Here is a 139,370-nt window from a genome sequence, read left to right as displayed (position 1 = left end):
TATATACAGGTTTAGAGAGATAGTATCTATATTGCTCCATACCATATCATCATTCATGTTTATAATGCGAATTTATTTTAAGATACTCTCCTCCAAATTCAGATGGTCTTTAATAGCTAAAAGAGTTCCGGGAAGAACAGATAATCAAGTCAAGAATTACTGGAACACTCATCTCAGCAAAAAACTCGTCGGAGATTACTCATCCGCCGTCAAAACCACCGGAGATGATGAAAACTCTCCGCCGTCATTGTTCATCACCGCCACCACAACTTCTTCTCTTCATCATCAACAAGAAAATATCTACGAGAATTTAGCCAAGGACTTTGACGGCATCGTATCAGCTTCGTACGAGAATAAATCAAAATCGGAACCGGACCAAACCGGTATCTTAGTGGCAAGTACTAATGATCCGAGTCACTATTATGGCAATAACGCTTTATGGTATCATGGAGACGAGTTCGAGTTGAGTTCACTTGTTATGATGAATTTTGCTTCTGATATTGAGTACTGCCTCTAGTTTAATTGTTACTGTTTTGAATTGTCTTAATTCTGAGATAAAATAACAACTATTAATGGATACCGATGTCATATGAATATTGATATCAATACTTATACGTACTTCTTTTTTCTTTTCTTTTTACGTAATACTAATACGTACTTCTTTATATTTTCCAAAGGGGCAATAAATTGTACCTTGCGCATTAAAAGAAAGGAAAAAAAAAACTAAATGAGTTTTACTATACCTTCTACAATTTTTTCCACGGGAATTTGATTTTACTTAACTCATCCACTTCTTAAAAAACTTTTAAATCTGATTTCATTAAATTTTAATATAATACTTTCAAAGAAAGAAAATCTGAATTTAAGAATAAGTCAAATAGTACTTCTTTCATTTCATGGTAAATGTCATTTTAAACTTGATTTTCCACCAAAATTCGATTTTAGTAAAACTCGTTCACTTTTCTTTTTCTTAATTTGTAAATATTATTTCGTTAAATTTCAATCAGATATATTCATTGAAAGAAAAGCTGAATTTAAGAAGAAGTTTCACACCTTTTCACAAAGTAGTAATCACTTTTGCAAAAAAGCTAAAAAGAACAAACGCTCTCAGGCACAGGAATCGAGATCCTCTTACCAACCATGCTTTCCGGCGCCGGTGAGATCTATGTTCGCCGGCGTCGGGGGGTGATAAACCTGTTTAATCTTTCTGTTATCTACCGAAGCTTTGCTCTGTTCTATTATTTTACCTCTAAGTTCTATCCCCCTAAAAATCCAAACAAAAATTTCCAAGAAGCTTTCTGTTCTAAGAGTTACTCTACCAACGGAAGAGTTATTTGTTACTCTACAAGCTCCGATCTGAACCAGATTTCGGATGCATACCCGCTCGTGAACCCTACATCAGAAGCTTCAAATCAGTCCAACTGCTCCTTATCTCATATATCTGAGCAAGACTTCATCAATACATCTTTTGGCTCTAGATCTGGACTAGCATCGCGACCACCTTTTTTCCCTTCCTACTGGATTTCGTTGATGGCAAAAGTTTCTTTTAGACCATCAGATGTGCCTTTTCCAGTGGGAACGTCGATGGCACACGGCAAGCTCATCAGCTGGCGGATGGTCCAACAAGATGCTCCATCGCCGCATGTCACTCCAATCCTTCAGAACGGCGGCGAATCTTGCTCTCACCACCAAACAGCATCAATCCTAGGGTTTACTAGGATGAGCCTCGGTTATATTCATGGCCCATTAACCCCAATGTGGACCATTTCCAGGTCTGATTTCTCAACTGCTCTGCTTAGTATCCCTCAGAAAAGTGTTTGCTTAATAATGGAGAGAAAGGTCTCCCATTCGGTCATAGGAACATTGTCTTTAGTGAAAACTAGCGTAATCAATCCTCCAAACCGTATGGATATTGCATTCTACCTGCCACCGGACGTAAGTTTAAGTTTGAAGCTTTGTGGAGCCTCAAACATTATGTATTATGATACGTATCAAACCGCTGTCCCTTTCCCTGACCTTGAACCGAGTTTAAACCTTCCCAGTTTCGATGCTGATAAGGTTATATCAAGCTCACTCTCTTTAGTACCCACTACTTCTGCTTGGTCAAGTCAAGATTTTCTCGGTAGCAGAGCACTGGCGTCTTTAGAATGGTTTGATAGACTTTTGTGTCGAGGCCATCTTATCAGCCTTGGTCGGATGTTTGCATTGGGTAGCAATAAGTATGAACCTGAACCGACTTTGTTTCTAAACCCGCTGCTTTTTCCCATTGAACCCACTTCCCATCTATCACCACTAGATCTTAAGCTTGGGTATGTTGTTAACTTTCAGGGCCAAACTGATTTCAAGCTTTGTGTGGATTTCCTTAACCTCCATGACAGTGAGTTTCATGTGAGGGAAGACCCACCTGCTTTGATACAGTTTGTTACCCACGCTCTCCAAATCCCGTTTGTAGCTTCATCTAGAACAATGAGGTCTGTTTCTAAAAGCTTGAAATATTATGTGACTATGCTCATGAACCCTCTCCTATGGGCAAGAAGCTCTCCAACTGTTCCCCTTGTGGAACACTTTTCTACAAGCTCGAATGCGTTATCCGCTAGAGCCTTTTCTGACCTCTCTTGGGTCGAGGATCTCGTGAAGCCTTGCTTTCAAGACGAATCCGCATTGGTTCCAACAGACTTCTCAAACATTGTAAAACTTGTTCAAGTTGAAAATCCCTTTGTTAAGCTCATGGAGCTCCTATCTTTATGTTGCTTTGTTTATGTTAAATCTGGTTGTAAGAACTCACCTCTTTTTGAGGTTTCTGCTTAATTAAAAGCATTTGTTTGACAAAAAAAAAAGAAAAGAAGAAGTTTCACAATGATTGTCATTTAAAGGTTTTACTATATATGTATTTTTCATGCATATTTTAAATCAAATCTCAAATATATTACTTTTTTTTAGCTTATTAGGTAGAAATAAAATAAATTTTAGTGTATTACAACATGTAACAGAATAATTTATATGTTTTTTTTTTTTTAATTTGTGTGGAAAATAGGAAGATGACGCTTCTTATAAAACAAAGGGAATTATATATTTTAGAGATGAATATCGTAAAATGTACCGTACACTTATTTCTCATTGCATGGCATGTTCACCGGCCACGTCTAATTTACCAATGCAATAACCCTCTCTTACATTTAAAGTGTTTCGAGAATATTTAAAAATTATCAAAGTTTACATTTGCAATTAGTTATTTTCTATATAATAAATAGTCATGTACTAGAGTAATAGGTATGTATTAAATGTACATGAACGTGAACGTGAACCTAAGCCTAAACTTATGTTCGTATTGTGTTAGGAGTTGGACTAGGAGTTAGGGTACGTGAACATGCGATGCAATTTACTTGCGTCCCAAATTAATATTTAATCCATAAGTCACTAACTAACAAGTGAACACTAATTTCACAAATCATAAATGGCACCCATATTTTCAATTTGATTAACTATTTTTAATAGAAAAATAAATAAATAAAAAGTTTGATAGTCATGACGAAGAGCATGTGATTAGGCTCTTAACTGTCCTAAGAATAAAATTAAAAACAGGAAAGTTAGTTGATTTGTTGAGTTCTCTTTTCTTTTATTCCTTTTTAGTAAATGAAAGTGTTCCCAACCAAAAAAGAAAGAAAGAAAGAAAAATAGATGGATCTTATCACACTATTATTCTCTATCTGTAATAAATTTGCACTGTCACACATCAGCTAACAATGAAGATGTGATAACTTGTCACGTTGTGTTAATATATTCAGTGTATAGGTTTAAATTTTTTTAAAAACTATATAAATTGGTCAATAATTTACACAACATTATCTTCTGAATCGTCGTGTATATTGATTGTTTCACTTATGTATACTAATTGTTTCACTTATTCCCTTGTCACGTTGTGTTAATATATTCAGCGTTCGTAGTTATTTAACCACAGCCACAGCCACAGCCACAGCCACATCCGTACGGGTAGACACGTCCATTTATTATTTAACCGCACTGGGTGCGTAGTAAATAACATCAGATGGGACACACAAAGTAAGATATGGCAGCAATAATTGAATTAAAACACTGATACCCAAAAAATAAAACATTGAATTATATTTGTACCACACGTTTTCAAAACTAGTATAGTAGTAATAATCTTTACCGGGAAACCAAAATTCGGATGAATTCCTACCTACGAAAATTTATGCCTTTCATTTATTCACTTTACAAATTTTTCACTAATGAAAAAAAAATACACCAAATGCTTTATAAAATTTTGGCATCAAAATATAAAAATATATTACTTTTGAAAAATAAAAGAAACGAAACATATGTAAAATGAAAGTGGTACAAATAAAACATTCCATCTATTTCATGAAATTAGAATTGATTATTTAAAATATTATTCCTTACTTTTATTGTGCAACCAAAACAATACAGAATAAATATTTGCAAATATTCTTTCTGAAAATTATGTTCGATGTTTCTTAAAAATGTGACTATTAAATAATTTGGAGAAACAAAAAATTAAATTGATTTTACTGCCTTTAAAAAAGCTCAAATAAGTCTGATTTTAAAATTTATAAGAACATCTTTTATACATGACATTAGTCTAAGATCTAGATATTGAATGATTTAAGTTCAGTTAATCATTATTTTAAATTAATCTACCTTAACATAATATCCAATTAGAAATAGAAGGTTATGTATGTTTATAGACAAGACAGTACTTTAAACAGAGATGAAACTTGTTTGAGAAGAGCGGATTGGCAGTTAATCATTATACTTTTAAGTAAACGATTAAGGAATACGCTTTCCCTTGACTGATCATTCGCAATGAAACTTGTTTGAGAAGAGCGGATTGGCGGTTATCAACTTTAGCCTTAACCAACAAAGGTGAAGAGTGGATGTTGTATTGAAACTTTAATTTCATCTTTCATAATGAGTATGACGGATGCATGCCCATTTGGGATCGACACTACAAGAAAATAATTTTATTAAGATGTATTTTTGAAACATAAAATTTTTGTCACAAATTTATGATATTTTAAATACGATATTATGACTAAATTTATTTGTCACAAATTCATAGTATTTTCATCAATATATTATGATAGTATAATGAACAAATATTCAATGATAAATAGAATTGTGTGGTATAATTGTTCATCTTAAATATAGTAAAATATATTTTAAACTGTAAAAAAATATAATTATAATGCATTATATATAAAAATTGCCAATATATGTAAGAAGAAATAAATAAAATGATTACAAAGATCAAAAGAGAGAAAAATAAACAGAATTAGAAAAAAAAGGAGAGAGAGATGTAAAAAGTTAGATTAGAAAGAAAAAAAAAAAAACAAAAAAGGAAGAGAGAGAATTGAGTAACCTGAAACGTGGGGAGGATGAGATGAGAGATATGATTCTATGATGTGTGTTATTAAGGGCAAAATTGTCTAAAAAGTAATTGAACTGTAGAAAATAGAAGTAAAAAGTGTGTTATGGTCATGAAGTGTGTCAAAATGAATAAAGTTTTATAAAAAATGTGTCTTGATATAAGATTCCCTATAATCAACCCCAACATTTATGATATCATTGATAATTATGAATAATTCGTGATTTGTTCAACGCTATTAAATATTAGAATATAGTAATTATTAATTATTGTTTAATAAAATTAATGAAAATATACATTGGAACAAGAGTCTTTGACTGAAACAAAACAAAGTTTTAAAATTATTTCTAAAAAGTAAATAAATTATTCTATAAATTGTTTCAGCCACCATTCCTTTCATAACTCATACGTCAATGTCTTTTGTGGTTAGTGTCAACGCTGCAAACCCACCACCAAAGTTTAAAAAAATGACTGCTGTAAAATCATCTCCGCATTTAACGTCTCGTCCGATGCCATTTAAAATTACTGTGAAGTGTGTTGATGTTGGATCTGGAAATGGAGATCCAAACACTCTCAAGTGTTATCCAAGTCAGGTAATTGGAGATCAGATGTCGTTTATGCCACTCAAAGATCAAATGATTCAACTCAGAGGAAAACATGAGCTTGTGACTTCCCCGCAATCTGAATTGGACCAAGAAAACAAATCTCAGACTCAGATGCTCAAAATCAGCCCATTCAAGCGCAAAAAGAATTCAAACCAGACATTAAAAGCATTGGAGACTAAACCGTTGAATTATGGAAAATTAATATAATAATTTTCAATTAATTAATAAATATTTTGGATAAATATGAGAAGAATAAAAATGTAAAAGTGAAAGAAAATCATTTATTGGAACTATTAAAATAAACATTCTTATATTTCAGAGCAATACAATTTTCTTTTTTTATATTTCTTGATTTGAGGGCATTTGAATCAAGCCATGATGTTTCTCTAAGGATTTCCCAATGGATACAAGAGGTTTTCTCCAAAATTTCCAATACATTTTTGCTTATGTTGGGTGTTAATGGACATGTTTATCAGTTTTGGAGGTTGATTGATGTTACAAGGATGTAACATCCGCGAACCAGTTCATGGTTTTGATCGACACCATCAATTTCTAGTTCAGTCAGTTTTTTTAATCGTTGAATTGGACCGGTTTAGTTTAGGAAAAATCCTAAAGCATGATATTTAAGGTTGGAAGTCGACTTAGGGCTTTGGTCAGCCTGTTTTGTTGTTTCTAGAGAGAAAGGAGATAAGGATAAGTTTCCCTAGTGAGTTTTTGTGAGTTTTGGGAGAGTTTTGTGCCTTTTCTTGAGACATCCTTCCTGTGAAGTGGTGATCTGAGGCTAGGAACATGTTGGAAGCTTGTTGTGGTGTTGTTGCATCCTTCTAGAGTCACAATCTTCTTGCTAAAATGTGAATGCATGACAATGGCTGATCTAAGCTTGATATTCTCTGTTTTGATGTTCTATGAGTTTTGTGATTGATTCCCTTAAATGTTTGTGTGATTTTTGTGTTCTCTATGGCTTAGTTTCGCTCCTACAGATGCCTTGGTTGAGTAAGAGGCGGAGATCTAAGCTGAAGGATTTACTGAGCAAAGTATTCATTCATCCTCGCGTCTCACCGTGGGAAGCGCCTGCGTTGTTCGTTAAGAAGAAAGACAGGATTTTCCGCTTGTGTATTGATTACCGGGGTCTGAACCGGGTCATTGTGAAGAAAATGTACCCTTTTGCCAGGATCGATGAGTTGTTGGATCAGTTGAGAGTTGCTGCTTTGTTCTCCAAGATTGATCTGGCGTCGGGTTATCATCAGATTCTGATAGACGAGGAATATGTGAGGAAGACGGCTTTCAGGACTAGGTATTGGAATTATGAGTTTGTGGTGATGCCTTTCGGGTTGACTAACACACCAAAAACATTTATAAGGATGATGAACACTGTATTCTAGGAGTTTCTGGATGTGTCTAGCATTATCTTCATCGACGATATTCTGATGTACTCCAAGAGTCATGAGGAGCATGCGGTGCATTTGAGAGCAGTGTTGGAGAAGATGTTTGCTAACTTGAGTAAGTGCAGTTTATGGCAAAGGGAGATAGGATTTTTGGGTCATATCGTTTTTGTAGAGGGAGTTTATGTGGATCCGGAGATTGCAGAATGCCACAGAAATCAGTAGTTTTTTTGGTTGGGCAGGGTACTACATGAGATTTGTGAGGGGTTTTGAGAGCGAAGAATGACCGATGACTAGGTTGACAAGGAAAAATGTTCATTTTGTGTAGTCACCAGAGTGTGAGGAGGGTTTCACAAGCCTTATGGAGATGCTGACTAATACACCAGTGTTGGCATTACCAGAGCAGAGTGAGCCTTATGTGGTTTATACAGATGCTTCTTGATGTGTCTGCATTTTATAGTGTTTTAACTATAGTTTTTACACTTGTTTTGAGTCTTTTATTAGGTCCAAGTGTGCTTTTAGAGTCCTTTTGGTCTTTTGTGAGTCTTTACATGTCCTAGGTGACTTTGGAAGGAATCTGAGCGTTTTGGGGATGAAAACATGCATCTGGAGCCAACTGGTTGAAGACTGATCGAGCTAGTAGGCAGATGGAGTGAGAGCACATATATGTTCCAGATCGGCTGATCCACTCTCGAGATCGCGACCAATCCAGTCCCCGACGCAACTTTTCCTTTTTCGTTTTAAACCGACTTTTTAGGGTTTTATTTTATTATTTAAGTACAAGGCTCGACTTTGAGTTAGACAACTTTTACTCTACGCCGTTTTGAGCACTTGTAAGCTTGGGAGAAGATCTCTTATCCTTTCTAACCCTTTGGAGAAGAATTCTGAACCCTATTATTTTCTCTTGCAATTTAATTATGATTTCTTCATCCTTGATTTGCTGTGCTTTGATTTCCATGTTTGAGTAGTCTCTCTGTTGGGTTTCGGGGTTTCAAAAGGGGGTTTTATGATTTATTGATTTAGGTTGTTAGATTTGGGATTGATCTATTGTGTTCTTCATATATTGTTGTTCTTATTGCTTAAACTAGATTAGCTACCTAGTTTATGATCTTAGGTTTAATTCATCTAGGCATCAAAAGTGTTGTTGAATTACTTGAAAGAACATAGGTGAGCAAGGTGATCCTTAGCCACGGAAGGTTGAAGTTAAGGCACCTTGTGAACAAATCAAACTTGAACTTATTGCTTGCTAGGATTGTTTAGAGTTAAACGACGGTTTAGAGTTTAATTAATTCCCTGCATAGATAACTAATTGCGACAGTAGGTTAGTTTTATATTTGAGATTTGAGTTCAAGAACGGTTCCTAAAGCTATCCCAACCCATCACCCAATTTCGTAATCATAACCCTTGATTGATTCCCTGCACCCAATACTTTCTCTTGATTTAGCAAACTCTTATTTAATTTATGTCTTTGATTCGGTTACTTGAAAAACAATCTTCTCATTGCTTTAGCTATACTCGGTCTATATAATATTATAGTGTATCGTTTGGTCTCTGAGGATTCGACCCCAAAGTGCTACGACGACACCACTAGATCGTGGTTGAGTGTGCTTTGGGTTATTGATTTAACTCTAGATCACTTCTAGAATTTGCTTAGGGTACGTGTTGATGCAGCATGGGAAGGTTATTGCCTACGATTTGCGGCAATTACAAAATCATGAGGAAAACTATCCTACTCATGACATGGAGATCGCTGCTGTGCTTTTTGCTCTGAAGATTTGGAGGTCTTATCTTTATGGCAAGAAAATACAGGTGCTTACAGATCATATGAGTCTGAAGTATATTTTCACTCAACCTGAGCTGAATTTGAGGTAGAGGTGGTGGATGGAATTGGTGGCAAATTATAATTTGGAGATAGCTTACCATCTTGGTAAGGCTAACTTTGTAGCAGATGCTCTGAGTTGAAAACGAGTGGCTTTGGCTCGAGAGCAGGATATGGAGTCTCTGGTGTGTGAGATTAGTGCATTGAGGTTGTGTGTTATCTGAAGAGAGCCTTTGCGCTTGGAGGCGGCTGATCAGGCAGATCTTCTGAATAGAGTACGGTTAGCTCAGGAGAGGATGAAGTACTGGTGAATGTCTCTAAGGATGTTGGTTTAGAGTATCAAGTCTCCGTCAATGGTATCAATCTTTTGCACAGGCGTATCTATGTGTCCAAGGATGAGGAGCTGAGGTGGGAGATTCTGAAGGAGGCTCATGAGAGCATGTTCTCTATTCATCCAGGAGCGACAAGGATGTATCGTGACCTTAAACGGTATTATCATTGGGTATGGATGAATAAAGATATAGCTAGTTGGGTCGTAGGATGCGGTGCCTAGCAAATAGTGAAGGTTGAGCATTAAGTTCCGAGTAGCTTATTGTAGAGTTTACCCATTACATAGTGGAAGTGCCACATGATCATAATGGAATTCATGGTAGGACTGCCAGTGTCTCGGACTTTTTATGCGATTTGGATCATTGTGAACCGGTTGACTAAGTTGGCATATTTTCTGGCCATTAATAAAATCGTTAGAGCGGGAGTTTTGGCTAAGAAGTATGTGAAAGAGATAGTCATGTTCCATGGGGTACCTGCATATATCGTGTCTGACAGAGATTCCAAATTTACTTTAGTGTTTTGGAGGATGTTTCAGGAAGAGATGGGCACTAAGGTGCATATGAGTACTACCTATCATCCTCAGACATATGGGCCATCGGAGAGGATGATCCAAACTTTAGAGGATTGTAACACCCGTGAACCAGAAAGGGATTTTGGGGGTGGGTGTCGAGCGACACCATAAGGGTGTCGGTCAACACCATTTTCCCAAGTTTAGCGGTTAAGTTTAATCGTCGTATTAGTTTGAGAAACCCTAGGGCTTGAGTATATAAGTTATATTTCGATGCCCTTGTTAATGGGGGTGGCGGACTGGTGGTTCTGAAGGAGACAAGGAGAGAGAGTTGTGGTGCTCTTGTTTGGAAGGGATCAGAAAGGAGATCCATCCTCTTCATGTGTAAGGAGAAGGATGGGAGCTTAGTGGTGGATTGAGAGAGACAAGGAGGCTTTCTCCTAGCTGTTATCGAGGTAAGTCGTGTTGTTTGATGCTTAATTGGTTAGAGAATCGATAGTTGTGAAGGATTAGGGATTTGCAGCGAGAATGATCTTAAAGGGAGGCTCAGATCGTGATTTCTGGTTTGGTGTCGGTCGACACCAACACCCGCTGATGGACTGTGTAGACTAGTATGAGATGTCTACTTTGGAGTAATGTTTGGAGGATGAAACGGAGTCTGATTTGGCTGAAATTTGGTGGGAAGCTTCGTGGTTCTATAAGCTTCATATCCAACGGTGGGTTTGTGAAATGGACGGTTGGTTTGTGATTTTGTGTGGAATAGATGGTATTGTGGTAAGGTTGGAGTGTCGAGCGACACCAGCATTTTGTTGTGTCTTTGAGTCCTAGGAGGATAGCTGGAGTTAAGTTTGGATGAGAAGAGATCGATGGAAGTGATGCCGTGACCGTCAGTGTGTGTGTTGGTTTGCAAGTGGTGCAATGGGTGATGCTCGACACCAGGTGGAGGTGCTGTTCGAAACTAGAGGAGTTGATAGTGAATTTGGAGTATTCATGGGGAAGTGTTGTTCGTGGCTTGACGGAATCAAATATTCCAGCCAACCTCTCTTGTCACTCGGTCGCTAGGGATGGTTGGTTGTGCGACTCAGTAACTAGATGAGGTGAGGCTTGGTGTATTTGTGGAATTTTTTGCAAGGAGCGATTTCTATGGCAGTTGTCTGGTCTGAATTATGGGGTTCTGGTGAGATCGTTTCCCGTGGATCTTGTGCGAGGATTGGGAATTCGGGTGCAGTCGTTTCAAGGATTTTCTGAGGATGTGTTTGCTGGATTGGGATTGTCAATGGGAGGATCATCTGAGCTTAGTAGAGTTTGCTTACAGCAATAAATACCAGGCGAGTATCGGGATGGCTGCTTATGAGGCGTTCTATGAGAGGTCATATCGTACACTATTATGCTGGACTCAGGTGGGCAAGAGGAGAATATATAGTGCGGATTTTGTTCAGAAGACCTCTAAGAAGATTCGGGTTTTGAAACCGAACATGAACGAGGCTCAGGATCAGGGGATGAGTTATGCTGACAAGAGGAGGAAGGATCTTGAGTTTCAGATTGTAGATAGAGGGTACCTCAAGATGGCCATGTTGCAGGGTTCGAATGTTAGAGACTAAGCTGAGTCCAAGGTACATGTATCCGTTCAGAGTTGTTGACCAGATGGGAGTGGTTGCATATAGACTAGAGTTTCTTGATGTTATGTGTGCGTTCCACAAGGTTTTCCATGTGTCGATGCTGAGGAAGTGTCTTCACAAGGATGATGAGTTGTTGGCTAAGTTTCTGGAGATCTTCAACCCAACATGACTTTGGAGACAAGACCGCTGAGGGTCTCAAGAGGATAGTCAAGGAAGAAGATTCCTTTGATGAGAGTCTTGTGGGATTGTGATGGTGTTGAGGATCAGACTTGGTATCCAGAGGCGACAATGAAAGCAAGGTTCAAGAAATGGTTTGAGAAGCAGGTTGGGGCTTGAGCTTGCCTATCCTAGTCCCAGTTTGTTGGTTTTGGCTTGTGTTGTAATATCGTATTTTTCATTATGTATTTTTGTATGGAGTTGTAACGATTATGACTTTAAATGATTAATAAGATGAGTATTTTCTTGTATTTGAAAAGACATACTATGGTGATTTCTAAAAATGGAAAGTTTACATAAGTAGAAAACATCTACAATTAAAAGTTTTATGCGAGTTAAAATTTGTCTATTTTTATCGTTTGTAGGCTTTGGTGGCGTATGTGAAGCCTTTGTGGTGGACTTTTAAATCATTTAAGTGGCTTTTGTGTCAGGCTCTTAAGCCAAATGTGTAGCCTTTGTGGCGGGAGTTTAGCCAGTGTTACATGTTAAGGCGGTCTTTCGGGGTGTTGGGTCTGTTGAGGCAGTCCTTCAGGATGTGCAGTCTGTTTAGACGGTCTTTCAGGATGTGTGGGCCTTTGTCGTGGTCCTTCGGGATGTGTGGCTTTTGTGGCGGGACCCTTAACCGAAAAGGTAAGTACACTTTGGTGACATAGGTGACCAAATAATTTTTTTTAATCCTCTCTGCAAACCGGGGTGTCACAATTCACACCCAATTAAAGAACGCAACGTCCTCGTTACGCACCAAGACCGTCACCCTCGATGGTGTGAGCCCACTTGACTCCATACTCGTCTAAGTTTGGTTCTAATACCACTTGTAATGTCCTGACCACCACTTCTGAGTGGGCCCTATGTCTACACCCAGTCCATGAGCCAACCTTCTTTGATGAGCCTTACGTTTTCTCACTAGGCCCATGAGTCCATCCATATCTGACGGTCAGTTTTCTACGTCCAGGAGGCTTTAAAGACTTCTTTACCATCAATACAAATCACCACATGATCTTTCCCCGTGTGAAGGTCACAAATCCTAAGACTACTCCATCTCAAACACGCTTAACTCTGGAGTTGTCTTAGGTATCTTGATCGAGAAGATAAATGCACGTTGGTGACATAGATGGTCAAATCAATTCTTTTAATCATCTCCGCAAATCGGGGTGTCACAATTCACCCCCACTATTGCAACGTTCTCGTTGCACACCAAGGCCGTCACCCCCAACGGTGTGAGCCCACTCGTCTGGGTTTGGCTCTAATACCACTTGTAACGCCGCGAGCACCACCTCTGAGAGGGCCCTACGTCCATTCCCAGTTCATAGGCCCACCTTCCTAAATGGGCCTCACGTCCTCTCACTAAGCTCGTGAGCCCATCCATATATAACGGTCGGTTTGCTACGTCTGGGAGGCTTTAAATACTTGTTTACCATCCCTACAAATCAGCACATGATTTTTCCCTCTGTTTTGTCACCATTCGCATAGTTCCGACAATCACTTCCTGGATGGTTATCCATCATGAGACTACTCCAGCTCAAGCACGCTTAACTCTGGAGTTGTCTTAAGACCCTTGACCAAAAATATAATTACACTTTGGTGACATAAGTGGGCAAATCAATTCTTTTAATCCTCTCCGCAAACCGGAGTGTCACAGTCCTACACCTGTAGCATCCCTGACTACTTTGGCATGTCATCGACGTGTCCTCGCGCTTCCTCTTATGTCCTTGCACCAACTTGGTTTGGTTAATGGAAACCTATGGCTCGTGTATATGAGGAGAACTCGACGCAGCTAGGGGTTTGTTTAGCCATTTTTGTTTCAAAGAGAGAGGAGAAAGAGAATTCCTATAGAAAACGTTATGTGAGCTTTCAGTGGCCGTTTCTTGTGATATTTGTCTGTGGGAGTGGAGATCCACGACTAAGTATGTGGTGGGAAGCTTGATGTGGTGTCTTTCTTGCCATTTCAGAGTCACATCCACTTTTTTAAGAGGTGAGTGTGTGACCATTGATGGAAGCGATTAGATGAAGCGTGTTCCTGGAAGTGTTTTAAAATGGAGCTTGTTCATGGAAGTCGAAAGTTCTAAAAGTGGAAAGTTTCTCCAAAAGTGGAAAGTTCTAAAAATAGAAAGTTTTATCTGAGTTAGAGTTTGTCAATTTTTAGTAGTTTTGTGCCTTGGTGGCACTTTTGTGGCCTTTGCGCAGACTTTTGAGTCATTGTACAGCCCTTGTGGCGGTCTTTTGAGACATTGTGTGGTCTTTGTGGCAGGCTCTTTAGCCAATTGTATGGCCTTTATGATGGGCTCTTTAGCCATTTGTGTGACCTTTGTGGTGGGATTTTTAGCCAATGTTGCCTGTGTAGGGGGTTTTTCGAGATGTGTGGTCTTTGTGACGGTCCTTCGGGATATGTTTGGCCCTGAACCGCTCATTGGTATCTCCACAAATCGTGCTACTTTCTGAACAATCTAGGATAATAAAGCAATGAGTTGCTCTAGAATCAAACAACATGTGGGACGAAAGTCCTCCCACCAATAAGGTCCATACACAAACATTATGCGCTAAGAACCCTAACGTTCATCACAAGCAACCATAATATCCAAAATTTACATAAACCACAAAGCCAAAGTTAGAAATTATACTCATGATCGCGTTGGCACTCGTTTCTCCGGTTTCCACGATCAAGTACACACGCGGTGCCGCTGGTAATTGCAACACCGTTTGACCAACCTGCTGCACTCCTGTCTGCACCATCGTCACAATCATCGGGTGTGCTGCCTCTCTACAATGGTAACAAACCCGAGTTATCTACAGATGTACTCTATACTGATGCAACCAATCCATACTCTGTGCTCTAAGCTACCACACCCGAAGTATCCCGCACTGCTGGAACTTGTCCTCTGCATGGTAGCGAACTTCCGTTTCTGCTCTTGCGCAGGCTTGCCACCCTTACTAGGAATAGAATGCGGCTGAGTTTGCTTCGGCTGCAGTGGAGGACTGACCACCTCCACTTGTGCTCTCAAGTTATCTTCTATCCAAACTGCAAACTCCACCAGCTCTGCTCTCGTAGCAGAACTCCTCACCCTACACTGAGTCCTTAGGTCTATGCAAAGAGCCAACAAGAATCTCCGCATTTTATCCAACTCTGGCTCCAAAACCCGGCCTGCATATACTACAAGCCGACCAAACTCTGCATCCAGCTCATGCACAGTATGATCCGGTTGGGTCAACCCCAAGAACCGCACCTCCATGCGATAAGGTGCATCCTGTGAAAAGTACTTGCCATTGAACTTCCCCCACCACTAATGTCAATCGACACTCTTACCGGAAATCTACACCGGTTCACCGATGTTAATATATGAAACTATTTATATATTTTTATTGGTATAAATTAATTTGGTTACATGTGTTTATATTCTTTTAGTTGTGTTGATCAGTTTTTTTTTTCTTACGTTATTTGGTGTATGATTTCATTATGAATTATATTAGATGCTAAAACTAAAAACTGGAGTAGATATATTTTTGTAACAATTTAGAAAATATATATCAAAAGCAAACTAAACAATATTTTCTTTAACAAACTGTACACTATATAGATACAAATAAAATATAGTTAAATAAAAAAATTGAATGTTAAATTTTAAATTAATAAGAATGACATTTGTCATAAAAATAGAAAACCAAATATCCCATTGTTAGACAAAGTTAGATAAAAACCTTCTTATCTTATATAATGTTCAAATAGCAAATATAAGCAAAACATATCTAGATATAATGATAGCCAATCTTATTGTAGAAATGTTTAAATTCCAACTTCCCTATCACTAGAATCTCATTTGTTGCTTCTCTCAAGCCACCCTCATGAACCTTTGCAATCTTCAGATTCTGCTCATTGTTGTTAATAACATGTTGACTCTTGGTCGTATTTTGCGCATCTACCCATGTCTTGTACCGCTTACATATTTGCAGATGATTCCATAATTTTGTAGTTCGTGACTTTGTAGGACATGCGAAATCCTTCTAGCAATAAATGCATACACATGTTTCATGTGTGATCTCTAGTCTTGTGAAATGAGACGATATATCTAACCTTGTGGGGAGTATCCTTTTTTGTTTATTTCCTTTTGCCCCTTTGATCCGAGTAAGGAATCATAAATTCTTCTTCTTGGTGATATACGTATGACTTTGTTATCTGGATTTGGAGATGATGATAATCCAAATGAAAATATTAAGACAAAAAAAAAATATATGAAAGTAACTTCCATCTTAACATGCAATGAACAGTAAAACCACAAATAGACTGAGACCCTAATCAATCAACATTTAATTAGCTAAGAACGGGTTTAGAGGTAATCAACCGTACAAAGACCGTAATCTAAACTAAAAACTCTAAATTTTAATGTTAATCAATGAGTATATTTCTAACTAGAGCGAAGAATGAAGATAAAAGAAGATTCAAGAAAACGAAGAAGGTACATGTCATTATCTCCTTAATGACTTAAATGGAGGAGACGATGCCAAATCGAATGGGGTTTATACCTTGAGAATTGGGGATTAATTAAACTAAATCAATTTTGTAAACAGGAAGTGGAACTGACAAAGCATGTCGATACTAGTGGGAAGAAAGATAATTTAGAGCTAATGAGTACACATGTGCTTATATATGATGGGATATATTCGGATTTTTTCGGGTATCAAGTAATACCCTAACCTAACTGACTATCCGATCTACATAAAACCATTCCAAACCGTATAGAGGATCTCGAACCAAACCGTTTATTTCTGGATGGATTCGGTTTTCTTCTTCCAAAAGCCTGAACGGATTTTATACCCCCAGACCCGAACATATACATCTACTATACGATGTTGTAACATTTGAGACCTTAGGATGATGACCTTTGTCCTTGGAAAAACATTTTTTGATACGTATTGATTCAGCTTATTTTATTAACTAATCTTGATATCTGAACAGAAAACGAAATAAGTGCACGTCTCATATCTCTGCTTACAAATCCCTATTGTTCAGACTCGCGTCAAATTATTTGCTTGATTTCATCGACCTAGGATGATATTTTATCCAGGTCAAGCATAACAAGTTTTTTTTTTTGATGAATCCAATCTATTTTCTCATAACAAAAACGAAATTTTTGAAATTTGGGAAGGTCAACTGACCCCTTTCACGTGAATAGGTCCGCTCCTCTCATCAGTTCCCAAAGGCCAATAGACTGTTAAAGCTCACCATAAACCTGTCAATGAGAAGACATGTAAACCTATTTTTCACACTCACATTCAGAAATAGAGAGCCTTAATTTTTAACTGACTTGAGGAGCAAGAGAAGCATCAAAGCATCATATAAACGACACAGAGCATCAAATCTGTTAATGATTTCAAAAGGGTCCTTCGTTCGAATTATTAGCTACACCTTTTAAGAATATAATAAGTTTAATAGGTCCAAAGCCAAGATTAATGGAATCTTTTTTTCTTTTTCTTTTGTGTAGATACACGTTTCTTCACCTAATCTCCCATCATTTTTCATCGGTCAACACTTTCTCAAATTCTAATCGAAAAAAATGGAAGCAGTAAGTGCGATAAAGCCATTGATCAGAGTAGCTGCTCTGTCGGGTTCTCTCCGGAAATACTCTTTCTCAACTGGTCTCCTCCGCGCCGGTATATATATATTTTCGTTACTTTTTCATCAATTTTTAAGGTTTTTGTTTTGCTAAACTTTGTACTGTTCTTTTTTTTTGCAGCAATCGATCTGACAAGAGAAACGGTTCCGGGAATAGAAATTGAGTATATAGACATATCTTTGTTACCGTTGCTTAACACCGATCTTGAAATCGATGGTGCTTATCCTCCGGTTATTGAATCCTTCCGACAGAAGATTCTTGAAGCTGATAGTATCTTGTTTGCTTGTCCTGAGTACAACTACTCTGTCTCAGGTACTTTAAAAAAGATTCTTCTTATGCAAAGTTCTTTAATGAGTTTTACTTTTAAGGTTTGGTCTTAGAGGTTTCTTGATTTGTTACAAAAAGATATATTCTTTGTTTTTTCTCGTTGTGAGGTATCGTGACGATTAGGATTTGATTTATATATATGTCTATATACTCAACTGGAGTTTAAGATATATATGTTACTGTAACTATGCTTCATTTTTGTCATAGTCATATATGCAATTTATGTTCAAGTTGAAAGATCTTATGGTATAACTCCAGACTTAATAGATTTGATGCTTATAAAACTCGTTCTTGCTAACGTTAAGTCAAACTCTTTCTATATGTTGACTCGATCGTTAGTCGTTTATTTACCTATCTTGTATTTCTGTACCAGCTCCACTTAAGAACGCTCTTGACTGGGCTTCAAGAGCACCTAATGTTTGGGCTAACAAACCCGCTGCCGTTATAAGCACTGGTGGAGACTGTGGTGGAGGAAGATCGCAATACCATCTTCGACAAATCGGAGTATTCCTTGATCTTCATTTCATCAACAAACCTGAGTTTACTCTCAATGCGTTTCAGCCGCCTCAGAAATTCGACGAAGAAGGAAACCTGGTCGATGAAGCGGCTAAGGAGAGGTTGAAACAAGTCCTTGTCTCGTTACAAGCATTTACACTTCGACTTCAAGGCAAGTAAGTTGAGTGGGTCAAACAATTTATCATGTGTGTGAGATTTGGTCGTGTGACGAATGATAATGCCAATTGTTGTAATAATTTAACCGTGTGTTGAAGTTCTCGTATAACACTTTCCATTTCTCATTAATAATTGTACTATACGTATATGTTTCTGAGTTACTCCAACAAGTTAGATTGTGAGTTATGTGAAATAACTGTAAATACTAATATTCTATATCATTAGGTTCTCATGCAATCGATACTAATAAAAGTAGGAGCTATAAGCTTCTTAAGACGTCCACTTGGATAAATAAGTGTATGTACAACGTCCCACATCGGCTAGAAAATTTTTAGACAATGGCTATGAACCATTATAAAAAAGACTAATAGTCTTCCAACTACGAATGAGAAGAAACCTTGATTTATCATACATCCAAATTTAAAAATATTATAATTATCTATACTAATAAAAGTTGGAGCTATAAGCTCTTTACGCCGTCCACATAGGATTTTAAACAACCTATCGGGATTCAACATGTCACTGATTAACATTTTTTAAAGTTTAAAATATTAAAAATATTCAAACTCTATCAAAAGTTTAACTATCATTTATCTCTTTTTTGTGCTTTACATCTCTTATGAACTGTAAAACATGTTTTTGTGTATGATTTTATAGGTGATTTGATATTGTTTCAGTAATTTGTTTTAATTTTTGGATCTAAGGAAGAAGGATTGACGTTGCAAGACCTTGATTTGATGTTCTTTGAGTTAATTTTTGAGGTTTAAAGAAAAAGGATCGGCGACAAACACAATTTTATTAGCTATATATGTATTCATATTACTTTCTCTGCAAGTAATTTGCAATTTTGTAGTAAAAGATTTTGGTTCAAGAAGTTTGAATGCATGTGGATCTAAAACCGAATAATTATATAGGTGAAAGTATCAATAATTGAGTGCATGTGATGACTGCTGATCCATGAAATTTTATGAGAAAATAGGCAATGATTTTTGTCTTGGAGTTTGATGGGTTAACAAGTTTTTTAGTATTCTAAAAAAATGGTTTTAAATGATCATTCAGTGGAAGAATGTGAGGAAGCTGATGAGGAAGAGGAAGAAGAAGAGTATAACGAAGAACCGGGATAAAAGTAATGATGACAATTATCATGAAAATTTGACAATAAAAATGACGAGAAAGAATATGAATAATAAGTAAACAGTGAATAAAACACGAAGACATAGATGGTGACGGTCAATTGAATATGAGAAACAAGATTAATTCATGATTCTAAAATTTTCGTTTGTCTGATGGTCAAAGAAATGGTTTAGGATATGCAAGGTCACCAGTTTGAATGTTCAATCCGTCTTGCCTGGACGTCCAGTTAAATTCATGATTCTTTTGATCAAATTTTATTTTTTAAAACAACTGATTTATATATATATTTTTTCTAATTGTGTATCTGAAATAAAAGTTTTGCCTTAATAGAAATTTAAATTTTCTATAAGATAATATTTTATAACTGTCGTCAATCATATATAACTTTTACCAAAATATATCAAATAAACCCACGCTACGCGTGGGTTCAAAACCTAGTCTATACTAATAAAAGTATAAGTTATAAGCTCCTAAAGCTGTCCACATGGGATTTAAAACAACTAATAGGAATTAGACATGTCATTAATTAACATTTTTTAAAATTTCCAGGATTTTATATATTCATATATTTTTTTTAATAACCAATCGGGATCAGACATCTCAATATTTAACATTTTTGAAATTATGTAAAATTTCAATATCAAAATACTTATTAATAAGTGAATGTACATCGTCTCACATCGGCTAGAAATTTTTTAGACAATGGCTGAGAACCATTATAAATAAGACTAATATGCTTTCAACTATGAATGAGCAGGAAGCTTGATTTATCAGGCGTCCAAATTTTTAAAATTTTAAAAGTTTAAAATATTATAATTATGTATACTAATAAAAGTTGGAGCTAGAAGTTTCTTACGGCGTCCACATAAGATTTTAAACAACCTATCGGGATTCAACATGTCACTGATCAACATTTTTAAAATTTACAAGATCAACATTTTTAAAATTTACAAGATCAACATTTTTTAAATTTACAAGATTTTCTATATTAAGATTTTTAAAACGATCAATCAAAATCACATATCTCAATATTTAACATTTTTGAAATTATGTAAAATTTTTATATTAAAAAACTTATAAATAGGTGTATGTACAACATCCCACATTGGCTATAAAATTTTTAGACAATGGCTGAGAACCACTATATATAAGACTAATATGCTTGCTACTACGAATGAGCAGCAAGCTTGAAGGATTGACGTCGCAAGACCCTTGATTTGATGTTGTTTGAGTTAATTTTTGAGGTTTAAAGAAAAAGGATCGACGACGAACACATTTTGTATCAGCTATACATGTGTTTATATTACTTTTTCTGCAGCTAATTTGCAATTTTATAGTATTTATAGTATTAAGATTTTGGTTCAAGAAGTTTCAATACATGTGGATCTAAAACCGAGTAAATATACAAGTGAAAATATCAATAATTGTGACTAGCTGATCCATGAAATTTTATGAGAAAATAGGCAATGATTTTGGTTTTAGAGTTTGATGGGTTATTAAGTGGAAGAATGTTAGAAAGCAGATGAGGAAGAGGAAGAAGAAGAGTATAAGGAAGAATCGAACGTAAAAGTAATAATAACAATTATCATGAAAATTTGACAATAAAAATGACGAGAAATAATAAGAAAAGTAAGAAAACAATGGAAAAAAAAACATGAAAACATAGATGGTGGCTGTCAATTAAATATGAGAAAACAAGATTATTCATGATTCAAAAAGTGTTTTGTTTGTCTGGCCCTAAAAAAAATGGTATAGTATATGCAAGGTCACCAGTTCGAATGTCCGATCAGCCTCTCCTGGACGTCCAGTTAAATCCATGATTCTTTTGAACAGATTTTTTTTTTAGTACAACTGATTTTTATATTTTTCAAAATTTTGTGTATCGGAAATAAAAGTTTGGCCTTAATAGTAATTTAAAATTTTCTATAAGATAATATTTCATAACTGTTTTCAATCATATATAATTTTCACCAAAATATATCAAATAAACTCACGTGTAGCGTGGATTCAAAACCTAGTAATATATATAGTTTTATATAATTACATCTATGAGAATATTTGAGATTATATGTCAAATTCTCAAATTTGAATTATAAAGCATATTTTAAGATGTAACCATAGTTATATCAAATAAGCTATATGATATCCCATCAACATATTAAATATGCTATAATTAATAATGATATAATAATTTATTAGATACTAACGTAAAATCATACTTTCGGGAAATTAGTAGTGTTTGGCTATATTTTGGTTTTTGTTTTTCTAAAATCCAGTTTTACAACCTTTCAGGATTTTACAAAATTGGATTTCCTAGAAAATGGGGAATCTAGGTTTTTGAAAAATTTAATCCATTAAAAAAAAAACCCTCTTATATTGGTTTTTTATTTTCTTCTCTACGTGATTCTTTTCCTTTTATTTTTCAATTTTTAATTTTTAATTTTTTTAACAGAAACCAAAAACCAAAAATTTAAAACCAAAAACTAAAATCTAAAAACCAAAAGCTAAAAACCAATTTGAAAAACCATTCCATTCATGGCCTATTCATGAGAATAAAGTTAATTTTAACATGTTCATTATACGGGATCCGAACAATGTAATTAGTCTCATTCTCATATGTTATTTTATAGGTTTAGAGATTTATAATATTTTAAGTTTATCAATCTTTAAAATTTATTATATTTGGTATAATTAAATACAAATTAAACCAAATATAAATTGTAAGAATTTGAAGCTAGTATTAAATTAAACTTGCAGCTCATTCGATTTGGGATTTATTTGGTCTTATTTATAAAATGATTATGAATCATTGTCGAAAATGTTATTCGATGGGAGATGTTATACACATGTTTTCTTCAACTGATTAAAAAATATATTTCTGTTTTTAAAAAATTGAACCACAACTTATGGAAAGAAAAACATCTAAAATTTTATTAAGTTTATGTATTATATGATGACTCAAAACAATAATTGTATATCTTGATTAACAAAGTCTTCTAAATTAGCATACTATTAATTCTAGAACATTAAATGAATATTTTGATTTCTAATTATAATTTAAATATTTTAATTGTATTTGGTTATATGGATGATATGAAATAAATGATAAGCGTTGTTTGGATACATGAATATAAATATTTTTATATTCCATAATTATCTTTAATGTGCTTCATAATTTGTACTTTAAATCAATGACATTTCATATAATTATTTACAAACAAAGGTTACTCTTTCACTTGTACTTCAAAAATACTACTAGTATTAGATTATGACCCGCGGTGTACCGTGGGGAAAGTTATTTGTAATTAAAGCATTTAAATTATAAGTTATTTTTTTGTTAAATATGTTATAATTATATAATAATTGTTAATTTTATGATTTAAACCATATATACCGCAATATAAATTTATTTTTTACATAATATTAATATTAATATTTTTTACATCTGTGTCTTTGCAGTATGAACGGCTGTTTGGGTATTGTCGGAGGTGCTATAGCTTGTGCCATGACGTCTAATGTTGCCCTTTGTTTGGCAATAATGGAAAACAACCAATGGGTGGTGGGTCGGATCCTCGACCTGAGGACAAGCTTCAGAGCTATAAGGGAGCAGCGGCTAATGGTGTAAATCAAGGGAATGGTTCTGGTTTGCGTGGTGGGGACAGGTCAGGGTTTCCTCATCAGGGCTCTGGTGCAGGAAATGGATGGGGTGCAGGTGGCTCCCAGGCCGTCAACCATCAACAAAAACAGGGTTTTGGGCATATGTCGAAGAAGGGACGTAGGGATTCCCACCCTAAGGAGCGGTTAGTGCAAAAGGTCTCCTCTCCCGCAGATGCTGGTACTAGTCCCCAGGCTGATGGCTCGGGAGTTGGTCACAATGAGGAACATGGTGGGGATGTGGGAGTTCATCTCTCTGACACGGAGCAAACGATGCTTGATGCTTTTGTGGGTTCAACTACGGAGGAGAGTGTGGCTCCGGTTGCTCAGTCTACGGCTCTGGTTGCTCCGCCTGTGGTTGTAGAGCACAGCACCTTGCCAAGTGAGGACAAACGGGTGTGTAGGAACTTGTTTCCCGGATCTGAAGGCCCGAATGTAATAACTACTGGTTCCATGGAGTTGGTTCAGCAGGAGGTTTATTTCTAGGATGCACTGACTGAGCTGTTAGCCCAGGATTATCCTCTTCCTGATGATCGAACCTTAGGGTTTATGGCCCCTATTTTGGAGGAGCCAGCGAACGAGTCAGAGATGTCCTCTGAGGTGGATTCTTTCTTCGCAGAGGAGGAGGTGATTTTTGTGAACAAGGAGAGTTCTGACGGTGCTTCTCCTGGTCAAGACCTCCAAGGGGAGGCTGGTACTGTTGCTGTAGAGGATGACACAGAGGCGGTTGAGCAGGATTTAGCAGCCCAAGTTACGGTTCCACAACCACGGACTAAGCTGGTTAAGTGTAATGGGGTTCTACCAGGGGCTAACACAAAGAAGCGGAACTTGTGCACCTTATCTTCGCCACGGAAGAAGGTTGGTATCAAGGGGATGGGTCTGCAGGGGAAAGCAGGTCCTAACCAAGGAGGGATGCCTCCAAGTAACTCGGTTCGTTGATGTTAGTTGTCTGTTCGAGCTGGCAAGGGGATGTGGCCTCGTTTCAACCCACTCGATTCTGGTTTTTAGTTTGCAAACAGGCTTTGTTCTGGCCTCCTTTGGTTTTTTTTTGTTTCCTTTTCATTCTCATGTATGGAATAAATTTGCAATGGGTGCTCCATTGTCTCGCTTTTGTTTGATGTTGATCCCCTTACTTGGGTGCTTTTGTATTGGTTCGACTAGTTGTGGTTGTACCACTTTTATCAGAAACTTAATAAAAACTTGCTGGCATTTTTTTTTGTCTTTCTGCTGTTTATCACTATTGTCACTGGTTTTTTGCTCGTGTAGGAGTCTCTCCTCGTTCTCATTTGCTTGATATGTGCGGCTTAGTTCCTAGCTACCACGAGACTACGGGTCCGTTTGGGGGTTTTCAAATATTTTCACCTGTTCGAAATATTTGTTTCAGGTTTCATGGCCACTTCTATTTGGGCCTAGTTGGACTTTGCTTGTATTGGACTCATTCAATATATTTGGTTCTTGTTGGTTCCTGGATTGCTTTCGTGGTTGTTTTAGAGTTTCTTACTCTGTTTATCTCCCTGAGGACTGGGTGGGTAGACTTGTGTGGCTCTTACCACAACATTTGAATTTCTATTTATGAATATTATTAGTTGGAACTGTCAAGGCCTGGGTAATAAGGCAACCATTAGTAATCTTGGGGATTTATGGCATAAACATCGGCCTGATTTTTTATTCTTGATGGAGACAAAACAACCTCGTGTTGTTTTGGAAAAATATGTAGGGCATTTTGGGTATAAAAATTTAACCACAGTTGACCCTATTGGTTGTAGTGGCGGTTTGGCGCTTTTCTATAATCAGGAGGATTTTAACGTCTCTATTTTATTCGAGTCTAATCGGTTAATTGATGTTGAAGCAGTTTATAAAGGACGGGTCATCTATTTAACGTTCATTTATTGGTGTGTCTCGGTCATCACCTTGGTTCGCTGCAGGTGATTTCAATGAGCTGACTGGTAACCATGAAAAAAGAGGAGGCAAGCTTCGTCATGCCTCTTCTTTTCTTCCTTTTAATGGGATGATTCAAGACTGTGGTTTTTTGGAATTTCCCTATCTTGGAGATTGTTTGTCTTGGCGGGATTGGCGGGATAAAAAACCTATTTGTTTTCGGTTGGATAGGGCTCTTGGTAATGAGGATTGGCATGAATTATTTCCTGATACGGTTCTAGAATATTTACCTATGATTGCCTATGATCACAAGCCCTTGGTGATTAATATTGGGGCAAAAAAGCCGCGGGGAAAGCGACGTTTTTTGTTTGATCGCCGGTGGATTGGGAAGGAAGGTTTGATGGAGGCGATCTCGGCGGGTTGGGATGGGGAGAACACTCAGAGTTCACCCACTTTTTTAGACAAAATTGTAAATTGTCGACGGGCTATTTCTCGGTGGCATAAGGAGCAAGTTCCTTTTGGTCGGGATACAATTGAGGCCTTAAAGAGCCAGCTGGCTGTGGCTTAGGCCGATGACGCAACTCCACTTTCGGTAATCTCTGATTTAAATGCTCGATTGCGGGAAGCCTACAGGGATGAAGAGGTCTATTGGTATTTGAAGAGCCGTAATAGATGGATGCGGGTGGGGGATCAGAACTCTAAGTCTTTTCATGCCCTGACTAAGCAGCGCCGGGCCCGCAATCGGATTACACGTCTTTTTGATAAGAACGAGGTTTGGTCTACGGAGGATGTTGATATCTGCAATACTGCAGTGTCATACTTTGCAGATTTGTTTACAGCGTTGTACCCGGGAAATTTTGATGAGGTCTTATGTGAGTACGCACAGTCATCACAGACAAGGTCAATACCCAGTTAACGGCTCCGGCTACAGAGGTAGAGGTTCACGCGGCTCTATTTATGATGCATCCGGATAAGGCTCCTGCCCCGGACGGGATGACCGCTTTGTTTTACCAAAAGGCGTGGCAGGTTGTTATAGGAGACCTTGTCTCGTTGGTTAATGGTTTTTTCGAGGAGGGAGTGTTTGATAGAGGTTTAAATACTACGCACATTTGTCTCATCCTGAAGGTGGCAAAGCCAACCCGGATGACAGAGCTGCGCCCAATTAGTTTGTGCAATATGGGGTATAAAATTATTTCTAAGGTCATGTGTCAACGGCTTAAGAAGATTTTACCAGGGCTCATTTCGGAAACTCAATCGGCTTTTGTTTCTGGACGTCTCATTTCATATAACATTCTGATTGCTCAGGAAATGTTTCACGGGTTACGGACTAATCCGTCATGTAAAGAGAAGTTTATGGCAATAAAAACAGATATGAGCAAGGCATATGACCGGGTGGAGTGGGGGTTTATTGAAAAGTTACTCTACAAAATGGGTTTTGATGCAAGATGGATTGGATGGATTATGTTTTGTGTTAGCTCGGTTGAGTATAAAGTTCTTCTGAATGGTCAACCTAATGGTTTGATTATTTCGGAAAGGGGTCTATGACAGGGGAATCCCCTATCTCCTTATCTGTTTATCTTATGCACGGAGGCTTTAATTGCCAATATTCGGAAAGCGGAGGAGAATAAATTAATAACAGGGATCAAGGTGGCGAATCAATGCCCGCCAATCACACATCTTTTATTGTGGATGATAGTTTATTCTTTTGTAAGGTCGCCAAAGAACAATGTAAGGTCATTTTGAGTATTTTACGGAAATATGAGGCTGCCTCGGGTCAGCAGATCAATTTTGCAAAATCTTCTATTCAGTTTGGTCATAAGGTTGCGGAAGATACAAAAACGGAGCTCCAAGGGATTCTTGGCATAACAAATCTGGGAGGCATGGGCTCATACCTAGGGTTGCCTGAGAGTTTAGGTGGGTCTAAAACAAAGGTCTTTTTGTTTGTCCGGGAATGACTGCAGGGACGTACGACATGTTGGTCGGCGAAACTGCTTTCTAAAGGGGGAAAGGAGGTGATGATCAAATCTATTGCAACTGCGGTCTAGACGTTTGTGATGTATTGTTTTAGGCTACCGAAGACAATTACATCCAAACTCACATGTGCTGTGGCAAATTTTTGGTGGAGTACGGATGGTAGGACGGGTGGTATGCATTGGTTAGCATGGGAGAAACTATGTTGTAGCAAACAACTGGGTGGGTTAGGTTTTCGGAATGTTGATGACTTTAATTTGGCTTTGTTGGCAAAACACTATGGAGGCTAATTGATTATCCTGATTCTTTGTTTGCCAGGGTTTTTAAAGGTAGGTATTATAGGAATTCGAATCCCATGGAACCAATTTGTTCTTACTCTCCCTCTTACGGGTGGAGGAGTATTGTTTCAGCTCGCTCTCTGGTACATAAAGGACTTATTGAAAAGGGTTGGATCGGGAGAGTCCATTTCTATATGGACCGACCCCTGGATACCAGCTCAATCCCCGAGACCAGCTCTCAGTAAGGGCCCGATTCAGGACCCTTCTCTTAAAATTTCACATTTAATTGATAGTCGGACAAATTCGTGGCGGATGGATGTGCTCAATGAGCACTTTGATCATGTTGATTTTTCGTTAATAGGAGCTTTACCCTTAGGTAGTTGTCCAAAGGAGGACTCTCTTGGTTGGCATTTTACGAAGAATGGGAGGTATACGGTTAAGTCTGGTTATCATGCGGCACGTATGACGATCTCCGGGCCTTTTGAGGCGCTTGGTGACGGGCCAGAGATTACCTCTCTCCAAGCTAGTGTTTGGAAGGTCCGTTGCCCACCAAAACTCCACCACTTTATGTGGCAAGTATTGTCTGGGTGTATTCCTGTTTCAAGAAAGTTACGGCGCCGTGGTATCGCGTGTGATTTGGGCTGTTCACGTTGTGGTGCGGAGGAGGAAACAGTTAATCATGTTCTATTTCTTTGTCCACCAGCGCGTCAGGTGTGGGCTTTATCTCAGGTACCAGTAGGATCACGCTGTTTTCGGTGGAGTCTGTTTACGCTAATATGGATCATTTCTTGGATCCCAAAAGCCCGGGATCCCATGTGTCAGATTTCCCGTGGATTTTGTGGTATTTATGGAAAGCGCGTAATGCAAAGGTTTTTGAAAATATTACGGAGCGGCCAGAGGAGGTGGTTCGGGTAGCTGAAGGTGAGGCTTTGTCCTGGCAGCAGGCTCAGGAGGAGGGTGAAGATGCGGATTCAATTGTCCAGCCAATGGTTGCTGAATCTCGCTTTCGGGGGCCACCCATTTCTCTTCCCATGTTCTTTTCTGGCTATTGTTGTTTCGTTGATGGCTCTTGGAAGCCAGGCGACCTTTTCGCAAGAGCTGGCTGGTTTTGTACCCAGTCTCAGGATCCGACGCCAAGCATGGGAGCTACTAACTTTCGACGAAGTCTTTCCACCTTACACGCTGAAGTCGAGGCTTTCATTTGGGCGATGCGCTGCATGATTGGACATGATTACCGTGATGTGACGTTTTACTCAGACTGCGCTGATTTGGTGAAGATGGTGTCTTCGCCACACGACTGGCCGGCGTTCTCTACATATCTCGATGATATCACGATGGACAGGGAGGAGTTTTCTTCTTTTTCCTTATCTTTTATTCCTAGGAATGCAAATGTAAAAGCGGATCTCCTGGCACGTTGTGCACGCACATCTCAGCATAATGTTTTGTATGTAAACAATTTCCCTTCGCATTGGCTCATCTGAGTTAATCTTTTGTTGACAAAAAAAAAATTAATTTAAGCAGCTTAATTAGATACGTATATTTCTCTAATATCAATAATGTTAACAAAATAATAAAATGATTTTAGCCATGTAACACCAAACTAATGATATTTTAGAAATTATATAAATATCGACCAAACCTGTTCCGCTATATGACACAGTCCCGAGATATTTTAACTCACACTATATCATCTTAATTTTTAATAATTATTATTTTGTATTATAAATATTAGATTGAGTTAGTATTATATTTATTAAGATTGTAACCATTAATATTTTATAAGATTGGCGCTTCGTATAAAGTTTAAATATTTATAATACTTAGAATTCTCAAAAAAGTTTGAATATTTCTCATATTTGAAATTTCAGAAATATAAGTTTCAATCGAAGATACCTTTAAAACAAAACGAAAAGAAATAAAATTGCCAACAAAAAAGAAAGCAAAAAGAATTCAACAAAAACCAATTTTTTTTTCTTCCAAATTGTATAAATCATATAAATTATAAAAAAAAATAGAAAGCAAATAAATGAGTTACAAATTATATAAATTTAATTCATATATTCATATCTTGAAAATATGAGAGGTTTTAACTGTAAATCTTTTTTAAAAAACAAATGATAACTATGATAATTATAAGAAGATTTATAAAAAAAAAAGATTGAGATGAAATGTTAAAAGAAAGCGATTTTGCTTTTGGTAAGATGTGAAATGAGATGAAAGGACATTGATCTATTTATAGTGATATGTAGAGGAATGTGATAAATTTTAGCAATTAATAGAATTCTTGGTTAGCAAGTTCAAACTTTGATGATAGGTAATATTTCGTGTTCTTAGCTTTATAGTAGGTTTTCAAATCATTGGATAATATTTTTCTTTAATAATTTGTTGGGATATGGAATGATTAGTTTTGATCCGATATACATCATTAAATGATTTAATTTGTTTCTACTTTGATTCTGAATTTAGGATTTTTAAGGTAAGTGAAATCAATGGTTTTCAATTCATTTTACATATTATTTCCGTTAGAATCATTTTACGATTTAAATCCCTGATTTCATTAACATTTTCTTTGAAAAAGATTAAATGCAAGTTTAATGCAATTGCATTTAATTTTATAAGTTTCCAAAAAGTATTTTTGAGTAAAAAGTTGCAGCAAAAATACTAGTATAAATAAATTAAAACTGAGAAAATTTTGAGATATATGAAGATGGAGAATGAGAAAATGATTATTTATGGAATGAAAGTGAGGAGAGTATATAAGATTAAGTAAATAGAAACTAATTAAAAGATTAGGCTTCCACTAAGTCATTGTCGGAATCTATTTAAAAATATTTTAGATTGTGTAATACAAGTAAACTAGATAATTACCCGCGCTGGTAGCGCGGGGAATTTTTTTTTTTTTGGTTATTTGTTCGTATTATGTTTAGGTTGTATTATTCATTTACATGTTATATAATATAGTACTATATGGTGAATTTTGATTCATATTAAACTACTAATAGGTAGGTCTGGAAACTACTACCGATACCCGTATTGGACCCGTTTTCTGGTTTGTATCCGTCTCGAAAAAAGGTACCCGCAGCTTTAGGGTCGAGTGAAGAGTATAATAATTATATTATCCATGAATAATGATCGAGTATCGGATATTAATTTAATTTTTGAGCGTCTCGTTACCCGTCTCATTACCCGTTTTATTACTGACTCATAAATACACGTTAATATTTTGTAGAATAATGTTACTAGCGTGAGGAAATATTTATGTAAATTTAGATTTATTTGTTACAAAATAATAGTAGAAAATTTATTAATTCTCTACATTTTATAAAATCATATATTTAATTTTTTTTAAGTCATACTCTGATTTCGACCCGTAGTTGGTACTACTATTTTGGTTTGGTGCAATATCAAATTCGTTAATTATACATTCGGTAAAGCCAAAAAAATCCAACAAAACATTTATTGACCCGTGATTTGGTATTACAAATTGATGTGATCGTGTTTAGAGATCTTAATATACCAAATTTACAAATTGAAGTTATTGGTATAACATGTTGTATATTAAAAATTACAATTAGGTTATGTATATTATCAATATTATACACTTAGTATTGTTTATATAATGATTATTGTGTATAAACAATTAAGTTTTAGCCAATTAAATAGTTTGTTATTATTTCCTAAGATTTATGAAACAATAAATAGAGTTTTATTATTTTATAAACAAATCTAAACTTTTCTTTTGTTAGTTATTAGAATAATTAAAAGATAATAGCATTTTCGTAATATGTCACATCAGAACTGATTAAATTTTTAACAACATAGCTTAAATAAGTATACAGATATATTTTAAAAATATAAAAATGTTGTATCCTAATTTTAATATATATTTGTTATTATTAAATAATTTAGATATGAAAATATTTAATCTTAGTTTTATAAATAAAATTAAGTTTTATAATTTTCTAAATAGTTTGTTATTATTTCCTAAGATTTCTGAAACAATAAATAGAATCTGTTTAATTATTTTATTATATAATTTTGAAATAATTTTATTAAATAATTTCGAAATTATTTTATTAATGATTTCTTGTAATCTAATAAATTACTAATTACTATTCTTTTGGATAATCATTTTTAGGTTACAACAAATTAATATTAAGATTCTGTTATTATATTTTGTATTAAAATACAGTGGCATTTTGTGTAATATTTTTCATAGAGTATGGTTATTTGTTTAAAGGGTTGCTTAAATAAGTTTATAGATATAATTGATTATAAAAATTAATTTTTTATAAAATCGAATAGAAAAGGTTGGATTTACGTGTTTCCAAAATGTTATTTTAGATTTTTTTATTTCTACATTCAAATCTTAAATAAGTGTTTTTGTGCAAAAGTTTTCGGAACAAAAAGATTCGTTTTTTAAATGTTTACGATGTCATCACTCATTTAAGACATTTAGTCATTAATCATGCCAGTTACACTCTTTTTTTTTAGTGTGCCTTCCTCCACCTAGTTTCTCTTATCCTTCTTTTTTCATCGGTCAACTTTTCAAACTCCCTAATCGGAGAAAATGGAGGCAGCAACATCGATTAAGCCAATAATCAGAGTCGCTGCTCTCTCCGGTTCTCTCCGTGAAACCTCTTTCCACACTGGTCTCCTCCGCGCCGGTACATTCCCTTTTTTCCTAACTTTTGAAAATTTTTGTGGTTCCGTTTGTTACTTATTGCATACTCTTCTTTGGATTTCTTGCAGCGATTGATTTGACGAAAGAATCTGTTCCGGGAATGGAGATTGAGTGTATAGACATATCTCCATTACCGTTGATTAACACCGATCTTGAAATCAACGGTACTTATCCTCCGGTTGTTGAAGCTTTCCGGCAAAAGATTCTTGAAGCTGATAGTATCTTGTTTGCTTCTCCTGAATACAATTTCTCTGTTTCAGGTATTTCAAGAAAAGGGTCTTTTTATGCAACGTTCTTTAGTGGTTTGGTCTTTAAGAGGTTTCTTGATTTTGCAACGAACAGATATGGTCTTTTGTCTTCTTTCGTTATGAGATATCTGAAGGATTAGAATTGTGGTTTATCAAGTAGTATCACTTTGGATTTGATAAGATATCTTAGTCATATGCAACGAATGCTCGCTCTACTCGAAAGACTTTTGCCAGTTCTGTTTCTTGGACTTTTACACTCTTTAACTGTCGTTGGCATGTAAAATATTGCTTTTGTTGAGAGTTATGACGATTTGTTCCCTATATATTTTTCGATATGATGCGATTTGTGCTTGTATAACTGATGGTACCATACCAGCGTTGGCTCAAATTGAAATACTCTCATCAGTTTTGTTGCTTGGGATTTACACTTTTAACGTTTTGATGGCAAGTTGTAACAGTTTTTACGTAGAATTTCCATATTTATCGATTTGTATGAAAGCTATGTTTCTGTGAACCTTGTCTACTTTTTCCTAGTGTTGAGTAATGTGACATAAATCTTTGCATGTTCTTGTTGACTTGTGAATTTAGGTTTTGTGGGAAGTTGTTATATATATATATAAGTTCTGTTTCTGTGAACCTTAGAATTTTGCTTAATGTTGAGGAATGTGGCAGGACTTATATCAGTTGTCAGCAATGTTGGAACTTGGAAACATATGATTCAAAAACTCTTTCGATATGCTGACTCAACTTTTTTTTGTTGTTGTTGGTTTACCTTACTTGTTACTATACCAGCTCCACTTAAGAATGCCCTTGACTGGGCTTCAAGAGCGCCTAATGTTTGGGCTGACAAACCCGCAGCCATTATAAGCACTGGTGGAAGTTCTGGTGGAGGAAGAGCGCAATATCATCTTCGACAAATCGGAGTATTCCTTGATCTTCATTTCATCAACAAACCCGAGTTTACTCTCAATGCGTTTCAGCCACCTCAGAAATTTGACGAAGAAGGAAACCTGGTCGATGAAGCGGCTAAGGAGAAGTTGAAACAAGTTCTTGTCTCCTTACAAGCATTCACATTTCGACTTCAAGGTAAATAAGTTAAGTGGGTCAAATATTTGACATTTGTGAGTTTGGTCGTGTGATGAAAATTATCCCAATTGTTGTGATAATAATTAGTGTGCTTCACTTATCGTATAACCCTTTCCATCTCTCATCAATAATTGTACATGATACATATGTATGTTTATGAGTTAATTTATCCAACAAAATCAACAAGATAGTGTGTGATTATTGTAACTAAATGTAAATAAATTAACTTGTAAAATTGATATTCTATAAGATTAGATTCTCATGATTTATATATTTTTATTGTAAATACACCTTCTATATAGTATTTGAGATTATATGTAACATTTGAATTTAAAAGCATACATTACGATGTAATTCATTAAAATTACCCATCAACAATTTAAGTAAGCTATAAGATATAATAATTTATTAATAAGTAAGGAAAATCATATTTTCTTAGAAATTCTAACTTTTTAATATTATAGATCCAAAATCCATGTTTTGAATACTAATTTCAGAAAAATGTCCAACGAAATTTTAGTTTTGTGGTAAATTTTGAGTGTTTCTTACTTTCTTCCATAATAGCTTTGTTTTTGTTTTGAAGATTTCTTCTCTGATATGTAGTTTATATGTATTAATTAGTCTTTGAAATTATATTTGGTCGATATGTAATTTATACGTATTTGGTCTTTGAAATTATATTTGGTCGATATGTAATTTATATGTATTTGATATTTAAAATTTTATTTGGTCGATATGTAATTTATGCGTATTTGGTCTTTGAAATTATATTTGGTTTTAAAGATTTCTTCTCTGGTCGATATGTAATTTATACGAATTTGGTCCTTGAAATTATATTTGTACACAAAAAGTAAAATTAACAAAAATTATAAACAATAGTTTGAATCCCATAAAAGAAGAATATAACAAAGAAAAAGTAATTAATGTTTGGGAAAAATCTCGAGCAAAGTATGATATTTTTTGTTTTCAATAGTGTGAAAACCAAATCATTAAAAAAACGCATTCAAACTCTTCTGTTTGGTCCAATTTTCATAATTCCAGAAATTAGTACTTTCTTATAAAAAAAAAAAAAAAGAATTACTCAAATGTTATCCAAAAGTTGGTTTATTACTCATATCTATAAATCTTTTGAAAATTACTAGAATATTTAGTGCCCTATGTGTAATTACAATTTACCCCTTGGATTTTATTTCTCGAATTTGAGTAAAAAATTAAAAAAAAAATACACATCAGCAAATTAAAATACACATCAGATATGATTTAACACAGTCATTAAGCAATTTTTATTTAGATCGCAGTTTTTTTTAGATCCACAGTTTTGTTTTCTTGTTTATATCAAAGAGAGGGAAAGTGAATAGGTTTTAACTGTTCACAAACCGCGAAAAAAAAAAAAAATATTGAAACTCTCGTCGTCTCTTGTCGCCGGCGATACTCTGTTGTTGTCTACTCTCTTGCCGTCAATCTCCCGCCGTCATCTCTCGCCGTCATCTCTCACCGTCTTTACTCGTTCTCTCTATCTTCGTCGTCGCACTCTCTTTCTTCGTCGTCGCTCTCTCTTTCTCTTCGTCTTCTTCGTCTTCATCTATCCCGTATGTGTCGACTGTTTAGTTTCTAGTTTTCCGGCTGAATGTGGATTTTTTCGATGATTTACCGCTGGAGTCGCCGTTGTTAATGACGGCTGATTTGTTAGATCTATTTGATTCGATGGCTGATTTACTTTTTGTTTTATGTTGCGGCTCAGTTATTTTAGGGTTTGTGGCTGATTTGTTAGATTTATTCGATTCGATGGCTGATTTACTGTTTGTTTTATTTTGCGGACGGATGAGTTGTGACTGAGATATTTTGTGCTTTAGATATGAGTTATGTGTTTGTGGCTGAGTTATGTTATGCTTTGTGTATGAGTTTGTTTTATGTTATGGCTGATTTATTTTATGATTTACTTATGAACTATAACAGATGTTGATGGTGATTATTTCTTCTGAAGAACAAGCAAGGGATTACCCCCCAAGACTATACGCTAAAATAGAGTCTAGACATATAAACACAAATTTCAGGATGAAAGAATTCCCTCAGATTAGGGAATCAATAGGACTGGATGCGTGGGAAGAAACGAAGAAAGTACCTATTGGAATAATCTCTAAGCTAGTTGATAGCCAATTCGTCTGGTCTGGTAAGGTTGTTCATTTCCTACTATGTAACCAGTTAAGGGTACATAAGAAGGAGCTTTGGTTTGTGGTTGGCGGTCAATCTATCAGGTTTGCGTTGAATGAGTTTCAATATCTGACGGGGTTAAACATAGACCCAATGCCTACTGAACGGTTTGAACTTGAAGAGGAACACAAAGATTTCTTCAGACTTTTGAAAGTGCCTGGTGGGGCAGGTCCAACGCTACTTGAACTCAGGGAAGCATTACGAGTGTGTCGGGGATGGGTTAACCTTGATCATCGTAAATGGTTGGGACTGTTGCTTCTTCAACACATTGGACTTTATGGTTTGCATCATAACTCTAGAATTCCATATGAAAGTGCCAAAAGAGTTTTTGATGATGAAGCAATGAAGACGTATCCGTGGGGTCGGTCAGCATTTGAAGCTCTTGTTGATTCCATAAAGATGTTGAACCCTATGGGAAAGTCGTACACCCTCAGTGGGTTTACACCCGTGTTACAGGTTTGGGCGTATGAGTCCATCAAATGCTTTGGAGAACGGTTTGGGAATGCATCAGCTGAAGATGGTGGCATACCGATGCTTCAATGGGGTGGAAACCGTACACGTTCATCGCTGGAAACCGCAATTGCTGAAGAGATCAAAGCGCTTGGTGAGGTAAGGTTTATATCTGGTTGAGTGATTGTTTAGTAATGGATGAGTTATGATTTAGTTATGGCTGAGTTATTGTTTAGTAACGGCTGAGTTATGTTTTAGTAATGGCTGATTTATGCTTTAGTGTTGGCTGAGTTATGTTTTAGTAATGACTGATTTATGCTTTCATTAGTAATGACTGAGTTAAAACTTACTGATGGGTTTCATAATCTCTTATGTTACAGCTGCGTGTGATTAATATGGTTATGAAGGAAAATGGCTGCGAGCTATTTCATTCGTGGCCAGAACAAGAAGACGGCCCAACAATTGATCGCCTGATCGAAGACATACATATGAATACGTTTGTTAAAGGTTTTTGGGGTGTTAAGGGGAGTGATAAGAAGAAAGAGAATAAGAAAGCTGAAGCAGTTGTTGAGTCTGAACCTCCTCCCGCAAAGAAGCGGAAAGTCCAGAAGATGAAAGTTTCCAACAGTCAGGAAACTAGTGAAGGAGTTGCACAGGGGAGGAAGAAGAAAGGAAAAAAGGTAAGTGAGGAGGAAGATGTTGGGGAAGATGGGTCGGTTAGAACTATCGAAGATGAGTCGGTTAGTACTATCTACGAATTGATCTCTAAGTTATACACAAGTTTTGACACCGTTGATAGGAACATTGAAAATGTATCGGCGAATCTGGAGAAGAAGATGGATGAAAGGATTGAAACCAGGCTTGGATCTTTTGTGACGGACCTCAAACAGATGAAAGAGCTCGTGCTTCCAAAGAGCACGAGTGACCAGACTTTAATTTTGGGACAGGAACTAAATAACCTGGGACATGGACAGGAACTTCAGACATCAAAAGGTCCACCAAAAGTTCCGGTAATGTCTGATTTATATTTGTTTTATGGCTGATTTTTCAGAATGTTTAGGCTGAGTTATTATAATTTTAATTGTCTTCACTATGATAAACAGGAAAAGAACTCTTTGACTTCTCCTAAGAAGTCTCCATATGCTAAGAAGTCACCAGCTGCTAAGAAACCAGCTGATACGAAAACAGGGCCTTCCACGAGGAGAAATGCCAAAGAGTTAGAGGCGTCAGAGAAGGCCAAAGAGTTAGAGGCTGCAGAGAAGGTAATGTCTGATTTATCTTTGTTTTATGGCTGATTTTTTAGAATGTTTAGGCTGAGTTATCATAATGTATGATTTATCTTTGTTTTATGGCTGATTTTTCAGAATGTTTAGGCTGAGTTATTATAATTTTAATATACAGGAAAAGAACTATTTGACTTCTCCAGATGCTAAGAAGTCTCCAGCTACTAAGAGACCAGCTGATACGAAAACACAGCCTTCCACGAGGAGAAATGTTAAAGAGTTAGAGGCGGCAGAGAAGGCCAAAGAGTTAGAGGCGGCAGAGAAGGCCAAAGAAGTAGCTGCGTTAAAGAAGCCCAAAGAAGTAGCTGCCGCAAAGCAGGCCAAAGAAGTAGCTGCGGCTGGAGGTAGAGGTGGAGGTAGAGGTAGAGGTAGAGGTAGAGGTAGAGGTAGAGGTAGAGGTAGGGCACCTAAAAATCCTACTGCTGCTGTTGTTGCTGCTGGTGTTAAGCCGTTGAAATTTGTACTACCTGGAGAAGCTGGTTCAGAAACTGGTGCAGAAGCTGGTGCAGAAGATATTACAAACGAGTATTTTGCTGAAGCCAACTCACTTGAACCTGAATCTGAGGATGATGAGGAGGAAAAGATTAGGCTTGATAGAATTAAAGCTTTAAGGCTGGAGAGTGTTAAGCTGTCAGCGGATGGGAGTGCATTGAATACACAACAAGATCATCCAAGCTGGATTTTCCCTAATATTGGAGACAACGGACTGACGTGCATGAGGAAGAACTATTCACCTGGACCTGGAATATATGATCCTCTGGCACCTGTTGATCCGGTCAAGTTGCAGAAACTTTTGGAGTACCTAAAGAAAGCCGAGTATGACCCTTTAGACCCTTTTGCTTAACAAGTTAATAACAACTTGTTAACATTATATTAACTTGTGTTTATTTGTTTGTTAGGAATATCCCGTTAGGCAAAGGCGGAATGGAAATTGAATTCTATAGGGTGCTAATCACCGAACGAAAGGACTGGCCAGTGAGGCCAGAAGAATATGGTAAATATGGGTAGCTTACTGATCAAGTAAGTTTATCTTAATGTCTTAGTTATTGTTGTCGTTGTCTGGCTTATATTACATTATGGCTGCGTTGTCGTTTACTACTCAGTTTTCTGTTGTACAACACTTGGGCGCGTTTATGAGAGTCCTTAGGTGTAGGTACAAACAAGATCCCTTCCCATTCCACAACAAACACATTGCGTTTATAGACCCGTGGTTCACTAGTGAAATGGTTCACCGTCATTATCCGATGTTCAAGTCCGGACCCAAGTTTTTTACAATGACTGGCAATTGTTATGAAGAATTAGTTAAAGGTTTGATTCCATCAGATGAACAAACTAATTTGAAGTGGATAGAAGATGTGGATCACCTGTATATTGCTCCACAAACTGGAGGCGATCACTTGGTGGTGCTGCACGTGGATCTCAACAGAAGGCATATTGATTGCTATGATAGCTTCGTGGGACAAGTAACCAATGACAGTGAGCTTAGAATGCTGAATGCTTGTAGGGCGTTTACGCAGATGATTCCAGCAATGATGAACGCGAACGTTCCTCACGAAATTCTTAAACCTACTTTCAAACAGTTTACCTTCAGGAGGAGGACAGTCTCCAAGGTCCCGCAAAACGTACAGATTGGTGATTGTGGCGTGTAAGCTTTAAAGTTTATAGAATGTCTAGCGCTTGTTGTGTCTTTCGATGGAATCTGTGATCAAAACATCCAGGGTATACATGTTAAAATGGCAGCAGAAATCTAAGATGAGTCACCTGATTTTATGAATCAGTTCACGTAAAAAACATTTGTATTTCTTTTGGTAGGTAGGACTTGTACTTGGATATGTAAAAAAACATTTGGATTTCTTTTGGTAGGAATTGTACTTGGATATTGGAAAAATTTGGATTTCTTTTGGTAGGAATTATACTTGGATAAGAAAGTCCTTTGTTTAGTATCTTTTCAATGTTACGGCTGAGTTATGTACTTCACACGGCTGAGTTATAATTAAATATTAAATAAACATATATGTTATGGCTGAGTTATATATTTCGAACGGCTGAGTTATCTACTTCGTACGGATGAGTGAGTTATGGCTGAGTTATGTACTTGGTACGGCTTCGTTTAGTCTTTCGTACCGTGCCTTGATATTACTAAAAGTGTTGTTGGGGAAGCCGAAACAATAATTCTGTACCTGCTCAGATCCACACGCGTAATCAATTTATAAAGTTAGCTTTCTCACAATATATTATACAAAATAATTAAAAAATTGAACTCAAAATTCGAATAAAAAATCTTAAAATTCCGACAAAGTAACTAAGTGATGGCTGAGTTATTGACTTACACGGCTGACTTATAAAATATTCGTAAATTTACATTATTATAACTCAGCATTTAAATGTAAAATTGAATTATGAATATTACAATTATTATAACCAATAAAAAGTAATAATTATAGAGAAAGATTGATTTTTACATATTCTCACCAAGGATGTGTAAAACATACAACACATGACGTTTAGGGGTTAGGGTTAGGGTTAGGGTTGGGGGTTAGGGTTTGAGATGTAGGGTTCAGATTATTTGATTTTTGGATTTGGTTCTAATGTGTTTTAATGTGTATGGTTTAAGGTGGTAATATGGATATAATAATATTATTACCATTTGAATATTTTTTTAAAAAATCAAAAAATCAAAAAAAAATTGGTTATTTCCGGTTATGGGTCGGTTATATTAATATCTAACAATAAATAACCCAAAATATATTGTAATTAAGTAGATTAGTTTAATATAACCGAAATTAAGCCTAATATATCCGAAATAAACCAAACATACCAATTCAAAAATATCAAATTGGAAAATTTATTTTATCGGTCGGTTCGGTTTAGTCGGTTATTTAGTCATTCTAATTTGAGGGTTGGCTGAGATATCGTCTATTGACGGCTGAGTTATAATTAATCAGCGAGATTCTCGGGACGCAGCGAAAATCTCGCTGCACTCTGATTGGTGGATTCAGCGGCGGTTACTTCCCATATTCCCGTATAAATAGGTTTGAGAGCCTGAGAGATTGAAATATTCCAACCTCCACAACTTTCCAAGATATAGAGAGAAAGAGATGGTGACTACTCGATCTGCGAGGCTGAGACGGGCTCGGGAAAGGATAGCCGCTTCGGCGAGCGGTTCCAGCCGAACTGAAATGTCGAATAATCCCTCCGCCCAAGAGGGCGTGGAAACGTTCCGCGTTCGCACACCTATTCTGCATGTCGATATGACGGTTGCAGAAGGGAGCCTCGTATGTCAAGAACTCCGAAGGTATCGAGCTCGCCGCTATAGGCTGGGGGCTCACCTTATGGCGAGACGCTGTAGATTGGCCGAAGTCTGTCGGCTTTATCGTTTGGACGGGACTATTCGGGTCCTGAACGAAATAATCGCCGAAGGTTTCTTCTTGGAGAAGTGGCGTATGACCGGGCTGCTCGCCGCGCATGCGGCGTGCCAAGAGCTGGTGGCGAGTATGGAGGTTCCTGTCCTTTTTGAGGCCGACTGTCAACCTCTCGAAGATACCGCGCACCCGTTTACTGTGGATATTTGGGCCTACCGGGCTTCCATATAGAGATTAAGGCGGTAAACCAATTTCCTGGAGTCGGCCTGCCCAATTTTCCGTGAGAAGCACTTGGTCGAGGGCCCGTGTTCCTTTTTGGAAGACTTGGCGTCAAGAGGCGTCAAAGTTCCGAGGGAGAGACTGGAGACCCTAAGGGAAGCTCGTCAGTTCTGGCGAACCGAACTGGACAAGGTAACGGTGGAGGAACCGCTGGCAGACGATCTATCAGGTCCACGGCCTCCACTTCGTCTGCAGGACCAACCCAGACGGTGATGGTGAAACCCCGACCATTCCGGACTTAGAATTCGGACGGTTTTTTCTTTTTCTCATCTAGGACCCTGAGTCGTCGAAGGGGTTTTATTTTATCGGTCGATTCGGTTTAGTTAATTAAACATACCAATTCAAAAATATCAAATTGGAAAATTTATTTTATCGGTCGGTTCGGTTTAGTCGGTTATTTAGTCATTCTAATTTGAGGGTTGGCTGAGATATCGTTTATGACGGCTGAGTTATAATTAATCATGACTGAGTTATAATTAATCATGACTGAGTTATTAAAATAGATTGATAAAACACCACAACATAGAAAGTTCATATCAATTCCAAAAAAAAAAAACAAAAAAAACAACGGAGCTTGACTAATCTCACATATACTTGTTCAAGCTCTCAAACTTCTTCTCCAGCGCGTCATATTTCTTTTCCAAATACAAGATCATTTCTTCTTGAATCTCGATGCGCTTCTTGGATGCATCCAAGTCCTGCGTCATCTCATTCTTCTCCTCCTGAATAACCCTAAACTCTTCGCGCACTGCATCAGTCCACCACTTCCTGAAACCGCAGCCTTGACCGGGACCCTTACAAATAGTACATAATTCATATTAGACTAAAAAAAAAGTCAGAAACAGAACACAAAACTCAAAAATAAGAGTATAAAAATCTTTACATCTGTGATGTCATACAGACAACTGAAATAACGTTCTCCTCTCGTGGTAGGATCATTAGAAGTGGCAACGAGAAGCACCGCACCGCAATTACACCCGATTGGAACGCCTTTGTCTCGCCTCCGGATTTCGCCGTACCTCATTTTCATATTTATTTCATTACGATTCAGCTCCTACAGTTCCACAAACACAATATTAAGATAATGCTTTGAGATTTCAGATAGTCCAGAGATCTACCTTAGCTAGTGCTTCAGAAGCAGTTTTCTCATCAGCCCTGGAGTTGCCGCCGTAGAAATCTCTATTTGCCATCATCTTGACTCGATCTCGATTACTGAAGCAATAAATCACAGCAAATCCCTTAATTTATACTAAAACAATATATCGAACGACGTCGTTTGACAGTAATATACTTGAAGACTGAGTTGTGTTCTTTACACGACTGACTTAGGATAGTCAGTTAAATTAACAACTTTGTTATGGCTGACTTATGCAACGGCCATAATAATGGTGTTACGGCTGAGTTATCCGACGGCCACCCTATTAATTTATTATATACCCGCTCGGGAATGCAAAAAGGGTTGTTGGGGAGACGCAAACAATAATTATGTTTCTTGTTATCATCCATACGCTTAATAAAAATATTTTAAACGATTTATTATTAAAAATAAATTCAAAAATTTGAATTAAAATTTTTTATGTATTTTTATTTATTATTAAAGAAGAGGCCAGTAATTTGACTAAGTAGTGGCTGGGTTATTAACTTAAACGGCTGAGTTATGAGATATTTGTAAAATAAGGTTATTATAACTCAAAATTAAAATTTAGAATGGTAAAATGAATATTACTATTATTATAACCAATAAAAATAATAATTATAGACAAAAAGAGTGATTTTTACACATTCTGATCAAAATGTGTCAAACATACCAAAACATGTTGTTTAGGGGTTAGGGTTAGGGTTAGGATTTAGGGTTTAGGGTTAGATGAGGTAACATTATTTGTTTTTAATATAACAGTTTGGTTTTGGATATAATGTGTTTAGATTAAGGTGGTAATATGGATATACTAATATGAGTACCATTTTGAAATTAATTTTTTAAAATTTTTTTTTAAATTTTGAAATTAATTTTTGGTTATTTCCGGTTATGGGTCGGTTAGATGAATATCTAACAATAAATAATCCAAAATATATTGTAATTAGGTAGATTAGCATAATATAACCGAAATAAGCCGAATATAAGAAAACTAGGCAAACATACCAATACAAAAATACCAAATTGGGAAAAATTATTTTTTTGGTTCGGTTCGGTTTAGTCGGTTATTTAATCATTCTAATTTGAGGGTTGGCTGAGATACCGTTTATGACTGCTGAGTTATCTTTCCAGCATCGACAGTTACAATGAGAGGGAAAGTGAACGGTTTTTAAACCGCGAAAAAAAAAACTCTCTGTCCTTATCGTCGGCGAAATCTAACCCTAATTCCGCCGGCGATAATCTGTCTTTTTCTACTCTCCCGCCATCATCTCTCGCCGTCCTCGCTCGATATCCTCATTCGCTCTTTCTTCTCTTCGTCGTCGCTGGTCTTGTTCGTTTCCGTCTAAGCCGTCTCGTCTTCGAGTTCCAGTATGTGTCTTCCTATTTATTTTTGAGTTACGGGTGATTGTCGCCGTCTTGGATGGCTGAGTTTGGACTGAGTTATCTTATGCTTTACGACTGAGTTATGTATTATGGCGGAGTTATTATATGCCTTGCGTTTGCCATATGTTATGGCTGATTTATTTTATGCTTTACTATCAGATGGCTAAGGATATTTCTGAAGAACAAGCAAGGGATTACCCACCAAGACTTTGGCCAGAAATGAAGTCTATTCTACATACTAAACAAATTAACACCAATTTGACGATGTTAGAATTACCTCAGATTAGGGAATCAATAGGACTGGATGCGTGGGAAAAAACGAAGGATGTACCAATTGGAATAATCTCTAAGCTAGTTGATAGCCAATTCGTCTGGTCTGGTAAGGTTGTTCATTTCCTACTATGTAACCAGTTAAGGGTACATAAGAAGGAGCTTTGGTTTGTAGTCGGCGCTCAACCTATCAGGTTTGGGTTGAATGAGTTTCATTATCTGACGGGGTTAAACATAGACCCAATGCCTACTGAACGGTTTGAACTTGAAGAGGAACACAAAGATTTCTTCAGACTTTTGGAAGTGCCTGTGGGGCAGGTCCAACGCTACTTGAACTCAGGGAAGCATTAAAAGTGTGCCGGGGATGGGTTAACCTTGATCATCGTAAATGGTTGGGGCTGTTGCTTCTTCAACACATTGGACTTTATGGTTTGCATAATAACTCTAGAATTCCAAATGAAAGTGCCAAAAGAGTTTTTGATGATGAAGCAATGAAGACGTATCCGTGGGGTCGGTCAGCATGTGAAGTTCTTGTTGATTCCATAAAGATGTTGAACCCTACGGGAAAGTCGTACACCCTCAGTGGGTTTACACCCGTGTTACAGGCTTGGGCGTATGAGTCCATCAAATGCTTTGGAGAATGGTTTGGGAATGCATCAGCTAATGATGGTGGCATACCGATGCTTCAATGGGGTGGAAATCGTACACGTTCGACGATGGTATCGGTAATTGCTGAAGAGATCAAAGCGCTTGGTGAGGTAAGGTTTATATCTGGTTGAGTGATTGTTTAGTAATGGATGAGTTATGATTTAGTTATGGCTGAGTTATTGTTTAGTAACAGCTGAGTTATGTTTTAGTAATGGCTGATTTATGCTTTAGTGTTGGCTGAGTTATTATTCACTGATGGGTCTCATATTCTCTTATGTTACAGCTGCGTGTGACTAAAATGGTTATGAAGGATGATGTATGGGAGCTATTTCATACGTGGCAAGATCAAAAAGACGACGACCCAGCAGTTGATCACCTTATCCAAGACATACATGAGGATAAGTTTGTTAAAGGTTTTTGGGATGTTGATTCTGACTCTCCTCCCGCAAAGAAGCAGAAAGTTGATTCTGACTCTCCTCCCGCAAAGAAGCAGAAAGTTGATTCTGACTCTCCTCCCGCAAAGAAGCAGAAAGTTGATTCTGACTCTCCTCCCGCAAAGAAGCAGAAAGTCAAGAAGGTGGTAGTTTCCAACAGTCAGGGTGGTGAATCTGGTGAAGGAGCTGAACAGAAGGTGGTAGTTTCCAACAGTCAGGGTGGTGGACCGGTTGGAACTCTCATTGAGTTGGTGTCTAATTTAACCTCAAGGCATTGGAGATAGAATAGAAGAGAGGATGAATGAAAGGTTTGAAACCAGGTTTTGTTCTGTTGAGAGTGATCTCAAGCAGATGAAAGAGCACGTGCTTTCCTTGGGTGTTGTGCAAACTGGCCAAAACAATGTTGAAGACCTTGGGGATGAACTGTTGTCACAAAACACTTGTAAAATTTTCAAAATAAAGAACCTTATGGATGAACTGTTGTCACCAAAAAGTCCACCAGTACCAGCAGTTCCAGGAAAAATGCACCAAAACTACTCTGTCAACAGTCCTCCGGTAATGTATGAATTATGTTAATCTTATGGCTGAGTTTCCAGATTGTTTAGGTTGAGTTATCATTATCTTTAATTATAACTCAACTGTCCTCCGGTAATGTCTGAATTATGTTAATCTTATGGCTGAGTTTTCAGATTGTTTAGGTTGAGTTATCATTATCTTTAATTGTCTTTGCTATGTTATACAGGTAGTTGGCAGTGGTTTGGCTGGGGTCAGTAGGAATCTGAATAAAGAGTTTGATAAGGATGAGTTTGATAAAGATCATCCTCTTAATTTCATTGAGAAGTCTCCAGCTGCTATGAAACCAATTCAACGGACTAACACGAGGAAAAATGCCAATGATGGAAAGAAGGACGAAGAATTAGATGCAAAGAAGGCCAAAGTTGAGGCGGCCACTGCGAAGAAGACCAAAGATTTGTCGGCAAAGAAGGCCAAAGATGAGGCGGAGGCTGCAAAGAAGGCCAAAGATGAGGTGGCGGCTGCTAAGAAGGTCAAAGAGTTGGCAGAAAAGAAGGCAAAAGATGAGGCGGCGGCTGCAAAGAAGGTCAAAGAGTTGGCGACAAAAAGAAGATGTAGAAAGACTACTAATCCTAGACAAGTCATTGAACCTGAAGAACCTGATAGCAGTATATGTGATATGACAGCCAAGATTATGGCTGAAGTCAACTCACTTGAACCTGAATCTGAGGATGATGAGGAGGAAAAGATTAGGCTTGATAGAATCAAAACTTTAAGGCTGGAGAATGTTAAGCTGTCCCCGGATGGAAGTTCATTGAATAAACTACAAGCTACACAAGCAAAGATTTTTCCTTATATTGGGGACAACGGACTGACGTGCATGAGGAAAAACTGTTCACCTGGACCTGGAATATATGATCCTCTGGCACCTGTAGCACTACAAGAAAACCTGCGTTTAGCGACTCCGAAATTCGTCGCTAATCCGTCGCAAAAACCTATTTTGCGACTACTATGCGACTATTTCAGATAGTCGTTAAAAAATGGTCGCAAAATTTAGGTGTCTCAAAATGGTCGCAATTTTACGACGGAATTATGACTGCTCTAATATAGTCGTTAAAAAGCGACTCTTTACAGACTCTTTATATTAGGAAGCTTCGATCATAAAGGTAGTTACAGTTCAGTCGCAAGTTAGTGAGTAAAATATGTGACCATTTTCAGACTCCTTTCTGTCGTCGCAAAATAGTCCTCGTTTATTAGTAACCATTTTGCCACTAGTCTGATAAATTCATAGAAATAAATTTGGTCACAAATTGGTGAGATTTTAGCATATAATAAACCTGTTTTATCTATCAAATTTTGTATGAATCAAAATACATTAAAATTGAAAACCAAACTACCACAAAAGATATCAAAATCATTCATTAAACATAAAGATTAGCATAATCATTGTATTAACCAAAAAGATCATCCTAAAGCAAAAACAAATAAATGTCTCAAACAAGCAATTCATGTTTTTTTAGATAAAAAGACAATGTTTATAACTTGGAGTAAGTGGAGAAAGGGGATGTGGTGGCTGGTGTTGTGTCTAACTTGGTGGCTGGTGAGTACCTGACACGGTGGCTGGTGGTATATTGTCTTCAGGTGTGGTTGCTGGTGTTGTTGTTGGTACTCTTGGTCGCAAGGAAGCAATAATAGTATCATATGCTGGATCTTTCTCTTTCACGTAGATGAGAAGCTCTTGATGCTCCTTCTCACGTCGGGCATTCTCAGTATCTAGATGAGCTATCTTCTTGCGAAGTTCTTCATGAAGCTCGAGAAGTGATGGTTGAGAAGATTCTGCATAGCTTTCCTTCCTTTTCCCTTTCCTTACTGTCTCAACAAGAGATCCAAGACCAAAAAGGTTTCCCTTCTCATCTGTTTGAGTACACTAAAACAAAGAAAAACATCAAGGTTAGAAAGTTATCATGAAGAATAATCATACACACTCATCAAAATAAAGAAACTAAGGAGTTACCTTAAGAAAGATATCATTCTTTTCATCAATGCTGAGAGTACGATGAGTTGAACGTTCAGAAGAATTCACTGAATTTTCTGGACCATCATCGTCCACTTCACACAGTCTCTCCTCTAATGTTTTCTCATAAGTCTCAGCTACTTGTTTAGCTTTTTGATCAACAAACGATCCGTCAGCTCGAGTATGTGTCTTCATGAACACTTCAGCAAATGATACCGGACGGCCCAACTCTTCTTCCTACAAAGAAATTGTTAAATGTTAAAATCATGGAAACAAGGTGTTTAGAGTGTTATAATCATGGAAGCAAGGTGTTTAGGGTGTTATATCATGGAAGCAATGTTAAATTACCATTTCTTGATGAACTTGCACATATGATTTCTGACTGGCAAGGTGTTTGTGGACTCCAAGACCACCACGATCGGAGTTTCTGCACTGCGAGGCATTTGAGCTCCTCTCCATTACATCAGGTTCGTTCCAATGATCACACATCTCAGCCCACAGTTCTGCACTGGTGATCCAAACAGGTTGTTTACCACTGCTTTTAGCTTGACTAACAATGCCTTTCATTCGCTTCTTGGCTATCTTTAAGAACCCCTCTCTAACAAGCTCAGTAATCCCAGTATCCCAATAGAACTTCCGCTATATATTACAATTGAGTTAATGGTTAGTGATGATACTAAGTCAGTTATGAGAGATAATAAAACTTTGAAAGCTATAAGACATTACCGCAAATGTCCTGAAATATCTCTCTTGAATGTGTCTAGGAGTAACCTTCCAGCTGTAGTAAGGACCATCGAATTTCCTTCTAAATATTCCAGAGATCACCCGAGAAATTTTTCCTTTGTGTCTGTTAAACCTGTCACAAAACAAACACAATCAGTCTTAACCAATACAAAGTAACACAATCAGTATTATCGAAACAATCAAACACAACCTCTAACTTAATGAACAAAACGAAATTTACAATATCAATCTTAATCTCAAAACAAAACAAACAATGTCAATCTTAATCTCAACTTAATCAACAAAACAAACAATCTAACAAACAATCTAACAAAGCGAAACCTGTGAATGTGATCGACAGACAGAACTGGGAGATTCTCACAAGGATTAAATTTACTAAGAGATCTAAACACAACCTCTAATTTACTCACAGTGTGGTTTCGCTTTGATTCTTTAACTAATCTTAATAAAACACAACCTCTAACTTAATCAAACAAAAACAGAGTCTCAACCTAACTCTAAAAGCAAAAAAAAATTACCATAGAGTCTCAACGTCGGGGATGGGATCGACAGACAGAACTGGGAGATGTTGTCGGCCTGGAAGAGCTAGCATTGCATCTAACAAACCTTGGTAGTCTTGTTCGGCAGGATTAGGAATAGGGTTTTCTTCTTCGGCAGGATTGGGATTAGGGTTTACTTCTTCGTAATCCTCTTCTTGTTCTTGTATGAGTGGAGGAAGAGGAGGCGGTGGTTAAGGAGCAAGAACCGGTGCTTGCAAACCAACCCGCGGTGGTTGAGAACCAACCCGCGGTGGTTGGGAACCAACCCACAGTGGGGGAGAAGCAACCCGCGGTGGTGGAGAAGCAACCCACGGTGGTTGAGAAGCAGGAGGCGTTTGTTGTGTCCTCGGCGGAAACTGGGACGGCATAGTTCTATACGAATTACTCACGGACTGAGAGCCTGATGGATTCGAGGAGTGAGACGACGTTCCGACACCACTTCGACCTCCGCGTGAAGTCGCACCATTGGAGGCCTGATTAACTGCGGCTCCAATGGGTTCCCTCGCACCAATGGAGGTCTGATTATCGGCGGCAGAACTGGGATCCCTCGCACCATTATAAACCCTAACACCTCCAGCGAATCTGGCTCCGCGACCCCTACCACCTCCAGCTGATTTGCCTCCGCGACCCCTACCAGCCATTAGAGAGAGTTGAGAAAGAGGATAGATTTGAGAGAAGAAGAGGCGAGATTGAGAGGAAGAAGAGAGATTCGAGAGGAGAAAGAAGAGAGAGTTGAAAGGTTTTCGAGAGAAATAGAAAGAGAGAAACAAGAGAATATGTTGTGTTCTTTGCCTAGTAATTAACGAAGAGGGGTCGCAAACTGGTCGCAAAAGAGACACATACTAAAAATTAGCAACGATTTTGCAATGTATACTCGTGTCACCTGTATATTTAGTCATAAATTTGCGACTGTTTTGCTTCTTCTTTACATTTAGTCGGGAAACAGTCGTAATTCAATTACTAAGTGGTCGCTATTTTTTGCGACTGAACAAAGAGTCACAATTCATAGTCGCTAAATGCAGGTTTTCTTGTAGTGTAGATCTGGTCAAGTTGCAAAAACTTTTGGAGTACCTAAAGACAGCCGAGTATGACCCTTTAGACCCTTGTTAATCACATCTTGTTAAAATTATATTAACCTGTTCTTATTTTTTTCTTAGGGGTACACCATTAGGCAAGTCAACACCAAATATTGAATTCTATAGGACTCTCATCACCGAAAGAAAGAACTGGCTGTCTGGTACATTTGGGTGGCTGTCTGATAAAGTAAGTTTAACTTGATGTCTGAGTTATTATGTTTACAGCTGAGATATTATACATAATGGCTGAGTTATTATGTTTACGGCTGAGATATTATACATAATGGCTTAGTGATTATGTTTACGGCTGAGATATAATACATAGTGGCTGAGGTATTATGTTTACGGCTGTGTTATAATACATAATGACAGTAGGTGGCAGTGGTATGATTTGTTATTGTTTACGACTGACTTATATTACATTATGGCTAAGTTGTTGTTTACTTATCAGTTTTCTGTTTTATAGCACATGGGCGCGTTTATGAGACTCCTCAGTATTAGGTACAAACGAGATCCCTTCCCATTCCACAACAAACGCATTGCATTTATAGACCCGTGGTCCACCAGAACGATGATTCGTGATTATCCGATGTTCGATATGAAACCCAAGTTTTTTAAAATGACTGGCAATAATTATGAACGTTTAGTTAAAGGTTTGTTACCACTAGATGAACCGACTAATTTGAAGTGGATTGAAGATGTGGATCACCTGTATATTACTCCACGAACTGGAGGCAATCACTGGGTGGCGCTGCACGTGGATCTCAACAGAAGGCATATTGATTGCTATGATAGCATCGTGGGACAAGTAACCAATGACAGTGATCTTAGAATGCTGAATGATTGTAGGGCGTTTAAGCGGATGATTCCAGAAATGATGAACGAGAACGTTCCTCATGAAATTCGTACACCTACTGCCAGTCAGTTCGGTTTCAGGAGGAAGAGTGCCTCCAAGGTCCCTCAAAACGTACAGGTTGGTGACTGTGGCGTGTACGCTTTAAAGTTTATTGAATGTCTAGCGCTTGGTGTGTCGTTCGATGGAATCAATGATCAAAATATCCAGGCTATACGGGTTAAAATGGCAGCAGAAATCTACGATGAGGCACCTGATTTTTTGGATTCAGATTAAATAATGCATTATGTCCTTCGTTTCGTTTCTTTTGGAATTGTACTTGGATTATTAAAACTTTGATTTGTCTATTTTCAAAATTATGGCTGGTTTACGGTTAAGTTACGGCTGATTTACATACTTCACACGGCTGACTTATGAAATATTTGTAAATTAGAATTATTATAACTCAAAATTAAAATATAGAATGACAAAATGAATATTACAATCATAATAAGCAATAAAAAGTAATAATTATAGACAAAGATTGATTTTTACACATTCTGATCAAAATGTGTAAAACATTCAAAACATGACATTTAGGGGTTAGGGTTAGGGTTTTGAGGTGTAGGGTTCATATTTCCATCATTAAGGGTTTTAATATAACAGTTTGGTTTTGGTTATATTGTGTTTGGTTTAAGGTGGTAATTTGGATATGCTAATATGATAACCATTTTTCAAATTTTTATAATTTTTGAAATTACTTTTCGGTTATTTCCGGTTATGTGTCGGTTAGACGAATATATAACCATAAATAACTCAAATCCACATGCATAATAAATTCATAAAGTGAGCTTTTTATCACAAGATATTATTGCAAATAATTTAATAATTATTATTCAAATTTAGAATTTTATTTTTCTTAAAGTATTAAGAAAAGTCTCTCGATATTATTAAAACGTTTCACGCATTTTTATTTTTTTGTAAAAGTATTTGTCGACAATTTGAAATTATTATTCAAAGTGTTACGTTAAAGTGATGGTTGAGTTATGCTATATTGTGGTTGACTATTGAACTTTATGATTGAGTTATCATTCTGTGATGGCTGAGATATCGTAATAACGACTGATTTATATTAATATGAATCAAAATCATGTAGAAGACGACACAAAATCATCACTTTTTGAAACCGACGTCATCTGGGCCAAATTCTTCAAACATATCGACCAAATCATTCCAAACTTTACAAGTCAGCATCTCAGGTTTATTGCCACCACTCGCCCATATCCTCTTGAGAGCACGTAACTGGGATCTGAATAACGTTCTAGCCACCAAATTAAACTGCGTCCAGACCGTTAAAGTATGCTTCGGATCCCACGTGTATTTACGCTACAATTAAAGGAAAGAAACGATAAGAGTATAGAATAATATCAATATGGTTTGTTTTATTGATCTTACCGCGAGGAGGAGAAACCACCGTCTCTTAAAGTGGAAGGGAATCAATCGGTACGTCGGCCACGCATGGTGCCAGTTGTGTTGAAGTATTCCTCCAATCGCGATAGAGAGAACGTGAAGGAACTTGAACCACGTAACAGTGGTTTTGTCAACCAAGGAACCCACACCAGGGTTTAGAACCGGAATATTCTCCCGACCAGTGGCGCAAATGATCGCTTCGACATCTCTAAAAAACTGTCCATCGATGTGAGGAACAACTTCCATGTCGATAAGAAGATGTAACAGATAGACAGATCTGTGATTTAAGAGAAGATAAAGAGAAACAATAGAAACGAAGAAGAGATGAAAGAGAGTCAGACATATGACTGAGGAAAATATAAAGGAAAAACAATAGGAAAAATGAAAGGTCGCGTCTATTATTAGGTTAACTTCTGGTTTCCCGCCAAAATATCGCTTGACGGCTGAGTTATAATATTTACAGAAAACGAAAGGACATATTATAACTGAGTTATGGAGAGTAATGGATGGGTTATCACAAGGAAAAATTTTGAAGGTAAATGAATGATATATATGATCTGACGGCTGAGTTATATTATTTACGGGAAAACGAAAGGTCAAGTTACGACTGAGTTATAGTGAGTTATGGCTGAGTTATCAAAAGAGTAATGGCTGATATTTTCACTTTACAACTGAGTTGTAATACTCTGGTCCAACCAAATAATATAATAGTATTCCATCTCTGTATATATACAAGTATTCCGGTTACTTTAATCTATTACCTCTCAACTACAAACTAGAATAAAATTATTTTTTACAACACTATGTCCGCTCTAGCACCCAAGATGCCGGATCTCCCCGACGATGTTTTCATAAAAATCGATTCCCTTGTTGCAGAAGATGCAGCAAAAGATGCTGCAGAAGATCGATGGTCCTCACTTGGTTCTATTTTAAGGGCTGGTCATAGGGGGAAAAATGCAGTATACAGTGATGAAGTTCTAAAGACAGCTGTTATATATTGGCTTTGTACTGATCCATCAGAAATCAACACATCCAATGCCCCTGATGGTGGCCTCCAAAATGAAGGGCGGCACAGGCCTTTCTTCGTCAAATGCTTTGAGGCCGGCAACCCCATTGCCATTTACTTCGAAGGGCTAAGGGTTGTGGCTGAGGATAGAGATATCCAGCGTGGGATTGATATTCTCAGTCGTATTGTACCGGCCGATGCTTATGCCACCTTAGCTTGTTGGGTACTAAGTATTTGTCAAGGGAATGAGGTTATGGCCGTCCATTACCTCCAGCTGTTTGATGCAAATCATTATCCTCTGATGTCTTCGGATGCCATTGTAACCGGTAATGATTTTATGTTTGAGTTATCTCGTTATAAGACGGCCCGGAAATACTCATACACAGCCTCCCTTCGCTATCCTGACAGCCCGCTACTCCCTTCACCCGCTTGTGCTGTGATGTGTTATATATATAACGGTCGCCATCTTCTCAACGGTTATCAAATAATGTGCAAAAACTGTTACCTTTGGTGGTTGTCCCTCAAAGTCGCTGAGATCCTTTAGGGTTTCCAGCAGTGAATTCCAGTTTTATCTTATCAACTCGTGACTCTAAATTCTGTTTATTTTAAAATAATTATTATCCATTTCTTAGGCGAGTATCTTTTTTCATGTATTAAAGGTCCCTACACTATTTTCCACATTTTAGTATCTCCTCTCATTTATCGACTGAGTTATAGTAAAATTATGGCTGAGGTATCACAACAAACAATCTGAAAGCAAACGACTGATTTATACGAATTTATAGCTGAGTTATGGTATTTAATGGAAAACGAAAGGTCTCGTCGACTCATATAACGGCTGAGTTATAATGATTTATAAATCCGTAATGGCTGAGATATCTTAATACCGGCTAAATTATAAATCCGTAATGTAGGATTTTATAGACTTATAGTGATTTTTACACGTTCTATTATTTGGTTAACTTATGGTTTCCCGCCAAAATATCGCTTTACGGCTGAGTTATAATTTACGGAAAAACGAAAGGCCATGTTACGACTAAGTTATATTGAGTAATGGCTGAGTTATCGAAAGAAACAATATGAAAGTAAATGGCTGATATTTACGGGAAAACGAAATTCATCTTCCCAATAATTTTCTTGTAATCTTGTCCAACCAAATAATATACTATTATTCCATCTCTGTATATATACAAGTATTCCCGTTACTTTAGTCTATTACCTCTCAACTACAAACTAGAATAAAATTATTTTTTACAACACTATGTCCGCTCTAGCACCCAAGATCCCGGAGCTCCCCGACGATGTTTTCATAAAAATCGTTTCCCTTGTTGCAGAAGATCGATGGTCCTCACTTGGTTCTATTTTAAGGGCTGGTCATAGGGGGGAAAATGCAGTATACAGTGATAAAGGTCTAAAGACAGCTTCTATATATTGGCTTTGTACTGATCCATCAGAAATCAACACATCCAATGCCCCTGATGGTGGCCTCCAAAATGAAGGGCGGCACAGGCCTTTCTTCGTCAAATGCTTTGAGGCCGGCAAACCCATTGCCATTTACTACGAAGGGCTAAGGGTTGTGGCTGAGGATAGAGATATCCAGCGTGGGATTGATATTCTCAATCGTATTGTACCGGCCGATGCTTATGCCACCTTAGCATGTGGGGTACTAAGTATTTGTCAAGGGAATGAGGTTATGGCTGTCCATTACCTCCAGCTGTTTGATGCAAATCATTATCCTCTGATGCCTTCGGATGCCATGGTAACCGGTAATGGTGTTATGTTTGAGTTATCTCGTTATAAGACGGCCCGGAAATACTCATACATAGCGTCCCTTCGTTATCCTAACATCCCGCCACTCCCTTCACCCGCTTGTGCTGTGAGGTGTTATACAGATAACGGTATCCGAAATCTCGACGGTTATCAAATAATGTGCAAAAACTGTTACCTTTGGTGGTTGTCTCTCAAAGTCGCTGAGATCCTTTAGGGTTTCCAGCAGTGAATTCCAGTTTTACCTTATCAACTCGTGACTCTAAATTCTGTTTATTTTAAAATAATTATTTTTCATTTCTTAGGCGAGTATCTTTTTCATGTATTAAAGGTCCCTATTTTCCACATTTAAGTATTTCTTCTCATTTATTGGCTGAGTTATAGTAAAGTTATGGCTGAGGTATCACAACAAACAATCTGAAAGCAAACGACAGATTTATACGAATTTATGGCTGAGTTATGGTATTTAATGGAAAACCAAAGGACTCGTCGACTCATATAACGGCTGAGTTATATTGATTTATAAATCCGTAATGGCTGAGATATCGTAATATCGGCTAAATTATAAATCCGCAATGTAGAATTCTTATAGACTTATAGTGATTTTTACACGTTCTATTATTAGGTTAACTTATGGTTTCCCGCCAAAATATTGCTTTACGGCTGAGTTATAATATTTACGGTATAACGAAAGGTTATGTGATGGCTGAGTTATGATATTGAGTGATGGCTTTGATGGATGAGTTATGATATTGAGTGATGGCTGAGTTATCACTAGAAACAATCTGAAAGAAACAATCTGATATATATGACTTTACGGCTGAGTTATAATATTTACGGGAAAACAAAAGGTCTCGTCGATTCATGTGACAGCTGAGGTATAGTGATTTATAAATCCGTAATGGCTGAGATATCTTAATACCGGCTAAATTATAAATCTGTAATGTATGATTTTTATAGACTTATAGTGATTTTTACACGTTCTATTATTTGGTTAACTTATGGTTTCCCGCCTATTATTAGGTTAACTTATGGTTTCCCGGCAGTGGAATCAATGGGGGTTGCGTTCCAAGTTTTAGTATAAATAGGGAAAGGGTTGGAAATGTTCAGAGCATTCCAAACTAGAACGAAACTAGCAAAGATGCCAGTGACTATCCAATCTGCATGGTTGAAACGGGCCCGAGAACTGACAGCCGCTGGAACTAGCGGTTTCGATCCGAAAGCGTCACATAATTCCCCCCCTCAAGAGTCTCCGTCTCGATCCCGTTACTTTAATCCTTTGCAAAAGGAACTCCGGATGTACCGAGCTCGCCGCAAGAGACTTGGCGCTTATATTAAAGCATTTCATCTTAAATACGAGCAAGTCTTTCGGCTCTGCCGATTGGAAGGGACTATCTGAGTCCTGGATGAGCTCATTGCCGAAGTTTTTTTTCTGGCGAAGTGGCGCATGACTCGTCTACTTGCTGAGCATGCCTCTTGCGTAGAACAGGTCTCCCGTATGGTGGTGCCCAACTTACCCAAAGGTGATTACGAACCTTTGGGAGATTCTGACTTCCCGTACAATACGGAAATCTGGGCCTACCGAGCTTGCCTGGAGAGGCTGAGGCGGTACGTCAACCACTTGGAGTCAACGGACCATTTCTACCGCGAACGCCATGACGTAGAAGGTCCATGTGCCTTCTTGGAGGAGATGGTGTCCAAGGGCTCCGAAGTGCCGATGGAAAGGCTTGAATCCTTAAGGCGGGATTGTCAAATCTGGCGATCTGAACTGAGCAAGCTGGTGGTGGAAGAACCGTTGGAGTCCGATCTATCCGGTCCGCTCCCATCCTGAGACTTCAGGACCGTCCAGAATGCTAGAGACGATAGCCTTCCCATGGGAACTAGTTCGCTTATATGATGCTTGTCGCTTTTTTGTATTTTTTTTTTATATTTTTTGCGAATTGCAGAACTGAATGTAATCAATTCGAATTTAATGGAAAACGAAAGTTGAGTTATAGTGAGTTACGAAAGCCATGTGACGGCTGAGTTATGGTTTAGTTATCACAAGAAACAATTTGAAAGTAAATGAGTGATATATATGACTTGACGGCTGAGTTATGTTATTTACGGGAAAACGAAAGGTCATTTGACGGCTGAGTTATAGTGAGTTATGGTTGAGTTATCAGGGTTTACGGTTTAGGGCTGAGTTATAGCGCCCTATAACGTTATGGCTGAATTATAGCCACCAGAGGCTTGTAAAACCGTAATTGATTGAAGGCGTAATACGCGAAGCGTCGCTTTAGTTCGGTTATAATTACGCGTTGAAGGGGTAAGAATTATGTATTTATGATAAAGGCGGACAGAATTATGGATTTATGAAGTCGAAGGGGTACTTTTTATAAACCAAAGCGACGCTTCGCCGATTATAAATACTTTTTGCTCTTGACTTACACATATTACATTTTTCTCACGAAAACTCCTAAATCATATCCCAGATTCGAAAAATCTATTTACATTTTTCCTTCAATCCGTCAAGAATGGCCCGTCGTTCTCCTTCAAAGCATATAAGGACTGATCTGAAATATCTGAACAGGGATCTTTCGCCAAACATCACAGCAGGTAAACACATACATCTTCAGATTAGATTTGTTTTACTGTTAAGGATAAAAGAGATTGAGTGTTTGCCTTTTTTTAGTAACTGTTGATGACGACATTTTCCGTTGGGAGGCTACTCTAATCGGACCGGTGAACACTCCTTATAAAGGGGGAGTGTTTAAACTTAGGCTTAGTTTTCTACCTGATTACCCAAGAAGTCCCCCCAAAGTATCTATTTTTGATTATACTCCTTTTTATTTTAGCAACTCAATATTAGGACTCTTTTTTTGCAGTAACTCAATAGTTTTTGAAATAAATTTTCTTGATAATGCAGATTGTTTTCATCACAAGAATTTGCCACCCAAATGTATCAGATAGGGGAGGCATTCACCTAAAAGTTTTGAAGCGCGACCGTTGGACTCCCATGCCCATTGTTAAGCTTTTCAAGGAGTTAGTGGAGAAGTTGAATGAACCAGAGGTCAATGATGAGGAACAGACCATTGAATATCTTGCCAACCTCTACAAATCTGATAGGAGAAGGTTTGAAGCCATGGCTAGAGAGATGACTAATCAATACGCTGGGAGAGGAAACTGAAATATGAACTGAAATAGTTCATATCTATTTTTAAGAACTCTTGAATAATTTATCTTTTTTTTGTTCTTTTTAACAAAATATTTCAGTCTCTGGTGTTGTAAGGTATTGTAAACTCCATTTTAAAATAATATTTTATTCAGATTTTACTGTTTTAAAACATTAGAAACAACTTGTAAAGCTTTTAGAAAAGCAAATCAAATTGATATATATCATTATAAACAATTTGTAAAACCTTTTAAAACTTTCTAAAAACCAGATATACTCTTGTAAATGAATGATATATATAACTTGACGGCCGAGTTATAATTTTTATGGGAAAACGAAAGGTCATGTGACGGCTGAGTTATAGTGAGTTATGGATGAGTTATCACAACAAAAAATTTGAAAGTAAATAAGTGAATAAGTGATATATATGACTTGACGGCTGAGTTACAATATTTACGGGAAAACGAAAGGTCAGGTGACGGTTGAGTTATAGTGAGTTATGGCTGAGTTATAGTAAATTTTATTGCTGAGTTATTTAAAGAGATTGATTAAACACCACTAACAACACAACATTAGTTTGCTTGGAATCCATAACCATTAACAACAACATTATGGAAACAGCGGAAATTTCGCTGCAGTCTGATTGGTGGACTCAGCGGCGGTTACATCCCATGACTCTATATAAATAGGGTAGAAAGTTGGGGGAATAAATCATTCTAACTTCCACCAGCGTAAGAAATAGAAGGATGCCATCAACAACTCGATCCGCCGCATCCGGCAATCGGGAGCCGGAAAATCCCATCCCACATGAGGTAGGAGGACGTCCCGATCTCGTGAGGTCGCTCCGAACTCAAATACTGTCGACCCCGGTGTGTCTCCCCTTCAGCTAGAACTCCGAGAGTACCGAGCTCGGCGAAAGAGGATGGGCGCGTATATTCAGGCGCTTCGGCTGAAACTTGACCAGCTCCATTGTTTTTACCGTTCAGAGGGAACCATTCTAGTCCTGGAAGACCTTATCGTCGAAGGTTACTTCTTGGCACACTGGCGAATGGTTCGTCTACTTGATGAGCACAAGGCGTGCAAGGAACTGGTCGATAAGATGGATGTACCCGATCTCCCGGAAGGCGATCGCGAACCCCTGGGGGAAACCGCCTTCCCGTTCGTGACGGATGTCTGGGCCTATCGAGCTTGCTTGACTAGGTTAATCCGATACGTCAATTTCCTGGAGTCGTCGGGTCAAGCCTTCCGCGAGCGCAATCTTCTTGAAGGCCCATGTGCCTTTATAGAGGACATGATGTCCAGAGTCTCCGGATTGCCAATCGAAAGGCTAGAGGCCTTACAACGGGTACGAGATTTCTGTCGAATTGCGGTGAACAAACTCGCAGTGGAGGAACCATTGGAGACTGACATATCTGACCCAACTCCCGTCCTGCGATTGCAGGACCGTCCAGAACTCTAGAGGGCTGGTGGCGAAACTTTTCGATCAGGCTCCCCCGCCCAGAGATCTGCCGTTTAGGCATTGTTATTATATATATTTTTTTTTGTTGTTGTTTGGATGAAGTGTAATGGAAACTAATCAAAACGATTTTAGCGATTTTAGCGAAGTGTAATGTCATAGCTGAGTTATTATATTTACGGCTGAGTTATAGCTTTTACTGGAAAACGAAATATATAGTCGATTCATGTCATGACTGAGTTATCAAAGAAATAATATGAAAACAAACGACTGATTTATACGACTGATTATATATATGGCTGAGTTATATTTTATGACGGCTGAGTTATCGGAATACAGGACAAAATGTCTCGTCGATTCATGTGATGGCTGAGTTATAGTGATTAATAGCTGAGTTATAGTGAGTTATAGCTGAGTTATAGTGCGTTATGGCTGAGTTATAATACTTGACAGATGAGTAATAACACAAAATAAAGTTATAATACTTGACAGATGAGTAATAACACAAAATAAAATAAATCTCCCTAACTATAGAGCACAAGTTTTCGCATTGTGCCCAACTTGCTTACATCGCGAACATGCGTGTTGCTTCCTAGGGCGTTTATTTTCAGTGGCAACTTCCCAAGATGATTTAATCCTACGCTTCTTTGGTCTTCCTGGCTGGTTCACAACAATCGGAGGCAAGCACTTCTGATTATCCACAACTTCAGGAGCAGGGAATGATTCATCTGGAGGCATGATTGAACCAGCCCATCCGTTAACCAAATCGACACTCCTAAATTTTGGATCGCACATGGAGATACGACACACATGCATATGCTCTGCAGCTGCGATTGCATGGATGCATGGTATTTTCTCGTGGTCGAAACGACGGCATGTGCAACTTTTTATTTTTAAATTTACAACATGCAAAGATGTTCCATATTTCACTTGCACACGTACAGCATCAATCGTTTGTACCTCCATAAGTTTTGCTGCGGTGACACGGTCCTATTATGAAAACAATTACGTTTTAGACACGGTCCTATTAAGAAAAAACGGTTTAGGCTGTCCCGTTATGAAAACAATTACGGCTGATTTATTGAAACAACAATGGCTGAGTTATGAAAACTATAATGGTAATGGCTGAGATAAGGAGACAATAACGGCTGAGATATTGTAACTGTTATGACTGAGTTATCAACATTGACGACTGACTTATGTAAACTTACCTGTAACAGTTTCTCAACACCTCGAGTGAGCGTTGTTAGCTGCGATTTTGCATCCTCTCTCCGTTCAGAAAACCATCTGGTCATCATATCCCGTATCGATTCTAGAAGTCGAACTATGGGAAGACTTCTAGCATTTGACAGTGCATTGTTCATTGATTCTGCAATATTCGTTGTCATTAAATTGTACCTTTCACCCGGGAAATGAACACGCGCCCACATTCGGACACCAGCTCGTTGGAGGTATCCATGTAGTTCGGGATGACGTGCTCCAATCTCATTGAAAGCCTCATTAAAATCAGTTAGCCTAAAACCCTTTGCCGCTTTTTTCACCAGAGGGAACAAATGTTTTCCTTTGAACTTCACCAAGATGTTCTTATACAAATGGTAAGTGCAAATTCCTCGCGAAGCCAACGGATACACTTGACCAATCGCTTTCCCTATTGACTTATGTCTGTCGGAGATTATCGCAAGATCCTTTTCGTCTGGAATGGCAACTTTGAGTTGTGTAAAGAACCAACGCCAAGACTCATCATTTTCAGTGTCAACAATAGCGAAAGCTAATGGGAAAATTTGAAAGTTACCATCCTGAGCTAGGGCTGTTAGAAGTGTCCCTTTGTAACTACCATGGAGAAACGTTCCGTCGACAACAACAACTTTGCGCATGAAAGCAAACCCAGCAATACTCGCACCAAAAGCAATAAAAACATATTTGAATCTATCTTCATCACCTATTTGAAGACGCGTGACTGTACCCGGATTTTCCCTTTTTAACTTGTATATGTAAGAAGGCAACTCGCTAAAACTTTCCTCAGGAGTTCCCTGATCGATCTGCCTTGCATTCAGCAGCGTTCGATATGCCTTCCAATAACCCAACTGTTGACACCAACAAATTAATAAATCAGCCATAATATATAAATAACTCAGCTGATACATTCGAATAAGTCAGCCTTAAATAATCAATAAATGAGCCGTAAAATGTAAATAACTCAGCCTATACATACCTATAACTCATCCATTGTTATCAATAAGTAACTCAGCCTATACATACCTATAACTCAGCCATTATTATCAATAAGTCAGTCGAAACATAGTAATTACCTTTAGACTAAATTGCTTATTGAAAATGACTCCAACACTTTTAGGTTTAACATCCGGACCAAGATCACCAAGATAGTCCCTGTAAAGACCTGCCAGTACATCAGCTATTGATTGGCAGCATCTAGTAGAACGTTCCGTCACAGAACATGTGTGTTCCGAATTGTATACACGAACATGAAAATCTGGGTCATCCCCTTGTACAGATGCACGAACTCTCCAAAGACATCCTTTAACCCAACACCTAAAAACCACTTGTTTTGGATTTGAGACTGGTACATTAAAATCAAATCCATCCCTAACTGAAATAAGTTTCACGTGATTCTTGAACTGCTTTTTGCTACTGTATCGTTGTCCTACAGCAATTTTTAGCTTTGACACCTCCAACCTAATAGCCTCCGGATTCATCTTCGATCCGGCAAAGTTATCATCTCTATGAGCTTTCTTCTGAGGAGGTGGAGTAGGTGGGTGTTCCACTTTACTCTGAGGCTCGCCCAATACAGAAAACTTCTCGTCATCAGACGACTCACCATCGGAGTCGTCGAAAACATCAAATCGGGTTGAAAATTCATCGTCTTCTTCTTCGTCAGATGCTACTTCGACAGCTTCTTCTTTGTTTTCTTTGTCAACGATCTTACCATAATCAAAACAAGTGCCTTCAAATCCCCCACCGCACACTTCGTATGTAGATGCTGCTTTCGAGTCTCTGCTTCGCCGAATCATACTTCCTCTAGCTCCACTAGTTTCTGTAGACTCTTTCGCCGAAAACTCTACACATAGACGTAGCTGATCGGTTTTCCATAGCCCCAAAAAACATTGCAAATGTCGATCATTGGAGACAAAAACTGGTGGAGTATCATGCGCCATATGTTTCATTGCCTTGTTCGAGAACATGTAGCTCAGCTTTAGCTCATGTCTAAATGAGTCCAATCTGTAGTCTTCAAGAACAAGCTTAACAAGCTTGTCGTGTGTTGTGCCTCCATCTATCTGCACAACTATACACCCTCTATCGTCGGAGTTAAATACATATCTCTGTGTCTTTATCCACTTACCGGACACAACTAGTACCGGCACTGGATCCATAAAAGATAATGAAGAACAAGGTGGAGAAGAAGTAGAAGAACAAGGTGTGAAGAAGAAAGTGAAGAAGAAGTAGAAGAACAAGGTGAATAAGAAGGTAAATAGTTCACTTATTAACCAGTTGAAGAACCAGAGTCGAACGACGTTTCGTATTTCCGGAGAAAAAAGATGATGACATGGAAGTTGCGTCCGACGTGGCAAGTCAGCCATGAAACAATACCATAACTCAGCCTAACTAAAACTCAGCCACAACATGAAAAACATTACAGTAATTAAAAAGCAAAAAAAATTGCTGCCAAACTCAGCCGCTTCATTAACTGAAAATATGTAACTCAGCCGTATCGTTTGATAAGTCAGCCGTAACTGAAAAACATTCTAGTAATTAATCTTTTGCTAATAAGTCAGCCGTCAAACGGCTGACTTGTCGATAAGTCAGCCTATGACGGCTGAGTTATAATTTTTTTATCATAACTCTGCGGTAACAACATCTCATAAGTCAGCCGTTTTTCATAACTCAGCCACTCGGAAAATGGTAACTCAGCCGTGTCGTTGTAATAACTCAGCCAAAATTTTGACAACTCAGCCGTGTCGTTGTAATAACTCAGCCAGAAATTTGACAACTCAACCATCAGGTGATAACTCAGCCATCACTAAAGCTGAGTTATGCGCATAACTCAGCCAAATTTAATAAGTCAGCCGTAACGCTTGGCTGACTTATGAGCATAACTCAGCCAGATTTTAATAAGTCAGCCGTCCGCTCTTACTCAAATGTTTTTCCGATAACTCAGCCTCAACATACCAATAACTCAGCCGCAACATACTATGTATCGCGTTACGGCTGAGTTATAGTTACACGTCAGAGATCTAACGTGACGTCTGACGTGGCAATGGCATTTTTGTAATTACATTTTTCCGGTAACATAAAACAGGGGCACGCTGGGTATTTTGAAAATACCCGAAACATTCTAGTAATAAAAAAGTTTTTTTTGTAGATTCTGATAATAGTAACGTTTGATTAATTCACCCATAAAAAAAAGGTGTCCAAAGTGAGAGTCCCCCGCAGTAATAATGCTTGGGATGTCATTTGAGAATATAATAAAGTTTTAAAGGTCCAAACCAAAAATTAGTGGGATCTCGTCCTTCACCTAACCCTCTCTCATCCTTGTTCATCGGTCAAACACTTCCTCAAACTCTCTAACCGGAGAAAAAAAATGGAAGCAGTAACGGCGATAAAGCCACTAATCAGAGTCGCTGCTATCTCCGGTTCTCTCCGTAAATCCTCCTTCAACACTGGTCTCCTCCGCGCTGGTATTTAAATAACTTTTTCGCAACTTTTGCAGTTTTTGAATATTACAACACTGATTTCGTTTGCTATTATTGCTAACTTTTTTCATGTGTGTTTCTTGCAGCGATTGATTTGACGAAAGAATCGGTTCCAGGAATGCAAATTGAGTATGTAGACATATCTCCGTTACCGTTGATTAACACCGATCTTGAAAGCAACGGTACTTATCCTCCGGTTGTTGAAGCTTTCCGGCAAAAGATTCTTGACGCTGATAGCATCTTGTTTGCTTCTCCTGAGTACAATTTCTCTGTTTCAGGTACTTTAAAAATGGTTCTTTAAAATTCAAAGATTGGTCTTAGAGAGTTCTTGATTTGTTTCAAGAAGATTTGTTCTTTCTTTTTCTTGTTTTGTTGTGAGATGTCGTAAGGATTAGGATTTTGGTTTATCAAATTATAATCGATTTGGATTTGATTAAGATATGTTACTGTTACTATGGTCCATCTTTGTCCTAGTCATATGCAACAACACTCTTTGACTGTTGTTGTTGGCTTGTGAAATTTTGATTTTGTGAGAAGTTGTGACATTTTTGTGAACTGTGTAGACGACTTTTACTTAGTGTTGTTGACTTGTGAATTTTTTCGATTTATTAGGAAATTGTGACGTTACTTTACGTCAATTCCAAATTTAACCGATGCAAGCTCTGCTATTGTGATAGTTGTATGCTTTTGCTTACTGTTGAGGAATGTGACATTACTCTTTTGACTGTTATTTGCTTAGTGTTAAGTTGTGACATTTCTTATGTTAATTCCAAATTTTATTGATTCGATGCAAGTTCTGTTTCTCTGAACCTTGTAGACTTTTGCTTAGTGTTGAGGAATGTGTCAGGACTAATTTATCAGTTTTCTAAAATATTGGGAAACATATGAATCAAAAACTCCTTCGATATGCTGACTCGATTGTGTTTTTTTGTTGGTTTACGTTGTTACTATACTAGCTCCACTTAAGAATGCTCTTGATTGGGCATCAAGAGCACCTAATGTTTGGGCTGACAAACCCGCTGCCATTATAAGCACCGGTGGAGGTTTTGGTGGAGGAAGATCGCAATACCATCTACGACAAATCGGAGTATTCCTTGATCTTCATTTCATCAACAAACCTGAGTTTACTCTCAATGCGTTCCAGCCGCCTCAAAAGTTCGACGCGGATGGAAATCTGGTCGATGAAGCAGCTAGGGAGAGGTTGAAACAAGTCCTTGTCTCGTTACAAGCATTTACACTTCGACTTCAAGGTAAGTAAGTCAAGTGGGTCAAATCTCTGATTAGTTCATGTTGATGAAAATAATGACAATTTGTTGTGATAATAAACAGTGTGTTTCACTTACCGTATAGTACACTTTGTACTTCTCATTAATATATGTATACACAAACGAGTGATACAAAATCATTGTCTTTTTTAACATCGACCATCATTGTCTGTTTGCAAAATGCACGAAGTTTTTGAAAATTAGCGATTTCGAACGGTTTGGAGCGATATAAAACGACTTTTTGGTTGGTTTGAAACGCTAAGCTCTAAACATGAAGGACCATTGTATTGAAATTTTTGTCAATAGATCTTTTAGTTATTAGAAATGACACGTACTAGACTCAAAATTAGTTGACGCTTAGAAAATGAAAAGCAAGAGGTAGAAAATGAAAATAAAACTGACTGGGGTTACCCTTCTTGTTCGATTTCGCTTTGATTCGGACTGGGGTTACCCAAGAGTCGAATTATACAAATAGGCAACACAATTAAACTGCTCATATGTTAGCCAAATTTGGAGTTACTGATTCTATTTTTTACTTTGATCATTATAATTTGCTATCTTGGCTAAACAACCCCTACAAAAAAAAAAACGTGTATTGTATCATTTAAATTGTATCACAAAATTAAGTGATGTTATTTTGAATTACTTTTTTAAAAATGAAACAAATATACATGATTTACCGTCAGTTATAATAAGTGATGTTTTAATTAACTACTTTCACATCAATTAAATAAAAATGATTTAACCTTTATTTGTTTGTATCAAAATTTTTTAATATATATATATATATATATATAAATTATAGATTCACATCACTTAGATATTTGATGAATCTATCAATTTTTATTAAAATCATTGTTTAATATGATATAAATTGTACATCAATAAAAACTGATGTTAATTGACACTAGCGAGAATTAATAATCACTTATGTAAAATGATTTACATCATTTTATTTATTGTTAATAAAAAGCTAAAGAAAGAATTAATGAATTAAAGTAATCACTTATTTTCTATTGTTGTCAATAATTTTTTTTCTGTTGGTAATTAAGGAGGGATTTTTTAACAATCCGAGTGTCCCACATCAACAACACTTCTCAATGAGTGATGAGAAACTATCTATTATAAATAGTTAAATCTATTTGCCAATATTTAAGTTTAGTGGGGATAGCAACTAATCGTGAGTCCATCATAAATATAGTAGAAATAATATATATAAACTATCAAAGGAATATATAAAGAAATGTGATTGAAAATACAAATAACTAAATATTAAACTACAGAAAAAATATTTTTATATAATTTTTTATAATATTGATTTTAACATCAGATTTTTTAAAAATGATAGAACTTTTTGTTACATTAGTTTGGACTTTGGATAAATGATTTAAATATTTATATCAATTTAGTAACAATGATATAAGCACAAATAAAGTGCAAATAAATGTTGATAAGTCCATTTATAGAAGGCACCATCACACCCGGGATCGTGTCCTAGTTTTTACGAATGTAGGAATTTGGCTAATGGGCCGGCCAGTTGTGGTCCAATGGTTGATAAAAAAAAAAACGCTCAACATCACTACAGTGAACTTCCAAACGACATGGAGGTTTGCTCTCTTAAACTAATCATTTGTCCACATAAATACTTACACTAAATTAATTGTATACTATTTCTCAGGCAATTCTTCCATATGGGGTTTACATATACTTCGATGGTGTGTTCCCTAATTTTTTATGGAAGTATACAAGGTAGTTAATAAAATGTGAGAAACCCCAAGAGTTCAAACTATTCTTCAAAAAATATAGTCAATGTAGATTTCTTGGTATGTCTTAACATTAATTTGTGATTAGCTTCATGAAGGTTGCATTCACATTTTATGAAAGTCATGGTTTTTTAAAAAATTCGTTAATATAGAATTCTGAGTACTAAGAAACACACATCTGGCCCATTGTAGGTGAAGGTTAGTAACTATCTTTTATCTAATGCCACTTATGACTCACGAGCTAAGAAGCCCTACTCATAGGAGGTGTTAAGCCTAAGCTGGAGATTAAAACTCCTTAATCTAAAGTCTAAACCCCCATATTCATAGGAACCCTTTATGTCAAAAAGATTGAATAATATAATCTCTAGTTTAAGATTAGTACTATTAAGGAAATTCCTTAATTTGATGATACAATCAGGTTTTTAATTTGATGTTAATTGACACAAGCGAGAATTAAAAATCATTTATGTAAAATGATTTACATCATTTAATTTCTAATACAGTTACTTATTTATTTATTATCAATTAAAACTAAAAAGTCAAGGAAAGAATTAATGAATTTAAGTAATCACTTAATTTCTATTATTGTCATTATTATAATTAAGGAGGGATTTTTAACAATCTCAGTGTCCAACATCAACAACACTTCTCAATGAGTGATGATAAACTAACTATTATAAATAGTTAAATCTATTTGCCAATATTTAAGTTTAGTGGGGATAACAACTAATTGTGAACCCCATCATAAATATAGTAGAAATAATATATATAAATTATCAAAGGAATATATAAACAAATATGATTGAAAGTACAAATAATTAAATATTAAACTACAGAAAAAATATTTTCATATAATTTATTATAATATTGATTTTCACATCAATTTTTTAAAAATGATATAACTTTTTGTTACATTAGTTTGGATAACTGATGTAAATATTTTATATCAATTTAGTAACAATGATATAAGACTTTCAATATATTTTGTATATGATGTAAATGAACATCGATTCAGTAATTGAAACAAATATTTATTTCAATCGATGAAAATTATTTGCATCAACAAAATCTAAATCATTTATTTGAGTGATGCAATTATTTTAACATCATTTCAAAATTATACATATATATAAAATAAATGATGTAAAAAAATATTTTCTTTATAGTGCAACAATTGTATTTGGATATTTAAATAAATAAATTATTATTCAATGAAAGAAAAAAGCCATATAAGTAAAATAAATAAAATCAAAGTCAAATTAATGAAAGTATTAAGGGGGGGTGTTAATCAATAATGCATTTAAAGTGAATTCTCTACGTTTTATAATCTTGAAGATTTGAAATTTGATGTTCTATTTAGAAAATAATTTCTGTGTATTTCAAAATCTCTACATTATTTCTTGGATTGTGATTCTAATAAGTTACCCATAAAAGTCAATAAGATTTTATGTCAAATGACTCAAAATACAAAGATTTTATAGTTCAGAATAACTCGGGATTGGATATAATGAAGTGTATGACATCCAAATTGAATAACACCAGATTTTGATTTGGTAACTATGTAGATAGATCTATTAATAGCGCAATTTGAACATAGAGTAGATGATGTAATATATTGAGTACAAGGTAAAGAAAAACTGGAATAATGTTGTTGATAATAGAAGAGGATGGATGGCCGAGGCGATGATGCCAATCGGTCATAATTATTTTTGGTGTGGTGGAAGCAAAGAAGGATTGAAGGGTAGATGGGGATATAGGCCACTCCTACAGCTCATCCTTGTTCTTGCCTTTGAGCAATGGGACCTCCGAACTGAGATCTTTCACCTGAAAGTGAGCATGAAAGAATTCAACAGAGACTTTGTTAGCATTGCAGAGTCTGTAAACGGATATGAGGTTTTTTCGTATATGAGGCACACATAAAACACTCTTGAGAGTTAAAGGACTAGAAGAAGAAGGTAAAGAAAGAGAGTCAATATGTGTGATAGGAATACTCGAACCATCACCAAGAAAAATCGAGTCATCCCCCTCATATGGTTGATGCACAGCCAAGTTGGTTAAGTCATGGTCATATGGTGTGTAGCACCATTGTCCAGCAACCATGAAGTAGAGTTGTTTGATGGCATGACAGCCATGTTTCCTCTCGGCTGCCAAGGACGTAATGGAGTTGGAAGCAAACCATTGTTGGAGACCGGGTGGTGTTGCTGAAGAAAGGTGAACCGTTTGGCACTATGTCTGAAGACTCCATAGAGTTGACAGCGATCCTGGTAGCCTTTGGAGAGTCGATTGTCGTGGCATTGTGGCTGAGATTGTTATTGGTTGTTGTTGGTGTGCCAGTGTTGTTGGTTGCATTGATTCTGCTTTTCTTGATACGGATGGGAGCGACTAGTAACTACATTTGTCGTGATTGGAACAACACTGGTGAGGGACGTGGTCATGGCCACCAGTTTTGCTTCTTTGTTTAGGAGTTTCTCATGGACCTCTGTGATGGTGGGTGGCTTGTCACGGCCCTCAATTTGGTCGATGACTGACTTATATTCCTCAGGGAGACCATCAAATAGAAACTCGATTTGTGCCTCATGTTCAACAGGTTTTCCAAGCAAAGCAAGCTGGTCAAATCTGGTGGTTAGTCCATGTAAGTAGACATCAATCAATTTATCACCTTTTGTGTAGTGTTTCAGTTGAATGCGAATTTGTTGAATGTGGCACCAACTCGGAATGGTATATCTTGCAGTTATTTTCTTCCACATCTCAGCAGCAGATGTAGTCTTGGAGATAACATACTGAATGAAGAAAGAGTACCAAGGAGGGCACTGTAAACGATCTTGTCCTGGTGACGCCACTTCGCATAAGCTGGATTCGACTTTGGTTGGTCATTGACAACGGTGGTCTGATCAGGTGGAATAGAGGACCCATCAAGATAACCAGCAAGGTCGTAACAATCAAGGAGAGAGTGGACTTGAAGACTCCATGTCATGTAGTTAGCAGCGGTGAGTTTGGTTATATTCACCATGTTGATGTTGAGGAGGGTTGGGGTTGTGTCGACGGTTTCAGCAGCCATGGCTAAAAAAAGGAGGGAGAGATAGAGAGAGATCTGAAGAGAAAGAAAAGAGAGAAGAAGATGGCGGCGGAAAAAAATGTGTATCGACTAGGCTCTTGATACCATGTAGAGAATATGTGTCGTATATGTATTCATAAGGTTTGTACAGTGATATATATATACAAGGCTGCTAGAGGATACTCTAGGTTAATCTAATTAAAGAACATTACTAAAGCTATTCAATCAAATATTATGTCTTGATTGCATATCTCTATCATATCATTGACATTGATTGCATATCTATATCATATCACTAACAGGAAATAGATTCTGACATTTCACGTCTTGTTACGCTAAAACTCATCCCAGTTGGAATCATTCTCGCAATGTTAAGCTTTAGATTCGGGCTTTGAATGTGTGTATACTACGGATGTGATAGAGATGAGAGAGCCTTCGTGGGTTTGATCGTTGCGGCTGAGAAAGATCTACCATCTCTGTCTCGCATGCTTTTAGCCGTTTATCTCAAGAAACTTTTTTAAGGGGTTAGACCTGTGGCATATATATATATATATATATATATATATATATATATATATATATATATATATTTTTTTTTTTTTCAACCAAACACTTAAATAACTTAAAAGATGACTCCATAATTGGTTGCCCAATTTGGAAGGGAAGAGTTTACAAAAGTAAGTTCAGAAACTAAAGATCTAGAAGAACGCGCCAGACAATCAGCTCGCACGTTAGACGTCCTCGGAATCTGAGTCAGAGTGAAGGAGGAGAAGGATGATCTTAGCGATTGGAAGTCTTCCAACAAATGCGAGAAAAATAAACCGTTGGATCTGCCCTTTCTTTTTTTACAAAGAGAAAAATAATACTTTTTAAACTCTTCATCTGATTTTATATTGATATATGATCATAAAAAGCCCCAGACTTACAATCCTTTGATATACAAAAGGTCCAACCCAAACCCATGAACCACCCCAAACCCGTTAGCCTACTCTAACCAAAATTCTCACAAAAAGACCCCAGAAGCTATACAATTCAGGTCATTAAAAAAATACTCTACCTGAACACCAAGTCCTCAACAAACCGGGAGGTCAAACTTTTTCTTCTCCAAAGACGATAGCCATTCATGCTGGATAACCCTTTTCCACATACAATTGCAGTCTCAGGTTCCCTGTTACACTTTGTGCTATCAAGTTTGCACCTCGGTTTTTTGTGACTGATTCATTTACCAACTTCCACTCCTGTATTCCTCTAAAAAAAAATCCTTATAGCCACTGATTGGGCTTTAAAATTTGGCCAATCAATTGGCCTCTTCACCGCTCCCACCATATCTTTGTCCTCCAAAAGTTCTTTGACTATGAAGCAGCAATTCCCCTTTTTCATCTCTTAGAACCCACGCTCCCCCTGCAACTTTATTTCTCTTTGACCAGGAGGATCCCACATTACACTTTACCCAATTTGGTGAAGGTTTTTCCCACCCTTTCACTACCCTTTGACTCATTTTGTCATCTTGACTGACATCCGCTTGGTTCTGTAAAAGAATCCCATCTCTCTCTTCATATTGTGCCTCAAACCAGTCAGCTACATCTTCTCTGACATTTTCTACTGATTCAATTGCAGAAAACTTAACCCCTTCAAAAATCAAAGCATTTCAGTTTTTCCAAATTATCCAAATAATCGAGGGAAAACTCCTTCTCAAATCAATAGGCCAAGCCTTATTATTTATGTTCTCTAGGAGATGATAAAAATTTGAGTAAACCGATCCATTTTGAAAATTATCAAGCGGAAAAGAATAATCTGACATAGCCCAAATCTGTCTAGTTGGTAGTACAAATAAAGATCGAGTGATTTATGGACTCACCTTCTTCTCCACACAGTTGGCACACACTATCAAGATCCATCCCTCTTCCATTGAGCGATTCCGCAACAGGTAAAGCTCCAGATAATTTTTTTTTTTACTTTGGATCTGTTTGCAGATTTCATACCAACTTTTTCAAGTCGAGTGTACCGGGCAGGATCAAGGCTTCTTTGATCAGAGATGCATTTTTTTCTTGGTCAGCTAGCCAGTATGCTGATTTTACAGAAAAATCCCTACTTTTGTTATGCTTCCAAGCAAAGAAATCATTTTTGAGAAACTATAGGCTTTATTGCTTTTATTCTTATTATATCCTGAGCCAGAAAATGTTCTTCAACCATCTCTTGATTCCAGAACCCAGTATTTTCATCAATAAGCTCACCTTGTCTCAGCCCTTTCTCAGGTATAATCAATCTAAAGGGATTATCTTTGATAAAGACTGAATATGTGACTAATGAAACACAAAGCATGATCCATTCAACCTATTTTTGATGAAATCCTATTGCTAGAAGAAGAGATATGAGGTAACTCCATTCGACTCTATCATAAGACTTTGACATATCTGACTTAACTGCCATAAACTTGAAGGCAATTTGAGGATGCACCCTGAGACTGTGGAAAAGTTTGTGAGCCACTAAACTATTATCAGTAATAAGTCTTTCAGGTACAAAGGCTGACTGAGTGTCATAAACAATGAGGGCCAGATATGGTTGAATCATTTTCACCATAATCTTTGCAATGACTTTGTAAAGGACCGAGCATAAACTGATTGGTCTTAGATTTACCATCTCAGTGGGGTGGTGAGTCTTGGGGATGAGACAGATGTGTGTGTAATTTCACTCTGCCGGGAGGATTCTATCCTGAAAAAATTGCTTCACTTTCATAATCACTTTGGACCCCACAATAGATCAGTATTGTTGAAAGAACATCGCTGACATGCCATCAGGCCCCAGAGTTTTTGCTGGGTTGATTGAGAACATTGCTTTTTTTATCTCTTCATCTCTAATACCCTCAATCAGAGCGTCATTTATTTGGTCAGTGACTCTTGGGATAAATCTCTCAAACCAGTCTCAGAAGTTAGCTGGATTTGAAGAAGTGAATAACTTCTGAAAATAAGCAGTAGCTAATTCACCTTTTGCAGCCTCTGAAACCTGAAAGTTCCCATTAATAAATTTTAATTTTTCAATCATTTTTCTTTGGTGATTCTCTTTTACTGATGCATGAAAGAAATTCGAGTTTTGATTTTCCCACCTTAACCACTTCTGTCTTCTCTTTTGTTTCCAATACTTCTCTGTCTCTCTATAGGCTTTGATTGTTTCTCTTTTTAGCACAAATACCTTATTCCAACCTGGCCAATCCACCGATTGTTCCTTCTCTAAGGCTTCTTCCAATAAATGGATCTTATCATTAGAGTTAACCGCATTTCTTTTTTTTCCAGGAGCTTAAAGCTTTTCTACAGTTTCTCAACATCCCAGCAACTGATAAGATGACATTGTTTGATTAGGGATTCCAAGCTCTTACAATTGCCTCTTTAACATCTTCCTCATGAAAGAATCTTTTATCAAACCTGAATTGGCCTTTGTAAGAATCTTGAGACGACAAAAGTTTTGCCAATACTAGTCTGTGATTTGAACCTCTCATATCCAGGAAATTTTGATTTAAGGCTGGAAAGCTGTTAAACCACTCATCATTCCCAAAAGATTTATCGAGTCTACACTACAACCAATGTCACCCCTTCTTCCAGTCAAAGAGAAAATATTATCGTTACTTGGTAGTTCTGTCATCCCACAGACTCTTAACATCTCAACAAAGTCTTTTGAAGCATTATCAGATCTTCTACGGTCTCCCAACTTTCACCATTGTGCAGAATCTCATTGAAATCCCCTAACATAAGCTATATGTCTCTTCTGCCTATGTCGATCCTAGAGATTCTTTCTCACACAACCGATCTTTTACTTCTATCAAGGTCCCCATACACGCAAGAAATAAAGAAATTGGAGGCTCCAAACTATACTTGAGCATCAACAAATTTTTATCCACAAACTTTATATCTACCGTCACACTACTTTTCCAAAAGAAAGATGAACCACCACTCCTTCCAATATGGTCCACTGTATAAACCTTATCATACCCCAACCAAACTTGTAGATCTACTAGAACGTCTCTTTTGAACATGGTCTCCATCAAGAACATCACCTCAGAGAACTGTTTTTTACGTAATTTCTTTAGGTGTGGAATTGTCAAGTCTTGAGACCGTCCCAATCCTTAACAACTCCAACTCAAAATACTCATTGGAGTTAAGGCAAACCCCCCTCCCCCCCCCCCCCCCCCCTTTGGGTTCACCTCTTGAGAATTAAGCTTTGCCATCTTTGCAGTGTTTGTAATATCATCATCTGCTTTTCTTTACTTCAAATTTCCCATCTTTGATCCCATTTTTAACTCCATTGGCATCTTTCTTAAATTTGGAATAAACGGCTTTGGCTATTACTTTTTGTTGGTTTATTCTTTGTCTTTTTCAGAACAATCCCGACGGATCCTACCTCAAAAGGGTTAGATCCATAAACCATTGCATTGCTCTGAAACGGCTGGGATAGGGTTAAGAAATGACTAGAACCTACCAAGGAAAAACTAGCCCCTTGCTTGAAACTCCAATTGCCCACTGCACCTTCACCTTCATACTCTCCCATAGTATTGTCTTTTAACAGAGCCACATTTCCATTCATAACTGATACAACCTTTTCATAAGAGATAACCACCCCTTTATTCTTATTCATGTTGTGGTGGAAGATAGGCACCGGTTCCAATCTAAGTATGGACTTTCACTACAAGAAAAATCATTATTCATAGCACACGATAAACGTCATCATATGTGTTTAATGGCGTTTTCATAAATACGCTATGTTCTCGGCAGCTATCTTAGATATCACCTATATTATAGCGTTTTATTGTATGCTATTATTGGGTCTATCTACCATAGTAGTTTTATTATACGGTGCCATAATATATGTAACCCTATCATAGCGTTATTCACATGCCATAATTTGTTTTATCAGTTATGCTCTCATTGCTATAATATGCATTGTTATGACTCTTATTTTATGCAATTGTATAAAGCTAATAAATTTGGTGGAACCTGCTTAATTTTCAAAATATCCAATATATATATATATATATATATATATATATATATATATAATAAACATCCACAAGATACACATCATTTCATATAACAAACATTATTCACCCATAACACAAGTCTCGAAAAATACTTTAAAACTATCATCCTTCTATATAATGATGGATGCCAGACTCTTCATTCATGTTAATGTTCTCCTGATCTGAGGTCCTTGGCATGATTCAAACTTTCTCAGAGAGTTTGGAACCCACTACTCCAAAAGCTGGAAGCTTCTTTTTTGAGGAAATAATTCTAAGTATCACAAACCGATCCATGTTGGAAACTCCAAATAGTCAGACACTGCTCAAACAACAAAGATTATAAGTGTTTATAAGCAAGCTCTCACAAAGCAGATAAGTGGAAGTCTAAAAGTAAGGATTTAACTTTATCATCAAATTTTTTCAGCCTATAACCAACACACAGATGAATAAGACACTGAGACACTAACAGATTCCAAAAAATAAGAATCAAGCGAAGTGAAAAAAATATATAATTTAAGAACTAGATCATAAAGGCAAAGAGAGAAAACTAGTCATGGACAAAAAAAAGACAAGACACTAGATGAATTGCTAGACATGAAAGTGTTTTAGAAACCTGCACATTCAAGTAAATGGCAGACCAAACAGCAATATAAATTGGTAGGAAGCGGACTCTCTAGCCGAGAGTTTGAAGGTCTTGTTTAGTAACAGTAACACAATATAACAACAAAAAATATAACCTTGTGGTCTAGCATTTCTGGCTGACTGACTCTCTTATCTCCTTTCTACACGAAAAAAAAATGAGAATAAAAACAATAGCTCAACGAAAACAAATTTTGAGCAAGGGAGATCGAAAGAAAGGACAACAAAACTTGTCATCGGTTGTAATGGTCCTGTGAACAGCCTTCTTCTTTCTTATATGAGATTCAAAATGTTTAGAGAACATCCAAACATGAAAATGATAAACAAAAAATTCACAAAAATACTTAGTTCTCAAACCTTCTTATTATTTCCTTACGCTTCTTGACTACAAGAACACCTCCCTCTTTTGTCTTTACTTCAATCGTAATAGAACCAATCTGCAACCAACTCATCAAAAAAACCTCGAGGTTTAATGGATACACAACATAGCATAGTAACACGAGAATGGATTAAGAAAACCAAATAACAAAGTTTCAAAGTCCTCTTCAAAAGAACTAAATAGTCAAGAAGAACAAAACAACCTTCAGTTCAGACTAACATCCAACCTTCAATTCAGACTAACGTCCAAAGCTACAAACTTGAAGCTCGATTAATAACCAGAAAAACATAACAACCTTACATTCAGACAAACATACAAAGCTACGAATTTTTAAGCTCGATTAATAAAAAAATTAAATTGAGAGTAAGGAATAAAAGCAAACACCTGGTGGGTGCACTTGGACGAATATGACGAACCTAATCCAAACCTCAACAGTCATGCTCAATTTAGATCTCGACATCCGCCGCATCAGAACCCTTCTTCGCCGTAAAGATCCGTCAATAACGACCCACAACTTGCTCCAACGGAGAACGGAACCTAGTTATTGTCGAAATCTAATTCCTACCAGAGCTTTTTCAAACGGAGGCAACGCCTTCCGTTGAGGAGCAAGTTGTGGGTAGTTATTGACGGATCTTTGCGGCGAAGAAGGGTTCTGATGCGGCAGATGTCGAGATCTAACGGTGACAGTTTTAAAATAAAAACACATATAGTACCCGATATAAGAATATGTGTTTCATTAATGGTTAATAAATCTACTTAGCGTAGTTGGTTGCGCTTTGATGTTTGCAGCTTAAAGGTCTCGAGTTCTTATCTACATGATATCTTTTATTTTAAAAATCAAAAAACCTTTGTCCAGACCGAGTCGAACCTGCGGCAAGTGAAAAGGGAAAAATATCATTAAAATCCTCAACTTACCAAAAGTATTGAAAGAAAGCATGAACTTTGCTTGTGGTGGATTAAATAGCTAACTTTCGTTGACTTTCCAATTAAACCGTTAACTTTCATTGACTTTGTCAACAGTTTTGGTAAGTTGAGAATTCTAATGACATTTTTCCCCAAGTGAAAACCATACTCTAACATTAATCAATGGACCATGTCATGCTTTCAACAAATGTTAGAAAACAAACTTTATATATCTTGTCTTTGACTAAACGGAGATCGTTAACGGAAAATTAACTCCATTAACGAAAACTTAACGACGTGCTTTAAATAGCTATTTCAACGAAACTTTACTATTTTATCAAAAAATCAAACTAAACTTTTGAATTAAAACGACATCTCGAAAGTTCATGCTTTTTTCCGTCCCAAATTTGAAAGTTAGAGATTTTTATGACATTTTTCTCAAAAACAATTAGGAGAATATGTACTTCCATAGCTAAGGGAATAGTTTCTAATCTACACACGACCCTACTCTATAACACAATTATTTTGACAAGAATTTAATATTCACAGTAAAGTAGATAGATATCATTTACCAAAACGAAATAAAACAGATGTCAATTTGTAAATTAATGATGTACATCCATAAAAATCAAAATTTTGTCTTCTGTTTTTTTTTTTTTCAATGAAAAATTTTTGTCTTCTTTTGCGTTACATGTCTTAAATGAAAACCATTATTTTCGTAAACAACCATCAAGTGCACACTAAAAAACACTAAACTTGTCAATTCTTAATTCAAATAAAATATCTCCAACTATATATATTTACATCAAAACCTCCACCCAAATTATAAAGGAACAAATATATATATAGACAACAGCATATGATTGTGAACATAATTTAAGATGTGTTTATTAAAAAAATTACCCATCTACATCTATTGTATATAAACTATTTTAATTTATTAGATACGAATGTGTAATATCGTATTCTTTTTCTTGACTGTAAACAAAAAAAACACTAATTTTATCTCCTGATAGATCCAAAGTAATGGATCAGAACGGTGGGAAAGCTTTGCCGTAACGATTAATGTTAGAGAAAAGTAATGGATCAGAACGGTGGGAAAGATTTGCCGTAACGACAAATCAACAAACCTGAGTTTACTCTCAATGCGTTTCAGCCGCCTCAGAAGTTCGACGAAGAAGGAAACCTGGTCGATGAAGCGGCTAGGGAGAGGTTGAAACAAGTCCTTGTCTCGTTACAAGCATTAATTTACACTTCGACTTCAAGGTAAGTAACTTAAGTGGGTCAAATCTCTGATCATTTGTGAGAGATCGTTTGTGTTGATGAAAATAATGCCAATTGTTGTGATATTAAACAGTATATTTTACTTACCGTATAGTACACGTTCTATTTCTCAATAATATTTGTATACACGATACTTATATCCAAACGAGTGATGATATTTTAACTGTGATTCATGTTGATGTCCCTTTTGATCACAATTAGTATGTTTAGTTCGGTCAAAGAGGGTCGAAGTTCTCTTCTATTATATTGATGTCGAAACACAAAAGACGGGCTACAACGCGACTTAAACGGGTTACAAAAGTAGACGAGGATAGTAGACGAGCTGATATCTCGTCGATTCTCCGAGCTATGAGCTTAGAACCGTTGACTTTTGCTTGGACGAGCTAAGCTCTTGTACTTGCTGTACCAATTCTCCTGCTTTTCTCCGATCCCCTTTTCTAAAGGCCGTACACCCGTATTTATAGGGAATCGTGTCGGTTCGTCTAGGAAAAATACCATAATACCCTTCTCTCTCGAAAGGGATATTTATGGGCTTTTTCCTGGGCCGGGCCCTTTTGTTGGGGTTGGATCTACCCCTAACAATAGTCCCCCCCCCCTCGCCTCTAGTTCGTAGTCTTTAGGCGAAGGACCGCGCGTGGGATGATACAGAGTAGCGCGTGAAGGTGCGGTTTCCAACGTTGAGGGTCGAATCGTTGCGTTCGGTGCTTGAAGCGCGTGAAATCCGGAAGTTGAATCGTCATTGAGCGCGTGCTGCAATGATGACGTTTCTGGATTCTTCTTTCCTCCCCTATAAATATCACTTCCTCTCTAATCTTGTTATCTTCTTCTCGTGTTTTTGGTGCTCCCGTCGTTCAGGTATTTTTCCTTTCTTCTATCTCGTCGTTATATTGCTTTTAGTGTGTCGTCGCTTTTTCATTATGAATTCTCCTCGATCCGCGTCATCCAATCCCTCTGCCGGAAGTCACCTTCGACGAGCGACGACTTCTGAATCTAGCGGCTCTACCAGATCTGTTCGCCGTCGAACTCGTTCTCTAAAATCCTCTGACTCGTCTTCGACGGGTTCGGATGCGGCTCGATTCGAAGGGATAAAGCGTTGTCTTGCTCCTGGATCTGCAGTCCCTAGCTCCTCAGGGCTTACTTTCAAGATTCCCTCCTTGATAGACGAGCCTTTGAACGATGGCCCGTCTTCTCCTAATTTGGACGACGTCCCTTTGCCAACCGTGAATCTCTTCAATCATATGCCGGCGACGTCGATAAAAATTGATGCGGCAGTTGACGCAGTTCGTATCGGGAAATTAAAAGTTGACGTGACAGTTGTTGCAGATTGTCCCAGGAAACTGAACACGAAGCCAAAGATTTTGATTCCGAACGCCTTTCAACGTCCCTTGGATGCACCTTCCGGTTTTATTTGTCTTTCAGAGAAATACTTCACCGAGTGCGGACTCACCTTTCCTCTTCCGTCTTTTTTGATGACGTATTTTGCTCGTCGAAAGGCGGCTGTCTCCCAATTTGCCCCGGCGACCTTTCGAAATGCTGTCGGTCTTTCGATCATGGCCGAGGCTGCAAGGGTCAAGCTTACTTGTGATCACTTTGAAGAGTTGACGTGTCTGAATCCGTCGAGTCGGGAGAAGACTCCCGGGCTTTATTACGTAGCCTCGGGAAAGAAGGCGACGCTCGTCGAGGGTGCCAAGGGTAAAACGTATAACTGGAAAGGCTCGTATTTCTTTTTGGAAGTTGCCGCGGGGGTTATGGAGGATCCGTCGATCCCTTGGTTTTCTGGGTGGAACCCTTCACCCGGTAGCCGACCCTTCTTGATTAGTTATCTTCACTTGCTTCCTTTGTTTTTTTCTTAACCCCCCCCCCCTTTTTTTTTTTTTTTTTTTAAATTTGCAGTTGTTATTCCGAGGTGTTTGCTTCCATACCCTTCTTCTTTCCGAGCCGAAATAGACGCGATTAAGCTCTGTTGCCCCTTCGTTTGTCCGGGAACCGAGGGTAGAAAGGATCATCCACGGAAGTTAGCATCCAGCCGAAGACCAAGAGGTACTATTTTTTTTTTGGTAGTACATATATACGTTGCAAGCTTTGTTTTGATATTGTCCCCATCTTATTATTTATTTATTTTTAGTTGAGACTATGGGGAAACTGAACTTGAACGTCCCTAATGCATCCGCTCGCTATCGCCAAGCTCCAGAGCCGTCGTCTCGATCGGCTCCCCGTCAGGATGTTCGTTGAGGTTCCGATCCCCCTGCTGCAGGGTCGTCCAAAAAGGTCCCCCCTTCCCCTCGTCGAGCTGTGGATGATCCTTCACGGATGCATCAAAGGTCTCCCCCGCCTAACCGCCACACCGGCCCTGAAGAGACGCTTCCAAGGAGGAAGGTGGACGGGACTCCTGGTCGCATTGCCGACCCTCCACAAAGGTCGCAGAAAAGGAAGGATGGCCCTGAACAAGAGCCGTCTGTCCCACTGAAGAAGTCGAAGCCGGTCGACTTCAGCTGGGATTTTGCTCATTCATCTAGAGCTCGTCCCTTTCCATCTGACTCGCAGTCTTGTGCCGAGTTGTTTCGGAAGATCCATTATGGCGAAGGTCGTCTCCCTTCTGTTGAAAGGATGAAAGAGGCCAACGCTGTCACCGAAGTTGCTCAAGCATCTTTTGAGGTTCGTCGGTTAAATCAATTCGCTTCGCAGATCTTCCTTGAATGTATTTTAATCTTTTTTTTTAAACAGTTTATTGCGCGTACTAACCGCATGGCCACCCACTACGAACATCGTGTTCGAGACATGGAACGTTCAGGGGCGTCAAATGAGAGGATTGAGCGCCTCGAGGCTCAATTGGGGGAGGCAGTTTGGTCCAACCAGAGGCTTAGCGACCTTGTGGCCAAGCTCGAACATCACCGGAGTGGTCTTATCAAAGAACGGGATTCTCTCTCGACGAAGCTTAAGGAGTCCGAAGCTTCCTGCAATGGTCTGAAGCTCACCCTTAGCTCGGAGACGAGAAGGCTCAGGGATCGGCGTGATGAATATGGGCACCATGAGCGAATCAATGCCTTTCACGAGGTGGCCGGTCGCGTGCAGAGGCTCCTATCGAAGCACAAAAGCCACGCCGAAGCGGTTGAAGCGTCGCGGGAGAAATTCCTCGAATACAACCAAGCTGTTGGGAACGGTCAAATGCTTGAAACGCTCGTCGCCGAGGGTCGAATTTCCTTGCTTGATGAGGAGATTAAGGGCCACGTTGTGGCCGTGATGAATCAGCTGAAGGGCGAGGTTGGAGAGTTTGATCTGCCAGACATCTCCGAGGCTGATTTTGACTTGTCTCAGATTTTTGCCGGGCCTCTCCCCCCAATTCCGACTTGGATCGCTTCCCCAATCAGCGGGAATACGGAGGGTCATACTGATGAGGGTGGGGATGAAAGGTCGGAGAGTGGGGAGATCGGGGGTGAAGAACTGGACGAGCAGGAGCAGGTTGACGATCGCCCTTCAGACGGAGTTGAGGCGCAAGTCACCGACCAACCTTCTAATGGAGTCGAGGAGCAGGTTCCGGACTGTTCTGCCGAAGGGTTACCTCGTCCTTCCACTCCTGGGCGCGAGTCTCCGGTTGCTGGCCTAGTCTCGTGATCAGTGTTGTCGCCGTGTTGAGGGGTTGGCTCCCTCGTACTATCTTTCTTTTGCCGTGTTTTGGGGTCGGCTCCCTCGTACTTTATGCGCCGTGTATAGGGGTCGGCTCCCTTGAAAACTTTATTCGTCCTTTTGGGGGCATTAATTGAGGGTCTCATTTAATGCTTTAATTTTCGAAGCGTTGTTTATTGGATTCATTGAATGCCTTTTCCGTTTTGGGAACTTGCGCCTGTTAGGACTTGTGCTCCCCGTCCTATAAATAGCCTTTGTGTTTCCCTTCAATCCTGTCTTGGTGAGTTTGTTGTTTTTGTAGGAAGAAGAGAGTTGCTCTGATGCCGGTGACGACAAGATCGGCGTGGTTGCGCAGGGCGCGGGAACAGCTTGGCGTTAGATCCGACAAGGTGATTCAATCAGAACTTAACTACTATAATGCTTGCATTCAGCGATTAAGGGCTTACGTCATTGCCACCCGTCGTTCGTTCGAACGTTACTACGACTTCTGTCGTGTTGACGGGGTTGTTGAATGTCTTGAACCGCTGATCGATGAAGGGTTTTTCTTTCCGAAGTGGCGATGGAATCGTTTGGTGGAAGAACGCACCCGGCGCGAAGATTTATATGCGGAAGTGGTAATTCCCGCACTTGAGCAGGGCGACCTTGATACCCTTGGTCGGAGGCCGTTTGAGGAACGAGAGGAGATCGAAGCCTGTCGTGATCGTATCGACGTGCTTCGCCGCTACGTGACGCAGTTGGAGAGCACAAACCACTATTTTAGCGAAAGTAGTCGCGTCGAAGGGATTTGTGCGTACCTCGAGGACATGGTTGGGCGAGGCATGGCTGTTCCGATGGATCTGCTGAAGGATGTGAAAGAGTCATGCCGCTATTGGCAGACAACAATTGGCGGGTTGGAATTTGACGAGCCTTCCAATGCCGATCTAGGAATTGAATGACTTGTTATCCGCTATTGTAGCTCTTTCCTCTCCTTTAAATCAAATTTCGTACTCCTGAAAGTTCTACTTTTTACTTGACTCCAATATTTTTAAACGTCGCCTTTTTTGTTTTTTTTTGTTTTTTTTTAAAAAGTGCGACTCGTGATGGTCGGCTTATCTCTTTTATGCGAGTTAGACTCGGCTTAATATAACCGGGTGCGACCGTTAATAGTCGGCATATCCTTTAGTGCGAGTTACGACTCGGCTTAATATAACCAGGGGCGACCGTTAACAGTCGGCTTATCCTTTTGTGCGAGTTGCGACTCGGCTTAGAATAATACGTCGGAACGTCGGGTCATTACCGGGCCAGGGTAATGACTAAAATAATTCGCAAACGATGACTCATTCTTTTGCAAAAGAAATTTTATATTATTGGCGGCTGTGTCCCGTAGAATGGGACTGCCTACGTACCCTCCGATCAGGAGGGATCAAGCCGTTCGTAGTTCACATTTACATGTTTATTTAAACTATAGAAAGGACGAGCCGGATATAGCCGAGCTCGCTTGGTGATTTTCAGTAGTAGTAGCGCTTGAGATGCATCGAATTCCAAGATCTCGGCACTGGTTTGCCGCCCATTGTTAAGAGTTTGTATACGCCGGGATGGACGACCTTGGATACTAGATATGGACCCTCCCAATTGGCTCCCATTTTTCCGGCATCTGGTTTGGCAGTATTTTTAAAGACTTTACAAAGGACGAGATCCCCTTCGTCGAAATGCCGGTTGTGAACTTTCTTGTTGTAGTACTTGGCTGCGGCGAGCTGGTAGTTTTGGATTCGTAGGAGTGCTTTGTCTCGTTCCTCTTCCAACTCGTCGAGTCTATCCATTTGCATCTGACTGTTAAGTGTGGTGTTTTGGACGAGCATTGTTCGTCGGAGGCTGGAACTGCCGACCTCAGCGGGTGCCATTGCTTCCATCCCGTAGGCTAAGGAGAATGGGGTTTGGTTAGTGGATGTCCTTGGGGTCGTTCGGTAGGACCAAAGTACTCCGTCAAGCTCGTCGGCCCAGGCACCCTTCTTGGCGTCTAGTCTTTTCTTTAGGCCATCGAGTATAGTCTTGTTGGTAGCTTCGGCTTGGCCGTTTCCTTGCGGATACCTCGGCGTCGACTTGCTTAGTTTGATTCGCCATCGTGCACAAAAATTTTTGAATTGCAGGGAAATAAACTGCGACCCGTTGTCCGTGACTATCTCGTACGGGAGACCGTGGCGACAGATTACATATTTCCAGACAAAGAGTTGGTCGTCCCTCACTTTGATATTTGCGTAAGACTCGGCCTCGACCCACTTGGTGAAATAATCGGTAAGGACGAGTATATATCGCTTTTGTCTAGAAGTTGGTAGCGGGCCAATGATGTCCATCGCTCAGCGCATGAAAGGGTAAGGAGCTACTCCGGTTCGTAGGAGTTCAGTCGGCTGATGAATAATGGGGGCGTGTCGCTGGCATTTTTCACACTTGGCAACGAACTTTTCGCAGTCAGATATCATCGTTGGCCAGTAATGGCCATGCTTCCTGATTCGCAGTGCCAAGGCTCGGCCACCTGAGTGATTTCCTCCGGCCCCTTCAAGCATTTCCATCATGACGCGCTCGGTGTCGTCGCCGTGTATGCAGAGCAAAAGGGCTCCTGCCGCCATCCATCGTAACAAATAATCTTTCATTAAGGTGTAGTGGGCGACCTTGGCTTTTAATCTTCGTTTAGCCCATTTGTCTGTTGGCACGTCGCCATCGGCTAAGTATGCTCGGATTTCGACTCGCCAATCTGTCGCGTCGCTGTCTGAGGCAGGTTCGCATCCTCGGCGTGACCTCATCGTTCGATAAGTCGTCCTAATTTCATTGGGCTGGTGGAGTGCGAGGCAAGTCTCAGGATATGTTTCGCTTATGCTCGGCGTATCTATGCTATCCACCAGGATGATTCGCCGAAGGTCGGGATCCGATGTTGAAGCGAGTGCTGCCAAAGCGTCGGCCGGGGCATTGTCTCCTCTGGGAATTTTGATGAGCTCAAATTCGTCGAAGCGTTTTGACAAAATCCTAACGACATCGAGGTAGGCGGCCATAGGTTCACTTTTGGTGTCATACTTTCCACTGAACTGGTTGGCGACTAGCTGAGAGTCGCAGAAAGCTCTTATCCGCTTGATCTGCATTCCGTTGGCGAGCTTTAGACCGGCGATGAGTGCTCCAAAATTTCTCCGGTCGGCGAAGTTAGTCGAATTCCTATCCCTGACCCAAGATGAGAGGATGCCCCGTCCACATGTAGGGTCCACTGGTCATTTGACGGGTCAGTGGGTGTTGGTTCGGCTTCTCCAAACGGTAGTTCAATCAGAAAGTTAGCGAGTACTTGGGACTTTGCAGCTGGGCGAGTTCGATACTCGATGTCGTACTCGCTAAGTTCAATTGCCCATTTTGTTAGTCGGCCCGATTGATTCGGGCTGTGCAGTATTGATCGTAAAGGTTGGTTGGACAGGACAGCGACAGTGTGCGACTGGAAATACGGTCGGAGCTTTCTTGCGGACGTGACGACTGCCAAAGCAACCTTCTCGACTGTCGGGTAACGAGTTTCCGCGTCGTCGAGTGATTTGCTTATATAAAAGATGGGTTGTTACTCTCTTCGATCGTCTTTAACGAGTACACCGCTGACGACCGACTCTGAGACCGCGATATAAAGAAACAAGATTTCGCCGAGCTCCGGTTTTGCTAAGATCGGTGGGGTCGATAAGTAGTTCTTTAGCTCGTTGAACGCGCTGTGACAGGCCTCGGTCCACTCGAACTTGCCCTTTGTTTTGAGAAGCTGGTAAAATGGTAGACACTTGTCGGTTGATCTGGATATAAAATGGTTTAGAGCAGCGATCCGTCCAGTTAATCGTTGTACTTCTCTGGCGTTCTTTGGTTGTGGTAGATCGATGATTGCCTTAATTTTCTTCGGGTTCGCCTCGATGCCTCGTCTAATTACCAGGTACCCAAGGAATTCGCCGGATTTGACTGCAAATGTGCATTTGGCCGGGTTAAGCTTCATCCCATACTTGTTGAGGGTATCGAAGCATTGTCGCAGATGAGTGATATGATCCTTTGCGTGCTGTGACTTGACGAGCATATCGTCGATGTAGACCTCCATAGTCCGGCCGAGTTGCTTGGCAAACATCTTATTGACTAACCGTTGATACGACGCTCCCGCATTTTTCAGGCCGAAAGGCATGACCTTGTAGCAGTACGTCCCTCTATCTGTGATAAATGATGTTTTTTCCTGGTCGTCCTTGTGCATTAGAATCTGGTTGTAACCGGAGAAGGCGTCCATAAAGGTTAACAGCTTGTTGCCTGGAGTCGCTTGGACGAGCTGATCGATTCTTGGCAATGGGAAACTATCCTTTGGGCAAGCCTTATTAAGGTCGGTAAAATCGACGCAAATTCGCCACTTTCCATTCTTTTTTTTGATGACCACCGGATTAGCTAGCCACTCTGGATATTTTACTTCCATGATTGACCCGGCGCCGAGGAGTTTGTCAACTTCGTCGTTCACTGCTTGCGATCTTTCAGAGCCTAACTTGCGCCGTTTCTGTTTGACCGGCTTATGCGTTGGGTCCGCATTGAGCTCATGGGTCGTGACACTTGAGTCGATTCCTTTCATGTCAGCCACGCTCCATGGGAACGTTGAGATGTTGGTTTTGAGGAAAAGTATCAACTTGTTCCTCATGGCGGATGTTATCTCTGTGCCGATATTGACGCATCGTTTCTTGTCGTTCTCGTCTAGGCTCACCTCTTCGACCGCGGCAACGCCCTGTTGGACGGCAGTCGGCTTTCCGTCTGTCGGTGACGTGCTACCCGCTGCTTTGATTGCTATAATTTCTTTCCGGTGCGAAGCTTATGCTCGATCAGGAAACAGGCCCGTGCGGTTTGCTGATTGCCACGCAGTGTGTATATTCCTTTCAAAGTTGGGAACTTAACGCACTGATGATATGTTGATGGGACGGCTTTCATCTTGTGGAGCCATGGGGTTCCAAGGATGACGTTGTAGATCGTTGGCTTGTCGATAACTGCGAACCGGAAGTATCTGGCTATCCCCCCAACGAAGATTGGTAAGGTGATGGTGCCGACGGACATAAGATGATCCCCGTCGAAGCCCGTTAAAGAGTGACATTCTGGCATAATGTCCCGTTCGCCGACTTCCATTTTGGCCAACACGTCTCTGAAGATGACATTGACTGAGCTTCCAGTGTCGATCAATATTCTCGTCACCTCACTTTCGCCGATCAAGAGTTCGACGACCAATGGATCGTTATGTGGTAAATCCAAGCCTTCTAGATCTTTTCCGTTGAAAGTGATTGGCATGCCTTCAGCCTCGAACCTTGACGGCCAAGATTTCATCATTTCAGCCTTCTTAGTATAATCTCTGATCGCTCTGACCAAATCGTTGCATCCGGCTAGCCCGCCCATTATCATGTTGATTCGTCGTATCGTCGGAGGACGTTGGTCGGGCTTGTGGTCTGTATGCGGTCGTTTTTCATTACCGCTGTCTTCGCGCCGTTCGGTGAGTAGGTTCTGAATTTCCATCTCGTCTTCGCTTTGGTCGGCTAGTACCTTTGAATCCTTGATGAATTTTCGAGCGATATATTCGGCGCGCTTGGCGTCGCTTCGTCCCGGTCGGGTTGTCTTGCTTCTGTCGGGCTCGACGACTATTGCTCCTTTCTTGTACCGCTCCATCAAGACCTTCTGGAGGTAATGACACTCGTCAGTTGCGTGGGTGGTACTCTGATGGTAATCGCAGTACGGGGTTGCACTATTTTCACCTCCCTCTTTCCGTATATACTTGTTTTCGCCGATCGCAAAGGTTCGGCGAGTTTGATCTTGGTTTTTGACAAAATGTTGTCGAGGCTCGACGTAGTCAACTTTTGGAGCTGCGGCTACTGGCTGTTTGGGCATCGCACTTGCCTCTAGAGAATGCTTCTTAGTATTGATAGCTTTCTCTTCCTCGAGCCCAATGTGTTTTTCAGCTCGGAGTAATGCCTCGGCTACGGTCTCGATGTGTGTTAAAGACAGCTCTTCCTTGAACCGAGATTCACACCAGAGCGCATTTCGAAGTGCGACAATTGCGGCAGCGTCCGGAATCGAAATGTTGACGTAAACTTCCTTGAATCTCCCTATAAAGGACCGAAGCGATTCTCCCTTGTGCTGAGTTAAGGCGTATAAGTCGGCATGGGAATTCTTATCCTCGAACAAAACAGAAAACTGCTTCAAAAATTCGGTTATCAACTCCCTGATACTATCGATTGATCCGGGTGGGAGTCTCGAGAACCAGCTCAATGCGGTTCCTGTTAGATGCTCGGCGAAAACTTGACAAGCTCCAGCGTCGTACTCCGCCGGGCTGAACTGTAAAGGGCCGAGGGCTACGCCAAAGGTGAGTAAGAAATCTCGCGGGTCGACTGTTCCGTCATAGTGACCCAATCGTGGCTTGACTGCCCGTCTGACCGTCGTCGTAGCGAGTCTTCGAGAGAACGGAGTTCGCTGTGTTGCTTCGAGCATAAGTCCGACTTGGGGTGCCTTATCCGTTGCTTTTTGAATCATTGCGGCCATTTCTTTCATTTGCTCTTTGATTTCTTTTAGCTCGGCGTCCTTCGTTAGATCGGTTACGTCGTTATTCTGCTCGATAGGGTGCTGGGCAGGATTACGTCCTAACCCGCTGGTTTGAACATACGACCCTGGCGTTGTTCTTACCGAGGTGAAGTTCACTGGGTTGAGCCGAGCGTTGTTGAGATGGTTGATTTCATCTTGCGAGTTAAACTGTGCCGCAGTGAGTGCATCCAAACGGTTGTTTGTTCGCTCTTCCTGCTGGTCAAGGCGTGTTAAGATCCCTCGGAACAGCTCGTCTATACTAGAGACGGGCTGGTTGTTGAGCAAAGAAAGTTGTGTCGGCGCCTGTGGTGCCTCTGCGGTCGCCGGGGTCGTCAAATTTGTAGCTATGACGAAGGTCTCCGGACTTTCTACTGTCACGGTCTTTCTTGGAGCGTCCGGCGTGGGAAGGACTGTCTGCTCCGCTTGATCCGTTGCCGGGGTGATCGTTCCCCCCGACGAGCTTGCTTCCTTGCTTCTTTCCTTGTCAATTATTGTCATCTCGTCCAGTCGGTGTAGGTCCGTTCTTCAATTTTTTAGAAAACTTTGACTTGGCTCCCCCTACCTGGCGCGCCAAATTGTTGATGTCCCTTTTGGTCACAATTAGTATGTTTAGTTCGGTCAAAGAGGGTCGAAGTTCTCTTCTATTATATTGATGTCGAAACACAAAAGACGGGCTACAACGCGACTTAAACGGGTTACAAAAGTAGACAAGGATAGTAGACGAGCTGATATCTCGTCGATTCTCCGAGCTATGAGCTTAGAACCTTTGACTTTTGCTTGGACGAGCTAAGCTCTTGTACTTGCTGTACCAATTCTCCTGCTTTTCTCCGATCCCCTTTTCTAAAGGCCGTACGCCCGTATTTATAGGGAATCGTGTCGGTTCATCTAGGAAAAATACCATAATACCCTTCTCTCTCGATAGGGATATTTATGGGCTTTTTTCTGGGCCGGGCCCTTTTGTTGGGGTTGGATCTACCCCTAACAATTCACAAAGTAGATCAATTTATATTTTAAGAGAAGTAATAAAAGTAAGAAGTAGAAAATGGAAAAAAACTGATATAGAATGAGCTGCAACCGTCTCATCTCGGTGAGGCATACCCGTAAGCAAAACTGGCATATCCACCGATACAAACAGAAGCTAGCTAAGGGCCGGTGTAAAAATCGCCAAAATTATAGAATCAAGAGATAGTTTAAGAACACAATTAACAAAGAATAACTCTCTTTATTAATACCAAAGAAAATAACTCAAAACTTTGGTCTCTCTCAAACTCTCAATCTCTTAACACCTCATAAGTTGTGTCACATCTCAACACATACTTATATAAGACTTTGCTAATCCTAATCCTACTAGGAATCACACATATTAGATATCTCCTAATACACTTGATCCTTATCTCTCTAATAAACCCAATTATAGTAGGACTAGAACTAACTTCTAACTCAAGCTTCTTTCAAGCTTATCCCAACAGTCTCCTCCTTAAGCTTGAAACTCTGCTTTGTCAAGTCTTGTACTCCCAAGAGATCTCTCATCATTCTGAACTTGTTTTTGTCTAGGGCTTTGGTAAGTATATCCGCTCTCTGCTCTGTTCCTGGTATATGCTCGACCTTGATCTGTCCACTCTCAACTCGTTCACGTATGAAATGATAACGTCTATGTATGTGCTTACTCTTTCCGTGAAAAACCGGATTCTTTGTGAGAGCAATTGCTGACTGGTTGTCAATCCTAATAACAACCTTTTCTTCCTCTGCTCCAGTGATCTCTGCCATTAAATCCTGCAACCACACAGCTTGTTTCGCCGCCTCTGTTCCAGCCATGAATTCTGCCTCACAAGAGGAAAGAGTTACTACATCCTGCTTCATAGAGCACCACGTGATAGGGCTATCTCCAAGATAGAAAATGTGCCCTGATGTGCTTCGACCATCGTCTTTATCAACGTTATGGCTACTGTCACAGTAACCGACCAGCCGTGGCATCTTCTTTCTTCCATAGGATAGTCCAAGACTTGTAGTTCCTCTCAGATACCGAAGACATTGTTTCATTGCAGCACCATGCGACACCCTTGGACTCTGCATATACCGACTGAGTATCCCTACACAATACGACAAGTCTGGCCGTGTGTGTAGAAGATACCGTAGACATCCTACATTCTTGCGGTATGTTGTTGCATTGATCTCTTTCTCCTCCAAAGCTTTTGACATTTGTAACTCAGTCTCCATTGGTATTAGAACAGAGTTACACTTTGACATTCCTGTCTCCTCCAGAATCTTGTTTGCATATCTCGCTTGGCTTAAAGTGATTCCATCATGATGCTGATTCACTTGCATCCCAAGATAGTATGTTAGTTTTCCAAGGTCACTCATCTCAAATTTAGAACTCATCTCCTCCTTAAATTTGTTAATCACAGCCAAACTAGACCCTGTAATGAACAAATCATCAACATACACACCTATGATCAGCAAATCACTCCCGATGTACTTACGATAGACATAAGGTTCTTTAGAGCATTTTACAAACTTGAGTTCCTGCAAAATATGATTGAGCTTGTTGTTCCAAGCTCTTGGTGCCTGTTTTAAACCATACAAGGCTTTATGAAGTTTGTAAACTTTCCCTTCTTTTCCCCTGATCTCAAAACCTTCTGGTTGATAAACATAAACAGTCTCCTTAAGCTCTCCATGAAGAAAAGCTGTTTTAACATCAAGATGATGAATCTCCCATCCGTGTGAGGCCGCGAGATCAATCAACAATCTTATAGTTTCAATCCTGGCAACCGGAGCAAAGACCTCTTCAAAGTCAATTCCATACTTCTGTACATACCCTTTTGCGACTAATCGAGCTTTATATTTGTTTATACTCCCATCCGAATTCCTCTTCAACTTAAACACCCACTTCAGGCCAATCGGTTTAGCTCCTATAGGTAAATCAACAAGCTCCCAAGTCTTAAGCTTCTCAATCGAAAACACTTCTTCTTCACACGCCCGTATCCAGTCTTTGGACAATTTTGCTTCATCAAAACATCGAGGTTCATTATTAAGACAGAGAAGCAAAAATTCACCTTCTTCTTCTGCAAGGAGAATGTAATCATTTAAGTACTTTGGTTTAGTATTTATTCTCGTTGATCTTCATAGCTCTGTTTCTGTCGTATCAGTAGACAAAGTTGTAGACACTGCAGTTATTCTCGGTTTCTGGTCTGTTTCCCCTGTAGCATTATCTCCATCTTCTAGATTGTCCTTGCTCTCTGCATCATTTAAACCTTCATCGCTATTATCACCCTGTCGTGATGTTTGCGGAGCTCGATCTTCATCATCTAAAAGACCATGATTTCCAAAGTCACTGAAACTGATAGAAAAATCATTGCTACCATCCGTCACCGAATTACTTGCAGACCAGTCCCAACCTTTAGCTTCATCGAACACAACATCACGGCTCACTATGATTCGTCTCGACTGTGGTTCTAACAAACGATAAGCTTTAGAACCAGGTTCAGTTCCTAGATGAACAAGCACCCTCGTTCTATCATCTAGTTTCTTAAGGTTTGGTGACTCCACCTTAGCATAACAAACACAACCGAAGATTCTAATGTGCTCAACTGTAGGCCTTTTTTCACGAAACAGCTCATAAGGAGTCATATCCTTCAAAGATCGAGTTACCACTCTGTTCAATATATAGGTTGAATGCCTTAGAGCCTCTCCCCAGAGATAGTTAGGCATATTCATATGCTTTAGAATGCTTCTAGTCATTTCCATCAGTGTCCTGTTGCGTCTTTCTACTACTCCATTCTGCTGTGGGGTGTATGGTGCGGTCAAGTGTCTTCTTATGCCTGCATGTTCACAGAAGTTGTTGAACTCATTAGATACAAACTCTCCACCTCTATCTGTTCTAAAAGTCTGTATTTTCTCAGAAACTTCCTTCTCCGCCATAGTTTTAAACTTCTGAAACTTGCTAAAAGCTTCTCCTTTCTCCTTTAATAGCATTGTCCACATATAACGAGAGAAATCATCTATGATCACAAATACGTATCTATTCCCTGCAGGTGTACTCGGTGTGATAGGTCCACACAAGTCTCCGTGTAAAAGCTCAAGTCTTTTCTTAGCACGAAACATGGTTGCTTGGGGAAAAACACGCCTTGTCTGTTTACCTAACAGACACGAACTGCAAATTTCTTTCACATGGGAGAGTTTTGGAGCTCCTAGAACTAATTCTTTTCCAAGCATTGACGTCAAGGTCGCATAATTGATATGTCCAAGCCTCGCATGCCACTTAGTTGGCTCACTTATCTCTGCAAAACATAGACAAGTATTGTCTTGTAACCCCATCTGAACCTTGTACAAACGATTTCTAGACTTTTCTGTTTTCACAAGTAGGTTCCCATCATCATCTCTTATGGTCAAGTAGTTTCCTCTTAGTCGTATGTCGAAACCTGCTTCAGTAGCCTGTCCAAGGCTGATGATATTACTTTTAAGATCAGGAATGTAGTATACATCAGTCATTGTTCTTGGCTTGCCGTTCTGATCAACAAACGCTATAGTCCCCTTTCCTTTGATATCAACTCTAGAATCGTCTCCAAAATGTACTTTGCCAGTTACAGAACTATCGAGCTTGTTGAAATATCGTTTATCTCCAGTCATATGATTGCTCGCACCATTGTCGAGATACCATATGTTGTCTCCCCTTTCGCTTGTCTTAAACTTGCTTGGTATGCATTCCTTCTCATTCAAGTAGACTTTTTCGTGTAACAGTAGCTCATCAGCCTCCTCTGTATCTTTGTTATTAACTTCTTCTGCTTCTTGAAGTTTGAGTAAACGATCTGGACACTGTGCTGCAAAGTGACCGATTTGATCACAGCGGAAACATGTGATCTGTGAAGGGTTTCTACCACCGTAACGACCCCTTCCTCGTCCTCTGTAAAACGATCTACCTCCACGACCTCTTCCTCTATATCCTCCGGTTTCACCATTGTAGTCTCGATAAGGTTGACTTGTTTGTGATTCATTATTAGTAAACATCAGTTTACCTTGATCCTCTTGATTATCTTCTTTCTCAGCGATACGCTCCTCATATGCTTTCAGACGCCCAACAATATCCTCAAAGCTGATGGTATTCAAGTCCAAGACCTGTTCTAAAGACGCAACTATCTGAATAAATTTTTTCCGCGGAAGGGTGTTAAGAAACTTCTTAACAATCTTCGATTCTTCTATATTGACTCCTAAGGCAGCTGACTTCGAAGAGATTGTAGCTAGTTTTCCCGAGTAGTCATCAATACTCTCCGAATCTTTCATCTTTAGATGTTCAAATTCTGCCATAAGAGTTTGAAGTCTTGCTTCTTGGACTCTCTCAGCTCCGACGTGTCTAGAGCGTATTTCTTCCCATACCTTTTTTGCTGTATCCAGTTCTCCAACTTGTAGTGTCAGGCTCTCTGGTATCGACTGAAACAATAAGGCCATCGCTATATCGTTCTCAAGTGAATCAACAATTTTACCAGTCTCTGGTTCAATGGCATCCCAAACCTTGTGCACTCGAAGCGCTATCCTCATCTTCATCGCCCACACGGTGTAGTTGGTCGATGTTAACATAGGACAGACAATCGAGGGAGATCCTCCTCCTACTTCTTTAGGCCGTGGTGTAGCTACGGTAAGTTCTGTCATGTTTTAATGGATCCTCGCTCTGATACCAAATATAGAATCAAGAGATAGTTTAAGAACACAATTAACAAAGAATAACTCTCTTTATTAATACCAAAGAAAATAACTCAAAACTTTGGTCTCTCTCAAACTCTCAATCTCTTAACACCTCATAAGTTGTGTCACATCTCAACACATACTTATATAAGACTTTGCTAATCCTAATCCTACTAGGAATCACACATATTAGATATCTCCTAATACACTTGATCCTTATCTCTCTAATAAACCCAATTATAGTAGGACTAGAACTAACTTTTAACTCAAGCTTCTTTCAAGCTTATCCCAACAAAAATTGTTAGGGTCCTTGTTCAATTTTTGAAAAATGGGCCTTAATTACATATAAAAAATTTTGAAAATTATTTTTGGATCTTAAAATACACTACTTTTTGTGATAACTTAAAGTGGTCCCAGTGCAAATGCACACTTTGCACCTCCTTATAGCCGGCAGTATCAGCAGCCCTGATCTTCCGAGCCTTCGACAACTGCTATAAGCTTTGGGAGGTTACCTTCTTGTTCGCTTTCGCGTTCAGGAGAGTGTCCTTGATCAAATATCGATCCTGGCCAATATGGATCGCCTGTTGGAACATGCAAAGTCGCCTCTACTATGTAAACACTCTCGCCAAAGGTGTCACTACTGATTTTATCTGAGACAAAGATCAAATATGGTGGATCAGAATGGCTCACTGGAGAGTCCATTTCCAAAAAGCAATGTCATTAAGCATTCTTTTAGTGGGTCTATTCCTGGAAAAATATATATATATTAATGGAACTAATCAGCAGAGCCGTGCCTAGAGATGAGAAGGCCGGAGGCCATATCCTAAAAAAAATCTTATAATAATAATGACATCTCAAGTGAACAAATAATCAGAACAAAAATAAATCTTATTTCTAAAACATATTTTTTTGTTTTAAAAGATTGTTTACCTAATTTTCAAAATCAATGTTTTATAACTTCTTTTTTTTTTTGGGAAAACTACCATTGAATTAGAGACATAACTCATATATAACTCAAAAATGTTATCAGTTATGACCTAATTTGAGTAATCAAGCGACCTTGTATCAACTAATTGTTTTTATTTCAATATTTCTTTTTAATTTCTAACAACAATACTAATTCAAAAGAAAAAAAAAATCACAAACTCAATTTATTAAAACATTACGTTTAGAATTTAGAAATTAAAGAGAAAAATAATAAAAGCATTTACTCATTTTATTAATAAACATCACATTCGCAAATGCCCTGTAACATTTCAACTTTCTATAATATGATTTTGTCGTAAATTCACATTGTAAACAAATTCATAAGATATTGAATATTTTTTCTTAAAATGGGACCGGAGGCGAAGGTTTCATATTGCCTAACGTAGGCACGGCTCTGCTAATCAGATACAGATTAAAGAGTGTTTGGTTTGAAGGGCTTCATTTATTTTTTTTTACTTTTTTCTAAAGACTTCACCTATGGGATGGGAAGGAAGTAGATTCTGGACTGAGTTTTCGTCTCAGAACTCCCTAAAACATTTCTGACAATCTCAAAAGTCCCTCTCTTTTTTGGCATTTATTTTTGATTTTTTTTTTAAATCGAGAATGTGTTGTTTTACACTCTTGTCCATAGAAAAATTAGATATTTACAAAAAATACCTGAGTAGTATCCACCAAAAAACTGAATCGGATCTAAAACCCAAAAAAAAACTGAATCGGTTTTTTTTTAAAAACAAAACTGCTCTCTCTCTCGTCACTCTTCTCTTTCTTCGGGAAATTCGAATCGATTTGGGTAAAACTGTAGAACTAGGGTTTTCTCGTTTTCATTCAATCAACCAAAAATAGAGTAAGAAGATGGTGAAAACAAGGGGGGTCTTGTGAGGAGGAGGAGTGAGCGTTTGAAAGAGAAGAAGATCTCAGAAGGAGATGGTGGTTCGAAAGCAAAATCCGATTCGCCGGAAGTAGGTGTGTCGGGTTTGAGTCCGGCGACAGTAGGAGGAGAGAGAGCTTTGAGTATGGTGGCGGAAGAAAGTGAAAGTCGAGTTTTGGAGGAACCCAATCCGGTGGTCGGAAGAGAAAATGCGAACGAAGTAGAGAAAGCAAAATCCGCTACTCCGGAATCAAGTAATGGAGAAGAAGATGATGAAGAAGGAGGAGATAACGAGAGATCTACTTCTGTGGAATCAAGCGATGGAGAAGAAGAAGGAAACGATGAAGGGGAAGAAGGAAACGATGAAGGGGAAGAAGAAAAAGATGAAGTGGAAGAAGAAAACGATGAAGGAGAAGAATGTGAAGAAGGGGTAGAAAAAGACGATGAAGGGGAAGAAGAAAACGACGAAGGAGAAGAAGGTGAAGAAGGGGAAGAAAAAGACGATGAAGGGGAAGAAGAAAACGATGAAGGAGAAGAATCGGAAGAAAAAGACGATGAAGGAGAAGATTGTGAAGAAGGGGAAGAAAAAGACGATGAAGGGGAAGAAGAAAACGATGAAGGAGAAGAATCGGAAGAAAAAGACGATGAAGGAGAAGAAGAAGAAGAAGAAGATAAGGAGGGAAGTTCGAACTCGGCAGGTAACTCGAGAAGGAGTACAAGCGAAAGTGAGATGGAGCACGAGGAGGACAACGATGCAAGTGTAAGTACAACAAGTCTGTGTCATTCGTTCGGAATTTGAAAACTCATTGGAATTTGAAATTGATCAAGTAGAACTGGTGCAACTATTGGTGTAAAACTAGTAGAACTTGTGCGACTATTGGGTGTAGAACTAGTAGAACTGGTACAACTAGGTGGTGTAGAACTAGTAGAACTGGTAGAACTAGTTGTTGTATAATTGGTATAACTCATATAAAACTGATATTGTTGCAGGAATCGGAGGAAACAGAAGCGATGAAACCTTTAGGAATGCACTTCGAGCCTAGCCAGTACAACAAGAAAATCAAGCTATCGACTAGGTGTCATATTTTTGAAACTTTGAAAACGCTGGATAAATTAGAGCATCCACTAACTAGTTCTGAGAGGGATTGGTTTGAGAATCATCCACAATTCAAGCACATTTTTCACATGCCAAGGGAACCAAACCACAAGCTTATGGGAATGTGGATGCTCTTACTTCGAACGGCTAAAATCGAAAAAAAGAAGGAAGCATGGTTTGTTGTGAATGGTGTTCCAATCCGGTATGGTCTGAGAGAACATGCTTTGATGTCTGGATTAGATTGTCGGTGCTATCCACTTGATTACAAGGAAGCCGGCGGTACCGTGTTTCGAAGGAAATATTTTTTACGAAAAAAAAAGATTACACTTGAAGATGTGAGGAGACACCTATTGGTAATGCAACCAGATCGTACTCGTGATAGGTTGAAGATGGCGGTTCTCTACTTTTTAGGAAGCATCATTGCAGGCTATACAAAAGACTCGGGGAGAGATGCAATGGGTATCGATGATTTTGTTGTAAGCGCAGTGAATGATCTAGGTTTTTGTGTGTCTTTTCCTTGGGGGAGATTATCATTCGAGAACATGCTAGAAGAGATTTCCCATACAATGAGTCATTTTAATGGGGTCGTGGTTAAAGAGAATGCATTATGGCCTGTTCCAGGTTTCTGTATTCCATTGGAGGTTAGTTAGTTTAAAATTTGAAGTTTTCTCATTGTTGATATTTCTTATAAGTGAAGCTGATTTTAGTTTTTTTCCTTGTGTTGTGTAGTTTTTACTATTTGAGGCAGTTCCAATTTTGGCGAACACTTACGTTGACCAAATTCCTGAGGCGGATGCAAGTTGTCCTAGGATGTGCAGGAGGAAATTTAAGAGGACCGGTCAGAAAGGTTTTCCTCTAAAGAATATTGGTGATACACTTGGTACAACAACGGTTAGTTATCCTAGCAATTGCCATTATTAATCATTTGAATAAATTGGTTTGTAATGTATCTAAAGTAGGTCGTTTACACAGGCAATTGCTAGTGTGATCCCTCATAATGATGAAGAAATTCCTCTTCTCGATTTAATCATGGAAGAAGCTGAGGAAGAGGATACCCATGATGTCGTTGTTGTCAATTGGATGTGGCGCCTTCGTAGAGGACTACCTGTACTTTTGGAGGAGATGTACACAGCCGATGTGGCTACTCGTTCAGGACAAAACGATGCGAATGAGGAAATAGTCGCCAATGAACAACCGAGAGAAGATACTGTTGAGTTGGTGGATCTTCTAAGGACCATGAAGCAGGATATGAAAACCCAGTTCGATAACATTTCGGCGAAGATTGATGGGCTTGAAAAAAGGATCGAACCGTTGGAAGTATATGTGAAAGAGCAAGAGAAACCAAAGGTAATACTTCGTAATACTATAGTAATACTTGATAATACTAGAAGGTGTTAACAAAATTTGGTTTCATGTCAGGCGCCTGTAGCTGATGAGCAACCGAGTACTTCGCAAGAAGGAGGGAGAGGGACGAAGAGGAAAAGGTCTAAGAAGTAGTAAAACTATGTTATTTTCTTTGATTTGTCATCGTAGTACTAGTAAAACTATGTAAAACTTCGTTATTTTGTTGGATTTGCGATTGGTACTGGTATTACTAGTTAAACTATGTAAAACTACGTTATTTTCTTGGATTTTTCGTTCGTATTTTTGGTAAAACTACGTAAAACTAAACAAAAACTAGAGAATTCATATAAGAAAAATATAGAACATGATTCAATTCAAGAAGGAGGCATAATCCTAGAAGTCACATAGAACATCATGATTAAACAAGAGAAGTCACATGAAAGATAAGAAACTGATTCAACAAGAGAATTCAAGGAAAAGATAAGAAACAGAATCTGATTCAACAAGTTTTAAACCAACATAGAATGAGATCGACTCAGATAATATCAATCGAAACACAACCTATCCAGGAGATCGACTCGAGTGGTAAGCAACGCCAACTCCTCCTTTAGTTTGTCAATCTCGTCACTCTTCTCCTTAAGCTCCATCTGCAAATTATAGATCTTAGTATGATGGGGTTCAAATTCCTTCAATCTCTCCCAATGGTTATCAACATCTTTCCTTAAGGTTTGGGTTTCTTCTTCAATTGCATCAGCCCAATTTTTCCGCCTGTGCAATCCATCATCCTGCAAATTATATCAAGGAACAGTTAACAAAATCAGGTATCTCAATTGTATTTGATTCAATTTAATTTACCTTATACTTAACGCAAGTAAACCATCTCTTTTTCTCTGTTTCTGTTGGAGAGATCTCATTGACGATTCGTTTGCCACATGGGCAAATTCGAGGCATGCCAAAATCACCATCGGCTATGGCTTCTCGCCATGCTTGTAACTTCCTCGCCTTCTTCTGATCAGCATAGTATGGGTCGGCCTCAAATTGTTCCATAGTTTGAGAAGGAGAGAAATAGATCTAGGATCTTCGACTTTGAAGATGAGAGAAGGAGGACTCGGTGTACTTTAGGTTTCGAAGAAGAAAATGAATGAATGGCTGAGAATGGAGAATGAGCTGGAGTGAAGATAAAATAAGAAAGAAAGAAAGAAAAACGCAATGCTATCGTCAAAAAAGAAAGAAAAAACGCAATTCTGGCCACGTGTAAAAGATGTGTGCGTTCACACTGTGTGTTCACACACAGTTTTACCGAGTAATGCGGTTGCACTAAACTTGCAAATAGTTGTACTTTAGAGGTTTCTCAGTTTAATTAGTTTTACTAAACCTTAGCATTACTTTTTTTAGTTTTACAGTTGATTAAACTTAACTAACATACAATTACAAGTTTTTTGCAACTTCATAAGTTAAAACTTATAATTCTATAACTTTTTTCATGCTTACTTGGTAATTATTTACAAAGTGACATTAAAAGTGTAAGGAAACACTTGTTGAGATTCTTCAATAAATAAATTAAAATTGGTATATTTTCGAAAATTATTCATTTATAGTAGAAACCTATGTAGAACATTTATACTATACAATATGTATTATACAATATGTATTGATTTTAGGTAGTACCAATTTTATTATTTTTACCAGTTTTATCTTAGTTCTGCCAGTTCTGCCAGTTATACTCTCTCATATACACATATTTTGAAAGAAGAAAATATTAATAGACTTCAAATTAAGTTTCAAACCAAGTTTTACATTAAGTATCAAACCAAACACAATTGATACATGAAGAGGTGAATCAAACATGAACATTATCTCCAAATAACAACCATTGGAGTCCTTGTCTCCGGCGCCTTTTATTCTGCGTCCTAGGTCGAGTTTTTGGTCGTTTTTCCCCAGCAGATGCATACCTTTTTGTTTTCTTTCTTCCCCCTCTTATTTTCCGATTCGGAGGTATGATCTCCATATCTTGGACGTCATCTAGGACATCCCATCGAGACTTATCAGGTACTAAATAAATTGTCCTGCAATATGCAATTGCCCACAGCTCCGTCCAATAATACTTAGAACACAACTCATGTAACTCGAAATCCTTACCTCCATATTTTTGGTATGTAATGAAAGACGCCAATGCATGCACACAAGGATACTTTTGTATATCGAAAAACCTACAACTGCAACTTCTCAATCGCAACTTCACCAAATAAGGCTTTCCGTCACTGTCAATGACATTGTATTCAAGCTCGAAACCATTTAGCTCTATCACCTTTAGTTTCTCAGCAGTTGCCCATAAATCATGTAAGTAGTTCTCCACTAAAGGCACCAATTTATTTGCGACTGATCCAGACACAGCATCTTTTCGATGTTCATTAAACCATTCAGAGAATTTTTTAAGTATTGCATCAAGCATGGGTATCAAGGAGTACCTCCTTGCATCTTTGAATACACTGTTCAACGATTCAACACAGTTGCTTGTGTCTAGGTTGTATCTATCTCCTGGAAAAACACATCGTGCCCATCTTTCTTTCTGGGTAGATTCTTCAAGATACTTGGCAGCAGAAGGATATCTTGTCGTAAAAGATGCGTAAGCAATGTTGAACTCAGCCACCGTGTAAAACCTACTACACTCCATGAATCTCCATGCAACAACGTCTTTGTTCACGTTACGAGCATAACCTTTCACATTTTGGGATAAATGCCATATACAAAAACCATGATGAGCCAGAGGATACACATTAGCTATAGCTTTTATGAGACTTGTATTTCTGTCAGTCATAAATACTATTTCAGAAGAATCCCCAACAACGGTTTTCAACATCTCCAAAAACCAATTCCAACTTGCATCATTCTCACCATCAAGAACACCAAACGCCAAGGGATAATGGTGACGGTTAGGATCTTGAGCCGACGCAAAAACAAGAACACCCTTATATCCGTTCTTTAGAAAAGTTGCATCCATAGTTATAACTTTCCTCATGACTTTAAATCCTTCAATGCTAGCTCCCAAAGCTATGAACAAGTACATGAATTTATTATTCTCATCGCAATGCACATATGATCTTGTACCATGATTAACCTTCTCTAACATGTGCAGATAACATCGCAGCATCTTGTAGCTTTCTTCTGGGCTACCTTTCAAATCAGTAACAGCTTGATTTTTCCCTCTCAACGCCGTGGAATATGATATATCAACACCTAATTTTGTCTTGACAAGATCCATGATAATTTTCGGAGGTGGAGTTTCTATTTGCCCTGGATAATCACCATGTAAAAGAGAAGCAACTAATTGTGGAGTGCCTTGCCTCTTACTATTGCTTGAACTTTGACTAGCCCGAGAGCATGTATGCATCTTGTTGTGCCTTCTAATCGAGAAAATATCTGTACCTCGAATCCTACCACCTCGTAAACCCCAGTTACATCCTTCTTTAGGACATTTGACCACATAACGCACCTTGTCCGACTTTACTATTTCAAAACTAAAACAGTTAGCGAATGAAGCTCTATCCACCACATCTTGCAATGCCTTCTTGTTTGGAAATTCTTGAAGTTTAGTCAGATCCAAACCGTCATCCCATGGTTCAATATACTTACACGGTTCTACAACAGGGCGTGGCTCAGTATATTCATCACCTTCATCACGTGATTCAGCTTCACCCTCTTTATTAGAATCACCCTCTACAGCCTTTTCTTTGCCTACGTAGACAACAATGGCGTTAGGTCCGATTTCACCATCCTTCGCATGTTGGTTTTCATAGTTCATACCAACAGAACTTTGGTCCCCTATGGGCACTGTGGGCACTGTGGGCACTATGGGCACTATGGGAACTTGCTCAGGCTGAAGCTCAGAAGGGATGACATTCACAAACAACATACATCTTCGCTTCTCATAATTAACGGAGTCTAGATAAACATTAACATCCTCATCATCATTAAGCTCACAATGCTCCAATGTTTCTACCAGTAGTGGCTTGTAGCTCAGCTGCAACTGAACGTTACTTTCAACAAACCCAAGCTTCCTCTGTATCCTTGCTTTTAACATCAACAATGTTATATTCCTCTTAAACATTATACTATACATGCGTCCTTCATATTTAAAATGTAGGCTGACGTTCTCGCATATTGTATCCTGCCAAACCAACCAATATAAAAAAATCATAATTAGTACTACTACTAGTTTTACTAGTTTTACTAAAAATATCAGTATTACCAGTTTCACCACCTTCTCTCTCCTATCAAAATCGAATCGAATGGTACACGAGTTCTAATCGAGTTAATTCACTGAAATCGAAAGCCAAATCCCTTTCTTATCTAATAGATAGCTCCAATGTGCTAAGCAACCTTTGTAAAACACCCAATGTGCTAAGCTTTCTTCGATCTAAATCCAATTGAATTTCTATATTTACAAATCAAAAACAAATTCAACCAAAAGCAACTCTAAAGTGAAGTAACGCACCTGCATTTTGAAGAACAACTTGATGCAACTTGATTTGGTGAAGAACGACAGCAGTAGGAGCTCCAACGACGGAAGAATCACCGGCGGCTGGGTTGAGAGAGGTCAGGTGAGTTTCTCGGGTCGAAAGAAGCTGGGTTTGAGAGTTTTTGTTTTTTTTTATTTAAAAAAATTAATCTAATTCAGTAAAACAAAAAGGGTAAAATCGTCTCATCGAGTATTATTGAATAAGGTGGGGGTATGAAGAATAGAGAGGGAGATAGGAGATTTGTCAAAAAAATTTAAGGACTTCTGAGACGTTTACTCTTCTGGACTTCCACGTCTTGTTACGGAAAAACTCACCCAAGGTGGACTTGTGAATGGAAAAAACTCACAACTTCAAAGTACAATTGGGTACGGAAAATTATTTCATGAAAATAGAGATTCACAAATTCAAAATTTTAGTGGACAAGAAAACATAATAATAAGGTTGCGGATCGCTTAGCAAAAGAACCGTTAATGCCTCTTACAAGCTTTGTAACTTATTTTTATGCTCCTTCCTTCATTGTAAACATCCTCTCTATGAAGATAGCTATCTAATTAATCAATTAAAGCTGTTAAAAGAAAAAGAAACAAAAATAATTAGGAGAATATGTAGTTCCATAGCTAAGGGAATAGTTTCTAATCTACACACGACCCTACTCTATAACACAATTATTTTGACAAGAATTTAACATTCACAGTAAAGTAGATAGATATCATTTACCAAAACAAAATAAAGTATGAAATACTTGTCACTTTATAAACTAATGATGTCCATCCATAAAAATCAAAATTTTGTCTTCTTTTGCATTACATGTCCTAAATCCATTATTTTCGTAAACAACCATCAAGTGCACACTAAAGAACACTAAACCTGTCAAATCTTAATTCAACAAAATATCTCCAACTATATATATTTACATCAAAACCTCCACCCAAATTATAAAGGAAAAAAAAATATATATATACAACAGCATATGATAAATGAACATGATCAAAACATAGTTTAAGATGTGTTTATTAAAAAATTACCCATCTACATCTTTGTATATATAAACTATGAGATATTTCCTTTAATTTATTAGATACGAATATGTAAAAGACAAAAACAAAAAAAAACACTAATTTATGTCCGGATAGATCCAAAGTAATATTGGATCATCAGAACGGTGGGAAAGATTTGCCGTAACGATTAATGTTAGAGAAAAGTCCAACAAGATCTTGCTTGTACGGCAAATATGATTTTCTCTTGTCTTCTTCTTTCATCGCTTTATTCCTCAGATAAAACTTCTCATGTGCTGATACCGCCGTAACTACTTTCTCCTTCTTCTTCTTCTCCGAAGTCTTCTTCGTAGATTCGTCTACTACTGGATTCAAGAATTTGAGCGAGTGTTTACCATCGCTTTTACTTCTCTTGAGAAGGTCTCTCAAACGCCACCGTTTCGTTGACCATGACGATGTAGAAGAAGAGCCTGTAGATTTGCTTTTTCTGCATCCTCCGCTTGGTGACATCTCCGCCGTGGATCTCGCCGGTGTCCACGGACAATAGATCTCGCTTGGAATCTCGTCGAACTCATCCTCATCCTCGTCGTCGTCGTCGTCAGAGGAGGATGAATACGTTTCTTCCTGCGGTGGTTGCTCGTTGCGTTCACGGAGGAACAGATCCTTCAACGGAATTATAACGGCTTTCTCCTCTGGCAATGTTTCGCCGGAGATTAGATTCTGGTTAAAAACAGGGAAAACGAGTCCACCGTCGTCGGGAGAAGACGTCGCCGCCGCAGCCGCCAACGAAAACTCGAATTCTTCGTCTGATTTCTCTCTGTAACAAACTCGTTCGGCGATCTCCGCTAGTCGATCGCCGGAATAAGTACTGAAGCTAGGTGAAAACGACGCCGTGTAAGCGCTAGAATCATCGTATTGCTCCATTGGAATCGGATTGTTACAGTTGACAAATGAAAAGAGCGTGAGAAAGAAGAGAGAGAGAGAGAGAGAGAGAGGTTTTTGATGGAGTTTTGCTTTAATGGAGTTTTTGGTCCTTTTTGTCTAGTTGTGTAAATTAGCCGTATATATAGGAGGAAGTAGTTGGGGCACATGGAAATGGCAATTTCAGTAAATAACTGAGTGAAAGTGTTTTTTTTTTTTTTAATGTTGTGACTCATTTGTTGTGTTAAAGAGATGAGATGATGGAAGAAGAAGCATAACGTGGAGTTTCTAGAAGCGAATCCCGCTACTTGATCCATAAGTTTTGGTGTATATGAGATTTTTTTTATGTTTCTTTAATGTATTTTCAAATCAGTTTTGACAATGATATATTTCAGCCAACTAATGTTGGTTACATACAATTTATTAAAATATCTGGACCCATATTAGTACTGAAAAATAATGACCGAAAGTTTTACATAAAAGCAATATTGTGTATACAACCAAACTCAAACTAAACTGAAAAATCTGAGTCCGAGCTATATGAATAGTAGTTATAAAATTTGAATGGAGTTAATTTTTTTTTTTCTGAACCGAACCGAACCGAAAGCTAAATTTTATTAAATTTGGGAAAAAATTTGGTTTCCCATAACACTAAACCAAATCCAATTCAAACTCAACGATACCTATCCAAACGGTCATCAAAGCTGAACAAATATTAAATTTTCATGTGTACCTAAATTACAGAAATCCGACAAATTTAGTGTTGAAATTGATCCGTAAACCGAATGCCCATATGTGTAAATGAGTGCTCGAAACATGCTAATCAGTCTATTTTCTGTTTTATTTAATGATATGTTTGTTCTATTTCATTTAATGATTTCAGGTTTCATTTGATGTTTATTTAATTACTATCTTATCATTTATTATTGGCTAAATTATGTAAAATACAAAATAAATAATTGGCAGAATTCATTTGGTAATTTAGTTATGTAAAATGGCAGAAACCATTGATTAGTTGGCAGAAAATTAGATGTGTTTCATTCAGATAAAACTGTAGTGTTAAGTGGGAAATTGGGCTAACTTTTAATTATAGCATGTGCATATATGCAGGGAAAGAAAAAATTAGTGTCAAAAATTCTTTGAAAGAGAAAAGATGCAGACTTTTTAGCTAAAAGATTAGTTTCATAAAGACCGTCCGTCACCGTTGTACATATATAGAAATATATATATATTAATCATAATGTTTTATGGATATTTCGTTTTCATAATAAACAGAGGACAAATATATTAAGATGCATACATCATCGATCACGTCTAATTAGTTCAACAGCCATTTTTAAGTTAACATTTTCAATGTTTTATATGATTAATTTGTTGAAATCTTCATATTCTTGTGTGATGTATGTGTGTGATGCAAAGTTGAATTGTAGTCCAAGCACTCTAAAAATATAAAAGGAAAATGCATACGTAATTGCTGACAAATGCAATAGAACGAACTCATGAATCATGGCTGATGCGTTCATTCTAATATTTTTGTTTCATTTTTGTTATAATAATGTATTGTAATCTTAGCTTCTCGAAAACGAACGTTCGAATTCGAATCATTTCATTTTTCTAACCCACCACAATAATATATCATCGATAGAGCAATAAATACGATAATGTTATAAGAATTTTTTTCTCACATGGGCACATATACGTACAATCTGTATATACGTATAATAATACTTCTAGAAGTCGTTATCACATTTCTTGACGAAGTCTTGTGAGCGAAGTAAATGAGACTTGCAAATCGCTATCAAAATCAAATCAACAATTTTTTACATTTATTTTCTTCCACCATTAAGACCAAATCGTCACATTATCCGGATTCAGTGTTATACAATTCTATAATGTTTGATTTAAATATTGTTTTGCGTAGTTGTATAAAAATCAAAATGTTATTAAACATACCACACATTAAGAAAGCCGAGGAAACAGTATCTCTAGAACTTGTGAGTTGTCATAGTATATATGAAAAATAATAACCAAATTGATCATTGAAAACTAGATTCACACCATGATATGATTTAACAAGTTGAACAAAATACTTGGTTCATAAACCAATTATATTGCCTTCATGCACAATTAACAAACTCGTGCTTGAGCATGCATTAAGTAATTAATTAACTGATCATCAAAACATTTATTTGCATTGCCTTTATTATTCAGCGTCTGATATATAGCATACTAATGAATTAACATCACATGCGAATAACACATTTCTTCAAATCAAGCACCTACACCTTATAGCTCTTAATCCATATTTTGTGGATATCCAAAAAATATACCTATTACGGATAGTGTCAAATATTTGTGTTGTACTTATCGTCCTAGTGTGATAAGGTTTAGGTTCCGATATATTAGCACATTGAAATTATCATGTATTGAATTCCTCATGTATAAATACCACATTATGGTTAATCAATAAAGCAAGTCAGTTTAATATCTAATTCTATATGGTATTAGAGCTGAATTTTTAACAAAATCTTTTCCTTGTTCTAAAAGTGTTGATAGTTTCGACTTCTCTTGCGTGCCAAGAAAACAATGTCTACCACCGGAGAACAACAGTCTAGTTCGTCCGGAGCCCTTGTCTCAACGTCGTCGTCAACGACGGTGTCACAATACACTCTGTCCAGTTCCGACAACCCGGGTACGGTGATCTCCTCTGTTCTGTTGAACGGAGAAAATTACAATGAGTGGTCTGAAGAGATGTTGAATGCTCTCCAAGCCAAGCGAAAAACTGGTTTCATTGATGGGTCTATCACGAAACCTTCAAACGATGATCTTAACTTCGAAAATTGGAAGACGGTAAATTCAATGATTGTAGGTTGGATTCAAGCCTCGATCGAGCCCAAGGTGAAATCAACTGTTATGTTTATCTCCGATGCTAATCTTTTGTGGGATGAACTGCGACAACGGTTTTCAGTCAGTAACAACGTTCGTGTTCATCATATCAAGGCTCCGCTTGCCTCATGCCGTCAAGAGGTACAGGCGGTGATCGACTATTATGGCAAGCTGTGTAACCTTTGAGATGAGCTGAAAAATTATCAAGCAAGTGCAGTATTTCCTCATGGTTCACTCATGTCTGCACTAGTCAAAGAACGAGACGATGAAAAGTTTCATCAATTTGTCATGGGACTTGATGATTCACGTTTTGGTGGGATTTGTACAAGTCTGATTAATATGGATCCACTCCCGTCTCTCGGTGTTGCCTACTCCAAAGTAATACGCGAAAAACAGAGACTTGCTTCTTCACGACATCAGGAACAACGGCAGAAGGCTGTGGGTTTTGTCACACGTCGCGAGTTGGTTTCTCCATCCATAGCCACTGAGAATCAACCTGTGAATCATGTGGAGTCCACTATTGTCAGGTCTCGTCCTGTGCTGTGCTCACAATGTGGTCGTACGGGACATGAAAAGAAGGACTGTTGGTCTCTAGTTGGTTTCCCTGACTGATGGACAGATCATAATGGTGTTGTTCGTGGCTCTGGTGGTCGTGGTTGCGGTGGTCGAGGCGCTGGACGTGGCAGAGGACAGATAGCTACAGCATATGCAACAAGTTCCAATCCTTCAGCGCTTCCAGAATTCACACTAGACCAGCTTCGTGCCCTGTCTCAACTACTTCAAGAAAGAACCTCTACTAATAGTTCTGGTAAGCCAAAGTTTGGCGATATTATCCTTGATACATGGGCGTCCCATCATATGACTGGGAACCTTACATCCTTGACTAACGTTGGTCCTATTTCACCTTGTTCGGTGGGTTTTGCGGATGGTAGCAAAACAATGGCCTTAAGTATGAGAGAATTTCCTCTTTCGGAGAAAATTTCCTTGACTAATGTTCTCTATGTCCCAACCTTGAACTGCACTTTGATCTATGTCTCTAAAATTGTGAAGCAAACTAAGTGCATGACCACCTTTACTGATACTATTTGTGTTTTGCAGGACCGTTTTTCGAGGACTTTGATTGGAAGAGGTGAAGAACGTGATGGGGTTTACTATCTGACGGATGTTGCAACTGCAAAGATTCACACAGTTAATGTCTCTTCTGATCAAGCTTTGTGGCATCAACGGTTTGGTCATCCAAGTTCTTCGGTGCTTTCGGTTTTGCCTATGGTTTTTGTTTCTGGTTCTTCTAATAGTTCTTTGTCTTGTGACGTATGTTTTCGAGCTAAGCAAATTAGAGAAGTTTTTCCTGATAGAATCAATAAAGCTTCAGATTGTTTTTCTTTAATTCATTGTGATGTGTGGGGACCGTATCGTGTTCCTTCTTCTTGCGGTGCAATTTATTTCTTGACCATTGTTGACGATTTCTCAAGATCAGTATGGACATATCTATTGCTTGAGAAATCGGAAGTGCGTACTGTTCTTACTAATTTTCTAGCTTACACTGAAAAATAGTTTGGCATGATAGTCAAGACAGTTTGTAGTGACAATGGGACAGCATTTATGTGTCTTTCCTCCTATTTCCAGCAGCAAGGCATTGTTCATCAAACCTCTTATGTCGGTACTCCGCAGCAAAATGGACGTGTTGAGAGGAAACACCGACACATACTTAATGTCGCCCGCACGTTATTATTCCAGGCAAGCTTACCGATTAAGTTTTGGGGAGAGGCTGTTATGATCGCTGCATATTTGATTAATCGCACTCCCACACCTCTTCATAACAATCGTTCACCATACGAAGTACTCCATGGCACCAAACCTGCTTATGATCAGTTGCGTGTCTTTGGCTCGGCTTGCTACACACATCAGTTATCTCGTGACAAGGACAAGTTTGGATCTCAAAGTCGCCTTTGCGTGTTTGTTGGTTATCCTTTTGGCCAAAAAGGTTGGAATGTTTTTGATATGGAGGAAAACAAGTTTCTGATTTCATGTGATGTGATTTTTTGAGAGGATGTGTTTCCTTCTGCGGAGAAAATTGTAGAGGTGTCTTCTTCTCCGGCCCTTTCTGCTCCTCTCGTGACTGATTCTGATTGGTGTCTCCCTATGGTTGTACCAGACAGGGGGAGTACTGGGACTCCTACTCCTGTTGCGTGTGAAGATCATAATGTCTCCTCTGTTTTACCATCGAGTGTGCCGGTTGCTTCTTGACCAAGCAAGCCGGTTGTGGAACCTGTCGTTCCTTCTGTATCACCTGGTGCTTCGGTTCCAACTCCGGCAGTTCCGGAGTCGTCCATTCCAGGTTCTTGTGTTGTCCCCACACCAATGGTTCCAGTTTCTACACCGTCGACTGCAGTAGTTCAGCCACCACCTTGCCCTGGCAAGCGTCAAGTTCGACAGTCAGTTCGTCTCAAAGATTATGTGTTGTATAACACTACTGCTGATCTCGACACCCATCACGCTCTTTCGTCCTCTGTTTCTCAGTCCTCGTCTTCGGTCCAAGGTAATTCTTTGTCCCCTCTGACAGATTATATACCAGATGCTTCCTTTTCCACAGGACATCGTGCTTATTTGGCTGCCATATCCGCCGCTCCTAAACCTCGAAATTTCAAAGAAGCGGTACATATTAAAGTGTGGAACGATGCAATGACTACAGAGGTGGATGCTCTTGAATTCAAGAAGACGTGGGATGTCACGGATCTTCCACCTGGTAAAGTTGCGATTGACTCTCAATGGGTGTACAAGACTAAGTATCAGGCTGATGGTTCTCTCGAACATTACAAGGCCCGTCTCGTTGTATGTGGGAATAAACAGGTTGAAGGGGAAGACTATCATGAAAAGTTTGCCCCTGTTGTGAAAATGACCACTGTACGGACCCTCCTCCGGCTTGTTGCTGCAAATAATTGGGAGGTGTTTCAGATGGACGTTAATAACGCCTTCCTTCATGGTGATCTTGAGGAGGAGGTTTATATGAAATTGCCACCAGGTTTCCAACACTCTCATCCTGGCAAGGTTTGTCGTCTAAAGAAATTGTTGTATGGGCTGAAACAGGCTCCTCGGTGTTGTTTCAAGAAGCTTTCTGATGCGTTGCTTCGTTTTGGTTTCAAGCAAGCGTATGATGATTATTCTCTTTTCTCTTATACTCGTGGGAACATTGAAATCCGAGTGTTGATCTATGTTGATGATCTTGTTATTTGTGGCAATGATGGCTATATGGTGCAAAAGTTTAAAGACTACTTAGGGAAATGTTTCTCTATGAAGGATTTGGGGAGATTGAAATATTTTCTCGGCATCGAGGTTTCTCGCGGGTCGGAAGGTATTTTCTTGTCTCAACGCAAGTATGCGTTAGATATCGTTGTCGATACTGGCAGTCTTGCTTCCCGTCCTGTCGTCACTCTGCTCGAGCAGAATCACCATTTGGCCAATGATGATGGTCCGTTGTTAACTGATCCAACTCCATATCGTCGTTTGGTTGGATGGTTGTTGTATCTTATTCATAAGCGGCCTGAGTTGAGTTACTCAGTCCATGTTCTGTCTCAGTTTATGCAACATCCACGGGAGGCTCATTGGAGTGCAGTTTTGCGTGTGGTGCAGTTTTTAAAGGGTTCGCGGGGACAAGGGATCCTTCTTAAAGCTAACTCTGATTTGTCTCTTACAGTGTATTGCGAATTGGACTTGTCGTCTTGTCCCATCACTCGTCGGTCCATTAGTGTGTTTGTTGTGCTTCTTGGTGGTTCCCCAATCGCTTGGAAAACCAAGAAACAGAAGACCATCTCTCATTTTTCTGCTGAAGCAGAGTATCGTGCGATGTCTGTCGCTCTTCGTGAGATACAATGGCTTTGTAAGTTGTTAAAAGAGTTAGGTATCGAACAGTCTCAGCCTACTCGATTGTTTTGTGACAATAAGGCTGCTCTCCATATCGCACAAAATCTTGTGTTCCATGAGTGCACAAAGCATATCGAAAATGACTGTCATGCCGTTCGTGATGCGATCCGTGATGGTGTTCTTGTTACACAACATGTTGCGTCCCGCGAACAGCTTGCTGACATTTTAACGAAAGCTCTTGGTCGTCCACAGTTTCTCTACATCATATCCACGTTGGGTGTTCAAGACCCTTACTCTCCAACCTGAGGGGGAGTATTACGGATAGTGTCAAATATTTGTGTTGTACTTATCGTCCTAGTGTGATAAGGTTTAGGTTTCGATATATTAGCACATTGAGCTTATCATATCTTGAGTTCCTCATGTATAAATACCACATTATGGTTAATCAATAAAGCAAGTCAGTTTGATATCTAATTCTACAATACCCTTCAAGGTTCTTGTCTTCATATCGTCTTGATAATATACATGAACAAATTTTAAAATGTCAAACTTTTTTTATATACTAAGCAGCTTACTCTAAGCTACAGTAATTAAATTGATAGCATCGGACCAACCATATTATATTGTGCAAGTATCCAATCATAAGAGATTGTTTTGTTGGTTGTTTTTTTTTTTTTTGTCAACTGGAATTTTTATTCATCTACTTGTTGTGGAACCAAAGGTGAAATACAAAGCTAAAGCCGGCGGACGACATCGATGTCCCCAGAGTCAGTAAGCCGGCGGACAACATATATGTCCCCAGAGTCTAAAGATAGAACTACGAAACAAAAATTTTACAACCAAAAACAAAAGGAAACGATACCTTAAACTAAAAACAGAGGTAACCGGCAATAAAACCTAAAGAGAGACAAGAGAACAAAGAAAACAAAGCACCCTTCTTCTGAAGAACCAGCGAAAGAGATTTACCAAGGATGCCCATGGCCAAACAGAAGTAACATCTACCACCTCCTATCATGGTGAGAGCCAATCTCTCAAGACTTCATAATCGGCAAGCAACTCACTTCCGGACGTGATGACGACGTTGGTACGCCAATGAACGTCAAACTAAAGCCTTTCAAACGCAAACAGATCTCAACAGATCTCGAAAGCAAGTACAAGGAGTGAGGCCTAACTTCTCAAACAACACCAATCTCAACGAGAACGACGCAATACTCAAGATAGCTATCACAACACCGAACAACAGCAAGAAGGAGATAACTCGACAAACTTTGGAGACTACCATCATAATCAAACAAAACGAAACCTCTGCTTAGCAAGGGACAGATTCCCCAATCGAAGGTCAGAAAACTCTGCACACCATACTAAACTACTATATCTCTAGCAACTCGGAGAAGAAAATCGATCAGAACAAAAGCTTACCAGACTGAGGACAAAAACCAAGCAACAAGTTGGAGAAGGTCAAACAATGAGATCCTAGCTCATGCTGGATCTGACGAAAACAAATCTTCCATCCTCTGCCACCGCTGGGAAAGGGAGATCCACACTCTCTGAGAAGAAAGCGGGACTATTAACCCTTGACATGAAGAACCGTCGAGAACCGCAGCAAACTGAATTCACAATCGAAACACCAGAGTTAGCTAAGGCCGAAACTAGGACAAGAACACAATTAAAGAGAAGCTACATGGTCCTCTCACGGCTCCGGTGAAGAGCGCCGCTCACCGGAGAGGGCAAACTTAGATCTGAAAGTTTGGTCTGTGGCGGCTAGGGCGACTCGTCGAGAGAGAAAAGGAAAACAAGTCGTTCTATTGTTATTGTTGGTTGTTTATTTTCGTAACAACCATAATATTAGATTGTTAAAATAAATTATATCTGAATAAACATGTACTATTAATTTATAATAAATAAAAATACATAAAATAGGGAACTATTAATAATTTAATATTATGGTCCAACTTTATCCAAAAAAGTATAACTATAACTCTTTTTTCTTGTTAAATAACTAGAACTTATATAAAACAGTTATATTCTCTAGATAAATCGCATTGACAGGAATTCAAATTTCTGGAATTTTGCTCAGCTTACGGCTACGTTCGTACCGGAAGATGTGGCTATGATTTCTGCCTTACCGTTGCGCCAACCGGATAAACCGGATTTGTTGGGATGGCACTTTACCAAGTCTGGTAAATATTCGGTTAAATCAGGGTACCATGTTCTTCGCTCAAGTAGGACGAATCCTGCTGGGTCGAAAGTATTTGGGCCGGACATTGTCCCCCTTCAGGCTTTTGTGTGGCAAGTTTGATGTCCTCTGAAACTTCGCCACTTTTCGTGGCAAGTCCTTTCGGGTTGTATTGCGGTTACAGCTAATCTTCGGAAACGCGGACTGGGTTGTGATGCCGTGTGTGGTGTTCAGGAGGAGACGATTAATCATACCCTTTTTGAATGCCCACCATCTAGGCGGGTTTGGGCTCTGTCGCAATTCCCGACAATCCCGGGGGTTTTTCCTGCAAAATCTATTTTCACAAATATGGATTCTCTCTTTTGGCGATTCCCAAATATACCAATGCAGGAGGTCTTTCCCTGGATTCTCTGGTATATTTGGAAAGCGCGTAATGATAAAATTTTCATTAATCTGGATTCAAATCCCATTGCAATTTTGCGTCTAGCAGAGGATGAGGCAAAGGCTTGGGCTCTGGCTCAGACAGAGGATATGGTTTCCGCTTCGGATATGCCCTCGGTGGCTCCAATTGGTAGGAGGGGGGGGGGGCTTGGGTTTTTCTCGTTCTCTCTCGAGTTATACTTGTTTTGTAGATGGTTCTTGGAAAGCTACAGATCTTTATGCGGGTAGAGGATGGTTTTGCACGTCGCCTTGGAGTGATGTCCCTACTATGGGTGCTGCCAATCGTCGCCGTAGTCTCTCCCCTCTCCATGCTGAGGTTGAAGCTCTGGTCTGGGCTATGCGATGCATGATTGGGGCGGATAACCAATCTATCGTCTTTCTCACCGACTACTCCGACTTAGTGAAGATGGTGTCTTCGCCTTCCGAGTGGCCAGCTTTTCAGCCTTATTTGGAGGACATACAGGCGGATAAAGAGGAGTTCACTTTCTTTTCTCTGGTCTACGTCCCCCGTTCACAGAATGGTAAAGCAGATAACCTTTCACGACGAGTTCGTACAGTTCCGCACCTAGTTACCTTTGTAAACAATGTTCCTTCGCATTGGCTTGTTTGAGGTTTCAGCTAATCTTTTTCTCTTGTTGACAAAAACAAAAAAATGGCATTGAACATCCTAAACATAGCTAACAAATTAAACACTCTCAAATATAAGTAGTCACACTACAATCTATATTTACAAAATCAGGAATAACAACGAACCTAAGTAGCGTAATGAATCAATTCCAAGAATCTCTTCTCGACAAATTTGCCCTAAGATGATGCAAGGTAAACTCAACTTGCACCGGAAGCTCGTCGGGAACCGCACTTGGCGCAGTCTCTGTCCGTTCTGTTCTCCTCTGTTCAACTATAATATCGTGGTACATTGGTCTGAACTTAATCTGAAACGCCCTGTAAGTGAAATACGGCAAGAGAGCAGAGAACGTCACAAGGAAAAGAGTGAGCCAACAGATCGGACTCGGTGCTGAAGTCTCGACGAAGACCTTATACGCGGTTGTGGAAAACGTTGGAGGAAGAGAACCGTAGATGACAAGAAACAGATACCAAACCCCGATGCTACCCCATATGAAGCAATGTTGGATCCAAGTGAAGTAGTTTATCGAAACCGCCATTTGGCAATTCACAGTCCATACCACGGAAGAGTACATTGTGACTCCAAGAACCGAGTAATCAACAACTTGGCCGTCCTTTCGAAAAGCTTGAGCCGCCATTGTGTTGATTGTGAGGAAGAAAATGATCATTGAGCTTATGATCCCATTCAACATCCAAACAAGGATCCGTTCCCAGTTGAATAATATGTTTTGAACTCCTTCTTGATACAACAACGGATACTGCGGCAAAAAAAGAAAGTAATGTGACTATTTCTACAATCTCGATCGAGGGAGAAAGAGAACCTTTACCTTGAGACAAAGACGAGCAGAGACATCTTGATCGAAGACTCCAAGAGCGATGACGGGAAGTGAAGTGAAGAAGACGTTGAAGCACGACATGTACCAATCGTTATAAGCTGGTTTTCCAGAGAAAGAAGCATAAGCTTCGTACCAAAACAGCGTGAACCCGAATGTGAGATTCTTGTAGAAGAAGTAACATATCTAAATATCACAAGAAAACAATCAGAAATAAGAATAAAGACTCTTTATAATTCTTGAAATGAGTTAGAGTTTTTAAAGCTTGTTACCATTAATGCGATTCGTCTATAACACCAATGGCCGTGAACAAGCAACAAACGTTCAAGAAACCGAAACTGAGCAATCGCAAAATCACTAGCCATCACTGCCTGTAACATAAAACTTCATGGCTTTAATAACCATCACATAGTAAAAAAAGAAGCTAAGTAAATTAGTAGTACCTGCATTCCTTCAGCACCACTGATACCAACTCCAATATCAGCTTCTTGAAGCATTCCAACATCATTTGCACCATCTCCAATGGCTAATGTTGTTCTACCTGTCCCGTTCTTTACCAATCTTGTAACCTAACATAAATGTATTTTCAATGCCTCTCAATCAGATTATTTCAATATGTGTAAAACACAGAACGAGAAGTGGAAAAGCGAATCTTACGAGAGCCTTTTGTTTTGGTGAAGACCGGCAACATATAACAGAGTTACATCGAATCGCAAGTTCCAAGAACTCTTTCTCCAGCTTTGTGTCTAATGCAAAAGTTAATGACTTTCCATCAATCACTAAACCAAACATTTCCGAGTTTTCTTTAGCTGAATCATCGGTCGCTGCAGCAGTTTGTAACATTCCTTCTCTTAACTGTTTCTTAATACTCTGAAATGAAGCCTAGTAACAAACAAAAGTAACAAATCACATCACATACAATTAAAATATAACTAAACGGGCAGAAACAAGAAAAACAAATTACCTTTGCAACAGCCTCTTTGTCTCCTTGTTTTTCCAAGGCTTCAATGTCAGATGAATCTAGAGTTATCAAAATCTTTTTCATACCTTCTCTTAAAAGACTACAAGCATATCTGTCAATAACAACACAACTTAGTACATTTTAATTTTCACAAGAGAATACTATATTAGAACTTAGAAGTCTGTAAATACCCAATATTTATTGCGGTTTCTGTCTTATCACCGGTTAAAACCCATATCTTGACTCCAGCCTGAGATAACTTTGCAATACAATCTGGAACCTGTTAACAAGAAAAATGCCAAAAAAAAAACAAATGATATGCTAAAGTAGCAGAAACTAAAACAATTAACCAATGTCATTTTGTTATACTTACACCTTTCTGCAGTTTGTCTTCCACTGCAGTAGAGCCAAGAAGAATCAAATCCTTCTCAATCTTATCAGCAGCTGCATCAATCAAAGTATCTCTATCTTCAGTAACCAAAGTTTTGGCATTCACAAACTCCTCTTCCCATACTCTGTACTCTTCTTCATCGATTTCTCTGTATGTAATCACCAATGTTCTTAGACCTGCCTCTGCATACTTCTTGATGTGTTCTTTTGTCTCTCTCTCATTTTTCCGTCCGTGTTTTGCAAGTCTTTCAAACATTACACTGAACACATGACAAATCAAGATAACAATATACATCTAGTAACTCATATAATATTTTCAAGACTATATAACTTTATCCAAATCAAGAAACCTGTCTGCGCCTTTTGAAAGCAACAACAACCGGTCTTCTGGATTCCGAACGATTACTGACATTCTTTTCCTTGAACTGCTGAACTCTAGAACATGAAGAAGCTCATATACTCTGAACATTCAACAAAAATAAATTCATTGACCACAGAAATGTTGTATTCTCATGTTAGAGAGATCAAGAACTGTGATATACCTGTCAACTTTTTCACCAGTCATATGGTCTATTTCATGCAAGGAGATACTAGTTTGAGACCTTGAAAAGAATTCAAATCCAAGCTCTCGAGAAGCAATGACAAAAGCCGCTTCATCAGGAGACTCAGCTTCATATGTAATCTCTCCAGTATCACTGTTCACATCAGGAATAGCAGTGTGGCAAATCGCCAAAACCCTAAAAAACTTCTGGATGAGTTCTGCATGCGGTTGAGTAATCCATTCCCCATCAACTATTCTCTCATCCCAGAAGTTAAAACCTTTAACAGACTTTGTCGAACTCGTTTTCTTCTTCTCCTTAATGGATAAAGAATCATCATCACCAACTTCTTCTTGAGGTATAAGACCTTTTTGTTTTCTCAAGGCCATTTCTACTTCCGTCATACCACGTCCATAAGCTGTTCCAGCAATCGAACATTTCACAAACTCCATTGAATTACAAGTCAGAGTACCTGTTTTATCCGAGAGAATTGTATCGACTTGACCAAGTTCTTCATTGAGATTAGACGTTCTTGCACGAGCAGGCCTGTCTGTTTCCTCATGGTACATTTCTTGATCTTGGTTTATAAAAATACTCTGTAACACCTTCACAACCTCGATCGACACATACAATGATATCGGTATTAAGTAACCATACAGCATCAAAGCAGTCAAGAAATGAAAGAAAGAAGCAGCAACCGCTCTATTGGGATCATAGAAAACAGTAGTCTGATCAGGTCTTAGATACCATCTTCTTAGCTTCCCGTTATCACTCACACCTCTTCTCGTTGCAATCCCAAAGAACACAGATCCAGTAAACGCTATCACAATCAAGATACTGAAGAGAATGTAAATGATCTTGTCCATTTTTTTCTCAATCTTACTCCTCTTGGAAGGAGGATCAGTAGCATTCTGCATCACTTTAGTATCATGACCCGTGAAAACAACCACGCCGTGGACGTAATCTGTATTCTTCAGCTTTGAATCTCTCAATAGTATCTGTTGAGGAGATAAAGGATATTGCTTTCCTTCATAGTGAAGTGTTCCCACAAAGGAATAAAGATGCTCATTAGGATCCTCACATTTGATCACTGCTCTGAAGTTCTTGATTGAGTCTTCGTCCGATGTGATCTCCAACGCGTGCTTTAGCTTCAGATTAGTCTCTCCATCAAGATTCATGGTTTCAACATAACATATCCCATCTTCATAGCTAGATGAAAGAAGAAGAAGATCAGCTGGAAAGTATTCATCTTTATGAACTTTCACAAGATCACCAACTCGGAGATTTTTCCACTTCGTTTCTCCAAATGTTCTGTTTTTACCATAAACTTCAACTTTTCTATTGTTAGCTTCAACATCCTAAAAAAAACAAAAACACATTAAAAATCATCAAAACACATCATAATCTCAAAAACATCAAAGAAAAAAAAAAAAAAAAGACATACTTGTTTCTTTCTCCTCAAATCTTCAACACCTTCTTTAACCATCGTGGCACCGATCACAAACAAGAGCGGTGCAAGAACGCTAGGAGCGGTAAAAGGAGCCAAAGGGCTAAAAGAAACGAAAGCAACAACGAGGAAATATATATTTGCAACTCTTCTAAACTGCTCAAAGAGAGACTTTGGGATGAAATTAGCAGCAGTATACTTAGTGGTTGATACATAATTCCCTTTGTAATTAAGATGAAGAGCCTCAGGGTTATAAGGATCATTACAGAACACAACTCTTGAGTAGCCTCTTGAACCAATCTGAGAATGATCTTCTCCAGAGGAAGGTTTAAAACACTTGAAAGAATATAATTTACTCAGTTTCATCCCTTTTCTCCTCTCTCCAGCCATAGATTAAGAACTTTAGCAATCAGGACATTTTTTTCTCAATCCCCAAAACTTCAAGAACAATCACTCAACAAGATCACAAAGCCATAAATGTAGTAGCTGAAGAGAACTAGCTTGAATTAAATTAGTGTGGATAAGGTAATCTAGAAGCTACACTAAACAGTAACAATCAATTCCAGAAAACCAAAAAAAAAAAAAAAAACAATTTATTATATTAAAAAGATCCCTTACTTGCAGAGAGAGGGGAAAAAAAAACTTAAATAAAGAAAAGAATGTATGTGTGTTCTTGCTGTGAGCAGAGCACTACTCAACTTTGCCTCTTTTGTAAGTAAACGACGAGAAGCATTGCCAAAATATTCTTTATTTATCTTCTTTTTTTAATTTCACTTTTTAAAGTTTTCAACATTTTTTCATCTGTATTTATCCTTTTTTCTTCTTTTTCTTGTGTAATTTTTTTTCCTCTGTTGTGTTTTGTCTTAACCGTACGGAGTTACTGAAGAGCTTATGACAGTTGTCGGTCTTGCACGAGTCCAACGTGAACATTGCGACACGTGCAGCAGTAGTGATAAATTATTGTGAAGAAAATGTAACTGTTATTGGATGTTGATTAGAGTCTCACCGTTTCCCAGCTATTTAAAGGAACTTTTTTGCTGATTAATTTATTTAATTTGTAAAACATGTCCTTGTCACAAATTCGGTTTGGTCCATCTTTTACGAGAAAAACACAAAAATACAAATAATATAGATGAAATGTAATATACCTCACGTAAGTTACTATTAGAGTAATAAAAGTGTAATTCTCAAATAAATAAAAGTAAAAATGTTTGTATTCATGGAATGTGTTTATGTAACACGGATTCTCACCTAACAATCTAACATACAGTCTACTCATCTTTACATAATAAACTTATTCGCTAATTAGTTTCTTTGAGGACAACACCACAAATATATTTAATTTACAACTTTAATTGTAACTTTTACATTATTGAAAGTAAAACCAAAATATAGTTTGAACTACCAAAAAAAAAATATTAAGATATTATAATATTGGTGGTTTAAGGTTATGTAATATGATCTCTTACTAGCAAAAAGTATGCATGTGCTTAGAGTTATGGAGACTGAAGACTAGTGTCTTTAGAAATGTCTTTAATTCATGTGAAAAAGTCAAAAACTAATAGACATATATGCATCTTCCAAATAATAAGTAACAAGAAAATATTATTTGATAATATAGTGTTAACTTTGAAATAACAAATCTAGAATTTCCTCATAATTTGTAATAGAATAATAATTAAAGACAGTGTTAACAAAAAAAATCTAGAATTCCAAACCTATCCTAATCTATAGTTACAAACTGTGCATCGTTTGTAAAATTTTAACACATGCTTTGTTTATTCTGAAAGAAAAAAAAAATACTAGATGAAACAAATTATAATGAAAGAATTAAAGGATACTTACCAACTAATTACGCTACATTTTCTAGCATTAGTGTGAAATTTATTTGGAAATGCAACGTTGGTTTTGGATATAGACTATAATCGTACCATTTTCTAGCTATCTCACGTTAAGGAAGTTTGCTGATTCATTTATACAATGAGACTAGTAGTTATCACAAATTTGGTTGGGTCTAGCATTTACGATGTTATAGTAAGTTTTAAAGCAAAGAAACAACAAAAAAAAAGCTAAAGAAAATAGTATATATTATTTTTTTTCCTACGGCCTCTTTTTTCCTAGAAACATTAAAGTGTCAATTCAAAAATAATACTATCGTAAGTTTAGTCCATACTATGTATGTAAACGTGATTTTACATATATAATCAAGTACAATTCTAATTTACTTTTAAATAAAACTACTCACACAAACTAAACTTAAGATTTGAAACTAAAAATGAGGTTAAGTAATATGGACTTCTCATTTTATTCTTCATTGAATTGTTTTAGATGCTGTATACTTGCTAAAATGATATTCACGGTCATCCTCAATTCTATTTTTAAACCACTTATGAGAAAACATGCATATAGCGTAATTAGATTTTAAGTTAATTTTTACAATTCATCTGTTGTATTATAAATTTATTTTATATGAATTAAAATAAAATGATCTAATACATTATCTATAAGTTCGCCTCCGGCCTTCATTATCGTTGGCACGGCTCAATATACGTAGATAAAATGCAATAGCTCACGCAAAGTTGCAATTCAAGCAATAAAGTCATAAAAAAAATGTATATCCGTCGTAAACCGAAGCTTAATAATCGATCGTTTCATCTTGACCATGTATATGTGCCTTTGATCGATTAGGAATATTCGTCCTTTAGATGGGAACATAATACGAAGAAGTTTCCTAGTAGATTCCTTGATCCATTAAATTAAGAAAACAGATTTGGGGATATTTTTTTTTTTGCTAAGAGATTTGGGGAGATTTGACTGACCTCAAAAACTGTTTTTGTTGTGTAATGACGAAAAATAAATGGAGGTGTTGAAATCTTGCAAATATACATCGAAATTCAGACAACCATGGAATATGAAGATTATCTGAATAAATTCAACACTTCAGAAGTTGATTTGGGTGGAGGGAGATAAACATGTAATTTGACATAGTTCAGTAACTTTTACTCCATCAGTTTCATTTGATTAGAAATGTTTAATCTGAACATAATTAGACCATCATTACCGGTTGAAATCATAAACGTTTCTCAAAAAAAAAAAATATTTTAATTGAAACATGTATATGCCAATAATAAGTGGCCATGTGTATAAATAGTGTATGAATTGTTTCTTCCGACAGCAACTTGAGTAACGCTTTCTCTTCTCTTTTGTCTTTTTAATAATTTTTATTATTTATTCACTAAAATTTTGGTAAAGCAACAATCTGAGTAACGATCGTTGGAGATGTCCTTAGCATCTAGAGTCTCACCATATACACAAATATTAAAAAAATACATTTTTCATTATTAATTGATAATTGAGATAAATACCAAATCAAAATATTAAAATGTTTTATAAAGATTAGGAGACAATATAATTTAATCTTTAGCCCATGTATGATAATAATCTAAAGGGAAATATAATTTAGACCATGTATGAAGTTTTTACAAAGATTAGGAGACAATATATTTTAGTTTTTTAGTTATATGATGTAAATAATCTCACCTAAAATATGATTGCACAACTTTTTCAAAAAAAAATTGACATACAACCACCAATCAAACCGCTTTCCTATTTAAAATACATACAAATCAAATATCTATTTTACCTTTAAAAATATTTTTACAACCATAACATTTTTAACCGTTAAGGTATGCTTTTTACCACTACTACCTACAAAATGTCTCTACGAACACATTAAGCATATTATATGTCTTTTTGCGTAGTTTTTTTTAACATTTAAATTGTTGACTCAGACAATATTTTCAATGAAAAAAAATTTATCATATCAAAATAAATTTTGATATATTTATAAAAAAAGTATAATACAAATATACTTGATTACAAAGTGTTTATAAAGGTTAAAAACTGAAAGAATATAAATATAACATAACTAAAAATCTTCCACTTTTGAATGAGACTAATATTTGCCTCATCCCTAAGGTTGATCTTCCGCAACGGATGGCGGAGTTCAGCCCTATTAGTTTATGTAATGTGAGTTACAAAATTATCTCGAAAGTATTGTGTTTCCGACTGAAGCGCTTGTTGCCTCTTTAGGTTTCAGAGACACAATCAGCCTTTGTGTCTGGTCGATTAATTACAGATAATATTCTTGTGGCTCAGAAGATGTTCCATGGGCTAAATACTAACCGTCGGTGTAATTCAGAGTTTTTTGCATTTAAAACAGATATGAGTAAGGCACATGATCGGGTTGAGTGAGATTTTTTGGAGGCAGTTCTGATTCGATTAGGGTTTGATAGGAAATGGATTTCGTGGATCATGTGGTGTGTTTCGTCAGTGACGTATCAAGTTCTTCTGAATGGCCAGCCCTGAGGTTTTATTAAACCATAGCGGGGATTACGCCAAGGGGATCCTTTGTCACCATACTTGTTTATACTCTGAAAGGGAGAAGAAATTAACGGGTATTACCATTGCCTCTAGTAGTCCTACTGTTTCGCATTTGTTATTCCCAGATGACAGCCTGTTTTTTTGTAAAGCAAAGGCGAATGAGTGTAGGACGGTAATGGATATAATCGGAAACTATGGTAAAGCCTCAGGACAAGAGGTTAATCTGGCTAAATCCTCTATCATGTTCGGTAAGAAGGTTCCTGATGATATACGATCCCAGTTGAAATCAGTTATTGGGATTTCTAAGGAGGGCGGTATGGGTTCTTATTTGGGTATTCCTGAGAGTCTGCAAGGGTCGAAAGCTAAGATTTTTAGCTACGTTAAGGATCGGATGGACGATCGAGTAAATGGATGGTATGCAAAGTGTTTATCGAAGGGTGGTAAGGAAATTATGATTAAATCGGTGGCTTTGGCACTCCCTACCCATGTGATGTCATGTTATAAGCTGCCACATGATTTGACGTCTAAACTAACGAGTGCTATCTCTACCTTCTCGTGGAAGTCTAATGATAAGGCACGAGGCATGCACTGGGTTGCTTGGGATAAATTATGTAAAGATAAATGTGAAGGGGGTCTAAGATTCCGAGCTTTGGAACAATTTAATGAAGCAATGTTGGTGATATATCATGGTTTTTATGGTTTTTAACCATGATATAAGGAGTCTTTTAGTGTCTTTTCATTTGTTTCTAGATTGTTTTTGAGTCTTTACAGGTTTTTAGCATGAAAGGAGCGAAATGGAGCAATTTGGATGATTCTGGAGCATTTAACCGAAGGAAATCAATTTGGAGTCTGATCCTATGAGGAGCATCGATCGACACCACACAAGAGAGCATCGATCGACACCCCTCTCTGCCGACTCAAGACCCAAGTTTTGGAAAATTTACAAAAGTTGCCCAAAGTCTTCCATATTTGCAACACAAGTCCCTGACGTGTTTTATGACATATAAATAGTATTTTTAGGTTTTCCAAACCATTAAGTTATCTTCTAGCAGTTTTTGAGAGAAAGGATATTGAGAGCTTTTGGGAGAGATAGATCTGAATTCTTTGTAGAGAGAATATTTCTTGAACTCCCTCTTTTACTTTTTAATATCTATTGCATGTTATTCAGAAATATGATTTGTTCTTCATTAAACATGTCTGAGTAATTTGCTTGTTAGGTTTAGGGTTTTTCATAGGGTTTTTTATGATATATTAGATCTGAGATTTTTAGGGTTCTTAATCTTTTATGATCTTCATCCTTGGTTGTTCTTCACAATAATTCTTGATTGATCACCTAGAATTGTTATCTTAGGGAAATAAATTGATATGAGAATATAATTGTTTTCCTGATTAAACCATTGATGAGCAGAATTTTTTCTTACAAAGAGATTTGAATTAATAATTCTGTGAACTTATCTAAACCTGTTCTTAAAGCTGATTTTTAACTTAGAATTTTACAAAGAGATTTGGATTTTCTGGTTTTAAATTAAGAATATAATTGTAGTGAGAACTGATTATTTTACCAAAAGTTTAGAATTCTATATCTGATCTTTATTGTTTGAACCTTAATTATTTTATTGATTTAATATTTCATAATTTCCTGAGAAATTCACTAGGTTTAACTCTTTTGATTTTCTGAATTCACAACACTTTCATTTAAATATTTGCATTGCTTTTATTTTAATTCAATTTAACTTGTTTAGCGTAATTTACAAAACTTTATAATATATTGTGTTTGATCTTGAATCTCTGTGGATTCGACCCCTAAGTACTGCAGTGATCTCTTGTTTGAGACAGTAGCTCTAGGGATTAATTTGAGCTTATCAAATTTTGGCGCCGTTGCCGGGGACTCTCTGATCTACCATTAGATTTAAGTTTTTAATTTTGTCTAAATTTTTCTTTTTATTTTCTACTTGCACGTTTTTATTTTTCTTCTCTTTGGTGTTTCAGGTGCATGCCTCCTAGACCTCACACAAGGAGCAACAAGTCTAGTCCTACTGTGAATTTGTCAAACCAAGAGTTGGGAAAAATTGAGCGTGAGAACAGAAAAGCAGCCAAGTCTCTGAAGATGGTTAATCCGATCATTCTTATGCGTGATAAGGATGGTGTTTTGAGGGATCAAGAGGGCCACTTGCGCAATGAGCAGGGCCAAAAGCTTGATGCTGAAGGAAACGTGATTGTTGAACCTGTTGTCAACGAGAAGGCTGTCGTGAACCAGCAAGCTGGTGTCCTTGATGATCCAGATCTTGGTGTCGATCGACACCAACCAGGTGGCATCGATCGACACCCACCTGCAGACGGACGTGGAGCTGCCAACCACGTCCAGAACCCAGTTCGAAGACAGGACCAAAACCGGGACTTGATCAGGACCATTGCTGACTACAACCAGGCTGATCTTGTGTATGAGAACCGGTCTGCTATTGTTCCTCCTCCATTCCAGGGAAATGAATTTGAGCTGAAGCCTGCTTACTTCCAGCTAGTTGGGCAGAGACCTTTCTCAAACCTGCCCCATGAGAAGCCTCTGGACCATATTGAGCACTTTGAGGATCTTGTGACCAGTATCAAGGCTAATGGAGTGACTGAGGACTTCATATTCTGCAAGCTCTTCCCATACTCACTTGCAGGAGAGGCATCTCAGTGGTTGAAGCAGTTGCCAGCTGGATCTCTGACAAACTGGCATGATATCAAGGTGGCTTTCCTCAACCATTTCTATGATGATGCAATGTCAGATGAGCTGAGAGTCAAGATCTCTTCATTCAAGTAAGGACATGATGAAGCTTTCAAGGCAGCTTGGGTGAGGTTCAAAGCTTATCAAAGGCTGTCCACACCATGGTTTTTCAAGGGTACAACTGTTGAGTATCTTCTTTAGAGGGTGTGATTGGAAGTATCAGTTAGCTTTGGATGCTGCAAGTCATGGGAACTTCAAGACAATATTTCCAGAAGATGCTGAAATTTTGATTGAGAATTTGGCAATAGCACTAAAAGAGCTGATGCTGAAAAAAAGAGACTGCATGAAGAGTTTGATTCAAACCAGCTAGATTCTGTTAATGCTAAGCTGGATTTAGTGCATAATCTTCTTGTAGGAAAGAAGTCAGTCCAATTTGCTGCTGATGTTGAGACATTTGAGCAAGAGTCAGAGAATATAGAGGAGAATGTTAACTATGTGTATGGAGCTGGGTATCAGGGACAGAGATTTGGTAATCAGCAAGGCAACAGGCCTTACAATGGTGACCAGAAGCAGCAACATAACAATGGCTATACAAGGACCTATGGGAACTCATCTTATCAGTCTCCACCTTCTAAGAATTCTTCAGAGAGTAGAATGGAAGCCATGCTTGAGCAGCTTTTGCAAGGACATGAGCATTTGACAGTGACATTCAATGGAAAGATTGACAATGTCTACACTGAGCTGAATGGGAAGATAGAAGCATTGAACATTCATGTCAAGAAGTTGGAAAATCAGGTTGTTCAGACTGTTGGGTCTGTTAAACGACAAGAGAGTTTTCTTCCTGGAAGAACTGAGTCAAACCCTAAACATGCTTGCAATGCCATATCTGTGAGGGATGAAGATGCTGTTGAAATTGCTTCTGCCGAACTGGGTGAAAAATCAACAAAATTTTTGGTTTCAGATGATGGTGTCGATCGACACCACCTGGGTGTCTGTCGACACTCCTCTCAGACGAACCCAGAAACTGCAAAATCTCAGGTTCCAGCTGTTGAAAGGGTTTACAAGCCTAAGGTTCCTTTTCCCAAGCCAAGAAAGTCTAAGCAGGAGATGGAGGAAGCTAGATGCAAGGCAATGATGGACAAGGTGATGATTGAGATGCCATTGATTGATGCAGTAAAGCTTTCACCACCACTAAAACGCTATGTCAAGAGAATGGTATCCAATGGTTTGAGCCATGAAGAAGGAGCCTTGCTAACTAAGGATGTTAGTGCAATTCTGTTGAACCAGCCTGTTCAGAGGAAGAAGGAGAGAAAGCAGGAGGTGGTTGTCTCTAAGGAAGTGAGTGCAATCATTCAATGTAGGACTGCTAAGAAGTTACCAGATCCTGGAAGCTTTGTACTTGATTGCTCAATCTCAGCAGGAAGGTTTTCTCACTCACTTTGTGACCTTGGCTCTAGCATCAACTTGATGCCACATTCTGTTGCTGTGAGACTTGGGATGACAGAATTCAAGCCAACTCAGATTTCTCTTATCTTGGCTAATCGCTCCCGAAGAATTCCTGAAGGTGTTTTAGAGGATATTCCAGTTAAGGTTGGCAACTTCATGATTCCCACTGACTTTGTGGTGCTGAAGTATGATCAAGAGCCTAAAGATCCTCTCATCTTAGGAAGATCTTTCTTGGCTACAGCTAGTGCCATCATAGATGTGCAGAAGGGACACATAACACTGAATGTGGATGGATTGAGTATGAATTTTGAGATGGATAAGCTGAGGAGGGCTCCTACTATTGATGGACAGACTTTTTCTGTTGAAAAAGTTTCTGCAACACGGGCATCAGGCTCAGTGTCGATCGACACCAACAAGGAGGCATCGATCGACACCCCTCCACATCCGAGTTCAACCTTGTCCAAGACTGATGTTTCAAGTCAGAAACCTGTTCCCAAACAGAAAGTCTCCCACTCCACCCTCCAGAGTCCTCAGGTAAGGAAAAGATACACCTCTTCTACACCTAATCCTCCTCCTATCATCAACAAGAATTTCAAAGAGATAAAAACTGTTTTGCAGTTAACCAAGCCACGAGATTATCGTAGAGCGCTTGTTTCTTCTGTTGATGATTTTGCAGGACATAAGAGAAGCAAACCCATCCCTAAATCCCACCCTGGTCCTGTTCCTCGCATACTTGGCAAGCCTCATGCACCTAAAGCTTATACACCACCTTGGATGAAGAGGTCATTCTCTCAGAAGCATTCAATGCCATGTTCTGATCCAACGGATGCCTAAGCTGCAACACAGTCAAGCTAATGACTGAAAACAAGTGTTTAGTGGGAGGCAACCCACTGGTAGGTTTTTCTTTTTCTTTTGATTTTGATTTATACATTTTTATTTTTCTTTTTGCTTTCCTCTTACTTGATAACACTGGGGACAGAGTTGTTAAGTCTGGGGGAGGTTAGTTACTAACTATGTTTTCTGTTTTTGAGTTTCAGTTGTGTCAGTCAAAACCATAAAGTTTGAGTCAAATTTTTCAAAAATTTTCTTTTTGTCTTTGGGAATTATGATCTTGATTAATGATTTCTCTTATTTGGCTAACACTCTAATGATTATTTGTTTATGCTTGATCTCAGAACTAAAGCTTAGAAAGACTATGAGCCTTATCAACAATCCTGAAAACCCTTATTCAATGGATATCTGATTGATCTAACGTTGTCTCAACCTTTATCAGGATTTTAACCGGACTTAATCTCTTACTTTGGGGTTGGAAATCAGTGGACTAGACTTCTTCTTCAGGCCATACAAGACAGTGCAATTTTTCAAAGTATGTCTCCCCTCTCTCTTCCCTTCAGTGCTCAGAAAAGAAAAAAAAATCAGAAAAAAAAAGAATAAAAGATGAGATAATTTTGATCAGTTTAGAGAGGTAGGTAAATTACCAGTAACCTCATTATTCTACTCTTGAGTCAAATGATCACACAAAGCTTGGAAGGGAGGGGTAGGTAACCCCGGTATTCGCTTACACCTTTGATTAGAAAAAAATAAGAAAAGAAAGAAATTGGAAGTGAGAAAAGGGAGAGGAAAGGAGATGTAAGAAGAAAGTCTTGACCTGAAAAGAGTCCATATGCCACTGATCAATACACCCAAGGTAAGAACTCACATGTACTTGCTTAATTTTATATAATGAGATGACAATGGAGATTTCAGAGATTCCAAAGGATTGTGGGATTTGAGTAAGGAATGTTGATGCTTATCATGGTTGAGTATAAGAAGTAAGTTCTTGAGTCAGGTAAATGAAAAGTGTGAATAAGAATAATCTGCAATTAAGTGAGTTCCCAGTTTTCAAACCTCTTTCACATGTCTAAGCTTATGTTTTGCTTGAGAGCAAGCAAAGGCTAAGTCTGGAGGAGTTGATATATCATGGTTTTTATGGTTTTTAACCATGATATAAGGAGTCTTTTAGTGTCTTTTCATTTGTTTCTAGATTGTTTTTGAGTCTTTACAGGTTTTTAGCATGAAAGGAGCGAAATGGAGCAATTTGGATGATTCTGGAGCATTTAACCGAAGGAAATCAATTTGGAGTCTGATCCTATGAGGAGCATCGATCGACACCACACAAGAGAGCATCGATCGACACCCCTCTCTGCCGACTCAAGACCCAAGTTTTGGAAAATTTACAAAAGTTGCTCAAAGTCTTCCATATTTGCAACACAAGTCCCTGACGTGTTTTAGGACATATAAATAGTATTTTTAGGTTTTCTAAACCATTAAGTTATCTTCTAGCAGTTTTTGAGAGAAAGGATATTGAGAGCTTTTGGGAGAGATAGATCTGAATTCTTTGTAGAGAGAAGATTTCTTGAACTCCCTCTTTTACTTTTTAATATCTATTGCATGTTATTCAGAAATATGATTTGTTATTCATTAAACATGTCTGAGTAATTTGCTTGTTAGGTTTAGGGTTTTTCATAGGGTTTCTATGATTTATTAGATCTGAGATTTTTAGGGTTCTTAATCTTTTATGATCTTCATCTTTGGTTGTTCTTCACAATAATTCTTGATTGATCACCTAGAATTGTTATCTTAGGGAAATAAATTGATATGAGAATATAATTGTTTTCCTGATTAAACCATTGATGAGCAGAATTGTTTCTTACAAAGAGATTTGAATTAATAATTCCGTGAACTTATCTAAACCTGTTCTTAAAGCTGATTTTTAACTTCGAATTTTACAAAGAGATTTGGATTTTCTGGTTTTAAATTAAGAATATAATTGCAGTGAGAACTTATTATTTTACCAAATGTTTAGAGTTCTAGATCTGATCTTTATTGTTTGAACCTTAATTATTTTATCGATTTAATATTTCATAATTTCCTGAGAAATTCTCTAGGCTTAACTCTTTTGATTTTCTGAATTCACAACACTTTCATTTAAATATTTGCATTGCTTTTATTTTAATTCAATTTAACTTGTTTAGCGTAATTTACAAAACTTTATAATCTATTGTGTTTGATCTTGAGTCTCTGTGGATTCGACCCCTATGTACTGCAGTGATCTCTTGTTTGAGAGAGTAGCTCTAGGGATTAATTTGAGCTTATCAGTTGGCCAAGCAGTTTTGGCGTTTAATCCATCATCCGACGTCCTTAATGGCTCGGGTGATGAAAGGACGATATTTTAGAAGTAAACATCCTTTAATGGCAAAAAAACCAAATAATCCTTCCTTCGCTTGGAGGAGTATTTATTCAACCAAGGGACTGGTGGAACGGGGAGCGAGATGGGCGGTAGGTTCTGGTTACTCAATTTCGGTTTGGCGGGACCCATGGTTACCGGATATTCGTCCGAGACCAGCGCATGGCCGGGGGAGTTTATGGCTCCCGAGATTGATGGTTAATCATCTGATTAATCCAGTTATTAAGGATTGGCATCTGCCTACTATGGAGGAGTTCTTTGATCCAGTGGATATTCAACTCATTCGGAGTATGCCGGTTAGTAAAACGAATCAACCGGACAGATTACAATGGCATTATACTAAGTCAGGGAAGTATTCGGTCAAATTAGGCTATAGGTTGGCTCGAGAGTTGATAGCGGAAGTTGAGTATGGGCCGACGTGTATGCCCTTGCGGGATCAGTCGTGGAAAATAGATGTACCTCCGAAGATTCAACACTTTTTCTGGCAGATTGCATCGGGTACTCTTCCCGTGCTAGAACGGCTTGCGTATCGGGGTGTCCGGTGTGATGCCTTGTGTAAGCGATGTGATTCTGGAGTGGAAACTATTAACCATGCGCTCTTTGAGTGTCCTCGATCGTGATGTATTTGGGACAGGTCTCCGGTATCGTTAGATCCAGGAGGTTTTCCATATGCATCGATATTTGCGAATTTAGATTTCATCTTCTGGCGAGTGCCTTCACATTCCGGGGTTTCAGATATTATTCATTGTCTCCCCTGGATTGTATGGTCAATTTGGAAAGACAGGAATAAAAATGTTTTTCAGGGTATCGAGCTAGAGCCAATTGATATCTTGAATCAAGCGGATACCGAAAAATTATTGTGGGAGGAGGCCAAATCTTATTCGGTGAGATATCTGGACCCTCCGCCTTTGTTGGACAACAGAGGTTCTTTTCCCCGGTGTCAGGTTGATGGTTCATGGAAAGGTTCAGATCCTTTCCAGGGTCTAGGTTGGTGGTGTTGCGGTGACGAGGATTCAACGCTTCTGTTGGGAGCTCGGAGTCATAGAAGAGGCGTAACTCCCTTACATGCGGAATTTCAGGCACTGATCTGGGCTATGGAGTCCTTACTGGAGGCTGGAGTCGACTGCCAAGCTTTTGAGACGGATTGTGCCGAACTAGTAGAGATGGTGCAGACGCCGGAGGACTAGCCCGCCTTTACGAATCTCTTAGAGGATTTTTCATTGCTTCGGTCCTCTTACCCTTCTTTCATCCTAGCTAGGATCCCACGAGACTTCAACTCAAAGGCTTATTGCCTTGCTCGGTCGTCAAGAACTTTGCTTTCTGAATCTACTTTTATAAACTTTTATCCTCCAGTTTGGGCCACCAATTTTAGAGTTTTTTTTAATTTTATTAATGTTTAGTTGAAAAAAAAAACTAAAGGAAAGATATAAAATTATAAATATGAAGATATATGAATTTTAGATAATTTAAAGATGAATATATAATTTAAAATAAACAATCAACAATACTACCATTAAATTAAAAATATTTTTTAAAAAGCATATATTGGTTTTACATATTTCTAATTCAAAGTTGCCCATAAATCCAAATTTGGCCCATAAATCCAATTTGGAACACCACAGCAAGAAAATCGTATCACAGTTCAAATTTGGCTTCTCGTAGTTCGTAATCTTATCCTACCTAACAAATGTCCGTGACAATTTTCCCAAACGATCCAATAATATTTTTCGTGTGGGCTTATGTGACTTCGTCACAAGCCACAGGCATGTCAAGTTGTCAACTCAACTATCTAATCTGAAGTATTTATCGGCACCTACTTCCACAAGCTTGGTTCGGCTAAGCTCAACTGAAGTTTGTTGGTTTTAGAGAAGACGTTGATTATTGTATTGTGAAATTTTTGACCAAAGTTCTTTGTTTATTGTTTTTTTTTTTTTTGGCTCCGACTATTACTTTGAATTATTTCTGTGCTATTATATCCGTGATCAAATTTTGGATAGTACAATTGTTTTGACCAATTAAAATTTATGTCGTTTTTGACCAGATAATTTATAAAATCTTCTGGTTGACAAACCGAATTTATGTCGTTTATAAGTGGCAGAATTACTAAATTGACTATTTTAGAAAGCGATGATAAGATAAAAGTTTACATGGGAGTTGGAAGTGATAATTCTAATGTTATGAAATATTAATTTAGATTTTACGTATAGCCAGATAAAAGTTTACATGCATGGGAGTTGGACGTAATAATATAATGTTAAAATCATGCTTTACATTTAACGTATAACTACGAAATGTTAGAGAATTCAATATTCGATTTTGAACCATAAGGAAATTAGCAGTGTTTGGATTTAATTTGTAATAGAAAAGTATGCGACTTCTGCAAAAATAAATATCTCATATATGGACTTGCGCGTCACTCGTATACCAGATTGGGAACATGGTTTCTTAAGTCTAATGTATCAATAAGCAGATGCAAAATCACCTCCGATATATTTAGATATTGATGAATTCGAGCTTAACTACGAAAATTTTGCATTCATGTCCTCATCCATCTTAAATTGGATATCTAATTATGTGTTCCGCTTTGTTTTCAACAAACTTAAATGAGTTTTGGAAACCAATTTATTGTGGATAAAAATGATAAAAGTCTTTATCCCTATATAACACAAAAGGACAATTTTAATATAATTTGTAACTTTAATTGTTTTTCAATAACTAATGATCTTGAAGTTGGACTGAGAAAGTCATTATAATTTAGTAACATATATAAAACAAATACTAATAACATCTACTCCATAAACTAATTGCAAAGGAATCTTAAGGGAAAAAAATACAACTACCAACAACTCTCATTTAGATCAACTGTAATCAAATACTAAGTCAAATTATTTAAAAATTGTTTACTTTGCCCTAGTTGTAACATGCACTACACAGTAAACCAAGAAAAAAAAAGCACATTCTCTAGTCTCTCTACACATGCAAAAGAGAGATATTTTCTTTTAAAACATTATTATTTTGACCATAAAGCCCGAAGATGAAAGCCGAGCCGGACAGCCACTTGCCCACTTGTAATAGACATACGTAAAACCCCCTAAACTCATCATTTGTACTCGCCTTTATATTTTGGATTCTGGCTTCTGCCAACTTATACTTCAACTCAACTTCACCCAAAAGAAAAAAAAACAACTATGAGAATCGTTCCTAAGACAGATAACTACGAAACTGAGCTTGCGGAGCTAACTTTATCCGTTAACGTCTCCACCGCGACTAAGAGAAGAAAACAAGAAGATGAAAAATGGTTCAAACGGTCCGAAAAAAGCATTTATGATTACAATCTTGATGAAGACAATCCTAAGGTTGTATGCATAACGGACGGTGTCACATTTGTCGGCCGGGCTATTGTAGAACGGCTCTTGCTCCATGGCTACACCGTTCGAGTCATCGTCAATACGCCAGGTAATATATAAACCATATGCGGGTTCATTACTAAGAGTAATATGATTGATATAATTAGACTCATTATGTTTTGTAGATGAGCTTGAGAGAGTGAGGGTAATGAAGGATGAGATGGCTAAGTTTTATGGGAGGATCGAAGCAGTGTCGGCCAAGTTAACAGAAATAGAGAGCTTAGTTGATGCATTTGATGGGTGTTACGGCGTTTTCCACACTTCCGGTTTCATAGACCCATCTGGGGTCTCTGGCTACTCCGTACGTGAGCTCTTTTTATATTTTACGTTTCACAGTTCCACGTCTTATTATTTTTAGAATTTATCAGAAATAAAAAATTTAGGATATCTTTAGAATACGTTTCACAGTTCCACATTTCACAAAAATTCAGGCCGATCCAAAATATTTTGATGTCTAAAGTGAAAGCCCAAATTAATTGCGTTGCGCATTTGCAAACAAATATAGAAAAACTGTTTAAAATCTCCTTAGACAAGACTTAAACTCATCACTTTTTGCAATTAAGAGAATGTGATGAACGCATACAAACTGTTGTACAGATATATCAAAATGTGATAATAATTAGTTTTATATTTTCAGAAATATATGGCTGAGATAGAAGCAAAAGTTAGTGAAAACGTGATGAACGCATGTTCGATGACACAATCGGTGAGGAGATGCCTCATGACTTCTTCTTTGCTAGCTTGCCTATGGCAAAACAACACGCAGTTGGATCGCCGTTCTGTGATTGATCACTCTAGCTGGAGCGACGAGTCTCTTTGCAAGGACAAAAAAGTAGTTTTCCCTCTCACATTAGTAGTTTTTGATTCTTGATTTATACTATTTATTTTATTTTTACGTATGAATTGTTGGCTGATATTTATGGACTATATTGTGTAGCTGTGGTATGCATTAGGGAAGCTCAAAGCAGAAAAAATTGCATGGAAGATTGCAGAAAATAAAGGATTCAAACTCGTAACAATATGTGCGGCTCTTGTCACGTCCCCTAACATACTTCAACATAATTCTACCCCTACAATAGCTTATCTTAAAGGTATATATTACTAGTTATTTTCATTTATCTTATATAATTCAACTACACAAATTTTAGAAATGATGCTCGTTCATTTTTGCCACGGTAAACTTTAAATAACATTATTAAAAAAAACTCAATAATTAATGGAAAATTTAAAGTTGTACGTGGTGTATGAACTTGGGAAGTTTAAGCCAGACAAATGAAATGTCTTGTATACTATTACTTGATTTGGCCATTTGGGGACAATGTTAAAAAAAGATAGGAGTCTCTGTCCTAATTATGAGTTTACTGTTAAAGAACATGAGCTTCTTCACAATATTTGAAATATAATGGGCACTTGCATACACTTTTTTCTCATAAGTTAATCTTATAATATAGGAGGCGAGGAGATGTATCGAAATGGTGTACTAGCCACCGTGGATGTTAACACGCTAGCAAAAGTACATGTGCGGGTATACGAGGAAATGAGACAGCGATTAATCTACAAAGGATTCGAGGGGACAAGTATTATTATTGCTACATGGACCGTACGAACCCGTTTTGCTTATCAAACAGAAGACTTTCTTCCCTAATGTCTACTATATATCCGATTAGTTGTCTTGGATCTTAATTATATTTGCTTTGTGAAGTATTCCTTATTTTTGTTATTTTTGCTCTCAACTTAAGGACAATGAAAAGCAAATAATTAATTAACAAGAGTGAGAGAAAATGACAATGGCCAAAAATATTTGAATTTTGGGTTCAAGGACGAGTTTTTATCAACTAATTTTGGGTATAAAGAGAGTTGGTCATTGAAGAAACTAAAAGGTTTCATGTCTTAAACAAATATCAAAGCTAGCAAATGTATTATGATGAATCAAAATCTTCATTACAAAAATGAAACTAATCTATGTTTCAACAAGGACATTTTGATGAGTATAAAGCAAAGAAAACACTTCCTTAATGGTGGACGACGGGGAAAATAATTTTTCTTAGGCTTCATAGTCCTCATAAGGAAATCAAGCAAACACCATCATATGAGACAATTACGTCAACAACTAAATAGTTCATATAATGGTAGGTGTAGGTGGCCGACTATATTGGTCTGCAAAAAGAAATTGGAGGCTAATTTGAAACGCTGGGAATATAAGTTATGCCTTTAAAGGTTAAATGTATTTACAGGTCCGAAGCAAGCTGATAAGCACGTGTGAAGGAACAAGTGGATTAATGAGTAAACAAATATCAGAGATCACACGTTTTCATTTTTGTGAAGGATCAAGTACTGGATCACGTATTTGATGAGCCAAACCTTCGCCTTAGCTCTGGTCGTCACATTCGTTGCTTAAACTTAAGGACAAGAGATTAAGAGCTAACTTCTCTTTAACTCAAGTCTCTCTTTAAGAGTTAGGTTAATTGTTGGAATCTTGAAATTATCATTAGCATAAGTGGGTTCTTCTGTAGAACCTTACAAACCGACATATCTTTCATGTTAAAAGAAAATTATAGAAAACCTTCAATCTAATTTAAAAAGGAATAAAACCATCTTATTATATAATTTTAATAGAATATAAAAACCCAATAATTGTATCTTTACTCACCTTCTCGACTAAGAGCTTGTCCTCAAGCTCTAAATACTAAATCCGCTTCTCCATGTCGTCTCACTTATTCCACCATGTCCTCCCCTTCAATTGGTTTGTCCTTCTGATCATCTCCATCATTGACTACTATGATTTGAAATAGGACTGGTTTGCAAACATGTCTCTGTGTGAAGAACTCATCACAGTTAAAGCAGATATTGTTTGCTCGTCGCTCCGCCATTTCTGCGCTAGTCAATTTCTTCAAAAACAGTTGTTGAGGAGCTTATTTCTCTTCTGTTTATTGGGGCAACTGAGCTTCCTTGTCTGTTCCACCTTAGCTCTCACAATTCCCTGTCCTAGGAAACAAGACCGAGTGTCGAGCTGTTAGTGCCAAATGTCCTCCAAACGTCTGTGTCCGCTTGTCATTATCGTATTCATTATCAAGGGTATTCCACTTCTTTTTGCAAGCTGTCTGTTAGTCAAGCGCAAAGCTGCCATAATTGTTGATCCCAGAAAATCTTTTTTTCCTTCCAAAACACTCCTCGAATTGGTTACAGTAATCATTTATTGTCCATGTATAACGAAGATTACATAACTCTCCCACAAGATTCACCGCATCTGCTCGTCCAAACCTACTTTTTGCATATTCGTTTAAACTCGGTCCATCCAAGCATATGTTTAATTAGCCTCTGCAGGTTGTTGTTCCAATGATATGCTTATCCCGTCAGCACGAACGTGGCCTGATGTACCCTTAGCATCGTCATTGAAAACTCTTTGATCATCAAAGTAGTCATCACACTTTTGTAACCACTCAACAACATTATTAGTACCATCATATGGTGGAAACTCCATCTCTGAAGGTGGTGTTGTGTTGATGAGAGCTTTGTTGCTTTCTCCCTCTTTCTGTTCATACCCTCTCTCCTAACCTTTTCCATCCGGTAAGCCATATTCGCCCATTGAATAGTGTAGATATCCTTCTTCAGGTAGTGTTCCAATCTTCCTAATTGGCCAATCACCTCCTCTGTCTCTCTCCTGTGACCACGTTCGTTTCTTAGTGAGCGGATTGGCCAAGGTCCGCCTGTGTATGCTATTTTTATTTCCATGTGTCCCATGGTTTTGTTTTCTGCCAACAAGCGTTCATGACTGGTGTTGGCGGAGAATCGCACATCTCCACTTTCTAATAACCTCCCTGCAGTTTGCTTTCCCTTTTTTTTGCAGCCGATTCTATACCTTCACTTTGTGTTACGGATGCTTGTAAGGTATGATCTGCTACAATACTCTCCTTTAGTAACATATGTTCCCTTTGAAACTTCTCTTCTCTTTCCTTGAAGTGTTTACGATCCTCTGCTTGTGCGGCAATGAGTGTATCTAGTACTGTTGCAGCAGAAACCATCGTGGCATGTTGTATCTCTGTAGTTGCTTTGAGATTTTCCATAGTCGAACACAAAGGATTCAATATTCTCTTGATCTCTTGGATTTGACATGGGCCCACCTTTCTTACGGTCGGTTTGTTACGTCTGGGAAGCTTTAAAGACTTGTTTACCGTCCCTACAATTTACCACATGATATTCTCTATGTTTTGTCCTCACTCGCACAGTTCCGACAATCACTTCCTAGAAGGTCACCCATCCTAAAACTATTCCAGCTCAAGCACGCTTAACTCTAGAGTTCTCTCATGACCCTTGACCGAAAAGATAAGTGAACTTTGGTGACATAGGTGGTCAAATCAATTCTTTTAAATCTTTCCACAAACCGGAGTGTCACACTTCATGTCCTCAAACATCTTTAAAATCTGCGCAAATTGTGTGTTGTTGTCTTCTCCCATCGAATCGATTGGCTCTGATACCAAATTGTTATGAGCCTTAGCTCTAGTTGTCACACCTGTTGCTTAAACTTAAGAACAAGAGATTAAGAGCAAATTTCCCTTTAACCCAAATATCTCTTTGAGAATTTGGTTAATTGTTGAAAGTTTAAAATTCTCATTAGTATAAGAGAGTTTTTATATTGAACCTTACAAACCGACCTATCTCTCCTATTAAAAGGAAATTGTATAAAACCTTAAATCTAATTTAAAAAGGAATAAAACCATTTTATTATATAATTCTAATAAACTATCAAAACCCAATAATCGTATCAAAGTACTATTGGGATAAGCTTTTAGTTCATAGAGTTTACAAGCTAAAATTTTTTATCACAAGCACAATTAGCAACACCACTTTCTTACCAGACTTCACATCATTGTTAAATGGCTTACATAACTCTCCCACAAGATTCACCGCATCTGCTCGTCCAAACCTACTTTTTGCATATTCGTTTAAACTCGGTCCATCCAAGCATATGTTTAATTAGCCTCTGCAG

The 139,370-nt window shown here is 38.2% G+C and overlaps 19 protein-coding genes, 3 long non-coding RNA genes and 1 other non-coding gene across 29 annotated transcripts in view; 13 read left to right on the top strand and 10 right to left on the bottom strand.

The window, feature by feature from the left end:
• The window catches only part of LOC104710641 (trichome differentiation protein GL1), a 1,492-nt gene extending 864 nt beyond the window's left edge, over positions 1 to 628 (top strand). The window contains exon 3 of the mRNA XM_010427271.3: positions 103 to 628. Coding sequence (XP_010425573.1) covers positions 103 to 517 — 415 coding nt within the window. The 3' untranslated portion in view covers positions 518 to 628. The remainder of the gene's footprint in view (positions 1 to 102) is intronic.
• Positions 629 to 9,059: 8,431 nt separating this feature from the next.
• LOC147937835 (uncharacterized) lies at positions 9,060 to 11,652 on the top strand. Its single transcript, XM_087465292.1, has 6 exons — positions 9,060 to 9,262; positions 9,440 to 9,520; positions 9,589 to 9,758; positions 9,867 to 10,012; positions 11,202 to 11,354; positions 11,452 to 11,652. Exons 1-6 carry the CDS (start codon positions 9,060 to 9,062, stop codon positions 11,650 to 11,652), a joined length of 954 nt encoding a protein of 317 aa, XP_087321418.1.
• Positions 11,653 to 17,124: 5,472 nt separating this feature from the next.
• LOC104710639 (NADPH:quinone oxidoreductase) lies at positions 17,125 to 18,684 on the top strand. The gene is made up of 3 exons (XM_010427270.3): positions 17,125 to 17,529; positions 17,613 to 17,804; positions 18,193 to 18,684. The coding sequence occupies exons 1-3, from the start codon at positions 17,433 to 17,435 to the stop codon at positions 18,492 to 18,494; spliced, it is 591 nt and encodes a 196-aa protein (XP_010425572.2). The 5' UTR covers positions 17,125 to 17,432; the 3' UTR covers positions 18,495 to 18,684.
• Positions 18,685 to 28,182: 9,498 nt separating this feature from the next.
• On the top strand, positions 28,183 to 28,887 carry LOC147937834 (uncharacterized). Its single transcript, XM_087465291.1, has one exon. It carries the CDS (start codon positions 28,183 to 28,185, stop codon positions 28,885 to 28,887), a length of 705 nt encoding a protein of 234 aa, XP_087321417.1.
• A 2,904-nt stretch (positions 28,888 to 31,791) lies between these two features.
• Positions 31,792 to 33,610, top strand: LOC104710638 (NADPH:quinone oxidoreductase). The gene is made up of 3 exons (XM_010427269.3): positions 31,792 to 32,073; positions 32,159 to 32,350; positions 33,131 to 33,610. Exons 1-3 carry the CDS (start codon positions 31,977 to 31,979, stop codon positions 33,430 to 33,432), a joined length of 591 nt encoding a protein of 196 aa, XP_010425571.1. The 5' UTR covers positions 31,792 to 31,976; the 3' UTR covers positions 33,433 to 33,610.
• Positions 33,611 to 46,856: 13,246 nt separating this feature from the next.
• Positions 46,857 to 48,742, bottom strand: LOC147937833 (uncharacterized). The gene is made up of 6 exons (XM_087465290.1): positions 48,669 to 48,742; positions 48,133 to 48,262; positions 47,755 to 48,045; positions 47,407 to 47,643; positions 47,001 to 47,319; positions 46,857 to 46,861 (listed from the first exon to the last, which is right to left on the bottom strand). The coding sequence occupies exons 1-6, from the start codon at positions 48,740 to 48,742 to the stop codon at positions 46,857 to 46,859; spliced, it is 1,056 nt and encodes a 351-aa protein (XP_087321416.1).
• Positions 48,743 to 57,356: 8,614 nt separating this feature from the next.
• On the top strand, positions 57,357 to 58,009 carry LOC104715068 (ubiquitin-conjugating enzyme E2-16 kDa-like). The gene is made up of 3 exons (XM_087465289.1): positions 57,357 to 57,438; positions 57,515 to 57,564; positions 57,749 to 58,009. Exons 1-3 carry the CDS (start codon positions 57,357 to 57,359, stop codon positions 58,007 to 58,009), a joined length of 393 nt encoding a protein of 130 aa, XP_087321415.1.
• A 5,849-nt stretch (positions 58,010 to 63,858) lies between these two features.
• Positions 63,859 to 65,579, top strand: LOC104710637 (NADPH:quinone oxidoreductase-like). Its single transcript, XM_010427268.3, has 3 exons — positions 63,859 to 64,144; positions 64,246 to 64,437; positions 65,116 to 65,579. Exons 1-3 carry the CDS (start codon positions 64,048 to 64,050, stop codon positions 65,415 to 65,417), a joined length of 591 nt encoding a protein of 196 aa, XP_010425570.2. The 5' UTR covers positions 63,859 to 64,047; the 3' UTR covers positions 65,418 to 65,579.
• A 5,531-nt stretch (positions 65,580 to 71,110) lies between these two features.
• LOC147937832 (uncharacterized) lies at positions 71,111 to 75,283 on the top strand. Its single transcript, XR_015566861.1, has 2 exons — positions 71,111 to 72,169; positions 72,498 to 75,283. It is a non-coding gene; the product is annotated as an uncharacterized LOC147937832 (long non-coding RNA).
• A 7-nt stretch (positions 75,284 to 75,290) lies between these two features.
• Positions 75,291 to 76,952, bottom strand: LOC104710636 (uncharacterized). 4 transcript variants are annotated; one of them, XR_015566859.1, is made up of 5 exons: positions 76,653 to 76,952; positions 76,471 to 76,526; positions 76,247 to 76,326; positions 75,988 to 76,032; positions 75,291 to 75,569 (listed from the first exon to the last, which is right to left on the bottom strand). It is a non-coding gene; the product is annotated as an uncharacterized LOC104710636 (long non-coding RNA). The 4 variants fall into 4 exon arrangements; XR_015566860.1 differs by having other exon boundaries at positions 76,471 to 76,519; positions 76,653 to 76,951; XR_755043.3 differs by lacking the exon at positions 76,471 to 76,526 and having other exon boundaries at positions 76,653 to 76,939.
• Positions 76,953 to 84,412: 7,460 nt separating this feature from the next.
• LOC147937831 (uncharacterized) lies at positions 84,413 to 85,189 on the bottom strand. The gene has a single exon (XM_087465288.1). It carries the CDS (start codon positions 85,187 to 85,189, stop codon positions 84,413 to 84,415), a length of 777 nt encoding a protein of 258 aa, XP_087321414.1.
• Positions 85,190 to 86,876: 1,687 nt separating this feature from the next.
• On the bottom strand, positions 86,877 to 89,147 carry LOC147937830 (uncharacterized). The gene has a single exon (XM_087465287.1). The coding sequence runs from the start codon at positions 89,145 to 89,147 to the stop codon at positions 86,877 to 86,879; it is 2,271 nt and encodes a 756-aa protein (XP_087321413.1).
• Positions 89,148 to 97,103: 7,956 nt separating this feature from the next.
• LOC109126612 (uncharacterized protein At3g43530-like) lies at positions 97,104 to 98,773 on the top strand. The gene is made up of 4 exons (XM_087465286.1): positions 97,104 to 97,917; positions 98,006 to 98,167; positions 98,249 to 98,623; positions 98,696 to 98,773. Exons 1-4 carry the CDS (start codon positions 97,192 to 97,194, stop codon positions 98,771 to 98,773), a joined length of 1,341 nt encoding a protein of 446 aa, XP_087321412.1. The 5' UTR covers positions 97,104 to 97,191.
• A 170-nt stretch (positions 98,774 to 98,943) lies between these two features.
• On the bottom strand, positions 98,944 to 99,775 carry LOC147937829 (uncharacterized). The gene is made up of 2 exons (XM_087464032.1): positions 99,476 to 99,775; positions 98,944 to 99,405 (listed from the first exon to the last, which is right to left on the bottom strand). Exons 1-2 carry the CDS (start codon positions 99,665 to 99,667, stop codon positions 99,166 to 99,168), a joined length of 432 nt encoding a protein of 143 aa, XP_087320158.1. The 5' UTR covers positions 99,668 to 99,775; the 3' UTR covers positions 98,944 to 99,165.
• A 666-nt stretch (positions 99,776 to 100,441) lies between these two features.
• On the bottom strand, positions 100,442 to 103,121 carry LOC147937828 (uncharacterized). Its single transcript, XM_087465285.1, has 3 exons — positions 103,116 to 103,121; positions 102,870 to 102,923; positions 100,442 to 102,788 (listed from the first exon to the last, which is right to left on the bottom strand). Exons 1-3 carry the CDS (start codon positions 103,119 to 103,121, stop codon positions 100,461 to 100,463), a joined length of 2,388 nt encoding a protein of 795 aa, XP_087321411.1. The 3' UTR covers positions 100,442 to 100,460.
• Positions 103,122 to 104,135: 1,014 nt separating this feature from the next.
• Positions 104,136 to 105,469, bottom strand: LOC104710634 (uncharacterized). Its single transcript, XM_010427266.3, has one exon. The coding sequence runs from the start codon at positions 105,057 to 105,059 to the stop codon at positions 104,295 to 104,297; it is 765 nt and encodes a 254-aa protein (XP_010425568.1). The 5' UTR covers positions 105,060 to 105,469; the 3' UTR covers positions 104,136 to 104,294.
• Positions 105,470 to 107,642: 2,173 nt separating this feature from the next.
• LOC147937827 (uncharacterized) lies at positions 107,643 to 108,128 on the top strand. The gene has a single exon (XM_087465284.1). The coding sequence runs from the start codon at positions 107,643 to 107,645 to the stop codon at positions 108,126 to 108,128; it is 486 nt and encodes a 161-aa protein (XP_087321410.1).
• Positions 108,129 to 112,467: 4,339 nt separating this feature from the next.
• LOC104710633 (uncharacterized) lies at positions 112,468 to 113,670 on the bottom strand. Of its 4 annotated transcripts, none has more exons than XR_015566855.1 (3): positions 113,485 to 113,670; positions 113,223 to 113,410; positions 112,468 to 113,078 (listed from the first exon to the last, which is right to left on the bottom strand). It is a non-coding gene; the product is annotated as an uncharacterized LOC104710633 (long non-coding RNA). The 4 variants fall into 4 exon arrangements; XR_015566857.1 differs by having other exon boundaries at positions 113,523 to 113,670; XR_015566856.1 differs by having other exon boundaries at positions 112,468 to 113,108; positions 113,523 to 113,648.
• A 76-nt stretch (positions 113,671 to 113,746) lies between these two features.
• LOC147937826 (uncharacterized) lies at positions 113,747 to 115,030 on the top strand. The gene is made up of 4 exons (XM_087465283.1): positions 113,747 to 113,769; positions 113,853 to 114,051; positions 114,214 to 114,550; positions 114,612 to 115,030. The coding sequence occupies exons 1-4, from the start codon at positions 113,747 to 113,749 to the stop codon at positions 115,028 to 115,030; spliced, it is 978 nt and encodes a 325-aa protein (XP_087321409.1).
• A 14-nt stretch (positions 115,031 to 115,044) lies between these two features.
• LOC104710632 (putative phospholipid-transporting ATPase 8) lies at positions 115,045 to 120,079 on the bottom strand. The gene is made up of 11 exons (XM_010427265.3): positions 119,212 to 120,079; positions 117,771 to 119,125; positions 117,579 to 117,689; positions 117,212 to 117,488; positions 117,030 to 117,118; positions 116,842 to 116,950; positions 116,535 to 116,759; positions 116,321 to 116,446; positions 116,150 to 116,248; positions 115,872 to 116,063; positions 115,045 to 115,802 (listed from the first exon to the last, which is right to left on the bottom strand). The coding sequence occupies exons 1-11, from the start codon at positions 119,602 to 119,604 to the stop codon at positions 115,191 to 115,193; spliced, it is 3,588 nt and encodes a 1,195-aa protein (XP_010425567.2). The 5' UTR covers positions 119,605 to 120,079; the 3' UTR covers positions 115,045 to 115,190.
• A 3,693-nt stretch (positions 120,080 to 123,772) lies between these two features.
• Positions 123,773 to 132,163, top strand: LOC147937824 (uncharacterized). Its single transcript, XM_087465282.1, has 3 exons — positions 123,773 to 124,037; positions 131,196 to 131,517; positions 131,611 to 132,163. The coding sequence occupies exons 1-3, from the start codon at positions 123,773 to 123,775 to the stop codon at positions 132,161 to 132,163; spliced, it is 1,140 nt and encodes a 379-aa protein (XP_087321408.1).
• LOC147937825 (small nucleolar RNA R71) lies at positions 126,368 to 126,472 on the bottom strand. Its single transcript, XR_015567671.1, has one exon. It is a non-coding gene; the product is annotated as a small nucleolar RNA R71 (small nucleolar RNA).
• A 1,961-nt stretch (positions 132,164 to 134,124) lies between the features above and the next one.
• On the top strand, positions 134,125 to 136,152 carry LOC104710631 (cinnamoyl-CoA reductase-like SNL6). Its single transcript, XM_010427264.3, has 5 exons — positions 134,125 to 134,432; positions 134,509 to 134,684; positions 135,021 to 135,215; positions 135,321 to 135,474; positions 135,835 to 136,152. Exons 1-5 carry the CDS (start codon positions 134,165 to 134,167, stop codon positions 136,026 to 136,028), a joined length of 987 nt encoding a protein of 328 aa, XP_010425566.1. The 5' UTR covers positions 134,125 to 134,164; the 3' UTR covers positions 136,029 to 136,152.
• The last annotated feature ends 3,218 nt before the right edge of the window (positions 136,153 to 139,370 follow it).

The sequence above is a fragment of the Camelina sativa genome, chromosome 9 (genome assembly GCF_030686135.1).
Source record: "Camelina sativa cultivar CO46 ecotype springtype chromosome 9, ASM3068613v1".
NCBI classification, from domain to species: Eukaryota; Viridiplantae; Streptophyta; class Magnoliopsida; order Brassicales; family Brassicaceae; genus Camelina; species Camelina sativa.
The sequence above is the reverse complement of the archived record's forward strand: the minus strand, read 5'-3'. Positions and strand labels throughout refer to the sequence as shown.

Excerpts from the sequence above, each read along its gene's own strand:
- LOC147937835 (XM_087465292.1), top strand. The coding sequence starts at position 9,060 with ATGCAGCATGGGAAGGTTATTGCCTACGATTTGCGGCAATTACAAAAT. Across the intron at positions 9,521-9,588 it reads CAGGAGAGGATGAAGTACTG|GCGTATCTATGTGTCCAAGG; the intron begins GTGAATGTCTCT and ends TCTTTTGCACAG. Across the intron at positions 9,759-9,866 it reads TAGTTGGGTCGTAGGATGCG|GACTGCCAGTGTCTCGGACT; the intron begins GTGCCTAGCAAA and ends AATTCATGGTAG.
- LOC104710639 (XM_010427270.3), top strand. The coding sequence starts at position 17,433 with ATGGAAGCAGTAAGTGCGATAAAGCCATTGATCAGAGTAGCTGCTCTG. Across the intron at positions 17,530-17,612 it reads AACTGGTCTCCTCCGCGCCG|CAATCGATCTGACAAGAGAA; the intron begins GTATATATATAT and ends TTTTTTTTGCAG. Across the intron at positions 17,805-18,192 it reads GTACAACTACTCTGTCTCAG|CTCCACTTAAGAACGCTCTT; the intron begins GTACTTTAAAAA and ends TTTCTGTACCAG.
- LOC147937834 (XM_087465291.1), top strand. The coding sequence starts at position 28,183 with ATGGATCATTTCTTGGATCCCAAAAGCCCGGGATCCCATGTGTCAGAT.
- LOC104710638 (XM_010427269.3), top strand. The coding sequence starts at position 31,977 with ATGGAGGCAGCAACATCGATTAAGCCAATAATCAGAGTCGCTGCTCTC. Across the intron at positions 32,074-32,158 it reads CACTGGTCTCCTCCGCGCCG|CGATTGATTTGACGAAAGAA; the intron begins GTACATTCCCTT and ends GATTTCTTGCAG. Across the intron at positions 32,351-33,130 it reads ATACAATTTCTCTGTTTCAG|CTCCACTTAAGAATGCCCTT; the intron begins GTATTTCAAGAA and ends TTACTATACCAG.
- LOC147937833 (XM_087465290.1), bottom strand. The coding sequence starts at position 48,742 with ATGCTAGCTCTTCCAGGCCGACAACATCTCCCAGTTCTGTCTGTCGAT. Across the intron at positions 48,263-48,668 it reads CCCGACGTTGAGACTCTATG|GTTTAACAGACACAAAGGAA; the intron begins GTAATTTTTTTT and ends GTTTTGTGACAG. Across the intron at positions 47,320-47,406 it reads AGAATGATATCTTTCTTAAG|TGTACTCAAACAGATGAGAA; the intron begins GTAACTCCTTAG and ends TCTTTGTTTTAG.
- LOC104715068 (XM_087465289.1), top strand. The coding sequence starts at position 57,357 with ATGGCCCGTCGTTCTCCTTCAAAGCATATAAGGACTGATCTGAAATAT. Across the intron at positions 57,439-57,514 it reads TTCGCCAAACATCACAGCAG|TAACTGTTGATGACGACATT; the intron begins GTAAACACATAC and ends GCCTTTTTTTAG. Across the intron at positions 57,565-57,748 it reads AGGCTACTCTAATCGGACCG|ATTGTTTTCATCACAAGAAT; the intron begins GTGAACACTCCT and ends TTGATAATGCAG.
- LOC104710637 (XM_010427268.3), top strand. The coding sequence starts at position 64,048 with ATGGAAGCAGTAACGGCGATAAAGCCACTAATCAGAGTCGCTGCTATC. Across the intron at positions 64,145-64,245 it reads CACTGGTCTCCTCCGCGCTG|CGATTGATTTGACGAAAGAA; the intron begins GTATTTAAATAA and ends TGTTTCTTGCAG. Across the intron at positions 64,438-65,115 it reads GTACAATTTCTCTGTTTCAG|CTCCACTTAAGAATGCTCTT; the intron begins GTACTTTAAAAA and ends TTACTATACTAG.
- LOC147937831 (XM_087465288.1), bottom strand. The coding sequence starts at position 85,189 with ATGCAGATCAAGCGGATAAGAGCTTTCTGCGACTCTCAGCTAGTCGCC.
- LOC147937830 (XM_087465287.1), bottom strand. The coding sequence starts at position 89,147 with ATGACAATAATTGACAAGGAAAGAAGCAAGGAAGCAAGCTCGTCGGGG.
- LOC109126612 (XM_087465286.1), top strand. The coding sequence starts at position 97,192 with ATGAAACCTTTAGGAATGCACTTCGAGCCTAGCCAGTACAACAAGAAA. Across the intron at positions 97,918-98,005 it reads GTTTCTGTATTCCATTGGAG|TTTTTACTATTTGAGGCAGT; the intron begins GTTAGTTAGTTT and ends TGTGTTGTGTAG. Across the intron at positions 98,624-98,695 it reads AAGAGCAAGAGAAACCAAAG|GCGCCTGTAGCTGATGAGCA; the intron begins GTAATACTTCGT and ends GTTTCATGTCAG.
- LOC147937829 (XM_087464032.1), bottom strand. The coding sequence starts at position 99,667 with ATGGAACAATTTGAGGCCGACCCATACTATGCTGATCAGAAGAAGGCG. Across the intron at positions 99,406-99,475 it reads TTACTTGCGTTAAGTATAAG|GATGATGGATTGCACAGGCG; the intron begins GTAAATTAAATT and ends TATAATTTGCAG.
- LOC147937828 (XM_087465285.1), bottom strand. Across the intron at positions 102,789-102,869 it reads GAGAGAAGGTGGTGAAACTG|GATACAATATGCGAGAACGT; the intron begins GTAATACTGATA and ends TTGGTTTGGCAG.
- LOC104710634 (XM_010427266.3), bottom strand. The coding sequence starts at position 105,059 with ATGGAGCAATACGATGATTCTAGCGCTTACACGGCGTCGTTTTCACCT.
- LOC147937827 (XM_087465284.1), top strand. The coding sequence starts at position 107,643 with ATGTCTACCACCGGAGAACAACAGTCTAGTTCGTCCGGAGCCCTTGTC.
- LOC147937826 (XM_087465283.1), top strand. The coding sequence starts at position 113,747 with ATGGTCCAACTTTATCCAAAAAA. Across the intron at positions 114,052-114,213 it reads CGAATCCTGCTGGGTCGAAA|GAGGAGACGATTAATCATAC; the intron begins GTATTTGGGCCG and ends TGTGGTGTTCAG. Across the intron at positions 114,551-114,611 it reads GCCCTCGGTGGCTCCAATTG|ATGGTTCTTGGAAAGCTACA; the intron begins GTAGGAGGGGGG and ends CTTGTTTTGTAG.
- LOC104710632 (XM_010427265.3), bottom strand. The coding sequence starts at position 119,604 with ATGGCTGGAGAGAGGAGAAAAGGGATGAAACTGAGTAAATTATATTCT. Across the intron at positions 117,489-117,578 it reads CTTTCAAAAGGCGCAGACAG|TGTAATGTTTGAAAGACTTG; the intron begins GTTTCTTGATTT and ends TCATGTGTTCAG. Across the intron at positions 117,119-117,211 it reads AAGACAAACTGCAGAAAGGT|GTTCCAGATTGTATTGCAAA; the intron begins GTAAGTATAACA and ends TCTTGTTAACAG.
- LOC147937824 (XM_087465282.1), top strand. The coding sequence starts at position 123,773 with ATGGATATAATCGGAAACTATGGTAAAGCCTCAGGACAAGAGGTTAAT. Across the intron at positions 124,038-131,195 it reads AAAGTGTTTATCGAAGGGTG|TTATTAAGGATTGGCATCTG; the intron begins GTAAGGAAATTA and ends TGATTAATCCAG. Across the intron at positions 131,518-131,610 it reads CTTGCGTATCGGGGTGTCCG|GTCTCCGGTATCGTTAGATC; the intron begins GTGTGATGCCTT and ends TATTTGGGACAG.
- LOC104710631 (XM_010427264.3), top strand. The coding sequence starts at position 134,165 with ATGAGAATCGTTCCTAAGACAGATAACTACGAAACTGAGCTTGCGGAG. Across the intron at positions 134,685-135,020 it reads CTGGGGTCTCTGGCTACTCC|AAATATATGGCTGAGATAGA; the intron begins GTACGTGAGCTC and ends TTATATTTTCAG. Across the intron at positions 135,216-135,320 it reads CTCTTTGCAAGGACAAAAAA|CTGTGGTATGCATTAGGGAA; the intron begins GTAGTTTTCCCT and ends TATATTGTGTAG.